The sequence below is a fragment of the Biomphalaria glabrata genome, chromosome 12, assembly GCF_947242115.1.
Source record: "Biomphalaria glabrata chromosome 12, xgBioGlab47.1, whole genome shotgun sequence".
NCBI lineage: Eukaryota > Metazoa > Mollusca > Gastropoda > Planorbidae > Biomphalaria > Biomphalaria glabrata.
In genome coordinates, this window is record NC_074722.1 from 2726077 (window position 1) to 2847972 (window position 121896).

Below are 121896 nucleotides of genomic sequence, written 5' to 3' on the forward strand. Positions count from 1 at the left end.
TATTAGCATTGTAGTTTTGGTACACAGAATGCTGCCTCCTTTTCCATCTCAGTTTCATGCCATCTGAGTCAGTTTTGTGCAACAGAGGTAGGAAGCGTGGTCGAGAAGCTAAGTGCGCTTGAACTTGGCTTGTCTTGGCTACCTAGAAGGGGGCTCGAGGTTTGACACCCGACTCGGGCAGAGTTGCAATTACTGAGCGCCTAAAGGCAGCACGGAAAACCAATTCCTAGATACACACCCACCCACCCCACCCCCCCACTGGTCCACAATGAGATTGGATCAAAGCGCTCTGAGCATGCTATAAGCATGAAAGTAGCGCTATATAAAAGCTATAATATATTGATCTATACAAGTCTAGAAAAAATCTGTATCCATTTCTTTGTATATGCAATGTGCACAATTAAATAGTATCAAACTACAGAATAATAATTTATATTATTAAAAAATAAAATGAGAGCTTTTTAACTCATTAAAGGGTAGGCTGACTGAAGTAAGAAATGGATAAATCAGCAGTGACTAAGTGGAACAATAACAGTGCCATTACGTTTTTGCAACAAGAGCATTCTGCAACCCTGAAAGCGTTACATTCAGAGATTGAAGCGTTGCAGAAGCAATGTGCCGGTAAGTCTTGGCAACTTTGTGCCCATAGTTAATGCAATGATATTTTGTCAAAATGTAATAACATTATAATGCAATTACATAGCAGCAGAGTTTAAGTGTTGTGACTGGCAACACAATTGCAGACTTTTTGGCCCACCAGGGAGGGCAAATTCCACCCACTGATGAGGCTGTAAGCTTTCATAAAGCCCTGGCTATAATACAAAAAACAGAAATGGAAAAGTGGTTTGAGTGCTGGGACAAGTCCCAAAAAGCCTGTGGAGTCTGGGAGCGCATGAGGCACCCTGACCGCACTTCCCCGTGGTGGAGGCTGTCCAGGCCTGAGCAAGCTATTATAGCACAGTGCAGGACATGCCACTGTCCTGTTGGCTCATATTTCTCGCGGCTATGACCAAATTTTGATATCACTGTGCCTCTGCTGCGGGGAAGAAGAGGAAACTGTGCCTCATATTCTGTTTGACTGCCCCAGACTTGCTGATCTCCATCTCGACAGGTCTGGGAAACCCAAAATTCTCGACCTGTATGGCGACATTTATGCACTACGCAAGACAGCAGGGTTTCTGTCCAGGGCTTTTGCAAGAGAGGATTTGAGCCTCTCAAGCCCTCATTCTAATGGAGTTTGATGATGATGAAATATTGTGAAATTATTAATTGCAAGGTTTGTGTATCACTTTAAGTCTGATAGTTTAGTTTACTGTAACCTATGCATTTTCATAACTGCTTTTGACAAGCATGTACTGATATCAGTGCATATTTAATTAAGAAATAAACTTGAATTTGTGAAAGAATTTTTTCAATAGCCTTGCCAATATCTATGATAATATTTGATCTGCTGTTAATTAATTATTTTTTTTTGAGTTTTTCTTACTTTTTATTGGCTTGTAGTTTACAAAAATTAGAGTGTCAGGAACAACAATGTGATGGCTTTAAAATATTGTTGTATATATGTGATGTTGGAAAAACAGTAACTACAGGGGTTCTTTGGGTTACGACATTGGTCCGTTTCTACATCCCTTGTAAACGGATTTTTTTTTATAAGTTGGAACATACAAATATATGATACATAAATTTTGTTAATTCTTATCCTATCCTAACACGGTACTCTGCATAATTATTACAAATCACATTAAGGAAATGTAAAACACCTTAATTAATGAAATGAAACAGTAATAAAAAAAAAAACAGCTTATTGGGAGGAAGAATCTGTAGAAGGTGCAGGAGATACTGGGGAAGGTGAATCTGAAGAGGCAGAACCTGCTGGAGATACTGGGGCAAGTGAATCTGGAGAGGGAGTTGAGTTAAACTATATAGTATATGGTAACTTGGTACTGATGTAACCTGAGGACCTGCTGTATCCTTATTTTTAAACATTATAATATTATGAATGTTTTCATTTCTCCATTTACAGATTTAACTTTTCAGCTGACAATGCAAGGATTGGCTATTGATGGATCAGGTTGGTTAATTTTACTAAATAAAAACAAACAAAAAAATTATAAACATATCTTTGTTTCTGTTTAGAATTATTTTGGAAAATATAATTAGTACTTATTGTTTTTATACTTAAAAATGGTGGCTTCCTTGTCATGCAGTATGGGTGCTGGACTGTCATTCGATTGTCTCAATGGTTCCTGGTTTATATCCTCCCTTTTGCCATCCCCTGATGGCCTGTGGGAGGTTTGGGCTAGCATGTAAATTATCTTCAACCCTGAAGAAACACCCGAAACTTGTAAAACATTTTACAAACATTTTTATCAAAGAAATTAAGCTCACACTGAAATTGAAATAACCAACATTATCTGATGATTTAATTTAAATTTGAAAAAGTTTATTCGATCATCAGATGTTTTGATAAGCAACAAAAAAAATGTGGGCCGCGTAACTATTGAAAAAGGATTTCTCTCAAGATTTCTATAGAATCATCTAATGTTCAGAGAGTATGCTGCCTAGGTTTGGATCATTTATAATATGGAATATTTGGCCTGTATTTTAAAATAATCTTATCTTATATAATTCGGACGTTACTTCAAAAAAGAAGATGATTACGTCTTCATTTTATAAATTCAGTTTGTCACTCACCAGCTCTCAAAATTTTTTTATCCACCTGCTAAGAAAATTATTATAGTGTGGTGGCTAAGTGGTAAAACAGTTGGCATCTGTTGAACTGAAGGGTCTTGATTTCAAATCCCTGCGAAAACCAGGTTTTGAATTTTGGTATTTTTAGGACACATCTGAGTCTACCCAACTCTAACGGGCACCTGACATAAGTTTGGGAACTAAAGGTGGTTGATCGTTGTGCTGGCCACATGACAACCTTGTTAACCATCAGCCAAAGAAACAAATGCCCCATAGATCACAAGGTCTGAAAGGGTTACAATGTGTTTGATATTTTTATAATGAAATCTCTAGTCTTCTAGACTTATATTCCATTAAATCTTTTATTTCACCAAAAGTTTTATCATGTCCGTTTATATTTTAGAAGCATTGAGTTTTTAGGTAAATGAAAAAAAAATTATGCTAATTATCTTTCACCAAAAAAGTATCTTTGATTTAAAATAGATCCAAATACGTATTGATTCATTAATGTTTTTGTCTTGTTCTATTGTCCCAGGTAAGTTTGATAATGATATGCAGAAAGTACAGGATGAGCTTGAACAGACCAGAGAGAAAATGGTTGCATTAGAAAAGGAACTGAGTGAAAGAGACAAAAAAGTCGAGAAACTTGAGCTGGAGGCCAAGACGCAACGAAAGCGCTGGCTGGATGAAAACAGGCTTCAGTTGCAAACAATGAACACGCTCAGAGCTGAGCTAGAAGCCAAAGCAAATAATATTGCTTACCTCACAGCAGAAATGAACAAAATGAAGCAGAAAATCAAAACGGATCATTCTGAACCAGCAACTAACCCCAGTATTTCTTTCCACGGAGGACATGCTCACATGGAGGCTTCGATTCCCATCATAAAAAAACCTGTAGCTCATCAGCACTACTTCCCAGTTCCTCCCGCCAAAGATAAGACAATGAGTTTATCCACGGGGAACACCCGCATTCGTAGATCCAATAAGCACAGTGGAGATGTTGGGAAGGCTAGCAAGCTGCCGAACCAACTTATGGTTAGCCCAGGTCGAAGCAGTGGGTCAGAGTCACCTGACATAACCTCATTCCTTCCCTTAGCCAATCAGGAAATTCCGGTGATTGAAGTGAAGCAGCCGCCTATCCTCCCCCCAATTCCAGTAAGTGCAGCCACCCTCTCAAGTTTTCACCCAGTCTCTATGCACCGCGTAGTCTCAGCGGCATCACACTACCCTCAAAAGAAAACGAGTCTGTCAACAAAAACGGAACTTGTTTCTTTAGCGATAGAGAATGCAGCCAATGCAGAAGCCTCGTGGAAACTGACAGAGTCAAGAAGTTCTGAGTATAATTAAAAGCTAATGTCAGTCACAATCATGATTGTTTTTTTAACACCAAATATTTCACATTAAAATGGGAAAAGCCATATTGTCAATGGAAATATTAATCAATAATTTTTTTTTCTTTAGTTGACATAGCATCATGAAAAGCTAAGCTATTATTCTTATGTTCATAAATATTAAATAGTTTAATGAGACATCGACAACTCTTGCACAGAATCATGGTAAACTAAACTAATGTTCATTACTTGTAGTAAATAATTTTTAATGTTTGTAAACATTATAACTAGATAATAAGAAAAACGAAATACACAAGGCCTTGTATGTCTGTGTATATATAGCTCAGTAAGTGTTCTAAAGAATTCAATACCCTTGAATTGGTTCTAAATATTGTAAATGTTAAATGTCACTTCATGAGCTGGCTGTTTATCCTAGGAGTGGATGGTACTAATTTACTCTTTTTTATCAATTATTTTGGTTGTAAAACTTTTTAACACCTGAAAAGTAAAAGCTCTAGTGAAAATAGAAGAGAATATGCTATCGCATGCTCAGCTGGCTAGGGTCGAATCTTTTTTTGTGAACCATGTGGGGAAAGGGAGGGGGGATCTTGGCAACTCAGCTACTGTCAGGATTTGAACTCGACTACCCTTGATAGTTAGCCATTTGGTTTAAGCCTCTCAACCACACTTCTAATTACATTTAATATTTACATCTAACAAAATCATTGCAAATGTTACTTTTGTCTCAGAATGTTTTAAGTTAATAAAAGTGTTTCAGTAGAACATCAATTCTTTCTCGTAAGAAAAATCCTTTGTATTAGTTTTACATGAAACTTAAATTTGGTGGTTTAAATTTGTTTCTTCCGCATAGAGTTACTCTAAATATTATTCTGTAATCATACCCCCTCTTACAGCTGGACCAGTCTCAATTCCTGTTGATTGTATCCAAAAAGTTATCTCTGTCGAGAGTCAAGCTTTATTTGATGGACTGAATATAAGGGGGGCACCTACACCATGAAATTACTATTCACAATTTCATTTTCAATTCTGTGACATAATGAAATGAGTTACTCATTCAGTGCACATTGTTTCATGCCATACATTGAATACTATGTTTTATACTCATCAACACTTTTATTTATAACTATGTCATTAAATTGTAGTCTAGAGAGAGAGGTCTTATGTCCACTTTGTTCAGTTTAGTTGACAATTAAAGGAAACTAATGTTGTGCAAGTTCCTTGTTCTTAGTTAGGCTTGTTGGTTTTTTTTATATTTCCAACAGTTCGCTCCATACAAAAAGCATTATTCACTTATTGCTCATTGAACTTTGTTTAGACTTCACCATCTATACTAAATATTTAAACTTTTAAAGAATAAATATGTGCTATCTAAAAATATATTAGTAAAATTTTATTAATTTAGGTTTTTCTTTTAAGCTAATAATTTGAAATATATACATTTTTAGCGGATTAGTCTTGAATTAAAAGTTTCTTAAAAGTTTTTATAATGGGATACAATAAATACATACATGCCAGACATATGAGGCTAGGTAAATTTTTGTTGCATAAATAATCAATATGTGTAGAATTTATGTTACAATTGAATGTTGGAGATGACAGGTTATTGAAGGATTGAATTGAGGTGCTAATGGAGTGTACCAGCGATGTGCAAATAAAGTGAACCTGTAAGATTGCTTTGAACTGCCTGTTGTTAAAAAGAAGTGTCTTTTGTCAGGTTTGTCAGTAAGCAACCTGCTGAACAAATAAACATTTATTCTGTATTAAATTTTATGCTACTAAAGTTCATACTCGTCTAATATGATATTCTGGGAGGTGCATGAATCAACCTTATTTACAAGATATTTAAAGCTCATCTTTAGATTCTATAAGATTGATTTCTTTATATTTCCTTACAGAGTTGAACAAAGGGATGCTATTACAACAAAAAGTTTACTGACACTCATGAATCGTATATCTTTCTTAGAAATTGAGATTATTGTGAAGCAGTGATACTTTTTATTTGTCATAGTCATTTGTTAGTCTATCCAGTTTTTTTTTAATTCTACAGCACTTCTGCTTCTATCTTAAAGTCTGGCCACTTTTATTTTTTTTTTCTTCTAAAACTCTTCTGCTTCTATGTTAAAGTCGGCCCCCCCCCCTTTTTTTTTTTTACAAACTTCTGCTTGTATCTTAGAGTCTGGCCACTTTTCTTTTTTACTACTCTTCTGCTTGTATTTTAAAGCTAAACCATTTACATACCTGCGTATATATGTCCAGACTCTTTCTAAGCCTGGGCTATCTAGATATTGAAGTAACGTCTGTATTTTATCATTTTTATGAGATAACACGTTGACATTGGCTTTTATACTAAACTATTCTCCACTTCAACATATATATGTTTCTACAATGTACTGAAGCATATCTACACATATGTTACTACTTTGTTATGCTTTTTTTTTTTTTACATTCTTTTATTTATTGTTTGAAACTAAGCCATTCACTACTTTTGACTGTGATAGGAAATAAAGTTTGTTTTCAAACATTCCTTCTAAGTGATTTTCTGATCCACCATGTAAATGTCTGCATACTGTTGTTGTTACTGACAAGATCTTTGCTTGACCCAGAATACACTTTGCATATGCAGTAGCTTCATGGCATAGTTCTCTTAAGAGGCATTGAATATAAAAAAAAAAAAGATATAGCTACAAATGAGTAAATTAATGTTCCTTCTTCCCAAGTGATATTAGAGCATAGAACATGTTGCCTGAATTAGCCAGTTTTCTTAGCATAGTTTAGGTCTCTAATTAACAAGCACAGAAAATGTAATTAACTTCTGCATTGAAGGAACTTACAATTTTGAAGATATGTATAAAAAAAAACTTGTATAAAAAAAAAAAAAAACTATTGGAATGAGGAACATAGTTATAGTTATCAGAATTAGATTTTAAAAAAGTATGTGACCATTTTCTGTACAGAATTCTGTTTTCAGTTTCTCCCTTTTAATCATTGTGCTTCATTTAAAAAGAGTGAACAAAGTTGTTGTTTTTTTATGTATATGTGAATGAATCTTTCTAATAAAATAAAGGTGACCATACTGCTGAATATAAATTTATATTTTTTTTTTCGTTAGTGATGTAGCGTAACTTGAATATAATTTTGGAAAAATAAAGCAGCAATATTTTTACTTGATACATTTGCCTGTTGCTCACGTTGAATGATTGTCTTCTAAATTTTAAAAAAAAATGTCGTTGTTTCTATTGTTTTCAATACAATAAATTAGTTGTTTTTTTTTGGTTTACATATCTTCGGTGACACTGTTGGTTTCACAGTCATATTTAGACATCAAAAACTAAAAGTGCTGTTGAAACTCAGGTGTATCACACTTTAAATATAGATGGAATGTCTACATATGATCTTCTCAAAGCAAACACTAGTTTTTTTAATTAAATGTGCAAATCTTTACTAGCACTATTTTAAAAACATTTAAAACAAGCTGATACCATTATAGCATAAACAGTGGAGTCCCGATATCCGAAAATAATTGGGACTTGACCCAATTTGGATTAACGAATATTTCAAATGAAGCAAAATAATTACTAAAATAAGCATAAGTATTAAATACAAAGTGTAATTACATAAATTGGTACAGGATATAGTGATTTGTTGGTACCAATGCCTTTTTTATTGCAAGATTCCAGTTTGTGTTAATCATCAAGTCTTTCATGGTTTGGCTTTGAGTTTATGTTTGTATGTCTGATTCACAGGGGCCATCCAAGAGCTTGTATAACACAAGCTCACTCCATTATAAAATTTATGATACATCAAAGACTTTTCTATTTCAGAAAACTAGGAGAATTTAAAATTCATAAAACCATAGTCTAATTTACTTCACTGGCACAAAGACATCGACTTAGAAGACTAACTAAAAAAGTATCCAGAATCATTTGAATACAGCTACAATCTCTTGAATTTTTTCATGAAAGAAGCTTTTCCAAAACACACAAAATCCTTAAAGACAATCTGCAGCTATTAAACTACAGATCTAGACGAAGTGGTCGGTTCCTCTCCACTGAGGATGGAACAGAAAGATTTTAAAACTCCATGATTGCACTTTCAGTCAGGATGTTTCATAAAACACTGGTTGTGTGTGTTTGAAGTTTGTGTTTGCATCTATATTGTTATTGTAGTTGTGCTGAGATGGACTATTGTGTCCAACCAAATGTCCATTTGTTTGGACCAATAAAAATAATGTTTAATAATTTAAATATGTAATTTGGGAGAAAAAAAATACTATATATTTATATAAATGAGCATCTGTCTATAACAAATCAATAATTCTTTCTTGAAAAAAATAGATTTTATTTTAATGAAGAAACAGTCCAAACTTTTAAATGAACTTTAAATATTCTCTATATCCCATAAAAATGAAAGCAAAAATGTCTTAGTTATAAGCAATACAAAATGTAACAAAAATCTGACATTGAATGAAAACCACAGCAGATGTTAGTGTGTTTTTATTCATATATGAGAAAATGAAGAAACATTGTATACACAATGTTATTGTTTAAATAAAAAACATTTCATTTCAACTTTTTTTTAGTAAAATAGTGTAAACTATTTCTTTAGGACTTACTATCTCGCATCAGCAGCTCATGCCAACACACCATCTCTACATATTGTTATACATTCCTAGCCCTTGCCGTCAACACGATTTTTGTCTAAGATGAAAGACTATTTGTACAACTTTTGTTACAAACAAGACACCCAATTTTATTTTCTTGTTCCTTTTCAAATGTTATATCAATTGAATGCTTTATGAAACAAATTAGCAAGGCATCTCATGGGCAGGTTAAGGCTGTGTATACACAATGACTATTTGTACAACTTGTGTTACAAACAAGGATTACTATTTTATTTTGTTGTTCTTTTTTCCAATGTGGACTAATCATAGATGAATAGCTACTTCATAACTGGCAAACCCTAGTCTTTGTACGTAGATGCAGCGCAGAGTACCGGTATATTTCAAAATCAATAATTATGAAAGCAATTATTTTGAAAACATAAATATTCATAACTAAAAAAAAAAAACTTAAGAAAGTAATAGTGGTCAATTTAGACAAGTGAAAGAGGTAGACAAGTTATTATGAAAATAAAAAAAACAGGATTATTCTAGAGATCTAATCATTATTATATTAATACAGCTATGCTATATGATCATGACATGTGCAATGAAATTAATTTCAGACCAAACAAAAATTTCAATAACATAAAATATTAAGATAAACAATTGAAACTTGCTATTGGAAGACTAAACCTTGTTTAACTAATTTAGTTTGATTCATTTAACCAAAGAAAACAAAAACAAAAAAAAGGTTTATAGAAAATACAGTTTTAAACCTTTGAAAATTTAGAAGACTTTTACAGAATTTGATGCAATATTAATCTTTATTAAAAACCAAAATATACATTCAAAAGCTTGAATGTAATATTGTAATATGTGAATCAAGGCCTTGGATCAAATAATATAAAACTATCTGTACATTCAGAGGTAAGAAAAACAACAAAATGTAAACATTTAAGTTGCAGTAGCTAAGCCACAGTCTAACATTAGTCATTTGCTTTAAATGATCAAAATAACAGTTGCCCAAACCTTGAATTTGTCAATCTGAAAAAAATTAAAATGTGAACATATGATAACAATTGGTTTGAAAGTGCTGTACCATTAAACAGTGTCACATTGGAAAATCAATAAAAATTCTCTTCCAATGATTCCCAAAACAATTTCTATTGAAGAAAAAGGTACAATAAACATTCTGTACAACATTCTAAGGTTACACATGTATAGCAAAGGCTCGCAAATAACAGGCAGAAAGTTCATTTTCTAATTTGACTAGCAGAGGCTACTTTTGTTTATCTCTGTATAAATTATTTGGCAGAGAAACTTGTACTTTTAAAAAACAATTTTAGTTGCTAATGTGTAAATATTTCCATTTATATAATTTTCAGAAATGTTTATACAATAATAAAAGTACCTGATATTTTCATATAATTTTTATTTTTAGTGTAAAGACTAGCTGACAAGCCCCTAGAACATTACCTTGGTTTTAACTTCTAAAAGAAAAGTTATTATTATTTTCTGCCAATCATAGTACACCACCTAAAGCTGGTCCAAGTAATTACCACAAATATAACTAATAATAGTACCCTGTCAACTACCAGTATCTAATGGCTGTATCTGTAACCTGTGTACGTACGTGACATATGGATGTCACACCTGGGCACAGAAGTACCAGCTCAAAAGGGACAAGTTGCTGGTACTCTACAACACACCAACAGAAAGAAATGTCAAGAAAATGACTTTGGCTGCTGCATTCATCAAATAAAAGTGTTGTTGACAGTACCGGTAGCATGAGACACATATAACTTCTGTATGTTTATTTTGTTTTGTAAATTTTTAAAATAGGTTTGTGTCATTGTAATGTAACCCAAATTTGGGATCATCTTTCATGTCAACTTAAATTTTGCAGGAGATATTTTATGCACTTATAACTGTCTACAGTATAAGATTATAAGCCTCGATATGTCATCAGTATACGAACAGTGAGATTCAAGTCAGAAAAATTGAATAAAATGTTAGTTATCTATACTAGCCAAGTAAAAAAATAAACTTTTAATCCTTTATATGAAAACTTTTTTATAACCAACACCATCATCATCAACCTTGACTAGCACTGTGAGGGTATTCTTTCAAAGTATGCAACCAAGGCTGTTGTTTTTTTCTATTCCTCTTGGTCAGAAGCCATCAGAATTAAACTATTAAACAAACTCCCTCTCCAGAAACAATCTTTCATTTCTATATGAATGGTATCAAGGATAGGAAATGCTAACATTTCCTACAGCAAAAATTTCATTATTGTACATAAAAATGTAAATTAAAACTATTACAGATCATTGACTAAGCTCAAGTTTTGGTCATGTTGAAGCAAAAGTGGACTTGGCGACAGTTGCAGGGGTCACTTTGCCCCGCAGCTGTTGAGGTAGGCGGTGAAAAAAACAGTCCTTAATATACTTGGAGGAATACTTGTTTGAGAAGTGCACCAGGACAATGTGTCCCACTTCACTGAAGAGCTCTGCATGCTGAATGATCTCAGACAGATGGGTGTGACCTCGTTCTTTAGCTTTCTGGATCATATTTTTACCTGTCAAATGAAACATAATGAAAGTTGAAAGCTTTATTTCTCTCAATGCAACAACAACAATAAATATCTGTATTCTCAGTCTTTTAGAAAGTAATTATCTGATTGCTGACTAGATTTGGCTTTAGAAAGTAGCAGAGTTGATTACCTATTGGTAAGTGTTTAAGATTTATGTGTAAAATTACAGACATATATATACATACTAGGTATATTCTTCTGCTAATTTCTATTAAATATCTTTGGTAGCTTTCATGTCTAGGTAAGTAATCAAAGTTAATATTTGACTCAAGTCCTAGAGGCCTACCTATTTCTTCATCCAGGAAAGTGGCCTCTGTTATCAACAATTTTACTTTCAGCAAATCTGGGTTAGGTGGGTTCAAAAATACATCAAATACAGTATCACCTGAAACAAAAAGTATTAAAAATTCAGGCATGGAAAAAATATGATTTTATAAGTATTTTTTTTTTACTATTCATATAGATGATATACTTTATGTAAATATATTTCTTCTAGCTCATTCTTTTATGCAGATGGATTTTTTTTGAAGCTTATAGTTTGTATAATTTCTACTGGAGACATCTGTCACTTATACTAACCACAGTAAGCCAGTTCGGGAGTGGTGACTATCTCGTGTATTTCCTGGCCTGCCCTGTGCATGGCAGCAATCTCAAAACCTTGCAAGCCCCTAAGTTCAGGCTTCAGTTTTTTAGTTTCTTTATACAAGATGTAGCCTTGACTAGGTATGCGGTGAATGGTAGGGAAGGCTTTCACAAAATAGGAACTGTTTAACTGAAACAAATATTTGTAAAAAAAAAAATCAGACTGAAATGAAAAATTGTAAAAAAAAAACAGGCTGAAACAAATACTGGTAATGAAAAGTAACAGTCTGACAACAAACAAATATTAATATTGTCTTTTACAGTTTTATTCCTTTCTATTTGCTGGTCAGCAAATTATTGCACTTTTTTTTTTAATTCTGAAGTTTTTTTAATATAAAAAAGGTAAAATAAATTGGTGTCTATACTTACCCTGACAACATCACTTTCAACAAAAGGTAAAACATTGACATCTCCCAGTTCTACCACTTACCCTGACAACTTCACATTCAACAAAACATTGACATCTCCCAGTTCTACCACTTACCCTGACAACATCACTTTCAACTAAAGGTAACACATTGACATCTCCCAGTTCTACCACTTACAATGACAACATCACTTTCAACTAAAGGTAACACATTGACATCTCCCAGTTCTACCACTTACCCTGACAACATCACTTTCAACTAAAGGTAGCACATTGACATCTCCCGGTTCTACCACTTACCCTGACAACATCCCTTTCAACTAAAGGTAACACATTGACATCTCCCAGTTCTACCACTTACCCTGACAACATCACTTTCAACAAAAGGTAACACATTGACATCTTTCAATGCCTCCACTGTCTCAGCCATCAAGTAATGAGCTTGCAGAGATGACTTCAAGGGTTCCACCAGATGAGGGGGCACAAAGTATCTGGCAGGCTTCAAGCCTCCTAGACCCCTCTTGGAGACATGACTTGCGACAGCCCCAATATGATCAACATGTCCATGGCTGTGAGAGCAAAATGTGTAGATTTAAAGTGACTTCACATATTATTCAGGTCATATTAAAAATAGAAATCTGAATATCAGTAAAAAATCACATTGCTTAACACTCTTTGGATGGGAGCACCAGGTAATTAGTTACCAAAACTTGGAAGCTATGCTAAATAAAAATGAAACCATGCAGCAATAATTAGAAGAATAAACATAAGATTATTTATCGAAATGAGAATACAAATTTTTTTAAAGCTTATTCATGAAATCAGATCGTATTTTATATACGACATGTGTAAATTTGTTAAGTATTTTACAAGAGAACAGCTGTGCACTACTCATATTATAGCGCATGCTATGCAAAACTTAGATTTAGATAAAAAGGGGATCAGCCATTGTAAAAAATTGGGAAGGTAAAAAAAAACAACTTTGTACATGCATTTTTTTTAAAAGTCTGTATTATTTTTAAAAGTCTAATATATAAAGCAAAAAAAAAAACAACACTATTTTTTTAAAGCAAAGCTTATATTAAGTGTAATTGTATCAGTTAGTTTGGATCAGTCATGTAATTAAATTTATAACAATAATTAGTCAGTGCTATTTTTACAGATTGTTTTTCTTTAGCACAATTTCATGCTCTTAGCTTTTTCAATGTGCACATGTGTCAAGTACAATTTCTTTTTCTTGTTTGATACAAAACAAAATAATTAATTACCAATAGTTAATTAGCTTATTGGCTATAATTATTTTTTTTAGTCTTATTTTGTCACGTACAAGAAATAATTGTGCAAAATTTCACATTGATCCGAGATTGTGTGTGGGAGAAATAACTTGTGCAGACTTTTTACCAGACAGACAGTGAGTTGATATAAGCTTTGTAAAAAAAAAACATTCAATTAAATTTAAAAAAAACAACAATAAATAATTGCTGATGTATCTATGATATGATAAAATAACTTAATTGCTGATATATCTAGGACAGGATAAAATAACCTAATTGCTGATGTATCTATGATAGGATAAAATAACCTAATAGCTGATGTAGATAACCTAATTGCTGTGTATCTGTGATAGAATAAAGAAACCTTACAGCTGATGTGTCAATAATGTGATAAGAAGCTTTAATGCCGATATTCCTATGATAAAATGCTTTACTGCTCATGTCTGTGACATATTTTAGTAAATTTTAGGAGACTATGTAGCTTCTTAGGAAAAGATTTTGTCAGTACATTTATATATTAATTATTTATATATATTTATATATGTATATTTAATATTGTATTATTGATGATTAATTAGCACTTACGTAATAAACACAGAGGAAGCCTTCAGGCTCTCTGGGAGAGCTATTCCCATATCAAAAGTGAGGACAACATCATCAGATTTGATAACAATGCAACTCTCTAAGCCTGAAACACTCCATGCAAATACACTGTACTGTCCTATTGTTATCCAGCCCTCGGCTTCAATAATTTTTGTAGGCTTCTGATCCAAGCAAACGTTCTCAGGTTTCATTAACTCCTCTTCTTTAATGTTGCTCATAGTTAAAGCAGGAAACTTGGGCCTTGCAAGTGTCGACTTATTTCGACACAGAGTAGAGATGAGTGCTGTTGATTGAGTTCTTTTTAGTAGAACACAGCTGTTTGACTCATAGAGAAGTAATTTCCAATTAACTTTCTTGCATTCGAGACGAAGGCTTTTTAGGAAGTGATTTAAACATGGTGAATTCATATTCCACTTCAGGTTTATAAATATCTTACTATGTTGGTTATTGTTAATAAAGTTGTGTGTTCAAAACCTGGAGAAATACACAACAATTGTTAGTCTAAGATAGTGTTAAAATTTGAAGGTTAATTAAGTAATTCAGCACAATTTCTCAACAAAAACAACAGCAAAATAATTTAAGATACTATAATATATATAATTTATATTTTTACTCTGTGTTCAAATAAAGCCTTAGACTTGGCACTTATTCTTTTAGCTTGGTTAGATCTTTAGTTCTTAGTCAACATTAGTTCATGCTAGTAAGTAAATATTAACACATTTTGAGTAAAACATTGGTTGGTTGACTTATTATTATGATTAGTAACCCCCAAAAAATGTTATAATTTTAAAATTTATAAAATAAATATATAATATATTTATAATTTGGTGAGGGGTGTTTATAAAATATATATTATTTGGCTGAATGGATTCTGATGTAACCAAGAGGAAATCTGTCCTAGTTGAGGTTATAGATGAGATAGAAGGGGATTGAAAGCAACAGTTGAAGTGAATGAGACATGGGAGACAAGTGACACAGGGATGTGTATTTTAATTTTAGAAATTTGTTCTAGTCTACATTTAGAATTTAATTTGCCTAGAAGTAACATTAGAACAATGATAAAAATCATACAATTATTACAATGACAATGCCTACGCCTACATAGATACATTGTTAAGACTAGCTAGTGTCAGAAGTTTTACCACTGTTTATAGATACATTAAATTAAAAAAATTCTTACTCACTAGATCTAGTCTATTATTCTAAATAGATCTAGATTATATAACTTACTTCTACTACTTACCCAGTCACCCAGTCCCACTTAATTTTAAATTAAATTAATGAGTTTAACTGAGTTACTCAAACTCACAAAGATTCCAAGCAAAGAAAGGCTCAAAACAAAAAAAGATAGTAGATCTAGATTCTAGACTAAAGCCCAGATTAGAGAATCTAGATCTAAAGTTACAAAAAAAAATAGAATCAATATCCAGGTAATATAATTATATGATAATAGATTTATGCCATACCGGTTATTGCCCTAGCATTCTGGCACAGTTTCACTGTTAGGTTCAAAGGACAAAAGGCCATGACTTGATATGCATTGTTGACTTCAACTTAGCGGAAACTAGCAAGCATCACTTTCGCTTTTCGAATATATTGGTATATTTCGGTTTTATAAGTGTATCTAATAATGAATTTATTTTATTTTTTTTACGCGAACTTTTTTTTTTTTTTTTGAAGAGATAAAAAAATTAATTCATTTCAATCAGAATTGGAAGGACTAGACTACTTTGAACCTTTTCACGTATTCAAGCTTGCAAAGATTCGGCTGCAATTCATAACACTTTCGTTTATCCACATTGATTAAGAATACAGTTGAAATTAATAAACAGATCTGTTTAAGCCAGTGTAAGGGAAATCCAAGACGTGCAGGTGAGTAGGCCAATAAAAATATATGCCTATATAGGTATTGAATTCGACTTCGAAGATATTTTGACACATCTAATGTAGACCATGCCGTTGCCCGAGGAGTTACGTTATCTTTTTCGTCGTCTGCGCCTGTCTTAGGCAAGAGTCCCTCTATGAGTCAAGTGTGTGTTCCTCGACATTATTGAGAACTCTCGGCTGTCTTTTTCAAAGACCATCCGGTGCCAGCCGTTTCCTCTAGAACACGCGTAGGACGTAATCATTTTTTTTTTTAACGTCTGTGTTTTATAAGATAAGATAAGAATGTGAAATTGTGCCTGATTTGATCTTTATAGCACTTTAGTGAGGCACCTCTGTTAGACATATTCGCCAAACTCTCATTTGGAGGAGACCAAAAACGCTTTTAGGCTTAGCCAATCGGTTGCCTATTTCTTCAGACAGTGACGCATCTTTGGACATTTTTGTGTGCACATAGGTAGGGCCTACATGAAGTGGTCGACAGCATTAACATGATTTGTGGAGCTGAGTTAGTTCCGTTTGGAGACTCCTACTGGAGCATGACATCAAGAGGCAGCAATTTCATCGCTATAAGGGCAAAATAATCTAGGCCTACATAAAGAAGCTTAATTACAATCGTTTCTTTATTTTTGGTATGGCAAACGCAGGAGAACAGAGGGAGAACCACCTCTTCACTTGAGTGGAACTGTCTGAATTCATTGCAATATTGTGACTTTATTCTCGATTATAGGCCTGCTGTGTCAATTAGGCCTATAGGCCTACACCCCCCCCGACCTATATCGCGACGTCCCTTTCATACTATACACCTGTTTAAAAAAAAAGTGACAAATCCGACTGCTCTAAATATCGTGGCATTACTTTATTGTCATTAGCAGGAAAAATCCTTGCCAGAACATTCCTCGACCGACTGACCAGCTCCATATAGTAGCCTAAGCGATGTGCTCTCTGAAAGTCAGTGTGGTTTACGCGCTAACAGAAGTAGGCCTACGTCGGGCATGACTTTCGAACATTCCTCGACCGACTGACCAGCTCCATAGTAGCCAATGTGGTTTACGCGCTAACAGAAGTAGGCCTACGTCGGGCATGACTTTCGAACATTCCTCGACCGACTGACCAGCTCCATAGTAGCCTAAGCGATGTGCTCTCTGAAAGTCTTCTTATCTTATCTTATCTTATCTTATCTTATATAATACAGACGTTACTTCAAAAAAGATGATTACGTCCTACGCGTCATGCATTTAGTCATGCATATAAACCAATGACTTAAACTCTGCCAAGTCACTGGTTTTCCTGGCTAGCTCAGGCAACCCATTCCATGCTCTAATAGCACTAGGGAAGAAGGAGTGTTTGTACAAATTTGTCCTAGCATATGGGACGAGGAATGTGCCTTTATCTTTGTGTCTTTCAGAGTATTTTATTAAATTCTGTTTTTGTATTTGAAGATTATGGTTCAGTGTTTTATGTATAATTGCTACTTTACTTTTGAGTCTTCTGTCCTGAAGGCTTTCTAAATTTAGTGATTTTACTAAAGGTGTTACTCTAGCCAAATGTGAATATTCGTTTGTTATGAATCTCACTGCTCTATTTTGTGTCTGTTCCAGTTTCTTAATGTTTTCTTGAGTTGAGGGGTCAATGTGGTTTACGCGCTAACAGAAGTAGGCCTACGTAGGACATGATTTTCGTCATGCGACAGGTGTATAAAAAAAAATACGGCGGTGAAGAAGGGTTTCTATATGTACTTTTTCAGTGACGACGAATGACCGTGAAACTTGAAACAACCCGAATGAAAGTGGGATAAATGAGTTTATATATCTTTCTCTTCTAGCCTTAATGGGTTTGGTGTAGGCCCAACTGTTGTTTGATGCGTGCAAATTGTTTTTAAGGATTTTATACGCTTTGGAAAGGCATTTTTCATTCAATAATTCTTCAAGAGATAGTTGTGTTAGATTAAGTCTGTTAAGTCGATGTCTTTGTGCCTCTGAAGTATTACCATACCTGCAGGAGATGGCAAAGGTAATTAGCTGTAAAAAAAATAATTAATTATTGCTGTGTCAAATTTAAGGAAGGCTTTTTAAGTCTTTGGTGTATCTTGGTTTAAGTTTTTGTCAGTGTTTATTCCAAGCCTGCTTGTTGTTTATGGTTGTGCCTAGCCCTAGGTATTTCTATTCTTGTACTTGATCTACGCTTTGAGTGTTTATCTGAATCTCTGGGAACTGGTTATTACGGCTTTCTAAACTTTCAAGGCGCTCGGCTCCTCGGACCGCAAGGGCGTGGGCGACCACGTCATCTGCGCATTGCGCCGCCTCTTTGTCATAAGAGATATTCACGCGTTTCATGGGCTTAGGCTATATGTTCTTATCGCTGTGCCGTCGTTTTAGTTTACCGACACACATACACAGACACACAAAGTGTATAATATAGGTCGATTGTTTCTCGAGTTTTAGTTATTGTAACATACACACACATCGAATTACAGATAAGAAAAACTGACATACTGGATGTCTGCCTAGTCATGCAGTATGCGCTGGACTGTCGTTCAGACGTCTCGGTGGTCCCGGGCTGCCATCCTCAAACGTCCTGCGGGAGGTTTGGATTAGAAAGTAAATTATTTTCAACTGTCAAAGAACATCCGAATTTGAATTTCGTTATTTTCTAGTCACCCCTGAGTCTACCCAACTCTAAAGGGTCTTTGACATTAGTTATGGTTGGTCATTATATATCTTATCTTCTTATCTTATATAATACAGACGTTACTTCAAAAAAGAAGATGATTACGTCCTACTCGTCATGCATTTAGTCATGCATATTAACCAATGACTTAAATTCTGCCAAGTCACTAGTTTTCCTGGCTAGCTCAGGCAACCCATTCCATGCTCTAATAGCACTAGGGAAGAAGGAGTATTTGTACAAATTTGTCCTAGCATATGGGACGAGGAATGTGCCTTTATCTTTGTGTCTTTCTGAGTATTTTATTAAATATATATATATATATATATATATATATATATATATATATATATATATATGTACTAGTGATAGTGTGTCTTGAGTGACTAGTAGTGTTATGGTGTGTGATTGTGTATGGACAAACTATTTGACCTTTACTATTAGTATTTGTATGAGTGTACTGCTAAAAAGAGTTATATAATTGTTACATTTATGTGTATGTATGTGTGTTTGTGTACTTGTTGTCTCCCTTGTCCTACTTTTCAGTATGTTCACCTGCTCGCATGTTTTTCTATAGTGTGTTATCAGTGTGTATCGAAGTCTCCTGTTAGTTTTTTCACTTTCTTGTCATGTCAATAAAAAAATGAGTTGTAATTTAAACAGCAGTGTTGTTTTTACATCCTAATTGATAATATAACAATAATAACATAAAGGCAATGTCTTCGATTCCGAAGATTAAGGATGAGCGCAATGTTTCACATGACTATACAATCCTAGTTGTGACCTGCATAATTTCCCGCAATTTCTGCATTTAAAGACGTTGTCTGCTGGCGGTCTAAGTTTTCTTTCCACCTTCTGCGCCTGTCTTCAATAATGGTTTTTCATTGAGTCTCAAATGTTTGTCCCGCAGCCCTTGTGAGACTCAAAGAAAAGCCATTACATACGACTTTGTTAGAAATGGTTCGGTGATCAGTGCAGTGCTAGGGAGACAGCACGTGCCGATAGAGATGTAAAGTAAAAAGGAATAAAGTTATTGGTTGATAGACATTAAGTCTAATACAGTGCTGACCACACGAAACCCTCGTTAACAGTCAGCCATAGAAACATCGTCTGCCCCCATAGATCGAAAGGTATGGAAGGAGAACTTTACTTTTTAAGGTCGTCACGCAGATCTACATAGGCCTACTTACTACAAATTATAATCATAGCCTACATTTTAAGACCTCCAACTTAAAGTGAAAAGTGGCCGAGTCAATTGGTAGTTTGGTAATTACTCTCAACTCAGCTGCTGAATACACATTTGACGGGGCATATTGGATGTTTGTGTTAGGCTGGTAAGCTCAAAATTTGATATGGCTTTTAGGGAAACCAATTTTCTTATCAAATTGAGGAACATAATCCAAAGACCTGCTGAGTGATAGATGTCAAGCAATCAAAAATCAGGATTTGTTTTTAGTTTAACAAGTTTCAGGAATTCCTTCAGAAATAAAGATTATTACATCCTAATTAACCCAAACCTTCCGCAGGATGAGAGGCAATTTTTAACTTGGAACCTTGTGACAACAGTTCAAAGAATAACCTTCCAATCCAGCAGCCATCCTTAGCCAAAAACTCTGCCGCCTTTTTGAAGTCCCATAACTCTATCAGGAAGATTCTTCTTTTAATGTGCTCATTTGTTTTTCAATTACAATCTTATCTTGTATAATACAGACGTTACTTCAAAAAAAGAAGATGATTACGTCATGCATTCAGTCATGCATATTAACCAATGACTTAAATTCTGCTAAGTCACTGGTTTTCCTGGCTAGCCCATGCAACCCATTCCATGCTCTAATAGCACTAGAGAAGAAAGAGCATTTGCACAAATTTGTCCTAGCATATGGGATGAGGAATGTGCTTTTAAACTTTGTCATCTTTCTCAAGTCCCATTACTCCGTCAGTAAGGAAGATTCTTTTTTTAATGTGTTCATTGGTTGTTCAATTATGATACAGTAGACAAGAAAATTCCTGCCTCAAAGAGTGTGCTACAAGATAGAAGCAATGGAAATCCCCATACAGGGCCTCTGTCACACTGATTTTGTGAAGTACAGTGCACAAGAAAATCCCTGCCTCAAAGAGTGTGCTACAAGATAGAAGCAATGGAAATCCCCATACAGGGCCTCTGTCACACTGATTTTGTGAAGTACAGTGCACAAGAAAATCCCTGCCTCAAAGAGTGTGCTACAAGATAGGAGCAATGGAAATCCCCATGCAGGGCCTCGATCTGCCACACTGATTTTGCGAAGTACAGTGCACAAGAAAATCCCTGCCTCAAAGAGTGTGCTACAAGATAGAAGCAATGGAAATCCCCATACAGGGCCTCTGTCACACTGATTTTGTGAAGTACAGTGCACAAGAAAATCCCTGCCTCAAAGAGTGTGCTACAAGATAGGAGCAATGGAAATCCCCATACAGGGCCTCTGTCACACTGATTTTGCGAAGTACAGTGCACAAGAAAATCCCTGCCTCAAAGAGTGTGCTACAAGATAGAAGCAATGGAAATCCCCATGCAGGGCCTCTGTCACACTGATTTTGTGAAGTACAGTACACAAGAAAATCCCTGCCTCAAAGAGTGTGCTACAAGATAGGAGCAATGGAAATCCCCATGCAGGGCCTCGATCTGCCACACTGATTTTGCGAAGTACAGTGCACAAGAAAATCCCTGCCTCAAAGAGTGTGCTACAAGATAGAAGCAATGGAAATCCCCATGCAGGGCCTCGATCTGCCACACTGATTTTGCGAAGTACAGTGCACAAGAAAATCCCTGCCTCAAAGAGTGTGCTACAAGATAGGAGCAATGGAAATCCCCATGCAGGGCCTCTGTCACACTGATTTTGCAAAGTACAGTGCACAAGAAAATCCCTGCCTCAAAGAGTGTGCTACAAGATAGAAGCATTGGAAATCCCCATGCAGGGCCTCTGTCACACTGATTTTGTGAAGTACAGTGCACAAGAAAATTCCTGCCTCAAAGAGTGTGCTACAAGATAGAAGCAATGGAAATCCCCATGCAGGGCCTCGATCTGTCACACTGATTTTGCATAGTACAGTACACAAGAAAATCCCTGCCTCAAAGAGTGTGCTACAAGATAGGAGCAATGGAAATCCCCATGCAGGGCCTCTGTCACACTGATTTTGCGAAGTACAGTGCACAAGAAAATCCCTGCCTCAAAGAGTGTGCTACAAGATAGGAGCAATGGAAATCCCCATGCAGGGCCTCTGTCACACTGATTTTGTGAAGTACAGTGCACAAGAAAATCCCTGCCTCAAAGAGTGTGCTACAAGATAGAAGCATTGGAAATCCCCATGCAGGGCCTCTGTCACACTGATTTTGCGAAGTACCGTGCACAGACATTAGGAACTAGAATTCATGACATTACAAAGTATATATTTCTGTAAAAATATGTTTTAAACAGCTTTGAAATATTTTGGGTGTAATTTTTTATGTCGTTTATTTATGACAAATAATCATCTCTATAACAAGATATAGTAGGTATATAAATATATAAATTATGTACTACTAAATCACACTTCATATACATATAATTTCAAATTTATCATTACATATATGATCACACTATTGCAAATAACAAATCCAAAATATAAGGTCTGCTAAATGACACAGAATCATGGTTTAGCTATTGTAACATTTTCTGTACAAATATCTCTATAAATATCAAAACCTACAAACATCCGTTTGAACTTCAATATTGTAACACAAATCTGAATGTAGAAACACAATAACATATGTATTTATCTATAACTGTACAAAAAACAACATGTATATCTATTTAAAACAGAAAAATCAAAGCTTTCACCAATTCATTCACCAGTATAATGCTTCCACATGGCTACTAGATCTAGAATTATGAAAAAAAAAAGGAAAATCTTTATTCTACCATTTACGTAAAAACACAGAACTGTCATTCTTCCAATTCCTGATCATTTCCTGTTTCTAATAATAAATTAAAAAAACAATCCATCATCTGACAAAGGAACAAATCTCAGACTTCTGAACAGCAACACAACCTACCAGAGCAAGAATCAAGTAAAATGCATATAATAGAGAAGATAGTCCAACTTGGGCTGTAAAGCTTTTTCAGCGGAGGATGCAAAAATAAAGGTATTTGAGCTTCGAGGATAAAACGAAAAACAAAATATATATATTTGATTTTGGATGTAAATTAATTAGCAAGAAAATGTCTTTCTCAGACTGTTCCGATGAAGGAAGCAAAGCAAATATTTTATTTTTAAATGGTACAAACCTTATGAGTTCAAAGAAAAGATAAGAGGGCCTATAGTGTGAATCATTTCATTAGTGTAAAAATAGCATTAAAAAAAATTATATAAATTATAAAAAAAATAAACAGCATATACATTTGAAGCAATCACTTGAATCATTCAGTCGGGACAATTTCTTTTAAAATTGCATGAAATACAATAATAGAGTCTGGATTTTCATAAATATGTATAAATATTTAAATATTCCACAATTTGTCACTAGCCTATATTTATTTAACTAAACTATTTTAGTCCTTACTTGAGTCAGATAAGCTTAATGTAAAGTGTTAAGTATGTCTTGGCTACCATCAAGTAATGACTTAATGGACTGGTCTTCTTATTCCACTCTTGAAATATCTCTGCCAAACAACAATGTTTTGGTCCAGTCCAGAGGGACCTGCATTCTTAATCTCCAGCTGCCGAGTCTTGTTAAGTAGGCTGACCTCCAAAGAAACCAGGATGCAACCCCTTTAGAAGTATTAAACACAATAAGCATAAGCAGACAATACAACATAACAAGTCAACACAATATCTAGTTCACATCTAGAGTAAACAATATTAGGTTTATAAGTATACACTCAAAGACATTGCAATTTTTTTTCATGTCATTAAATTATCAATAAGAATTTAAAAGCCGTTGTAAGCCTATCTTAAAACAAACTCAAAAATCACTTGTCTATGTATAGTTATAGAAATATTTTATTTGACTAATAATGAGTGCTTAATCTCTTTGCTTCTGAGCCTGGGGTCCTGGGTTTGGATCTCAGTGAAAATTGGGATTATGACTTTCGGGATTTTTTGGTGAATTTGAGTCCATCCAGCTCTAATGAGTACCTGACATTAGTTAGGGAAAATTAAAGGCGGTTGGTCATTGTGCTGGCCACATGACACCCTTGTAAAACGTAGGCCACAGAATCAGATGACCTTTACATCATCTGCCCTATAGACCACAAGGTCTGAAAGGGGAACTTGAATTTACTTTTACCTGAGTTCACCTAAACTCTAATGGGTACCTGACAATAGTTGGGGAAAAGCATAGGCGGTTGGTCATTGTGCTGGCCACATGACACCCTGCTCATTAACCATTTGCCAAAGAAACACATGACCTTAACATGATCTGCCATATAGATCTCAATGTCTGAAAGAGGAACTTTTTTTTTTACTTTAAGGAAATGAAACTTAAAAGCATGAAACAAAATAAATTGTTTAGAAAAAAAAAATGTTACAACCTTTAATTTTTAATTGTGGAGTATCACTGAGACCTTGATAGCGACCTATATAAGCCAACATGCCTAGACTCTGGAATTCAAAGGCTCCAGTTTTATCTTCATCACAGCTAGAGTTGAGAAACTTGGTCAAATAGCGACCTTCTCTTTCTGCAACCTGCTCAAACAAAGTTGTCATACAATGAAGACAAGGATTTAAAAAAAGGGAAAATAAAATCTTAGTGGATCTGCTCCAACTAAATAATTGACACATCATCCATGTTAACACATCATCCACATTGACACATCATCCATGTTAACACATCATCCACATTGACACATCATCCACATTGACACATCATCCATGTTAACACATCATCTACATTGACACATCATCCATGTTAACACATCATCCACATTGACACATCATCCACATTGACACATCATCCACATTAACACATCATCCACATTGACACATCATCCACATTGACACATCATCCATGTTAACACATCATCCACATTGACACATCATCCACATTAGACAGAATAGTTATAGCAAGAACAAAAACACATCGACATGTATCCACCGAATCAGATTGCAGTATGTTGCACTATGAGCAAACAAGATCCCTAGTACCGATACCATGCTTTGTAGTTCATTTGTTGCTAAGTTGACAAATATTCCAGAAAAACTCGCTATCTAAATGTGATATAAGCAACATACATGTGCACCATAGATGGTATAGTAAGTTTTAGTCTATAACTTTAATACTGTCACTTATTTAGGACACTAGCAGTAATAACACACAAGTTTGCTAGGCAAATGATGTGACGTTGCCTACAGTACTCTATGTCTCGAGAGACAGTGATTTGCCTTTGCATCTAATCATGTGACTAAAGAGGTCAATCCTAGATACACATCTGCAGTCACAGGTTTGGCATTTATAATCACCAGACACTGAAGCATTTTAAGCCTTCTTCCTACTTCTGGTGTGCACACCATTTGCAGTCTAGGACCCTTCTTTTATGCTTGCTCTCCGTGTTGATCTATCCAGGGTGCTTCTTTATCCTAACTGTTGGTGTTGATTCTGAAGAGCTTCAAGTCACACTTGCATGCAGCAGTATCTGGTGGTAAGTGGACAACCTACAGTTCTCCTGCTTTCTCTTAGATCACCATACAATATAGCTTGACCGATCCTACAGTACACAGTTTTATAAAGCTGGTAGACCCCTTCATTCCACAGAGCTATAAATAGTACTCAGTTTAACACTATTTAATCTTAAAACTTTTTAAAAAGATTGTATTTGAAATGAATTAGTGCTACAAAAATCCATCAAACCAAAAAAAATCACTATTTCACAGAAATTTACATGACTAGAATGATAGAAAGGTCACTATAAGGTCATTCCCCAGAGCTATAAATAGTACTCAGTTTAACACTATTTAATCTTAATACTTTTTTAAAAGATTGTAAATGTATTTGAAATCAATTAGTGCTACAAAAATCCATCAAACCAAAAAAAAACACTATTTCACAGAAATTTACATGACTAGAATGATAGAAAGGTCACTAAAAGGTCATTCCCCAGAGCTATAAATAGTACTCAGTTTAACACTATTTAATCTTAATACTTTTTAAAAAGATTGTAAATGTATTTGAAATGAATTAGTGCTACAAAAAACCATCAAACCAAAAAAACACTATTTCACAGAAATTTACATGACTAGAATGATAGAAAGGTCACTAAAAGGTCATTCCCCAGAGCTATAAATAGTACTCAGTTTAACACTATTTAATCTTAATACTTTTTAAAAAGATTGTAAATGTATTTGAAATGAATTAGTGCTACAAAAATCCATCAAACCAAAAAAACACTATTTCACAGAAATTTACATGACTAGAATGATAGAAAGGTCACTAAAAGGTCATTCCCCAGAGCTATAAATAGTACTCAGTTTAACACTATTTAATCTTAATACTTTTTAAAAAGATTGTAAATGTATTTGAAATGAATTAGTGCTACAAAAATCCATCAAACCAAAAAAACACTATTTCACAGAAGATATTTACATGACTAGAATGATAGAAAGGTCGCTAAAAGGTCATTCCCCAGAGCTATAAATAGTACTCAGTTTAACACTATTTAATCTTAATACTTTTTAAAAAGATTGTAAATGTATTTGAAATGAATTAGTGCTACAAAAATCCATCAAACCAAAAAAACACTATTTCACAGAAGATATTTACATGACTAGAATGATAGAAAGGTCACTAAAAGGTCATTCCCCAGAGCTATAAATAGTACTCAGGTTAACACTATGTAATCTTAATACTTTTTAAAAAGATTGTAAATGTATTTGAAATGAATTAGTGCTACAAAAATCCATCAAACCAAAAAAACACTATTTCACAGAAGATATTTACATGACTAGAATGATAGAAAGGTCGCTAAAAGGTCATTCCCCAGAGCTATAAATAGTACTCAGTTTAACACTATTTAATCTTAATACTTTTTAAAAAGATTGTAAATGTATTTGAAATGAATTAGTGCTACAAAAATCCATCAAACCAAAAAAACACTATTTCACAGAAGATATTTACATGACTAGAATGATAGAAAGGTCACTAAAAGGTCATTCCCCAGAGCTATAAATAGTACTCAGGTTAACACTATGTAATCTTAATACTTTTTAAAAAGATTGTAAATGTATTTGAAATGAATTAGTGCTACAAAAATCCATCAAACCAAAAAAAAAAACACCATTTCATAGAAGATATTTTCATGACTAGAATGATAGAAAAGTCGCTAAAAGCAAGAAAAGAACACAAAAGAACTATTCCAAATACAAGAGATGGACGAGCAAATTATTTGTAAAAAAACGTCCACTATTTAATTATCTAACTGGTAAATCTTTGATTAATTCATGTTTTGTTAGGAGCAATGAATAATTGTGCAAAGTTTCAACTCGATTGCTCAAAATTTGTACCAAACAGACAGCTGATATAAGCTTTGTAAAAACACTATGCTACCAACTGGTAAAACAAACAAAGACTTCTTCATTAAAAAAATTTTGGGGGGCCAGTAAACTCACTAAGATGTTGGTAGAGCACTTAATAATTTGCTTTAGGTAATAAATTTGTATGAAATATATTTAAGTAAGTCTGCCCACAAGTAGGCCTGGGGCTCCACTTCAGCTACCAAAACCCCAACCCACTCTGCTAGATGTTTTTGCAAAGATTTTTATGTTCACTGCAGCTCAGCCAATGCATGGAAGTCGACAAAGAACCAGTATGATGCAAACTACTATGTTACAAGACACAAAAGATTTTAAAATTATTTTTTTCCAGTCTTATATAGTTTCTTTTGCTTTGAATAATGAAAGGGAAATGATTTAAAAACCTAGATTACTTTCCAAGTTCTCTAACAATAAAAATATAATGCAAGAATATACCTGAGCTGTACAGGGCAATGACATTTCTTCAATATCAGCACAATCACCAATTGCAAAGACATTTTGTTTCGGCTCATCCTTAACTCGAAGAAATCTATCAGTCAAAACCTTTCACAAAACAATATAAAGCATAAAAAAAATGTAATGTACATAATTTGTCATTCATCCTTCCATCTGATATAAAAACTATTACTATTTTCTTTCTATTTAGGAGTTTTTTTGTTTCTTTTTACAATTTATGCTATAATCAAAATAACCAACATTTTCAAATTAAGAAGGCAGGGTGTTATGAGAAACAAATAATATATAAATAACAAATATTAGAATAACAATCCAGCAATGTGCTTTGCTGGTTGCTATGCAAAACCAATACCTGTCCAGATCTATTTTTAGCATATTTTAATGACTTGGTGAATTCTCTAGGTGCCAAACCAGTGCTCCATACTACAAGACCACAAGGAATTACAGTCCCATCTTTTAAGGTCACACTGTCAGATGCCACTTCTGAAATTTGAAATTTTTATTCAGAAAGGGGATATTGAGTAATACAGAAAAAAAACTAGAATTCTATTTGGTTGATTGATAACTGAGATAAATATGAAGCATAAAAAAGAGCAATCCTTGAGGAATTCTATGTTGATAAAAATTAAAAACATGTCAGGCCTTTGTACCATACAAAGATATTTTATTATTGCCATTCTATTTTAAGGTTCCTCTTGTTAACTCTTAATGCCCATTGGCATACAAAGTACCAAGTGTTCCTTAGTACACCATAAGACTGGCTTGCCTCCCCTATACTATTTTTTTTTATTTAAGGCCTCAAATATAATGGCTAAGATGGATTTTAGGAGTCATTTATAGAGATCTGGTCTCAAACAAGGAAATCCAATGCCGAACTGGGAGTCGAACACTTGGTGAGGTTGTGACAAAGCGTCACATGAAGTTTGCGGGACTTATTCTCTGTCAAAAAGAGCTATTAATACCAAGAGTAGTGATCAATACGAGGAAAGTGCAAACAGGGACATCCTCGTATAGCTTGATAGAGACTTTCATGCAGGACCTCAGAATATACAATATTCTTCACTGAGCAGGTTGCATGAGTCAGCCAGGAAAACCAATAACTTGTTAGAGTTTGTCTCTAAATTGACTAAATTTACACAAGGATATGCATAGATTGTAATTATTTTCATTTTGGTGGGAACATATATACCATAATTTATAAGATAAGATTTTAAGAAGCAAGTTTTTCAACAAAAAAAAGGATAAGTAGCTTACGCATAAAATAGAATCAAAATGTATGCAATTTGGACTACTCTTTTTTTTTTTGGTTACAATTATCCGATAAATAGGCCTACAATATTTTAATATTAAAAAATTCATTAAATGTCTTGATACCTGTCACAGATGACTGCACAATGTTAAAACCTTTCCTTTGTTTGATTTTTTTCTCTGCAAACGCTTGCAGCCTTGAGTCAAAGGATGAAAGTATCTTGTTGGACTCCACCAATGTCACTCTGATATCATCGGACTTCTGCTTGTACAGCCTGACCACATCCTTCAAATATGATACATAAGCCTGTAGTTAAATACCAGAACTAAAGTGAAAGAAACTATTTTCAAAGATATTGATGACCTCATTGGCCTAAAATATTCTTTGCATGAGTCAATTATTTTCTGATTAAAAACAGCAGAATGCAAAATTCATTCTGAAATCTTATTTTATAAAGTGCAGAAATTTCTTCAAAAAATAAGACAATTATTTCCTTTGCCTATCTTGTGTGTTAATCTTGTCATGCATGCTCATTAGAGACTTAAACTCTGCTAAGTTTTTGTTCTCCTTAGCTGATTCAAGAAAATTCGTATTCTAAACCATTTGTAAGCCAAAGTAAATCATTACCAATAAATTTTAAATGGAAAACAGGACAAAGATGTGTTTCAAAAGTTTTACTATTGCTCAACACATTATGTTGAGCTGATTCTGTCATATCGTATGACATGACTCACTGTTAAAAGTCATCTTTCTAAGTGCAGTGAAGAGAGCATGAAGAGAAGGTTGTCCAAAGAAAAACTGGCTGGACAACATGAAATAATGATTATCTGCCGACAATTGTTGACCAGGAAGAGTGGAGGTATTTGGTTACCCAAAACATCACAGCAGCCCAACCACGTAAGTTAAGGGACTGGTTATGATGATTATTATAATTACTTTGTATTTAAAAGTAGTTAAATGTAATTCAAATAATAAAGTAACTGATTTATTACTGACATTTTAGCATGCAAATAAGTGCTTACCAGTTTTAAAACACATTTACCTGTTCAACAAAGTCATAGAGCTCTGCACCAAACTCAACTCCAGTTGGCCCACCACCAACAATGACAGTGTGCAGCAATCGTTTACTTTCATCAGGATTAATGTTCGGCTGAACTGACAACTCAAAGTTGCTTAAAATACGATTGCGAATTTTTCTCGCATCAGCCACCTCCTAAAATATAAAAAAAAAAAGATTTAAAAAAAAAACCTAACAATAGTTAACTATAAAACCTTCTTTTATGTTCATATATGCTGCACTGGCACAGTGACCAGTGTATTGGCTTGAGCCTTCCAGTTCAAATTCAAGTCCAACAACTTTTTAAAAAATATTAAATGCTTTCAAAAAGAAACTACAGTAGCATTCACCCAGAAATCAAAGGGCCATTTACAAAGCGTGATAAGAGAAAACCTAGTAAACCAGTAATACAAGGAATTAACTAATATTGGTGACAATCACCTTTAGAAAAAATGCATAGTCTTGAACTCCAGGAACTCCAAATGTATTAGTCAGAGCACCAACACCAAGAACAAGAAGATCATAATGCAAACTGTACTGGTGGCTGGGTTTTAAAACACTAGTGCAGTGAATACGTTGGGCCTCTGCGTCAAGACTAGTAGCGTATGAGAGATGGTAGTGTGTGGAATCTCTGAACCCTGTGTTGCGAACAGGCTCAATGATGGACCTACAGCAAGATAAAAAAAAACCATAAATATCAGATTTTTAACAGTCAATAAAAAATGTACAACTTTTCTGATATTGTCCAATGTAGTCATTAATATAAATCAATTTTGCAATTTATGTTAAATGTAAAATAATGCATCCATGCATACTCCTAATAAGCTTGAGAAACATTCACTCTACTGCATACAAAATCTAAATTTTTTTATGGATTAAATGTATAAAAATTCCAAACATGCATGAAAGCACAGAGAGCAATTTATTAGTAAAAATGATGAAAAAGATTAATGAACAAAAAAATCATTTCATTGTTATCTTTTCTTTTATATTACAGACGTTACTTCAAAAAAAGAAGATAATTATGTCCATCTCAATGCTATTTTATCTTATATACTACAGACGTTCAAGAAGATAATTACGTCCTACACATTTCATGTGTCAATCTAGTCATGCATGTTAATCAATGAATTAAACCCTGCTAACCTTTTTTGACTATATCTTCAATAATAATATGTAATACTTATGTATTAAGTGTAATAATTTTTTTCGGATGCTTCAAGCATAAACAAGAAAAATTGTTACAAACTATTTTGATGACTTCTCACCAGCCTCTATTAAGTTTGAGTTTGAGTTTAGGCACATCTGCACAATTTAGGCCATGTCGTGCCCGTAATCCTTTAAGGATCACTCTCCCTTTATATAACAAGGGCTAAATTCTATACAGTTAAATCATTAAAAAATGAAGGTCTATTCACAGTTAAAATAGTAAAGGTCGTAAAAATTTAATAATTTGGTAAAAGTCTTATGTAAATATTATATGTTCACAATTAAAAAATCAGATCTTCGTAGACAACCCCACCTCCCAGACAAAGCCCACTACCTTCCCAGGGTCGACATTGTCGAACAGTGTTTTTAAGTTGTGTGCTCTAAAAAATTTCTCCCTGACATTCTAGTATCTGGGGCAATCAATGAGGATATGTTCCACGGTGAGGCGAGAATCACAGTACTCACAAAGTGGGGGCTTCTCTCTCTTTAGCACAAAAGAGTGCATGATCTAGGTGTGGCCAATCCTAAATCTGGACATGGTCGTGCTACCACGCCTTGTCAGACCCTTAGATGTGGGCCGCCACCTGACATCCGTCACAATCTGCCTGAGTTTGTTGTGAGTCTCAGCCTCCCATCTGTCCTGCCACTGGCAGAGGCAATACTTTAAATTACAACAATTTTTTTAAAGGACGAAAGGTAAAAATACTTAAAGTTCATAGGAAATACTAATCTTCAATTTAACTGCACTGAGCCCTATGTAGAATTTCCAGTATAACAACATTCCCTGTTTATTTATATTTACTTTTACCTGAATTCTAAAGTTCCAACAGTTGTGCTGGCCAGTAGCGGTGTGAAAAGAAAATGGTTTCTTGGGCTAACAACGATGACATCATACAACTTCTTGTCAATGGTCTTCAACACACTATAGCCACTCCAACCAGTTCCTAAAATAACCAAAGTCTTTCGTCTGGCTTGCCCATTATTCTTGGCATCTTTTGATAGTGATCTTAAAAATAACATAACAGCAACATGTTAAAACTCTGATTATAAAGAAACATTTCAATCATAATTAAGCAAAATAGTGCAAAGTACATTCACCAAATTCTATGGGCCAAGCCAAATAAAACTGCAACAATGAAAGATGGGTAGTTAATATATCTTCTTAGAATTCAAAAGTAAACTATAGATAATTCAGAATTTCTCTACCAAATAAAATTCTTTAATTCTCAAAGTAAAGTTCCCCTTTTAGACCTTGTGATCTTTGGGGCAGATAATGTAGATAATGTAAAGGTCATCTGTTTCTGCGGTCCATGGTTAATGAGAGTTTCATGTGGCCAGCACAATGACCAACTGCCTTTAAATTACCCCAACTAATGTCAGGTACCCAATAGAGTGTAATAAAGATTCTGAAAGTAAAAATTCCAGTTTTTACAAGGATTCAAACCCGGGACCCCCTGTTTCGGAAGCCAATCACTTTACCACTCAGCCACCTTGGCTTCTAATTCTCCAAGTAGAAATCATGAAAAAGATTGATCACACTTACAAAACAATTTCATAACAGATTCACAACAGTAGACTTAACATGAAGCGTGTATCTTATACAGATTGATTTATTGACCCCGAAACAAACTTGCCTTCTCCATATATAGATTTTCAAACTGAAAATATTGTAGCAGAAACAACATAAGATTTTTAATTAACTCCCTTTACATGTGTTACTATTCTGTGTAAAAAATCCTGGAGAAGCCAATGTGTAAGTAAACTTTCTTTTTCACTTCTCTTGCAACCTTGATGCATCACCAAGTGACAAAAACATTTCACATGATCTATTTTCCTGCTGAAAACTGGGCTCCATTTTACTAAAGTGCAGAGAATAGGCCTAGCATATATAAACTGTTTTTTTCTTTTAGTCAGAAGAATAGCAGGACATTGTGCTGCAGGCACCTCAGAAAAGTAAAGCCTATATAGGCCTACTTTTGAAATTCTAAATACAGGAAAAAAACAACTTGGAAAATATTTTAACCCCTACACCCAAAATAATCCTCTGTAATATATTAGAAATCTGATTCACTCTTTAATAATTTACTGTTTTCAATATTACTTTCTCCTTCTCTCTGTATTCCCCACCCCCACTTCATTTGCTTTGGAGATAGAATTGTATAGGCTAAATTTTTTTTTTCTAAAATATGTATACATATGTTTATTGAAATAGATTCTAGGCATAAAAATCAATGTGCTTCTCAACAATTGTGTTTGTATACATTTGCAATCACATTTTTTTAAACTTTACATATGAGCAATACCCCCTTTTTTTTCTTATGCCACAGTAGTCATTGAATGCTAAATTTAACCTTATTACTAAAGAAATATCTATTTCAATATTTATAACTTCAACATTAAGTGTGTCAAAAAGAGAAAGCCAAATATTTTGTATGTTGTAATGTTATTTGAAATGGCAACAAACCATGCCAGTGCATTTCAAAACTGACAGTATTGCTAACAGCCTTGTGCTACTCTGGCACATTCTAGAAATGACTTGTAAAAAGTCTGTAGATTCAATTGTTTTAAATATTTCGAATGTTCTTTCAGATTTGAAGATAATTTATAATACATTCTAGTCCAAACCTCCCTCAGGAGTAAAATCACTAAATTTAGAAAGCCTTCAGGACAGAAGGCTCAAAAGTAAAGTAGCAATCATACATAAAACACTGAACCATAATCTTCAAATACAAAAACAAAATTTAATAAAATACTCTGAAAGACACAAAGATAAAGGCACATTCCTCATCCCATATGCTAGGACAAATTTGTACAAACACTCCTTCTTCCCTAGTGCTATTAGAGCATGGAATGGGTTGCCTGAGCTAGCCAGGAAAACCAGTGACTTGGCTGAATTTAAGTCATTGGTTAATATGCATGACTAAATGCATGACGCATAGGACGTAATCATCTTCTTTTTTGAAGTAACGTCTGTATTATATAAGATAAGATAAGATGACAGGTAATCGCAGCATGTTTGAGCAGGCAGGGTTCAAACCAGTCCAAAGCACATACCACAGGAACAGGCAGCCTAAATTTCATATATGGTTACTAATCTTTGCCAGCATTCTTATATATTTATATAGATGCCCATGTCCACCTTTTGTTACAAATCTTTATCAAATTAAAACAAGTCTGTTGACTACAATTACAATCATATATAGACAATATAGTTAACTAGATAACAAGATAATCATTTATTTTTAATGATGATTTATCATTATGTTATATTATGATCTTGATCTTTATCTACCTCATAAACCATAATAGTGCTAAAGCATTCCTTTTTTGAAATTCAAATTGATTACTGAAACTATAACATATTGGCTTTGAAAGAAAAGTGCAAGCCATAACCCATAGAACTTGAATTCCTGACGGGCTACAGTCTAGGCCTACTATAATAGGATTATGTTGAGTTAGTTTTGTCTATTATACTAATCTAGATCTAATAAATTATGAATACTATCACAGTATCCTGAGTATCAGAACAGGCATAGGCAGTATTAAATAATTATTTAAAAAGTTAAAGCTTCTCTTTCTGATAGATAAAAAAAATCACGAAGAATATCAAAATGAACTTTTGTCTGGATCTATTTAGTCTAGTTAGCAGCCTAATGTCATTGAATTATACGCTTAGATCTAATTTAGTTTAATTTGAGTCTAGATCTAGATGTAGATCAGTAGTAGATGCAGACATTGCGTGAGATTTAACGTAACTAGTCGAATTTTATTTTGAACTCTTTCTATGACCTATGACCCCTGGAGGCAGTAAAGGTCATGTTTAATAGACAAAAAAAAAAATTTGTTTATTCACTGGGAGAAAGAGAGAGAGAGAGATAGGCTGTTTCGTTTTTGTTGTTGTTTTTTTTAGATGGAGTTTAATAGTTGTCACTTTGTTCTGTTAATAAATATCTTCAAGTTTTCATCACATACATGTAGAATATCATGCATTGTTTAAGCTGATTATATATAGTCTGTCGCTAAATTCCTTTTCATTTTAGACTATTTTCTCTATTTAACTCTACTTTGTTATAAAAGTAAAGTTTCCTTTTTAGGCCTTGTGATCTATATAGCAGATGATGTAAAGGTCATCTGTTTTTGTGGCCCACGGTCAACGAGGATGTCATCTGGCAAGAACAACGACCATCCGCATTTACTTTTCTCCAAATAATGCCATCTAGGTACCCATTAGAGCTGTGTGGACTCGAGTCGGAGGCGCCCTAAAGATCCCGAAATTAAAAATCCCAGCCAGGTCTTCAAACCCGCTAAAACCAAGCCTTTTACCAGTCAGCCAGGCGCGCGCGCTTCATATTTTTCATCTAAGGTTATTTATTTTTTTAAATTCACTTTCCAAAAGATTACATTGCATTTAAAAACTTTAAGAAATTGTTCATAGTTCTTGCGTTCATTTGCTTGTCCTATTTTCCCGCTCTAGACACGTGAAAGTCCGCATACATCTCACATGGCCTTACATCTCACACGAAATGCATGATCTTCGGAGTTTTGAAGGGCAATGTCTTTATTTACTAGTAAAATCCAAACTTTCTGGGATGGTGTATTGTCAATACTCAGTCATTCTCAAACTGTGGGGGAGGCTTGTGTTTACAGGCTCTGTTATCTTGTAAATAGGAGCATATAGCAAGTGGTCAAAACAAGATCAGCTTTTCATGTTCATTACAAGATCGAAGATCCAAAATTATTCATAGTTATTGCTTCCCCCCCCCCCCCCCCAAAAGATAAATTGAAAAAAAAAAAAAAGAATTTTATGGTATCACAACAAATGTAAAAACTTTGTTCCGAAATTGTTCATAGTTCTTGCTTTTATTTGCTAGTCCTTTTTGAAAGTCCGCATACAACCCACATGGGCTTACATCTCACACAAAATGCATGATCTTCGAAGTTTTGAAGGTCAATGTCTCTATTTTCTAATAATGTCCAACAGTTCTGGGACACCTACACACACTGAAGTTTTTATAGATGGTGTGTTGTCAGTACTCAGTCATTCTGAAACTGTGGGGGAAGCTTGTGTATACAGGCTCTGTTATCTTGTAGTCGCAGATATAGGAGCATTAGCGAGTGATCAAAAAAATCAGTTTTTCAAGTTCATTACAAGGTCGAAGATCCAAAATTATTCCTAGTTAATGATTTTGTTGGATCGTTTACCAGCTGACAGATCAGCCTGAAGTGCTATTGATCTGATCATTCTGATGTATTTATGTCCAACACCCAAAGCTGGACCGGTACGATTTCCTGATGTTAACTTATCGTCAACCCAGGACTGAGGCGAGCTCATAAGGAGTTTAGAGAACTATATATAAATTTAAGATTGATTTTTTTTTACAAATTGTCTGGTCTGGCGATAATTTTTTCCCCAATGAAGTCCCGGGACAATCTTTACCAGTTGACGCCGAGAGGTCCTGGAGTTCTGTTAGAATATTCCGTGTTTTTAGTTATTATATGTTCTATTCGTATTAGCCCCCTCTTTTACAGGAGGAAGCCATTAGAATTTATGTGTAGTATTTCTGTTCTGGTTCGTGTTCTTGCAGTTCAAGCATTATCTCAGTTATCATTTTCTTCATCTCTTCTTGTGAAGAGTGAATGTGTATTTTCAACTGATAAATTTAATTATAGAAGATAGTACCAAAATGATTCTTCTCCTTCTTATCTTATATATTACAGACGTTACTTCAAAAAAAGGAGTTCATGCATTGGCAGGGGCCTAGCATCCCTAACCCTAATCCGGGCTCACGACCATTAGGGGCCATATAGCAACCATGTCCCGAAGGAGTTCATTGCACTTGGGCTCATGACCAGTTGGGGCCTCACACTCAATAACATAATTTTAAGAGAAGAACTAGCGAAACTTGTGCACATTGTGAGTGTTGGAGTACACTAGGTTTTAATTGAATTGCCGGTATCCGGTACTGGGTATTTTTTTCTTTCAATTTTTTATTTTTATTTGGGGCCGCCAATTATCTTATGCTTGCCCTGAGGCTGCAGTGCAGATCATCTCAAGTTACAGGACCCTAGGCAGATCCACTGCAATGGTAGAGGAGCGAAACCAAGCACGCTAATGGACACTTCATAGACATACTCTGGGAAAAAAAGAGGGGAAGGGGGGTTAAACATTAAACCCATTTATCTGTTTAAGTTTAAATTATCTTTTCTTTTGAAGTCATTAGTGTCATTTATAATATATATATATATATATAAATAAGACTTGCATTCGAGTCCGAAGATTAATGAGGAGTGCAGTATTTCAAGTGCCACGCAGCCCCAGCTGCGACCTTCAGATACACAAAGTACAGTAATAATTTTCTTTTGTGAAGGAATGTATGTAATTTATAGGCCTATAGTAAATATTAATACCGGTATAATTTTTTTTTTGGGCACAAACAAATTATAGTAGTGGAAGAGAGAGGAACATTATTATACAAAAATGATTCCCACTTTTCCCAGAATACAATTTGAATTAAAAAGACTATGAACAACTTCATGAACTATGTCAGGGGCATGCAACTCTAATATTATTTTTTTTTTTCAGAAATAAAACTAAAAGAATACAATCAAGATAATTAAGTGCAATCCTAAATGCCACTGATGTAAAAATAGATAAAAAAAAAGAAATATCCATTGCTTGAGTGACAGCTACCATGGAAAGAGTAGCCATGCATTTTAATATATTTCAGTTAAGCTCACAACATATAATGACTTTGTCATTTTATTTTAGAACAGCATACACATATACTTTTTTTTAGAATAACATACACATATACTTTTTATAGAAACAAACACACATATAATATACTTTTTTTAGAACAACATAGACATATACTTTTTTTTTAGAATTACATACACATATACTTTTTTTTAGAAACAAATACACATATAATATACTTTTTTTTAGAACAACATACACATATACTTTTTTTAGAAACAAATACACATATAATATACTTTTTTTAGAACAACATACACATATATACTTTTTTTTAGAACAACATACACATATAATAAACAAAAGCTTTTTTGTTGCTACTTTTTTACTTCCCAAAGTGGCCACTTGTAGGCTGTGTTAGTGACATGACATAACAGGCAACACCATCACAATGTACTGGTACTGTTTCTGATTTAAGTTCTGTCACAGCTAAGTGATGTTTCTGATCCCTTCCTTCAGCCATTTTGTTCCCCAATCCAAGGTATCGTGGGGATCTATTCATGTCTCTGTCAGGCTGTACATCAACCAACTAAATCTTCACCATTTTATCATTGGCCTGATAAAATATCGTGGAATGGATTATGTATATTGCATTAGGCAATGACGATAAGCCTTTATTTAACCGGTTTAACGAGTTAAGATTTCTTTTTCCTTTTGTTATCTGGCGCGTTTACATTTTCCCCTTTATAAAATGTTTTCAGTAAATCAACGGCTTTGTCAGCAAGAACATTTCCAATAGCATCGAAACAAGAACCAGAATCCTGAGAGAGGCTTTTATCACTAGCGATATTTAAAATTGATCCGCAGCCACCAAATCGTTCGTTAGCACAGCCATACACAACAAGAGGTACACCCATTATTTTCAGAGCAGCAGCACACATAATACAGGGTTCAACTGTAACATAAAGAGTTGCATTAGCAAAGACATCTTTCTCAGCTATATTTTGTTTCTGACACATGTCTCTGACTTTCTCAATGGCGATTATCTCTGCATGCCTTGTCGCATTTTTTGTTTCGTTCACTTCATTTCCACCGTCAGCTATAATTTGATCATTGTAGACAATTATACACCCAACAGGAACTTCTTGAGCATTCAGAGACTTTTCCGCCAATTCCAACGCTTTGTACATCCAATCAACATGGATTTTATTTACATCCACTTCTGACATCTTAACTGAAACAAAATTTTAAAAAATAAACAAGGCACTGTATATTTATTAATTTTTTAAACAAAAGTATAGCTATATGTTCACAATACATTGGGGTGTTCCTTAAGAGACTAGATTCTACATATATTAGATATAGTGTATGTCTATTCTATACTATAGGTGTATGTGTATGTTTCATGGAGACCATTGATGGGGTTAAAAAAAAACACAATTCTGCTTTTGCAGCCTACAATAATCTATGTCTAGTCAGTCTAGACTAGATCAACATATGAGTCTGGACTAGCCATACTTAGGCCGCAATCTAGTGTGCTCACAACTTGTAAACGGTACTCTTATTTATTCTTATTGAATTATTCCTTCAGCCCTTGAAAGTATTGAAAGTTAAATTTTTCCTAGCTTTATTTTATAGACTATTATATAGTATCAATAGAGCTACTAGTAGTACTAGCCTACTGGAATCTAGGTTTAGAATTTATAGTAGTGACAGAGATCTAGACTCTATAGTCAGTGTATGTTGTATATCATAATCAAATCATTAATCATTCATAGTCATACTATGACTGAGGGGATGATAACTACTATACTTTATACTACTAGATCTAGTAATAACTAGTAACTTAGTAACTAGATCTAGAGTAAACTAGAGTAGTGACCAGACCTAGCCCTAGGTCATGGTGAATAGATCTAAATGATTCTGGAACTAAATAAATCTAGTTACCTATTACTATAGTAGTAGTAGAGTACTATATAGAGTTTATAGAGTGTTGCGAGTGGGACTGACTTAGTGACTGTGTGTGTTGAAGTGTTGACTTTTTAAAATTATCATACGAGCATGAAATGCGCCGGTATTGACACTACGTGACTACAGTTAGTACAGTCTAGTCTCACTAGACACTAGACTAGTTACCGTCTAGATTAATCTAGATTCTAGATCTATTAATATTAGATCATTTATTAGATCTATTTTTTTTTTAATTTTGAATTTTGATCTTATCTATATTTTAGATTTACTTTATTTTTCAATGAGAAATAAAGGAAAAAATAAGACATATTTTTGTTAACAGTACCGGCACGACTAATTCAGTGCGGACTAAATCTGCAACCTACTTGCGTTCCCATTTCGTGACGTCACTGATTCTGACACCGTCCATTTCAATGACGTGAACACAACTGTCTGTTTATTTTGGTTTTCTACGATAAACTGTAGAGCTTTTCACATGGTGGATAATATACAATAAACAACGTTGGCAAAGAAGCTTTGCCATGAGTTCTTTAGCTTTTGTTGTAAGTGTTTGCTTAAATATGAGTATTAATTCATCTTAGTCTTAAACTTAAGGTTATGCCTGTATAATGTCGATGAATATTAATAATTATACTTAGTTATCTAATAAAATAAGTAATAATAGACAGTATTTCAGTATAACTAGAGGAGGCAGTAGAGGATAATCTATTATTTTCTATTCTACTCTTAACTCTTAATAAGACTAGTAAAACTCTAGTTAAAAGTAGTTAGATCTAGAATGTCTAGATCTACTAGTTAGAATCTATCATAACTATAGACTATAAATAAGACTCTAGAGTCTTAGTCTTAGTCTTAGAGTGACTAGTCTAGTCACTCTAGTGTCACTCCTAGTAAGCCTAGTTGACTAGTTCATACTGATACTCATACTGATACTCACACTTACTCTACTAGTAGAGTCATACTTCATACTATTTAACTATAAATACTATAATGTAACTATAATAACTATTCATTATTCACGCAGTTTTTACTTTACGTAACATAATAAGTTATTATGAGTATATTATTATAGTATATAATATATATATATAAAATATAAGTATTCATAGTCAAGCTCTTATTAGTCTTATTCTTCTTCTTCTTCATCGTTCTCATTGTTATGTTGGAGTGTTCATATGACTAGACCAATACATGAGATGAACTGCGCAGTGGTTTCCAAATCAGGGAGCTCTCCATATAGTTTTCTTTCTATTGGGGTGATTTGGGGCCAATGTCTTATACAGGCCTCTTGGTAGAGAGAGCAGTTTTGGAGGACGTGGTCGGCATTTTCTGGTGATACTCCACATGGGCAGATTTCACTGGTTCCAATTTTGAGCTTCCGGAACATGTGTTGTCGCATTCTGTTGTGTCCGGTCCTGAGTCGAAAGATTAGACGTTGGTCTTGTCGGGATAGCTTATAGTAAGCATCATCTTTCTTGTGATTTGGATGGGAGCTCATCCATTTCTCATTTATTTTATCTACAATTAATTTCTTCATTTCTTCTGGATAGAGTGCAGAGTTTACTTGTGAGTTTGTTCTCCCACTCTTGGCGAGTGTGTCAGCCTTCTCATTTCCTGCTAGTTGTATGTGAGCTGAATTAGTCTTATAAATTATTAATATTATAGTTTATTATAGAGAAAAGAGAGATATCATAAATAGACTTTACTAGATCTATAGTTCTATACTCTATACAGAGTAATACAGACATCTAGTAGAATTCTGGATTAGATCATAGATGAGTAGATCTATATAAAATATATAGTACTAGAGTTTACTAGACTCTAGATCTAGATTTCTATACATTAAATATTATTATTAGTTCTAGATTAGTAGATCTAGACAATCATCATAGTCATAGGCTGGGACATACATAGAATAGAAGATGATACTCATAGTACTCATACTGATAGATGATCTAGATTTCTAGAATCTAGTTGAGTTACTTAGAATTTGATTTAGATTCTAATTAGATTCTAATTTTCAGACTCAATGACCCAATGTATTAAAAATAACAATAGAGTCTAGTTAGATAGAGCCTTTTCAACCCAATATTTTGATACTATCCTCATTTATGTTTTTTTTAGTTAATTGACAGAAGCTATATAGCTATAAATATATATAAAGCTATATCTAGATTCAAATTAAAATAAATTTTTATTATTTTTAGAAACCTCCAGTTGAGAGTCTATCTAAGGAACATTTATGCCAAGTTTTATCAAGATTAGTCAAACAGTTTTGGTTTTAATTCTGGACATACACCCATATATTATATGCATACACCTTACAATTAATTACATTAAATATACTAGATGGCAAGACTCATTAACATGATTCTGATTAGTGATCTTCCTAATTTTTTTTATTTCTGTTAACATACTTGGGTTATGGCTATTACATACTAATCACTTATTGCTAACATTTTGGTCACAGCAATATACTCCAACAAGCCCTATTAATAAAAACATCATAAACTACAGGTTATGAACATGATACATACTGGGAGGGCTTTAAAGTAAAGGTTGTTTAGCATGTTGGTTTTCTTGTCAGGTTTTTAATAACGTTTAAACTTAACAAGTATTTTTTACAATTTTTCAGACTCACCCAAGTGTTCGTATAAAAGGAACAGAAAATAGTTACACTCCTTCCCAGTGCCTTGATGATAGGTGTCCAGTTAAAGCACCTCACTTGCATTGTCCTTTCTGTGTCAAGACTGATGCCTACCAAGATCCTGTTATCCTTAAGGCTCACTACAGAGTGAAACATGTTGACAAAGGCATTGAATTTGCTGGTTAGTTTTACTTCATACTGTTTTAAATAGGTGGAGGATTTATAAGTAATATAGAGATCCCCACTAGGCCTAGCAGTTCAAAGGACTGATGTTCAGTTCATTTGTTTCTAGCACCCCATCCTTTCACTATTGAATAGCCTGCCCAGTGTGCAGCCAAACATTCCGGGCTCACATAGGTCTCACCAGACACATGATGGCCCACAAAATCCCAGTGCAAAGCCCTCAGCCTTCCTGGATGGCATAAGTGGTCATCATCGAACCACGGTGGACGAACTATGAATAAGAAGAGGAGAATATCTTTGAAGTTGTCTTTAGAACCGGTACCTGTAGTATTGTTTGTTTGTAAACATTAAAAATTTTAATTTATTTGACAATTGATGTTAAAAAAAAATGACAATGACATAGAATTTGCTTCCTCTTGCAGGTTTGAAGATTCTGAGGTGTTGTGATCAGTGTGATATCATAGGTATCATTAAAGGAGAAAAACGTTTCAAAGGAGCTCACTGGCATTGTTATCGTTGTCGCAACGGTTTCAATAGAAGGGATGAGGCCATAAAGCATTATAAAACTCACTTCCGCAATCCACAAACTACCTTTCAGATACAGATCACTCAGGTATAGAGCTTCGTTTTTAGTGTCTGGATATTAATTATCATCTAAAACTATAAACATTCATCGAAATAAATAATGTTGTTTATCTGTGGCTAGGATCTCAACTCTCCACCTGAAGTCAGACCCCATGAAGACCATAACACTTCAAGCCAAGATGCATTCGCTTCCATAGAAAATCCTGTCCAGGAAATAATCCACCCTACATTAGCTCAGTCTGCCATTAATTTGGCTGAACAAAGTATGTGATTTTTTTTTCTTCAACCAGTTAATTTACATTGTTTAGAGTAGATTCAGGGGTGCGGTGGTTGAGTGGTTAAGCACTTGGCTTCTGAACCTAGGGTAATTTGAGCTCTATGAGGAGTGAATTCCATACATTTTGGCAGTCTAAGGAAAAGACAATCAAAAGAACTAAAATCTTTACCAAACTTATTCCAGTAACAAACTTATGATGTGATTTATTCAGTAACAAACTGGTGAATTTGAAAATTGAATATACAATGAAGACAAATGGTTGCCATCTTGGTGGTAATTTAATTAGGTGCTAGCTGCTAGTATTTGCTCCATTTCTTCCTTTTGTTTAGTTTTTTTTATTTTTTTATTTCAAAACTTGAAAAAATAATCAATATAATCATTACAATGTGATTTTTTTTTCATGCTTACTGAGCAATATATAACTTGAATCATGATTATTATTACCATACTGATTTTTTTCAATTCATTATTATATTATATAGTAGTTTTTACATGTTTCAAATATATGGTTGGGATTAAGATGCCTACATTTCTATGCCAAATAACATAGCAGCATCACTTTTGATAGTTTTCCATTTTATTTCACAGATATTTTATTAACAGGATCAAGTGCTAACCGTCATAGTGCAGTGCAAAAAATAAAGGTCAAGCATGATGCGGCGAAAAAGGGAGATAATTGTGGAGGGCGAGAGGATGAAGAAACCATAATGATTATACAGGGGGATCAGTTAGAGTCGGCTTTTGCTAGTCATATTATTCATCCCAGTGTAAGTCTGTTTTTTTTTTTTGTTTGTTTTTTTAATTTAGTAACTTATTCTAATCTATGTACAGTGCTAATATCATTGAGGTTTATTTATTTTGTAGCGATGGTAGGATGGGGTAAACAAAATATATTGCAAATGATTTTTTTTTTAATTTTCGTAAATAGCAAGCAGATTTCTAAATAGATTTTAAAAAAATATTTTTAAATAGCCCATTTTGTTATCTAAAAAGGAAGCATCTTATACATCACTATACACACTGGTAATAATCATCAGATTGTAATTTTACTCTTTGCCAGGACCTCTCAGCACTAAGTAAAACTGCTGTTGATTCAAATTTGTCTTGGGAAATCCGTTTTCGTTTGGAAGAGGAAGAAAAAAATATGTACAAAGCTAAAATGGAGGAATACAAAGCACAGGTAAACCTTAAATGTCTGTCTTAATGGGTATTCTAAGTTTTTGTGTTTAAGTAAAGTTTTAAATCTCATTTAATTTAATTGACTTACTCTGACCTACCTAAGTCCTCCCGTTTTGTTCAGTGCATGGGGGGAGGGGGAGGCCCTCCACTGAGATCAGTCGTGGGTGACTTCCTCAGCCTCTTCCAAGCTGGTACCCACAGATTTAGGTCTTTCTAAGAATGTGCAAGGCTATTGCTATGTGTGGACAGCCTTGTTTTTGCTTTCCTCTTTCTTTCATGCAATGGGCTGACTTTGATCAACGTTTCATCTTGTCTAAGGACATGACCATCTTGAAAGCTCTCATTCACCTTCTGATTAGGGAACATGGTGGCTGAGTGATGAAGGGGTTAGCTGGTTCAAATCTTAGTGTAGACTACGATTTTGAACTTCAGAATTTTTAGGACACCTCAAGTCCACCCAACTCTAATGGTTACTGACATTAATTTTCTGTACAGTAAAAACAATTGTTTTTTTGTGCTGGCCTCATGACACCATCATTAAATGTCAGACACAGAAATAGATGAGCATTATATGATCTGCCCTATAAAACTCTGGTCTTAAAGGGGCACTTTACTTTTTAGTATTAGTTATTATGCTCTTGTTTATCGTACTGTGTTGTGTTTGATAATAGGTAGAGCTTCTTCAGCAGCAAGTATCAGACCTAGAAGCGCAACTAACTCAACAGAGCCAGCTCAAGCTACAGGATCTCATTGAGTCTCTTAGTGCAGGAGAAGCTGGCAAACAAGGACTGAGTCAACAGTTGGCTAAATTTTTAGAGCAGTGTCAAGCCCAACCCTCCCAAGACAATTCGTCTGAACTTCATCATCAGATAGTCAAAACCGAGCCTGACCCCTCGTTAAGTGATACCTCTGACCATTCCCTCAATGATCAGCTAGTAGACCCGGCATCTGATGCCCACGAAAGTGGGGCTGTTAGTCATCTGAATGAAATACCGGAAGGTTTCCAAGTGTTGTGCACCACAGTAGATGGCCATGTAGTTGTCACTCGCAACCCTAATACTGTCTCTGGGGTGTCTAGGCGGACATTGTTGAGCGACACTAGAAATGCAGCTGTTGTGTCAACCTCTGGTCTTCCAGACAGTGGCCAAACCCTTTTCTCACATATTCTGGGTGCTCCAGGTAAAGACCAGACGTCTGCTACCTTATCCATCTCTGATGCCACTGTAACTGCGACAAGCCTGATAGCCGATTTGTCACACGAAGACCATGGTGAATTAGGCATCTTAGGTAGCGGGCACAGCTGTCAGATGGAAGTGGTCACTGCTGCTGATGGTCTGGCTGCCCTGGGGACCGGTGTAAGTAGTTTGTCAAACAACGCTGAAGATAATGGCGGCCAAGGTGGTTTTGTCATGGACATAGAAAACGGGGCCAGGATCTATGTTCAGGCATCTGAGAGTTTACAAGTGGAGCAATCCTTGGAAGAACATTTTGAAAGTAAAGAGCCTGAAAGCAAACGAGCCCGGGTCACATGATTAGGTTTGCTGTCTTAGTTCTTTGGCAGTCCTCTAGAATACACTCAGTTTAATATTCTATACAATTTATGGCAGATTCTTTTCCTGCAGTTCTATTATTGTCAGCTTTCAAATGTATTCATTGTTTTCTGTCATTTGTAGTTTTCTTCTTGAACATGGATAGTGTGCAAGCATTTTGGAATACATTTTATGACTCGTAGTATGTGGCAATATTTATAATATGAATAAGACATCTATGTTCTATTTGTATATTGGAAAATGATAAGTTGTTAGAACTTAAAGATGATTAAAATGACGGCATTTATTTATTTTATTTTTTTAAATATGATTATGGTTTTTTTTTTCTAATAAAATGTTTTAGGCAGATGAACTACTTCTAAAGGTCAGTGATGATTCGAATGTTAAATACACAAAATATTTAGGATGCAGCTGTTTGACTGTTGTACACACTTGTTGGTCTCTTTTACTGAAGCATATCATGTTTTAGCTTGATAGGTTTATTCTGGTATCAGTTTCTTTTTTAATCAATGTAATAAATAAAACTAATATTTTTGTAGGTATTATATGATAGATATCTCATAGTGAATGGCAATGAAATATTTAAAGTGCTCGTTGAGATTGTGCTTTTATGTCTCTAGAAAGCCTTTCTTATTTCTGAATTGGTTTTTTGAGATGTATTAAGATGTGACAAAGTGACTATTTGTATGGTCTGGGACAAAAAAAAATTACTGTTTGCGTGCTGAATGAAAATATTGTTGGTGAGATGTGTTACAATATTACTGCTTGTGCAGTATATGACGGAAGTACTTTTTGTGCAGTTTATGAGTGAATTCTTCAAGTGCATATCTATTTATGTTTTACTATATCCTTCAATTTTCACCGAGGGAGAAAGTGTCAGATGAGGTGAGGCCAGTGGCGTAGCTAATGATTTGGGGGCTGCGGGGCTTGACCTTTTGAGGAGACCCTGCATTTTGACATTCGAAATCATGACATGAGATAATGTACTTAATAAATATGTAAGTCTAAATTCCAATTGTACAGTATATCTGTAAAATTTAAAAAAAAATAATCATTAAGACTTTTAATGTGTAATATCGTTGTTTATTGGCCAGATAATGCACAAGTTACCAATCTCAATTCATATTGTCCCATGTCATGCTTTCTAGATTAATGCTGTTAGGTTTTTGACTCTACTTGAATAGCAAAATTAAAAGGCAGTGGCGTAGTATTTAATGTAAAAAAAGCAAATTAGGACCTTCGTTTGGCGACCCTCCTCAAGTGGGGGCCAGGGGAAACTCAAATTTGGACCCCCCCCCCTTTCTGCCACCGTAGCTACGCCACTGTGTGAGGCCTGATAAAGCTTAAGTTATACTCAATCTGTATTAACTAAAATAGATGATGCTGTGTCCTTGTCTTTTTTTTTTATTGGTTGCCAGCATGATAACATTGTATTCAAATGTTTATTTCCTGTTGTCAAGCCATGTCAGAACTAAAGCAAAGACTTTTTTTTTTAAATGCTATTGCTCAACTAGTGTACCAATCATTTTGTTTCTGTGATTTAAATCAATCCCAACATTTTTTTTTTCTCTCCCTAGCCTTTACTCAAATTCTATAATCCTAACCCAAATTCTTTTTTGTTTTTAAACAAACCATCTTTTACTGTACACCAGCTGGTGGGAGGTATTGGCCCTTGTTGAACAAGCACTGCTAGAATCATAGGATTACTATCTACTTCCTGTTTAATGGAATGTGAGGTTGATATGATTTATTTTCGACTTACTTGTTTGGCATTGTTGTATTATTGTTTTTTTTTTTTTATGTACAGCTACTTATTCTTATTTTCTTTTTCACTGATAATTTATTATTTGAAATAGTTGTTACATTATTTCTTATTCATTAAATTGACATGAAAGAAGTTGTTTGTTTCTTATAGATCTGTTCTGTTTTTATGTGTGCTTTCTTTTGTTTTTTAAACAAAGTAAATTTATATTTTGAATTCCATGTTTTTCTTTTTCTTATAGCCAGGTTTTTGCTGCTGAGTTTTAGGCTCATTTGCAGTCTGTGCCAAGGAAAAAGTGATGTTTTTTTTTAGTTGTATAGCACTGCAAATCAAAATGCTTTTCTCTTTTTTCTCCTAAAGTAAAAGTTCCCCTTTCAGACATTGTGATCTATAGGGCAGATGATGTAAAGGTCATCTGTTTCTGTGGCCCATAGTTAATGAGATGTCATGTGGACAGCACAACGAGCATCCACCTTTCCTTTCTCCAACTAATGTTTGGTATCCATTAGAGCTGGTTAGACTTGGATGCGCCCAAAGATACCAAAAAAAAAATCCCAGGATTCGAACTCGGGATCCAAGCACTTTATCGCTCAGCCACCCTGCTTCCTAACCTTCCACCTTACATAAGAAAAATTCATCAGGCGAACTGGTTTGACCACATATCAGACATAGAAATCCTACAGTTGTAACATGAATGAGCAGTATCCACGCCACGGCAAAAAGGTCCCAAATCTGAAAGGTGGGACATGTAATCCATATGCCAGAAAAACGACTTCTTTATGGAGAGCTGTGTTCAGGAAAGCACTCTCAGGGGCATGGGCGTAGCCGGGTCACCCCCACCCCCCCCCCCCGAAAAAAATCCTGGCTACGCCCATGCTCAGGGGGTCAACACAAGCGTTACAAAGACTTGTGTGACCGGCTTTTGAAAGCGAGAATTGGGCTTAACAGTCAACTCCGAGCTCATAGGAAATGAGAAATATGTTTATCTCTGAAGACGAAGGAGCTTTACATAGTGCAAGTTTTGTTGGGCTGTAGTGTAGTGGGGTCTGGCTAAGGTGGATTAAAATGGTGGACATTCTTGAAATCCATGTAAAATGTGCAGAAATATCACGAAAAGAAACTATAATACTCAGCTTTCTCCATCCTACATAAACAACAAAATGACATCACTCTTTCAAATAGATGTTTGTATGTGTGTGTGTTTGCAAAGAAAAACAGACCATTTTTTTACCCTCCCCCCACCCTCAAAATAAAATCCTGACTATGCCCATGCATTTATGTATCTCAAATGTGGGTTATATTTTCTGGTTCTACAGCTGTTATGGCTATATGGAACACATTGAAACCTATACATGTAGTTTTGTAAAGTTATAAATAATACAGTACCGTAATGTTACAGAAAAGGAAAAATGAATTTAATTAGTTTTGTTACTTTGTACAAAGTATATTTGTGTGTGTGTTTGCTTAGCATTTACTACAATATAGTGTACAGCTCAAAAGACCTCATTAAATAGATTGCCAGGTATGAGTATGAGATTTGCACACTATTTTTTTCTAGGTAGAGTCTGCAAAAGAGCTCACAGCTCAGCAGCAAAAAGCTGGCTAGAAGAAGTATGAGATTTGAACTGTTAACAGCTGTTCTGTTCCATAAGGGCTGTAGGGGCACCACACATAATCTGTCAACCTTCTCTTTCCATTCTGCTCTGTTTTTTTTTTTTTGTGTCGGGATTTAATTAGTGTCTTTTTGATTGACAGGTCTGTCGATTCATTTAATTAATTGAAAATATATCTATAGAAATCATTCAATGTTTTAGACACGTTCTTTATTACTATTTGAAGATGACCTAGATCTTTCCAATCGAAGCCAATATGCCGACTCTCCCCTGTATCAGTTGAACGTGCATCTTCCGTAACCTGGTCGGGATGGCTGCCTGGTCGTGCGGTTTGCGCGCTGGACTGTCGTTCAGATTTATCGATGGTCCAGGGTTCAAACCCTGCCCGCTCCCATCCCCCGTCGTCCTGCGGGAGGTTTGGACTAGGAAGTAATTATCTTCAACTCTGAAGGAACATCCGAAACATGTAAAACATTTTACCGTGTTCATGACTATTCCCTGCAAATTGGCCGATTCGTTGACCCGTAGACCGACCCCCCCCCCCTTTTTTTTTTAAAAGCCGTCTGCTTTTCGTTTTCCCTAAGATGCACCAGACTCGACATTTTCACCAGAAAGTCTTCTAACATTGGTAGTCTAACAAGAAGCCAAACTCTAAACTTTTGTTAATAAACCTTGGTCATGGTAAAAACAGATTAGCAATGGAGCATTATGCCATATTATGTTTGAGATTTTATTATAGTGTTATAACTCCGCCATGCGCACCGACATCTAAGCTAGAAGGTGCGCACTGTGATAAACTAGACTTAAAAGGATGTCAACATTAGGAAGAGAAGGGAGAACGATTAATTTCCGCCCAAGTTGAGAGCCGAAGTGAAAAGACTGTGCCTAAGATAGATGTTGTTTGTGTACCTGTAATGTCTTGTAAATAAACATCGATGTGCCTCGTTGAGTTGCCTCACTTAAGTTATTACAGTAGTAAAAATCTTTATTATCCGTGAGGAAATTTGTTTTACAATTGTGCATTACAAAAAAATGATTAGAGCAAACATTTGTACAATAGCTAATAATACACCAGTTTCTCTTTAACATTGCATGCAAAATTTACAACAGGTTGAGTAAGTTACATTTTGTTAAACGATTTAATTGCCCCTAAAAAGGTCAATCCTCCAGGGCCCACAAATCCCTAGTTACGCCACTAAGGCTACGATGGTCTTGACATGTAGTCCGTAGGTCTATGCCTGAAAATCGATTCCCCCCATGCGACTTTTTTTTCGTGGGGAGCTGTTTGCTGGAAAAGCGCTCACTATGGGATGGGTTCAAAACAAGCGACGTAAAGACACTCCCAAAAGCTCCCTCAAAGAATGTGAAGTTGACACTTCGGACCGGGAAACGCCAGTTCTTGATCGCTCCTCGTGGCATGAAGCCGTGATTGTCGGCATTTTGAGTAGCCTAAGTCCTAAGAGGCAATGGAGAGATCAGCCATCAGTTAAAAAAAAAAAAACGCAGATCACAAATAAAGCTGAGAATTAAAGCAGGCAACTACAACAGATTGGTGCCTTGCTTTCGGCCAGCTTTTCAAAATCTTCGAGATAATGCTCATGATCTTTGACCACGAAGGATCAAAGATGTATAGAGAGAGTCTAGTCTATATTATATATAACGTAAGAAACATATGTATTTTTGCAATAACATTTCTGCAATAATTTGACTTATCTTTGATTAGAATACATTAGCTTTTAGATTAGATCTTGATGTGAACATTAAGTCATGAGAACATAATATCTAAATATTTACATTTTTGCTGTTGTTAATCTTAACTCTATGGGTATATAAACCTATACTTTGGTCAATTTTCTTAAATTAATATTATTTTAAATTTAAAAGTCGATACGGAATATTTTTTTATTCAAAGTCTATTAATTACCATATCCGGGTCACAGTTTGTTGACATCTTGCAATCAGTTGTGAAACTGTAAGAAGATTTGCGTGTTGACTTAGACTTATATTAGTTTTAACCGAAACTACCATATATCTATTTCTAAATGTAAATAATAGACTAATGCTAATAACCACATACCAATGATAGTGAGTGTTAACGTCTAGATTTATTATAATTTAGATTGGCTTTTGTTTAACTTTTTGGACAATCCAGTCTTACTCAACTTACTGAACTTACTCACTCACTCAGTCACTGGCAGCGACTCCGACTGGCACTGGCAGTGAGTCTGAGTGAGTGAGTGAGTCAGACTACTAGACCTAGATCTAACTATTAACTACTATCGACTAGATATATCTAGAGTCTACTAGGTCACTAGAGTAGTAAAGTCTATTCTATATTCACTCTAGACTTTGTCTTTTCATTTTAGTATAAAAAATAATTATTATATATATTATATATGATCCACGGCCTGCATGTTTACCCATTTAGCTGACATATCCATATCAAATATAAAATAATGTGAAAATGGTTTTACTTCATTTTATTAAAGTTTAAGGCCTTCCGGTTGTGTTAGGGACATTAAATATACACTACAGTTTCCACCATGATCTAAGGAGCACCTATGCCAAGTTTTTTCAAGATTAGTCAACGGTTTTGAGTTCTAAGATGGACAATCATACATACACCTTACATTCAATTAGATATATTAGATGTAGCACTTACAACTACTACCTCATCTGAGAGTAGCAATGTCATAGAACCAGTGGGATGGAATTAAACAGGATTTTAAAATGATGGACGTAAATTTTGACCTTTGGCAAGATTTAACCCTAGACCATAAACTGCTTGTTATAAATGTTCATTTTTTTACAATGTTATATATTGCTGTCTGGTTGTGTGGTAACTGCTTTTGGCTGTCAACATGATAATCCTAACATAAAATCCTGAATGCTGTCATCCCCTGTTGTCCTGCAGAATGTTTTAATATTCAAAATTTATAAAACAATCCAAATGGATCATACAAAAATCTGCAGAAGTTTTGTTAGTCTTGCTAAGAAAGATAGAAACAGTTCAGTATCACAAAGCTGTATCACAATTTTAGTTAAAAGTGTGAGATGAAATGTTTAGGGCCTCACATCAAAATCTTCTCTCTCTTATCCACTGTTCAACACAACACATCTAACTCAAGCACTTGACAACAAGAGTTCCAAAATAATGTGGTAATTTTAATGAGTCAATAAAATAAGTGAATAACAGCCAACACAACACAATTGGAAACACAAAAACTGACTATAAATGTTACACTGTACACTGTACATCACCGTTCTGCCATGCTAAACTCTACTGCCTCTATCTCATCCTGGACTATTACTATTTCAATCCAGGACTGACTTCACTGCCAACTAACAGTCCCAGCCTTATACACCCTGTCTCTGGTCCATGAAGGCTTTCGATCACAAGACCATAACACAGGTCATATTTGTGTATACTAGTAGTACTTGATAGCCTTTGACCTGTGTCATTTTCCTGAGTCATGTGTGTCAGTAGGTCGCACACACATTAATCATACCGCTCCACCAATACAGTAACAACAATATCATTAGATTTTCTCAAATAAGAATGATTACCGGATCCTTATTCAGTTCAAATTACTACTTCTGTTGGAATTTTTAGTAAATGCACTTGAAGATATATTAATGATAAGAATTCATTTCAGAGAGTAGAGTGTATTTTTTTTAATCTCTCCCCAATTTATCTTATCATATTTTATCTTAATGTAGTGAAATTAAATGGTTAATAGATGAGTTTTTGTGAATTTTTCTTCATATTATTGATTTAAATACATTTTTGTTTGTTCATTAGATTTAATGAATAAATCAAAATGTCTGCTAAGATAACCCAACCAACTGGACAGAAACGCTTAACAAATGTAGCTATTGTCCGACTGAAAAAAGGTGGAAAACGCTTTGAAATAGCTTGTTATCCAAATAAAGTGTCGCAGTGGAGAAGCAAAATGTAAGTTTTTGTTGTGTTTTTTTTTTTTCCATTTATTTGTTATTAACGATTGAAAAATATAAGTTTTTGCATCGTAGATACTTCTAAAAAAGTAAATGCTAAGCTCATCTGTTTCTAAGGCTAATGAGAGTGGCCAGCAGAAAGATCATCCACTTTTACTTCCTCAATGTATGTCGGGTACCTATTAGAGTTGGGTGGACCCAGGGGTCAACCTGAAAATCACCGGGACTCATACTCTTTACTTATACTCTCTAAACCAGGGGTTCTCAACCTGTGGGTCGTGACACCCGTGGGGGTCAATTGATAATTTGCCAGGGGTCGCCTAAGACCATCGAAAATATAGATTGTTTTTGTCTATTCTTCTATTGCTGTGTGTGTGTGTTAGGGGTCGCGTCAGAGTGGAGGATTCTAAAAGGGGTCCCCGACCTTAAAAGATTGAGAACTGCTGCTCTAAACTGATCCATTCAGAAGCCAAGCACTTTACCACTCGGCCACCACGCTGCTAACATTGACAAATACACAAATAGACATTTTTTTATGGATTGTTTTATTTAATATAAATTTATTTGCTTTTATTATGAATTTTTGATATTTTTAACTTATTGTATATTTAATATAAATTGTGCACAACCATATTCTTTTTTTTTTTGTTTTTTTTTCTTATATTCTCTTATTTTTTGCTCAGTGAAACAGATATAGATGAAGTTCTTCAAACACAGAAAGTATTTACTAATGTTTCCAAAGGGGAGTTTGCTAAAGTGGCAGATCTGACAAAAATATTTGGCACAGGTGATGAAGCTGAGATATGCAAGTTGGTAAGTGATTGGCAGTGTAATGATTCTTCTTGCAATGCTTATAATTTATTTTTTTTTTTTTTTTGCTGAACATGTTTTTTCAATTCCTTTAATTTGTTCATTTGCAACATCAGCCTTTGAAATGAAAATTATTATTCTGATACCCAGCAAAGGAGAGCTCCATATTTCCGATAATATTTAAAAAAAAAATGTCTGCCTTGTCATGTGGTATGCACTCTGGACTGTTGTTAAAATGGTCCAGAGTTCAAACCCTTTCAGTTGCCATTCCCTGCCATCCCATAGGTGGTCTGGGCAAAGACGTAATCATCTTTATTTCTGAAGGAACCTCCAAAATGTATAGAACGTATATAGAGCAAAAAACAAACAAACTAGATTTACATTTCATGTAATCCTAAAACATATTTTATTCATTCAGATACTTAGTAAAGGTGAAATTCAAGTTTCTGAGAAGGAGAGAGCAGCTCAATTGGATGAAATGTTTCGTGACATTGCCACCATTGTCGCAGACAAATGTGTTCACCCGGAGACCAAGAGACCCTACCCAGTCACCATGATAGAGAAGTCAATGAAGGCTATGCACTTCTCTGTAAAGCCCTCTAAGAACACAAAGCAGCAGGTAAAGCATTTTGTTATTGTTTGTTAATATTTGTTTTCACATTTAATTGCTTTATATTGTCTCAGCATAGGACATTTATGAAATTTTCATTCTGTGCTATGAAAATCTTAAAGATTGTTTGGCAAGCTTGTCATGGCATAGACCAAACAGTATAGCACCTTTGTGATTACTGGGTCACATAGGTGTGATGTGTAACACTATTCCTAATTTTGTGACCCACCATTGAGGACTGACACCAACTTTTAAGCCATCTTGAACCTGCCTGGATTACTATTCAAAAATTAAAAGAAAAATGATTTGATTATTTGGATAAAGCTCAACAACCTATTGCTCTGTCTAATCTTACTTTGAATAGTTCTGACAAATCTATGAATCACCTATCCCCCAATGAAGGAAGAAGAAAAAATTGTTACCCTAATCTTTATTTCTGACTCTTGATTTGCAGAAATTTGCAACCAGAAACAAAAGTCTTTTACTTTTGATACACACACTATCTATAACATTGGGGTGTCTATTCAGAGCTTTAAAAAGGCAAGATTAGATTAATGGCTTTTAGATTCAGGTCTTCAAAAAGGCAAGATTAGATTCAGAGCTTTAAAAAGGCAAGATTAGATTCATGGCTTAAAAAAAAGGCAAGATTAGATTCATGGCTTTAAAAAGGCAAGTTTAGATAAAATATGCAGCTTTGAGAAACTTGTTGGAATTCTGTGGGATTTACTAGTCCCAATTATAAGCTTACGTTGTCTCATTCTGTTGTGTCCAGTTCATAGGTGAAAAATGAAACATTGATCATATACGCAGCAAGTGATGTAATTACATGAACTCAACTTCAAGAGAATGAGCAGTGGTAAAGCTTATTTGGCAAGATTAGATGCAGGTCTTTTAATAGGCAAGATTATTTTCATGGCTTTAAAAAGACATGAATAGATTCATGGCTTTAATTTAAAAGGCATGGTTAGATTCAGGTCTTTAAAAAAGGATGATTACATTTATGGCTTCAAAAAGGCATAATTAATTTCATGGCTTTACAAGCAAAATGCACAAAAAAGCCATCTTTGGTTTTTCTATATTTTGAGTGTGTTCTTCTGTTTACACAGGCTTTAGAAGTAATCAAACAACTTAAAGAGACTGGGACACTTGAAATACAGAGAGCTCACATGAAATTAAGAGTGGTCGTGCCTGGTATGTATTGTCAGTCTTCATATAAAGTGACCCTTTTCTCCAAGCTTTTATACAAGCATTAATTTTTTATTTTTTTTTCACTTGGACATTAATAATACCATTACATAATTTTTCAATAGTTGTAGGCTTAATTTCTTTTTATTTTCTTGAATACTTTACAAATCGTGCATGATAGCAAAGAAAATTAGAAACATTAAATTTTAGTTATAAAAAATGAACCAGTAGAATTGCTGTGTAATAATAATAATAATAATTTTATTTATAAAGCGCTGTTAACAAACAAAATGTAAGCTCAAGGCGCTGTAATAACATTACAAACACAAACACGACAATACAAATAAAAAACTAATCTAAAAAAGTTTTAAACAAGTAGGTCTTAATGTTCTTCTTAAAAGTGGTATAGCATGTTGTCTGTCTGAGATCAATGGGGAGTGAGTTCCAAACCTTTGGTCCGTGCACTGAAAAAGCCCGCAGACCGTAGCTTTTGAAGGAGAAACTTGGCACCACTAAAAGCGTTGAGTCCATTGAGCGCAGGGCTGTCTGGGGGACATATGGAGTAATCAGTTCGCTAAGGTACAAGGGCATCTCATTGTTATATATACACTGATGACAAAGTGTAAGAAAGTATCGTGAGGTGAGAAAAGTTACTTTTGTTTGTTAGAGCATTGTCCTTTTTTACCTGAAAAGGCAGATCAACAAAAGATCAAATCGCCTTCATCACACAAGAAATAGAAGACGGCTTTCAAGAAAAGAAACCAACAACAATTGTGTGGGTTGACTTAGAAAAAGCATTTGACAAAGTCTGGGAACAAGGTCTCTTGCTCAAGCTAATCCAGCATCTCATATCCCACAGAATGTACAGCTGGATAAAGGAATATCTAAATAATAGAAAAGCCTTAGTTTGCATGCAAGGACAAAGAAGCCACACAGTGGGTATAAAAATGGCGTCCCCCAAGGAGGAGTCCTATCCCCAACACTTTTCCCAATATTCATAAACGATCTAAATCAAAACCTACCAAGAAAAGTTAAAAGCAGCATGTATGCAGATGACCTTGCCTTAATTAGCACAGAAGAATATGTAGGAACATCGAAATTTCGATTACAAGATGCTCTCGTTATACTCAATAATTGGTCCAAAGACTGGGGCATGTCCATCAACACAAAAAAGACTACATATACCATATTCTCACTGTGAACAAAACAACAAACAATAAAATTAACATTAGATAAGGAAGCTTTAGAAAAAAATGACAGCCCTACATATCTTGGAGTCACCTATGACCCGAGACTAACCTGGAAAAACCAAATAGATAAAACACAGAGTAAAGGCATCCAGAGACTATCCCTCTTGAAAAAATTAGCTGGCACAGATTGGGGAGCTGATCACAACATCCTGAAAAAGACCTATACCAGTTATGTAAGACCTGTACTAGAATATGGTGCCACAGCATGGGGCTCAGCAGCCCAAACCAACCTAAGAAAAATAGACAAGGTTCAAAATATTGGTCTAAGGATAATGACAAGAGCAATCAAAACAACACCCATAAGAGCTATGGAGGAAACCGCTGCCCTGATCTCTCTGGATGAAAGAAGAGAAATAAAAATCCTTTCCCAATTCACTAAATTGGAAACCTTGGAGAGGCACCCACTCAGAACAAAAATCCACAAAACTGGCACAAAAAACAATATCAAAAGGACCAATTTCATACAGGAATCTCTAAACCTAAAAAAGAAACACCAACTTGAAAAAATTACTCTGGAATCCTCGATACACTATAATGAATCTCCACCCTCGGACGAAAGCCCTCTTCCTACTATAAGGGACCATATTGAAAACATAAAAAGAAAATCTGATTACAGACCAACAGAGCTCAAGGAAATAGTGAACTGTTTTCTACATACCAATTACCCTAGCAATCAGTGGATCAGAGTTTACACGGATGGCTCATCCCATAAAGCCACCACAAATGGAGGAGTTGGAATACTCATTCGAAAAATCTATTGCAACTGGAGAGCTCCCTGACAGTCACAGAGCAGAAAGGGAAGCACTAGCACTAGATGCTACCATGCTAGCAAATCATCCAAGTTCCCCTCACAGTCAGATTGTCTTTCTAACCGATGCGAAAACAACCCTCCAAAGCTTGCAAAACTCTGATTCCTCTTATATTAAAAATCTCAGAACAGCACTTACAAAGCTCAACAACAACAGCAAAAAAACTGTTATTCAATGGATACCAGCTCATATACAACTAGAAGGAAATGAGAAGGCTGACACACTCGCCAAGAGTGGGAGAACTAACTCACAAATAAACTCTGCACTCTATCCAGAAGAAATTAATTGTAAATAAAATAAATGAGAAATGGACGAGCTCTCATCCAAATCACAAGAAAGATGACGCTTACTATAAACTATCCCGACAAGACCAACGTCTAATCTTTCGACTCAGGACCGGACACAACAGAATGCGACAACACATGTACCGGAAGCTCAAAATTGGAACCAGTGAAATCTGCCCATGTGGAGTATCACCAGAGAATGCCGACCACATTCTCCAAAACTGCTCTCTTTACCAAGAGGCTCGTATAAGACATTGGCCCCAAATCACCCCAATAGAAAGAAAACTATATGGAGAGCTCCCTGATTTGGAAACCACTGCGCAGTTCATTTCATGTATTGGTCTAATCATCTGAACACTCCAACATAACAATGAGAACGATGAAGAAGAAGAAGACCTGAAAAATTTAACAGAATCTAATGATATATGTTGTACTATTATTACAGACTGTTAAGTCATATTTTTTCTTGATTAAGTATATTTTTTTTGTTGTGTCATATATTTCTTGTGGGTCTTTGATTCTCCCAGTGAAGCTCAGCATGGATAAGAGTAGTTCAAGAGTAGATGAATCCCCTTTGTTTTGACCATGACCATGACAATAATAATCCTTTAATTAGTAAAATTTCAAAATTTGAGTTACTTTTTTTAACAAGTTAAAAAATAACAGCAAAGATCTTCTGATATAGATCTATATATTAAATTAATATTACTTTTACTTTTATTTAAATGATTATCAGATGTAAATGTTCATTGACTGAATATATCTCTTTAAGAGCTTAAGGATAAACATTGGCTAAAAAAAAATGTCTTGTATCGTATGTTTTGAACAGGAAAATTTGGTAAGAAAATCAGAGATCATCTTCATAAAATTGCATTGGAGACAGAAGAAGACAGTTTTGAAAATGATTTAGAAATGGTGAGACTTTTTCTTGGTCAAGATATTTTCATTATGTATATAGTTAAACAGGTCACAGTCACATGTGTCTGTTATTCATTTAATTTGTAGTGATACACTTGATGCCTATTATAACAATAAATCATATACTTCTTATCACTCTGAATAAAAATACTTTGGCACAGTTTAAGATTGCAATTGATGCAGTTAATCAGACTGGGAAATAATTGTTTTCTTCCTTATAACCATCTGGTCTGATTAACCTAAGATGAACTCCAATTGATAGCAAGGCTGGAAGGGCTAGTCCTCCCGTAGAGCCTTGATGAGAAACTCTGCTGTTCGGTGTAGTGCCTCATAGCTCCCATACAAGTCAAGTGACTCTGCAGACACTATTGCAAGATGTGCACCACTGTTTAACCAGATTTGTCTGTATATTAGGATATGTTTCTGTGTTTAAGGATTCTTTTTAAATACATTTTTATTCTGATCAGTTCATCCTACTTCTTTTAAGTTACTTTTTTGCTGCCAACTTGCAGTCAGTCTGTGCCATGGAAAAGTTGCCTGTTGTCCTATTTTGCTGCTCCCCACTGCCATACAGAATGTTGATTTTACTGGGCTTTTGAGGTGATAGGGTATATGGAATAAGTTGGAAGGCTGAGCTTGTCAATTGTAGTCAAACTGAATTTCCATTAGATTGGATCACTAAAAAATTATCTTATCTTATTCTAAAAAAGAGATGTTTGACTTTTTCATGAGTGTTTGATCAAGTGTCAGCAGTTGGGTTTGTGTGTGTGTTTATCACAGATATTAATTTTTGAAGTTGTGTGTCCTGTTCTAAGTTGGCAGCTCTTTCTAACTTTATCTCCACACTCATGATCCCACTTTGCCCATTCCCTGCTTTCCAACAGAAAATTGTAGTGATGTCACTTTACCCTAATTTTCAGCTCATGTTAAATCTTTTGCATGTAAATTAACAACTTTCAATCTTTTCTAGGTCATTCTGGTAGATCCTGGTTGCTACAGAGAGATTTTTGATTTGGTAACATCAGAAACAAAGGGCAAAGGTCAAGTTGAAATGCTCAGTCTGAAAGAAGTGGAGGAAGGGGAAGAGAAATTGTAGTGAAAATCAAAATGGCTGCTTACACATTTTTGGTTCTGTTTTGTATACATTACCTAGAGAGTTATTCCCCCCCCCCCCCCTAATTTGAGTTGATATGTACTGCTCCTAATCATACAAAATTGTTTGTGGAAATTTAACTAGAAGTAGATCACTGTAATAGAAGTCAGGTGATTTTTTTATGATCAGAGAGCATATTTTTTTAGAAGACAAAAAAAAAAAAAAGTCATTTACATTTATGTACATGAATAGATAGGCTACCAGTGATCACTGAAGTCCGCTGCATTCATGCTATATATTAAGCAAAGCTGAAGATGAACTTCAAGGAATTCAGTTTGAATCTAAAATGTGGTCATTGATACATTAAGTTTAGATTCTAACATATGAGCTTAAATAAAGTATGTAAAATCAAACTTTAGCCATAATTATATACATTTAGTAAAATCATCAGATGACATCGTTGTAGTTGTTGAATGGTATAGAGTGACTAAAACATGTACATGTGGACTCAACAAAACATTTGTGTAGTTTGGTTACCATTGATGCATAACATTTTTGTTGTACTTTGAAGTGAAAGAAACTTTACTTTTTTTTTTTTTTTTGCCTGTACAATCATTGTAAGATGTATGAATGACAGTGCATGTGGAATGGTTTGTTATGTTTTCTAAGCTTGTGATAGAATAAGTTGTTGTTTTTGTTTATTTTCTTCTTGCCGTCATTTGAAAGACCCATTTAATGAATAATTGCAGTCTTTGTCTCAGTGATTAAAGTGCAGAAAGATACAATCAAAATAATTGAAGTCTTATAAAGAAAACATTTGGATTCTGTCCTATCCTAACTAAATGGTTGACATTTTTGTTTGTTCTTTTGTTCTGAAGTCTAAAAAAAGTATTGCCCATGGTGTACTTGCTTGAAACAATTTAGTCATTAATAAAATTTTGTATTCAATTCCCACTGATACCATGTCACTTTACTAACAAGGAGTATTTATTCTTGCAATATTTATTGAAATTTTCAATAAAGGAAATTATTTAAACACATTTGTTTCATAATTGATTACTTATTTTATAGATAACTTTTTTTTTTCTTAAACTGTTAGGTCAGAAGATTATAGTTACAGAAGTAATCAGATGAAAGTCCTATGATTAAGAAAAGATGCCTTGGCCATAACTGATTTAAAGAGAGAAAAAAAGATTTCCCAGCTCATTGATAAAAATGCCATGAATTGGAATGAGACAGGTGATTGATGGAATGAGACAGGTGATGGCTGGAATGAGACAGGAGATGGCTGGAAAACTCCTTATCATGTTTTCCTAATCACTTTTTGTAACAATTTTACTTCCAATTTTATTTTTATTTTTGCTGTTATTTAAGCCAAAATAGCATTCTGCGAAAGGATTAAAGTCTGTCTTCGCAAGGGAAACAACAAAGTGAGAATACTGTTTCCACTTGAAATATTGCTAGGGCAAGATGATCTACATCTACATAATATTGCTAAGGAAGTATATTTTGACCACATGAGATACTGCAAGTTCAAGGGAAGAAGATTGTATCCACATGAGATGCAGCAAAGGAAGATATTAAATGTTTGAAATGTTTCTTCAGTTCAAAATATTCTTGGGTCATACATTTGAGCTATTTATTGATGATAAATTAATTTTTTAATGTATTATGTTAAAGTAACAATTTAAAATATTAATCATAATTATGTTTATTAATCTCAGCTATATTACACAAATATACAGTAATCATATATACATTTATTTTTAAGATTCCACATTATAAATCTCTTAGGACTCCAAGTCCACCAACTGTAGTCTTGGACCAAACATCAAAACCCAAGGCATTCAGTTCTTCTTTCAAGGAACTTAACAGCTCTTCAGATGTGTCTGCAACAGAGATATTCTAGTGTAAAACATATAATAATACACTGATGGTAGTTTATTTAATGTTATTAAAAAAAAAACACTTCAATAATTAACACAAACATTCATTGAAATATTGATGTTTTAAACATATGTTAAAGAGTTTGTTATGACAAGATGAATTCCTGAAATGTTTATTTCAAATAAGGCTTAAAAATAAACTTTCACTACTTCAGAAACACACTTGTTTATCAACTTTATAAAAAATAAATACAAGAATTTCAATTTAAATCCAAAGAAATTTTTAAGCGTTGAAAGTAACATACCAAGATTCATTTCAATTATAACAAATTATCTATAAAAATTTAAAAAAAAATGACATTTATAAAAAACATTATAAAGAGACTAAATGATACAAATATAACATCAGAAGCAATTTTTTTCAGTTACAATTTTCTGTAAATAACACAATAATAGGATTTTGTTTGATTAAATCCAACGTGGCCCCTGTAGCTAAATGTATGCACAAATGACATTAAATAAAAGATAACACCTAAATATAATTTCCAATAGTAACCATGATACCGTATTAGAATAGATAATTATCATGCTGATTTTTTTAGCAAAAGGAAGGTCACCTTTCTTAATCAACTTAGTAGTCAAAACATATATTTAATAGTGTATTTACATTTCCAGACAAGACTACTTTGCATTCTCATGATTTTTATTGACCCTATTTGTTACAAAGTGTCTGTGCATGTTTATGATGAAACATGACCGAAAGTAAGGAGGATGTTTCGGTTGTGATGAAACCAAGAGGTGGTCTGTCGTTATTCAAGTTAATAAATACTGGTGTGAAAAGGAAACTAGCAAGAGACGCCAGAAAAGATCTGTGTATTTTTAGTGAGTTGTATATTATATAAATTACCATTTCATTTGTGTTTCTACATACATCCAATTTCTAGTTGAATCTGTTGTGTACATTAATAAATAAAATTTACATTCCGTTTTGTTTTAAAAGAAGCTTGTTTATGTTTACTTCAAGTTCTACTTTGGGAATTCAATACATTTTACATTGGTTTTGTTGCACTAGCTGTTTGGCGCTACAAGCCAACAACCAAGCATCAACACCAATCAGCCACTTAATTAAGATAAGAAATTTGTTTTTGGTCCAATCAAATGAAAATTCAGTATGACTACAATTGAGCATCTCAGCGTAACTACTGTACAATAACATAGATGCTAATTCAAACAACATTCACAAACAAAATACATACACACTAACAACCAACACTTGATGAATTAGACTTTTATGTACTTATCTATTAGTACTTTTTTTTTATGAAATTTCCATTGAGAAGAAAAAAATAAAAATATAACATGGACTGGATTAGTTAATCTAAAGATCAATTTAAATATCAGATTTGTCTTATTGATGTTTCACTATAATGAGAACCAATACGATATAATATATTAAGTCCAGGATTTAAAATAAGAATTACCTGAAGGAATGAGAACATATGCACATCCGCCACCTCCAGCCCCTGTTAACTTGGAATGGAGGCCATATTTTTTGGTCACTGCGACAACCTGATCTAAAGATGCGTGACCTACACCCATGGCGTTCAGGAGGTTATGGTTCAAATCTACAAGGTCCTAAAGTTAGATGAAATACAAGAATTCAAAATAATATACAGGAAAATAATGTATGTAATTCCTAAATCAGGTACATATTTAGGTCTACTGTTGAGACATAGAAAGACAGAACATTTACCCCTAAAGCTTTGAAGCCATCATCTGTAATGTTTGTTGAACACTCTTGGTAAATATTTTCTGCTCGCTTTGTGATGGCCTCAACCGAATTCAGTATTGGCTCCATGACATCTTGATACTGTTGTATGAATATATACATATATAAGTATTCATTTAGCTTAAAGTAGCAATAGTAACTAAAGACAGCATAAAAATAATAATAAATCTATAGATGACAGTCAGTACATGTAACATCTACTTCAAAATCATTTATCCATTACAAAACAATATTATAAGCTATGATTGAAACGAAAAATATGTAAATTACCAAATTATACTTCTGCCGCACACCAGCGACCAATACCATGGTACTTCTAGGCACTTTAGTGTTCACCAGCATCACAGATAACTGTGGCATCCTGTATTGGAAAATATGAAACTGGATTGTTGACGGTTTTATAATTTAAAATTAACTCCCCTGTATTTTTTTGTTAAGTAACAACATTAACATTGTAAAGCTTACTTTTCCAGATGAGTGATTTGCCCATTCTGCATCTTTAGCGCTCCTCCTGACAAAAACATAATACAGAAAATGTTTGTCAATTCTAAGAGATATGCAGACACATCCAAAGTATAAAATAAATGTTAAGACAGGACCCTAGAAACGTACCATAGGTACTAATAGAATTATCTATGCCTGAAGGTCTTCCATGGATGATTTTCTCACAAATGAATCCCCATTTGTTAATGACAATTTTATCCTCATTGCTCCACGAAGTAATTCCATCCGCTAACTTAAGACTGTCAATATGGCCTGCCAACTGAAATAATTAGAAACTTTAATTGACATTTGCAAAATGGTGTGCAAACTGAAATGTTCACTAATTTAAAAAATTTTTTTTTACACTTCCTCTCACAAAAAAAAATATATACATATTTAAGATTGAATCATGGGTCATTTAAAATACCGGTACAATGAACTTTCATTCATGTCATCTTGACATATATTACATTTAAAACATTGATTTTAGAAATATAAAAAAAAAACAACTCTGGGTTAGGATTTTGTGATTTTACCATCGCAAAGGAGATACAAGACACTGATTACAAAGACAATATCTCAACGGACAAAGGATGCACCCACCATCAACCCTAACCATTAATTAACGGTGTTGATAGCTTACTTTAATTTCAATGTTTCTTGTCAGACAGGTTTACTTGACAGTTTTTATATCAGATTATCTCTTTTAATGTGTTTCATGAGGCTTAAAGGCAGTATTGAAACTTCCCAGATACCCCACTTCACTACATGTCCACAAAAGAGACTGAATCATAAAACACTGAGCATGCTATAAACATTATCTTCAACTCTGAAAGAACATCCGAAACATGTAAAACATTTTACAAACATTTTACAAGATGGCTGTATAAAAGAAAGTTTAAAAAAAAAAGAATAAATAAAATAAAAAATTATCATTTGGCTAATAAAGAAAAAAATGTCCTATTTAAATTTTCTGGGAAATATGTGTGCTGCTTGTGTTTAAAATAAATAAAAACTAATGCACTTCAATATTTGTACTTACTTGTAGTAAAGCAGCAGATAAAGATACAGAGAAAGCAGCAGAAGATCCCAACCCAGCACCAACTGGCAAGTCAGATTTGAAATGAACTCTCAGAGATGGCCACTGGCTTGGATAATAAATCATATTTTTATTTATAAAATAATTTCTCCACATAAATACACATGATGTACAAAGTTTAGAAGATAATATTTACAAACTTAAGCAACATAAAAATAAAACAGTATTTAAAAAAAAAAAGGCAAATGAAATGGAGTGTGTTACTTCTTTTTAAAGAAAAAAAACAACAACATAAAAATTGATGTATACTAGTAATTAAAAATAAAAAGAAAAATAGAAAAAATAATTGATGATGTGTTCTACTACAATTACCATTTAAAATGAAATGTATCCCATCCTTCTAAATATTCACAGTCATGCATATTAACCAATGACTTAAACTCTGCCAAGTCACTGGTTTTCCTGGCTAGCTCAGGCAATCCATTCCATGCTCTAATAGCACTAGGGAAGAAGGAGCATTTGTACAAATTTGTCCTAGCATATGGGACGAGGAATGTGCCTTTATCTTTGTGTCTTTCAGAGTATTTTATTAAATTTTGTTTTTGTATTTGAAGATTATGGTTCAGTGTTTTATGTATAATTGCTAATGTATAATTGTTTCATCTAGTACCCATCTGGTTTCATCTAATACCCAACTGGTTTCATCTAGTACCCATCTAATTTCATCTGATGCCCAGCTGGTCTTATCTAACACCCAGTTGGTTTCATCTAATACCCAACTACTTTCATCTAGTAATCATCTAATTTCATCTGATACCCAACTGGTTTCATCTAATACCCAACTACTTTCATCTAGTAATCATCTAATTTCATCTGATACCCAGCTGGTTTCATCTAATACCCAACTGGGTTCATCTAGAACCCAGCTGGTTTCCATATTTTAATCACTTGAATTAAATATTTTTTTATAAAAGTATTCAAGCAATATGAACTCTAGCTTACCTTTTGTTTTTAAAAATAGAACAGAAAACATAGAGAAAGGAAACAATGGCCAGATGTTTGGGTTCACAACTGTTCACATCTATACCAGCAAAGTTTTTAATCACTAGAATGTCTTCATCAGAATGACTCTGGTCCTCCAAAGATCCTAAAATGATGAATAGAAAATACATAATTCATTCTTAGAGAACACAGTTGTCAGTTATTTTGAACTAATGTATAATGTCATTAAATAATTTGAATACTTTTTGCAAAAACGAAAAAAAAAAAAAAAAAAAAAACAATGCTTAGTCCATTTTAAAACAAAATACTCCAAATCCTTGACCTTTTTATAATTCAATACTATGTGTCACACTCCAGTGTGTAAACTAGAAGAGAAAGATCAGGCTAGTCACAAGTGTGACACTCATACACACACACTTGTGACCAGCCTGATCTTTCTCTTCTAGTTTAAACACTGGAGTGTGACATTTTTGCCTCTTCCATTTAGTCCAACATAGAAGTAAACTCAGCTTTCAGGGTGAACAACAAAGTGTTTAAAATAGATAATACTTCATTCTCTCTTTCCTTTTACACACTTTTCAATAACATAAAAAAAAAAAAAAAAACAGGGGACATAACCAAATACTCTTTGTTGATTTCATTTGTGAATCAAATATCACTGCACTTTTTAGTTGGCAAATCACAAATCTTTTAAAAGCAAAATAAATTATTTCATAATGTTCATTAAAAATTATAAATAAAAAGGGTGAATTATTTGAATGAAGACAAATAGTGCACCTGAAAATGAGATGCTTTCCAGTGATGCAAGAGCAAACTGTACACTGATGCCAACATCGGGTAGCTCAAGCTGAAGGTTTCCATCTGTCGTCTGCTTCAGTTGAAGATGTGACCTTAAATTCAATGCTGCGGCTATCGCTGCCTGGAGGACAAAAAGGTGAATGATTAAACCTTTTAAATATACAGGCTGAAAATTTTGATCAAACATTTCAATGTTTCGAGTAATGTTGCACCTAAAAAATTTTTATTTTTGTTTCTAGCATGCTTGATTTTTTTTTTACAAAGTTAGTTATTGATATTTTGGGGTTTTGACACATCGGCACAATTTAGGCCATGTTTAGCCTCTATACTCTTTTATTTCCTACAACTGGAAATAATTTCTAAAAGAAAAACATGATAAAAACTAGCACTTAGCAGTATGGAAACCTCTCCTCAATACTATTTTATAATGTATACTGATTGTATATATATATATGTGTCTGACAAACTACAGTGATTTTAGATACAAGTAAACTGAATCTACCATAGGTTAAATATATTTATATCTAGATCTAGAATAGATTCTAGACGTAGGGTCGTAGATTGTCAGGGTTCAAATTATATGCTTTGGCTTGGGTTGTTGTGTTTCTTGACTTGGTTCCTGTGGCTCACTAGGGGTTTCACTTATACAATCAAATATTACTCAATTCTTAAACATTTATAATTCAATACACATCAACTCCAACTCCAGATCTCATAGAATATAACACTGATATTTTAATATCTAATATAGCTCAAATAATGCACAATAAATATTAATAAACAAACACCAGTCCAGGAAGTAAACATCCAACCTTCCTGGACCGGTAGCAAGACCTTACTAACTTAACACACTCTCTTGCACATTCAATGAAGACTAAATCATTCAGTTCATAACACGTGCAACACTTTGCATTCATAACAAGTTACAAGGGGATATAATCCGATATAACAATTGTCACGAGTCGAGTCTGTGACCTATTTCGACCAGTTTCTAGAAGCAAGTTCAAACCAGTGCAAGTGTCCAGCGTAAACAAGTTAATTTTAGATATCCAATCAAAGAAAGAGGTTAAGGGAAAAAATAGCACACGTCAGCTTCTAGAAGGTCAAAGTTACTAAAATAATTATCTGAGAAGGTTCCATGATTCTGGAACGTACGATCAAAGAAAGTATAAATAAGGGGAAAGTCAGTTAGACGGGGTCCTCGCATAGTAGTAGTTCTTGTAGAGCGATGGTCCTCGCATAGTAGTAGTTCTTGTAGAGCGATGGTCCTCGCCCAGTTCTTGATTAGTAATAAGTTTTGTGATATTAGCGGGTCCATTAAGTAAAGTTTTAGTAGTTGAAGTTGAAGTTATACTAAGTGAAGTTTTATGTATCTTTAAGTTTTATTTATGAAGTGTCAAGTTGTTATTGAATTAAGAAGTTAATTTGATGTGAAAGTTGAAGAAGTTATTAAAGAAGTTTGAAGAAAATACAGAGAGATGTTTCTTTCTTCATTTCATTGAATTGTCAAGTTTAATCATATAATCCCCGGCAAGTGTGATCGTCATTTCATCTGAATGTATCAACTTGTTAATATAATCCTTCGGCCAGTTCGTCACATATTATGGCACCTCCGATAAATAAGGCAAGGCATCAATGAATACATGCATCAAACAATAAAGGCGACATCGAAGAATAAATACGTCATATATATTGGAACCTCTAACAAAGAAAGTCATCGAAGAGTAAAGGCGTCACATATATTGGCACCTCCTGACGAAAAAAGGCATCTATAAATAAAGGCACCGACGAAGACAAGCATCACATACTGCATTTTCAAAGAATAAAGTCGGCACATTCTAGCAAGTTCCACGAATTTAAAAGGAAAAGCCTCTAACGAATAAATCATAGCCTCTCGTAACGACAAAGCCTCATATAAACCATTACTAAAAAGCCTCTTTCAGAAAACTTCAACTAGACGTACATTCATTGCAACGAAAAGTATTTTACTGCCATTTCATGTCAAAGTATTCTATGATTGAAACTTCCAGTCAACAGGTAACATAATAGTTGACAGAGAGAACGTCCTGCGGGAAAAATCTTCTGTTTTAAGGTCAGTACCTTACATTTTATATTTACATAGCTGTGAAAGCTATATTTACTAAGCTGTGAAAGCTACATTTACTAAGCTGTGAAAGCTACATTTACTAAGCTGTGAAAGCTACATTTACTAAGCTGTGAAAGCTATATTTACTAAGCTGTGAAAGCTACATTTACCAAGCTGTGAAAGCTACATTTATTAAGCTGTTAAAGCTATATCTACTAAGCTGTGAAAGCTACATTTACTAAGCTGTGAAAGCTATATTTACCAAGCTGTGAAAGCTATATCTACTAAGCTGTGAAGGCAACGTTACTAAAGCTAGTTGTACACTAGTTTGTTTACAAATACTGACCACTTGCATTCCTCAAGAGGAGACACCGATCGATATTTAACTAGGTCAGCCATAGTTAACCTCTCACCTGTGGACAGGTGTCGGTCATCGCTAGTGTAGGCAGTACTTATAAATACTACAGTTATTAAGCTATTACAATGGCATTAGTCTCGTACCTGTGGAAAGCATACATCAAAGTAGCCGCTTACGGTTACATGCCACAAGAAAGAATGGAGGAATGGTGCACTCAAAAAGTAAATTACGATATACGAAAACGTAAAGAAGAAAGAGAGGCAGAAGAAAGAAGACGTAAAGAAGACAAAGAGGTAGAAGAAAAAAGACGTAAAGAAGACAAAGAGGTAGAAGAAAGAAGACGTAAAGAAGACAAAGAAGCAGAAGAAAGAAAAAGAATTAGAGAAGAAAAAAGAAGACAAGAAGACAAAGAGGCAGAAGAAAGAAGACGTAAAGAAGATAAAGAGGCAGAAGAAAGAAAAAGGATTAGAGAAGAAAAAAGAAGACAAGAAGAAAAAGAGGCAGAAGAAAGAAAAATGCTTAGAGACGACAAAAGAAGACAAGTAGACATAGAGGCAGAAGAGAAGAAACGCAAAGAAGAAATAGAAGAAGAAGAAAGAAAACTTAAAACAAAAGAAGAAGAAGAAAGAAAACTTAAAGCAAAAGAAGAAGAAGAAAGGAAACTTAAAGAAATACAAGAAGAAGAAGAAAGAAAACTTAAAGAAAGAAAAGAAGAAGAAGAAAGGAAACTTAAAGAAATACATGAAGAAGAAGAGAGAAAACTTAAAGCACGAAAAGAAGAAGAAGAAAGGAAACTTAAAGAAATAAAAGAAACAGAAAATGAAACAGAAGAAAAAGAAACAAACATTACTGAAGGACCTTACATTGTTTATGAGTACAACAAGAATACTACTGAACTTCAACTATTTAATAATAAAGAATTTAAAGCTGACCAGAAGAGAGATACAACTTTGACTAGAATGTACAAGAAGGCACAAACAATTGTAAAGCAGCCAGGACTTAATGTACCTTATTTCAAAGAAGGAATACTTGTGAAGAAAAGTGTTAATTATGATACCTATGAGTTTGTTGAACAAATCATTTTACCACTGAAATATACTCAAGACATCATTGAAAAGAATCACAATTTTCTACATACCAAACTAGCGAGTGTGACGAGGACAAAGAAAAGAATTCTTGACAAATTTTATTGGCCGAGCATTACAAAAGATGTTAAGAAACATGTAAGTCAATGTCAAGTTTGTCAAATGAACAATTCTAAGAGAAACCAAGTTCATGAGCAGAATATGAAAGTTGATACAAATATTACAGTCTTAGAGCCATGTGAAAAAACTAAAGAAGCTAAAGTCAACATTGAAAATGAAAGAGCATTAAATGAATACAGAAAGTTTAGAAATTTTAAACAAGGAGACAAAGTGAAGTTATGGTTACCTGACACGAGAAATAAACTGATTTATACATGGCAAGGTCCATTTACTATCATCAAAAAGATTTCAAACGTAGCTTATGAAATCAACGTAAACAAATATGTCAAAGTGTTTCATGTTCATATGCTTGAAAAATACAATGAGGATACAGATAATGATATCAAAAGAACTAGAAGATAATGTTACATGCTTAGAGACAATTCAAGAGGAAAATGAAGACAATATAAATGAACTATTACCAACGACATCAAAACAAATTGAATCTATCAAAGACATTGACATAGATCATTTTAAGCTGAAAAGTAAGACAGACCTGTTGAATACAAGTGAAGAATATACTGAGATATTTCATGATGTTCCTGACATATCAACATTTATAGACAATGTGATTAACTTAAAAACTGACACACTTGCCAACTCAAATGTTCATTCTCTAACTTTGCACAATAGAGATTTACTGCAGAAAGACCTAACTGATTTATTAGTGCAATGCATACATGAACATTCGAACTCAATGTTTTCTACTTCAAACGTTTTACAACGTAAACTATCACTAAAAGAAAGATTTAGTGTCGATTTTGGACAGTTCTTGTTTGAACATATGAAAAGCAAAGAATATTGTAAGGACAATAGCTGTATGTTGCTTAAAACTAAAGTTAGAATAAAACGTATTCATGAACTGAGAGACATTGTGTATCAATTGAAACAAAGTACATTTGTAGCTAAACTAAGCAAGTTTGTATTGAAACCAAAAGTGACATTTTTCAACAGCAGAGTTGAACAAAACTCTCTGAAAACACATGACAATATTGTTAAACGTATTTTGAACTATAAAGAACCAAGAAAGAAGAAATGTACGGATAGACTAGAATTGTTTCAAGTGCCCGGACAGAAAAAATGTACAAACAGACTAGAATTGTTTCAAGTACCTGGAAAGAAGAAAGTTGCACATTTATTAAGACTGTACAGCTGGGTCAAGATTTATTTTAATACTTATGTCATGCAATTGTTTATTACTTAGTATATTTACATTAATACTGTTGTTATAAGAGTTTTAGAAATGAGTAATTTGACATTGTACATGTTTAGATTTCATATATTATTAGGTAAGTTAATATTCAGATATTCTGTATTAGCAAGTAATATGATGAGATGACATGTATTTTTCAGTATTGTGAAGTTGTATAATTTTGATATTTTCTTGAGTTACAAAAGTTAGAAAGTTCATGCTCAAATATCATGTAGTGACAAGTGATGTATGGAACTAAGTTGTATTTTATATAATATTAATTATATAGGCTGAATATGTACAAAATTTAGAATTTTGAATAATGTAAATGTAATGCAACAATTATTTGAATTATCAGTTCTGTACTTTATAGGAACAATTTTTGTTAGATTTTTGTGTGCATATATTATAATAGAAATAATGTTATTTTACGCATTTTATATTGCATACAAAATGCTAAAAAGGCAAGGGGGTAATGTCACGAGTCGAGTCTGTGACCTATTTCGACCAGTTTCTAGAAGCAAGTTCAAACCAGTGCAAGTGTCCAGCGTAAACAAGTTAATTTTAGATATCCAATCAAAGAAAGAGGTTAAGGGAAAAAATAGCACACGTCAGCTTCTAGAAGGTCAAAGTTACTAAAATAATTATCTGAGAAGGTTCCATGATTCTGGAACGTACGATCAAAGAAAGTATAAATAAGGGGAAAGTCAGTTAGACGGGGTCCTCGCATAGTAGTAGTTCTTGTAGAGCGATGGTCCTCGCATAGTAGTAGTTCTTGTAGAGCGATGGTCCTCGCCCAGTTCTTGATTAGTAATAAGTTTTGTGATATTAGCGGGTCCATTAAGTAAAGTTTTAGTAGTTGAAGTTGAAGTTATACTAAGTGAAGTTTTATGTATCTTTAAGTTTTATTTATGAAGTGTCAAGTTGTTATTGAATTAAGAAGTTAATTTGATGTGAAAGTTGAAGAAGTTATTAAAGAAGTTTGAAGAAAATACAGAGAGATGTTTCTTTCTTCATTTCATTGAATTGTCAAGTTTAATCATATAATCCCCGGCAAGTGTGATCGTCATTTCATCTGAATGTATCAACTTGTTAATATAAAATCCTTCGGCCAGTTCGTCACAACAATCATACAAATATCAAAGTAACATTCATTCTCGCCATACCTCCCCCGCCTGACACAAGTGACATCTCTAGTCACTCTAGAATATTATAGAATGTCTAGATCTTCGGAGTCTAAGAAGATCTTGAATTCTAGATTTATTTATCTGAGATAAGTCTCTACTTAAGATTTAGATGTCTAAACTTAGTAGACTCTAGAGACAAAAAGTAGTCTAGATCTAGATAGAAAGTTCCATTAATAAAACCCTTTCCATAAATTATTCTCATACAACATTCATTCTGGTTACCCAACCTTTCTAGTCTAGAGCTAGAATCTATAGTACTATAACTATACAGTATACTAAAGACTATAGATCCAGATTCTAGATATATTTCATATATTATTTATAGACCTCTAAATCTAGATTCTAGATTAACCCAGGCCATTTTGTTATTCATTTAATTCCATAAATTATTATCTCATGAATATAATATAACATAAACATTCATTCATGGCTTGACAACCTTTCCGTAAACAACAGCATGTTCTCCGTGCAAGATAAGTTTTCCCGGCGCTGAAACATGAATCTCTGTGACAACTGAAGAGGTCATGGTTGATTTTTTTTTTCTAGTCCGTCTTGCCTAGGGTGGGCCTGGGGCTAGATCTAGACGTCTATTATTCGTGGGTCATTAGAGGCCTGCGTGAGACCAAAACGACGAATCGAAGTAAAGAAACGAGATCACGCCATGCCGATGGACTTTTTTTTTCAGAGTTATGGTTCCTAAGCATTTGTTGACAAATTCGCCGGCTGTGGTGTAGTGTACCCAGTACTGTAAAGTGCGAGGTCAAGCTGTGATAGCAAAAAGTTGAGATTAAAGTACAATATTGTTTACAAACTGCGAAAATGAATGGTGTACGAGTTACAACACAGTTTATGTGCATACTTGCTAATCAGCGATCAAGCGCAATAAGGTAAATAATAGGCCTATACTATAGATCCAATTGAATTAATCTAGATCTAGACGTCTAGATCTAGTGACTAGTCTAGATTTTTAGTAATTTTACTGATTTACCATTTGAAGCATAATTTCAAACTGAAACTGACCAGACTCTGGACTGGTAGTAGATCCTCTCTCTCACTCTGTCTTGACACTAATTCTCTAGATCTACTATTATTACTATTGACAGTCTTGTGAAAATTCTGTCTCTGGTCTCTCAGGCCAGACTCTTGTGAGTCAGTGACTGAAACTCATCACAAGACTGTCAATAGTAGATCAGTAGATCTTGTGAATTCTAGTGAATGATCAAGACAAACTCTGAACATGACCAGAGACAGAATTTTCAATCTAGATTTATAATTTATTAATCTAGAATAATCTAGATTCTTAGTCTTTTTAATTTTAGTACTCAAATATCTAGAATAATAGTAGATCCGTCCTAGACTTACACTTTGACTGTTAGACTAGACTTGACTAGAGTTAGAGTATACAATTAATACAAACACTACACTAGACTATAGTGTGACGTGTCTACAGTCAATATTTTTATTAAATAATAAATATAATAATAATTATTAATTACGAATTCTAAAAAAATATTCTACTTCAGATAGACCCTACTAACTAAATACTAATTTAGTAATTATAATAGGTTTAAATAAGGCCTAGAAATTTAGATCTAATTCTATATCACTCAATTAAATTAGAACTAGAATCTATATATTCTATATATAACTCGGTACTTTGTCTCACTAGTAATATAGGCTATTAGACTCTATATTCTATATAATGGATAATTATAACTAGTTCTAGTAGATCTAAATCATACTATGTTTATGCATTGATAATATCAGACAATTCATTCATAAGTTCATTGACAGTGGCTTAGAGAATTTCAGCCTAGATTATGTCTGTGTGAGATTAAAGACAATACAGCCTAGATTATGTCTGTATGAGATTAGAGACAATCTCATTTAAACTTGGTCAGATGTAAAAATCTATATCTTGATATCTACTATTTCTAGATGTAGATCTAGTAGCATGCACGCTGGACTGTCATTTTGTCATCTCGAGGATCCCTGGTTTATACCTTGCCCGTTGTCATCCTCGTCGTCCTGCGGGGGATTTTAACTAGGAATTAGATTACATTCAACTCTGAAGCATGTAAAACATTTTACTAACATAATAGGAATATAGATTGTTCAGTATTGTTAATTGACAATTTGTTATTTAAAAAATCACCAATAAGCTATTAATCTGAGATTAGATATAGATACAATTAATTTTATTAGTTATACAATCAAGTTGCAACTCTATGAGTGGACTGTGAGTAATAATAATATTAATATTGTTTAACAGTCGAGAAATTCTAGATTCTATATAGATCTACATTTTAGCAACCCCCACTCCCATCCTAATGGGAAAAGTTTTGTGTGTTCTGTTTGCCTGTCTGTCTGTCATGTTAAATGGTTAGATTTTGACAACTATAAAAAAAAAAAAAGGTTTATTAATAATTGATCCATAGTGCAACTGTTACTTAGTTCTTCTGAAAGTAAAACCTTTTGTGTTTTTTTTTATTATTAAACACATACAAATTAAATTTAAGTTCTGAGTTTAAAATAGTCAAAGAGTCAAACAGTTAATATGATATTATTAGATTTAGGTTAAGTTTTTTAAAGGCTCTAGACACCAAGGTATAAAATTTGCAGTTTGTAAGGTATTTTCTAATGTTCAGGATTTAGCAGTTATAGTTTTGTTTAGCCAATTTGAACTGAGTTCTTGTTACTTGAATTAGGTATGCATTTAAGCATAGACAAGTGGTGGGCAGGAAGTCCAGATTCATTTGACAAAGTATCAGCCCTATCACTGTCAAGATTTGTATCAACATTCATAATCATTCTTCTAGTAGGCCTATCTGCAGTACTTTGCCCTAGTTATAGATTTATAGTATGGAATGAGCTGTGGGGTTATTTTTAGATTGAAAGGTCAATGTCAGGTCATTGAGGTCAAAAACTCAAGGCATTGAGGCTTGGCTTGCCATGCTGAACCACTGACAGTAGAGCTTAGAAGATGGGTACATTTTAGTCTGTTCTAAATAAATGGTCTACAAATTAAACTCTTTTGATATATATATATATATATAAATAGAGCACTCTTTTATATTCACTCACACACACACTCTTTCGCTCACTTGATCCTAAATTAATTTTAGTTGATCTAGTATAGAAAATAGGAAAAACTTTTTTTGGGGGGGTGGGGGGGGGGGGGTCATATTAATTAAGTAATATTGGGGCTGGGTCTTATTAAAATTAATAACAATATATTTTCTAATTTGATAATCAGATTATTGGTAGCTATGATCTCAAGTGTCCCACTTTATTTTAGAAAGTTCTGTAACTAGATCAGTTGCTTTTTACAGCATTTACTGGAATCTCATTTGTAGACCAGTTGGGGGTGTATCTGGGAGAAGGTTCTGCTCGAGTCTGGTGTCAAACTTCAAGCCTGGTTAATCAGTAGCCAAACCAAGCACAAGTGTACTCAGTCTCTCTGCCACACATCCCATAATTCATGAAATTTTATGAAGGTTTTTGTAATGTCTTATTGTTATGTTATTTTTATTTCTCGCAGAAGTCTTATGGCTTGCCCAGTACGACATTATAAGAAAATTTATACTAAAACAGGAGACAAAGGTACAGATGTTTGAATAAATTAATATAGTTTGTTTCTATCATAATTATTATTTATTTAGTGTTGACTTTTTCACCTTGTTGGATGAGGAAGCTTACAGATGAGGAAAGAATAAGTTTTATGTTTCAATTTTTTGATATAACCATTACATGTAGGTGGGCAGAGCTCTTTAGTATACCAATTATGAAACACTTGTTTTCAATGCACATAAACACTCGCGCCTGGCAAAAGAAAAACTGGTCGCCCCCACCTCCGTTACATAGATGTAATAAAACGTGACCTCAAATCAGTGAACATCAATACTGACAATTGGGAAGACATAGCTCTAGACCACAACAGATGGAGAGAGACAGTGACCAAAAAAGCTATGGACAGTGAAAGTACATGGGTCTCAGCTCAGAAAGAAAAACGTACAATCCGAAAAACGTCCAACTCCTCTACCACCGAAGCAAAAGCCACCTTAACCTGCGCTATCTGTGGACGGGAGTGTCTCTCCAAAATAGAGCTCCACAGCCACATGAGGAAGTGTGCTCTGAGATGAACCATAGTCGTTCTATGACTGAAGGAGGCCAATGATGAAACACAATGTTATAATTCTGGTCTTGTAGGCCTAGAACTTCAAAGAGGGTTTCACTAATCTGAAATAAGAAAGAGTTTGAAATAGCCAAGAGTTCATAATAACTCAGTGAGCAGAAGAAAACTTTTGAATGGCTAAATTTGTTACCGGTACAAGGTTTCTGTGTTACTATTAAGACGGGGGTTCTCAACCCGTTGATCGCGACCCCCTTGGGGTCGATTGACGATTTGCCAGGGGTCGCCTAAGACCATCGAAAATATGGACTGTTATTGTCTACTCTCCCTATTGCTGTATGAGTGTGTTTTGGGGGGTCACGGCAGAGTGGGGGATTGTAAAAATGGGACGCCGAGCTTAAAAAGTTGAGAACGACTGTATTAAGATATCCTGTTAGTAATATAAATGAACCACTTTAACGGTTTCAATACATCTGATTTGATTTTGATTTTAGGCACATCGGCACAATTTAGGCCATGTCGTGCCTAGTAACCAAAGCATAACATTTATATAAGTTACACAACACAGTGTCATACAAAGCTCATTCTAGAGTCTAGTAGAAAATATTAGCATCGAGAAGAAATTATTGTTTACATCTAGAAGAAATGATTAGAGTGTAGAGGAAGTAATTTAGAGTGTAGATGAAATTATTAGTCTAGTAGTAATTATTTCATTTCATTTTGAACAACAGGCACCAGCATGACGTTCACTGGTGTCAGAAAACCAAAAGATGATGCGTTGTTTCATGCCCTTGGATCAACAGATGAATTGTCCTCATCTATTGGGTAATTTCTAAATGCCTAAACCATCCCTCTTTTTTTTTCTTATAGGAACTTCTGTCTGGAAGAATGAGTTAGCAATAATTTTAAACATATTTTGTTATTTGTAAAATTGTAAAAAATATAATTCTGTTTAATTTTTTTTTAATTTTATTATTTAAATGTTTGTAAGTCTTTGTTATATTCTTTTGTTTTGCTTTAAGTTTTCTCTTTGTAATTTTACCATTCTATTTGACACGCCAGCTTGGCTGCTGAGTATTGTCGAGAGGCTGGTCATACCATCGATGAGAAGCTGGAAATGGTAAGACAAGTTCTACATTGCTTCTAATTTTGTGACATTTTCCCGTGATTGATTTGTTAATCACAAATACTAAGTAACTTATCATCAAGTCATTGATACTGTAAAGTTCCCCTTTCAGGCCTTGTGGTCTATAGGGCAGATGTATCTGTGGCCTACGTTTAACAAGGGTGTCATGTGGCCAGCACACAAACAACAGCCTTTACTTTTCCCTGACTCATGTCAGGTACCCATTAAAACTGGGTGGACTCAGGATATCGAAATTAAAAATCTCAGTCTTCACCAGGATTTAAACCTGGGACTCCCGGTTCGGAAACCAAGCGCGTTACTACTCCTCATTTATATTGTGCTAAATCACTCATTTAGTTATGAGCCACATGAGTAAGGGTTAGGGTTAGTAAAGCGTACACTTACAAACAAATTGAAACTTATTAACATTGCCACTAAAGCATTTATTTTATTTATCAATCTTTCATGGGGTTTTGGTCTGCTGTAGACTCTGGTAGAACGTCCAGAGTGACGGTCCTTGGAAAGAGAAGGCTTTTTGCCCATAACCTTTGGTTTATACATTGATGATTCAACAAATCTAATCTTTTCAAAAGTCAAGTTTGTTAATGAGAATTTTTTAAAATTTTACCATTTTCACATGACAGATTCAGTGTATTTTACAAGATGTGGGATCAAATATTGCCACTCCACTCAGTTCTGCTAAGGAAGCTCATCTCAGTAAGTTTTTCTTTCATATCAATGATCAAATGACAAAGAAATCATTGGATTTTATTTTTCCAAAAATTAAAACTTTATTAATTTAAAAACAAGATAGAATCAAACCCTTAATGTCTTAAGAAATGAAAAATAAAAGCATACATGAACTATTCAATTTCAAACAAATTAATTTTTTTTTTAATTCTGAAATTTTCTTTTCTATAATAAAGCACATTTGAGATTTGCATGATTTGCCTTTTCATTCACCTCAACTCTTCCCAATTAAAAATATATTCAGTGTTTAAATAAAAATATATTCAGTGTTTAAAAATTTCAAGAATTAATAATATTTTCTAAGACTTAGACTGATTCATTCATCACTCATTTGCCCACTTGCATTGGCTGATAAGAAAAGAAAATTTATTTTGCTATTACTTACCTTGTAAATAGAAGAACAAACCCATTTTCATGATTGACACCACACCAGTTAAATTGACCATATATATGATTTTTAATTCAGGATTTGAACCTATTATGTTTTTTTTTAAACCTGACAAAAGTACAGAATTATACTTTCTTCCATTTTTAAGCACTGTTTAAACTCTTATTGTCTGTAAATTTCAATAGCACTCCTAGGCATGTAACTTGCTTTTGTAGGCATTGTATAAAACATTCAGAGTGTGTTTGGGAAAGTGCTTTAAAGCTGGCTGTTCCAATTAAATGTAAAATATACTAGAATTCACAGGCCAAAAAGAGGATTGTTGAAATCCGTGCAGTTTTATTGATATGCAAAAAGGAGACACAGACGTTTTGGTCAAAATATTAGAGGAGCATTTCCATTTTCAGGATGTAAAAAGAATCTCATACAAAAAAAGTAAAGTTCCCCTTTCAGACCTAGTGGTCTATAGGGCAGATGATGTAATGGTTATCTGTTTCTGAGGCCAATGGTTAAGGAGGGTGTCATGTGGCCAGCACAAGGACCTACCACCTTTACTTTTCCCCAACAAATAGAGCAGTGTGGACTCAGAGGCGCCCAAAATTAAAAATCCCAGTCTTCGTCAGGTTTCGAACCCCGGACCCCCAGTTCAGAAGCCAAGCGCTTTACCGCTCAGCCACCGCACCACCACTCATAGAGCCTATCAAATATTTTGATTAAGAACTGAAAAGCAGAAGAATAGTTAAGAGTAGTGTTTCCCAAACTTTTTATATAACGGAACTCTTTGCACATTCTGAGTATCTAGCAGAACACTTTAGTTATTTTTTAGAGAGATTTATTCACGTGGTTGCTTACTAGTAAATTATTCCAGTAGTTTGTGGAACACCTATTCAGGCCTCTTGGAACACTTGGATTCCACCGAACACAATTTGGGAAGCACTGAGTTGTTGTAAAAATAAGACTTAATTAAGGGGGGGGGGGTGAGAGAAGTGATGCTCAAAGTTACAAGCTGGTCCATTTCAACCTAACCTAATACATACTAAAATGTAGAAGGAATATACAGAAGAATGTTTAAGTCTGTTCTTATTGTAAGTGAAAAAAAGAAAAAGGGAGCTCTCCATGGCAAAACAACAACATGATAAAGCCAGGGAACAAATGTAGCTTGAGATAACGCTAGTATATGCTATATTTCTTTGTCGCTTTGTCTATGTTAATTTTTTATTTGACCGAATAGAAGCAGTCCATGTTATAACAATATAAATTGAGACTAAAGTCCAAGGTCAGTTCTGTTATTTATGTGTTTCTTTCTGGCTTCCTCAAATTATGCCATGAAGGTGCCTTTACTCGTCTCTAATTAGAAATTCATGACCTAATTACTCCCCAATGCTAATGAATGTTGAACAAATGAATGTAATGTTTTTACAAGATGCTTGCCACAGAACTAGCTGTGCTGTCAACCCGTCTCTCAGAAAGAATTTGAGTAAGACTTGAAATGAATAATACGGTACTCTCTTCTATAGCACTTAGTGCCCCCCCCCCTCCCCCTTTCAACTCTGTAGTTGTTTTTAATGAGTACATTCATCGGAACAGATCCCATTCTTTTGTTTCTAAAAATAATTTTAGATTAAGTAAACAGTACGTTCACTAAGAGTGAGATGTAGCTATGAGCATTTTTACTTTATAAATACACAGGGGTTATATATTTGGACAACTAGAATAGTAATACATTTTGTGAGATGTAGCTGTGAACATTTTTACTTTATAAATACACAGGGGTTATATATTTGGACAACTATAATAGTAATACATTTTGTGAGATGTAGCTGTGAACATTTTTTACTTTATAAATACACAGGGGTTATATATTTGGACAACTATAATAGTGAAACATTTTGTGAGATGTAGCTGTGAACATTTTTACTTTATAAATACACAGGGGTTATATATTTGGACAACTATAATAGTAATACATTTTGTGAGATGTAGCTGTGAACATTTTTTACTTTATAAATACACAGGGGTTATATATTTGGACAACTATAATAGTGAAACATTTTGTGAGATGTAGCTGTGAACATTTTTACTTTATAAATACACAGGGGTTATATATTTGGACAACTAGAATAGTAAAACATTTTGTGAGATGTAGCTGTGAACATTTTTACTTTATAAATACACAGGGGTTATATATTTGGACAACTAGAATAGTAAAACATTTTGTGAGATGTAGCTGTGAACATTTTTTACTTTATAAATACACAGGGGTTATATATTTGGACAACTAGAATAGTAAAACATTTTGTGAGATGTAGCTGTGAACATTTTTACTTTATAAATACACAGGGGTTATATATTTGGACAACTAGAATAGTAAAACATTTTGTGAGATGTAGCTGTGAACATTTTTACTTTATAAATACACAGGGGTTATATATTTGGACAACTAGAATAGTAAAACATTTTGTGAGATGTAGCTGTGAACATTTTAACTTTATAAATACACAGGGGTTATATATTTGGACAACTAGAATAGTAAAACATTTTGTGAGATGTAGCTATGAACATTTTTTACTTTATAAATACACAGGGGTTATATATTTGGACAACTAGAATAGTAATACATTTTGTGAGATGTAGCTGTGAACATTTTAACTCTATAAATACTCAGTGATTATATATTTGGACAGCTATGATAATGATATTGTTGCGATCTTCTTCTACCAGGCCTTCTGTAAACACTGCTAAACACAACACATCACATCTAATACAAAATCTTAACTATAAGAGCTTCAAGTAACAATGTGACATTTTAATTACAATTACATCAACAGCCAATTCAACACAGTTGGCTACACTAACTTCAAATGCTTTCTTATACTTAACAGAACTGCCTGACTAAACATTACAAGTCTCTCTTGCTCGTACAGCTACATTCTCGAGGACTCAAAGGTATCACACAGTCCTTACTGCTTTGGTGTCCTGGACTCAACTGTCCTTTCTTTACACATTGTTTCTCGACCGTAAAGGCTTTTGGTCACATGACCACAGCACGGGTCATACTTGCGTGCACTAGCAGTACTGTCCCTTGTTCAACAGACCTTGACCTGTGTGATTGGCCTGAGTGGTGTGTGTCAGTAGGCCGCACACAACTTAACCCTTTCAGTCCGCCGTTGGAGTTACTACATTGTAGATTTATCCCTGTCAGCAAATTACCTTCGGTCAAAACAAACAAACCAAAAACAGATAAAGTTTAAAGTTGTTTCCTGTAAGGGAGATATACATGATTGCACCTTGCTACTTTCATATGCCTTGAACATGTTAATCAACAACCACAAAGCGGAGTGGCTCAACCAATGGGCAACAGGAAACACATGCAGAGCCATGTACAAAGAAATGAACATGCCTAACAAACTGGACAGTATTAACTTCCTCCCCCACAAAGAGCAATCTTCCAACTAAGGACAGGACACACACCTCTGTTAAATTACCATCTCAATAAAATAAATCCCACACAACTTCCCCTTTGTAGACACTGCGCCCACCCTTACAAAACCGTAAACCATATCCTTTTTGAATGCCCCTTCCTAATCCACCTTAGGCAGGCCCTACTACCACTCCAGCCCAACATAACCAACACCCTGTACGGCAGTGCTGAACAACTGAAGAAAACAGCACACTATTTTTCCTTGGCACAGTCTGCAAAAGAGCTGACAGCTCCAGCAAAAAGCTGGCAAGAAGAAGAAGATGCCTTGAACATTTCATGTTAAATAAAAGATGGCTGCCTGTTAATGTGATATGCACCGTGGACTGTCGTCTTGATGGTTGCAGGTTTAAAATCCTGCCCACAGCCATCCCCCGCCTCCTTGTGCAAGGTTTGTACTAGGATGTAATAATCTTCCACTTTGAAGTAACACCTGTAACATGTAAAATGAGCAGAAGTGATTTATAAATATATTTTCCTTTGAAGATCTAATTGAGAATTTAGAATCTGAATTATGTATATATATATATATATATATATATATATATCTTTCTATATACACCTGTATGTAATTTTAAGTTTGATTATATATATGTTATATCTTTCTATATACCTGTATATGAATCGTTTGTGTATATATCTTCTTTTAAAGATTTCTTTGTGAATTCTAAAAATAGGCATAACTTGAATCAACATTAAAGTTGGTCTACTACACATTGGTGGATCAAAGAGAAATATCAAGTTGGCAGTTCATGTACTTGTAGGAGGTTAAACTCTGCATGGCTAAAAGAAAATATAAGAGGCCAAGCCATTAACAATACCCCTGCCTTCTCCTCACCCTAATTTCTTTGGGGACTTACCATTAAAAAAAACTTTTGTATACAACCTCCTTTGTACTTTGAACTATGACAATAGCTAAAAAGTAGAATATGTCTGTTTGATGATTTAATTAAAAAACTTTTAGACTCATGTTTTACAATAGAACAATGACACTGAACAAAAAACAACAACAAAAAAAAAAACAAAGAAAATGTTGCTAGGTATTTAAATTACAAATTTTGTCTTACCTGAAAGAGGGGGAAGTTAAATGGACATATATTTCCATGAAGAGAACAGCACAAGCTGTATAAATGAGGTGGGGGGAATGTTGGGGTAAAACAAATTAAAGTTAAGGACAAAAATACAGAGCACTAGAGAGGGGAAATTGGGTAAAGGGGAGGGGAAGTGATCAGCTGATGTCAGGAGAAGGGAGAGGATTGAGTTCTGAGTGAATGGACTGGATTCAAGAATGTGCAGACAAAGTGCTAAGTAGCCTATGGGCTTTATTTTTTTTTATTTTTTTTTTTAGAGTGACATTGAAAAGTACTGACCTATACATCCTCTAGATTATTTGTAGTATATTTTTTATGTAAGCTAGATAAGAAGGTTTTTTAAAAAAGACTTGATCCTTATTAATATATGATGATGGCAGTGTGGGTTGTGTAAGCTAGATAAGAAGGTTTTTAAAAAAAAACTTGATCCTTATTAATATATGATGATGGCAGTGTGGGTTGTGTAAGCTAGATAAGAAGGTTTTTTAAAAAAAACTTGATCCTTATTAATATATGATGATGGCAGTGTGGGTTGTGTAGGGAATTCAGATTTTTTTTTCTAGATTTAACTCAAATAATGTTGAAATGGGGAAAAAAGAGATTCAATTTTTTTTTTTATACATTTAACATTGATAATATGGCAGAATAGAAGTCTTTGGCTACCAAAATCAGTATTTGTAAAGCAGTGGTTCTCACTACACTTTTGTTTGGATCTAAGACCTGGGTGCTCTATTGAAGGCATCTAAGGCTTCTTGAAGGCTTCCAACTAACCATCCACCTTCACTCCATTATGGACTTACACTGGCAAGACTACATTACAAATAACCATGTTCTGTTGGAGGCTGGTGTGCTCTGTATAGAAGTACCACTTACCATTCACCAGCTGCATTGGATTTGCCACTTATCCCACATAGAGAATGACTGCAATGGTTATCTTTTTGGCAAGCTCAGAAGACCACAAGGTCTGAAAGGGGAACTCTCCTCCCTCTTTCTCGCTCTCTCTCTCTCTTAGAAGAAGGTGATGTTAAAGAGGTGCCCCCTTGGAAGTGCTATAGAGACCAACTCAGGTGACATTTTGCCCTCACTTTCTTAAAGAGATGGTCGGGTTTGGGTTTTGATCTCACGAAGACCACTGGACACTTATTTGAGGCCCAAAGATATCGGGTACAGAAGATGAAAACTTAAATAGACCCCAGGTGATGTCTATTTGTTTGTGTTAGATGTGACAAAATCTGCAGATCTCAACTGTGTTTACATAGTCATGTGAAGCACTCATCCTTTATCTTCAGCATCAAAGACATTGACAATATTAATTCATTTTTTTTTCATAATATGTCCAAAAATAAGATCATGCTGCATCATTTTTTTTTTTACAAATGATTTGAACTTAATATCCTATTACTTAGCTCAGAAATATTTTTGGGAAAAGATTTCTGTGTTGTTATGTTAACAACAATTTAAATGTTATCCAAGAGTTAAGAATAAAAATATTGTAATTTCAGAATTACACATTAACAGTATGTTAAATAAACTCACTTTCTGTGTTTGTTGTCCCACATGTCACATGATATTTTCATGTCATGTGATATTTGCTTACCATAGGAATTATGCTGGCACTAACTTGTAGCCCTTATACATTATGATAAGGATCAGTTATGCAGGCTGTTCATAGAGTTTGGTAAAAGCACACGACATCTTTCAAACTTAATTAGACAAATATTGGGTAGAAAATTATAGGACTTTGACTTTAAATTGTTGACAGTACTCTTTTACTTTTTGTTAAGTTCATAGTAAAGGGAAGTAATGCTTAATTTTAGTACTTTAAAAGCTAAGCGTTTCTCTAGACACAAAAAATAAAAAAAATTGTGGAGATTTTGTGTGTGTGTGTGTGCTATGGTTTTTAAGTGCTATTGTGCTATAGAAGAACAGACTGTACTATGCAATGTAGATTTGTTTCACAGTTGTATGCTTATTGGTTACTGAATTGGAGTTTTTAACTTTAGTTTTCATTTTGTAGGTTTATTTTTTTTTTTTGTATCCTTCAATTTTAAATTGTTTCTATAGTTTCACAGTTTGACATTATTTTAAAGAAAACAATAATCTATCATAAAAAGGCTTGACTAATGCTTGGGGGTATATTCTTTGTAGGATTGTTTTGTTGAAAACTTCATTCAAGATGTAACTCGTTTTTTTTGTTTATTTATTGTGATGCTTATTGTGTTTTTTGTAACAATATACCATATCTACATATCTATGAAGGGGGCATGGTGGCTGAGTGGTAAAGCGCTTTCAAACTGAGAGGTTCTAAGTTCAAATCTCTGGGAAGACTGGGGTTTTGAATTTCTGGATTTTTAGGATGCACCTGAGTCCACCCAACTCTAATGGGTACCTGGCTTTTGTAGGAAGAGTAAAGGTGGTTGGTTGTTGTGCTGGCCACCTGACACCCTCATTAACTGTGGGCCATAGAAGCAGATGACATTACATTCTCTGCCCTATAGATCACAAGGTCTGAATGGGGACTTTTTACTTTGTACATATTTAAACAAATAATAGAGTAATAAATAAGGTGTTGTTGTTTTTTTGTTGTGTTTCAGAGCAAGTCCAGTTCAACCATAAAGTCACTCTAGAGCTAGAGAAATGGATTGATGAAATCTCTGCAGAGTTGCCTCCGCTGACAAATTTTATTTTACCAGTGAGTTCAGTTCTTGTTTTATGTTTGGCTATGTAGGTTAGGGCTTTAAATATTTCAGTTAGAAGCTGAATTATTGTCAATGGGGTTTTTTTTTTCAATAGTCTGGAGGTAAAGCAGCTTGCAGTCTTCATGTAGCTAGGTCTGTTTGCAGACGTACAGAAAGATGGTAGGTCTTCATGTATTTTATAACATCGGTTGAAATCTATTTGCTACATCATTAAAATTATAATCCTTTACAATATTTTGAAAGATATTATGTTGAAATTGTTTCTCCAGGATCACACCACTTATAAGAGAAAAAGAAATTGATGAAGAAACTCTCAAATTTGTCAATAGGTAAATTAATTTTCTAGTTCCATGTGTGTGTGTATATATATCTATATCTATCTATCTATATATATATATATATATATCATTGTTGAAGATGAGCACATTTCTCATTTCCCATGAAAACGAAGATGACTACTTTGAAAGGCCGGCTGCATACATGGCATGGATAGGTTTGGTCAGTTGCAGATAGCACTGAACCAACAAAAATCTGAGAGAAGTTCCCTGTATTTAACTTTTATCAAGCTGAATCACTGGTTGATTGTGTAGCATTCTTACTATGTAACTTAACCATTTTAGTCTATGACAGGCCGTAAACGATTAGCAATTTAAAAAAAATATATATTTTTAGATCTACAGTCAATAAGTTTAATGCAAATTGAATGTGATGAAATAATTACATTTTTATTTTATTCACATAGTGAAATACTCTAAGTTTAAAAATCTTTATGTACTTATAGATAGTAGTCATCAGGGAACTCTTGAAAAGAACTTTCTGAAAATGTAATTTTTGGATTCTCTCTTTCCTCTGATAACTAAATAGCCCTTGTTTGTGTTCTGTTCCTAGGGTTAATTAAGATAATGTAGATTGATATACTGAGGCGCGGTGACTGAGTGGTAAAGTGCTTGACTTCAGAATCTGAACCGAAGGGTCACGGGTTGAAATTCTGGTGGAGACTGGACTTTTTAATTTTCGGATCTCTAGTCGCCTTTGAGTTCACCCAGCTCTAACATTATTTGGGAAAAAGTAAAAGTAGTTGGTCTCTGTGCTGGCCACATGACACCCTCATTAACCATGGGCCACAGAAACAAATGTTCTTTACATCATATACCCTATAGATTACAAGCTCTGAAAGGGAAACTAGATTGATAAACACACAATAATAAATAAATAGAGATGACTTCTTATTTATTTTTAATAATAATATGGTAATGATCTTTATTATAAGTTAGGAAATTTGTTTTACAATTGTGTATTACAAGAAAAGTACATAATTAGAGCAAACAATTTGTACGATAGCACACAAAATATATGTTCATACCCCAGTTTCTCTTCAACATTACATGCAAAGTTTACAACAATAAGTTACAGTTTGTTCATCAATTTAATTGCCAAATATAACTATAATAATAATATTCTTTATTGTCCATATGGAAATTTGTCTTACAATTTGTGCATTACACCAAACAAAAAACATTATAACTATAAGAAATCAAAGTGTACATTCACACCAGACTCACTCATAATTTACATGTGACAAAGTTTATACCAGATTGGTCTTATTTAATGATTTGATATAATATCACAGTTTATTTGTTTGCTATATCAAACAGGTTGAGCGACTTCCTATTTGTCGCTGCCAGATTATGTGCAATGAAAGAAGGAAAAGAAGAGAAGTTTTATTACAAACTGACAGACAGAAACCCCGATCTGGCTGATAACATGGCTTCATATATCAACATAGTCACAAAGCGTTGAACCACGTCTGCAATGATTTGTTTTGGACAAGGGGGTAAAGTCATAAAACCCAAACATTGATTTGAAGACCATGCTGCTGAGACAATGTTGGGCGAAGAAATTCTTCACGAATGCATTTGGCGATGATCTAGATATTTTGTAGATATTTATTTGAAAAAAAAATGAGTCAAAACATTTTCTTCGTTTTTGATTATCCATTTACAATAAGTCATTTGTATATTCATTTATTATGTTAAATTTAGCTTTCACTGTTGATGCATCCTGTTGAGCTTGAAGCTGTACCCACTTAAAAACTGTATTAAAGCATAGTATTTTTAAACATTTTTTTTTTCATCTGTAGTTGTTTTTTTTTCTACAAGTGTAAACTATTTGTGATCCTGAAAAAAATAGTACAAATCCTGTTAGTTCTTGAAAGACATTTCAATTCAATTGAAGGGTTATATTGCATGAAAAGTGTTCAGATGTTAAAGACAAAATGTTTATTGGTAAACTGATTTCACAAACAGCTGATGCTCTACTCAATAACTTTTACTAACTCAGTGCGCGTGGCTCAAGTCTGTTATGTGTCTAGTAGAATAACAATAAGATAACATTTTGTTATTTCCCAGCTTTTTTTTTTTTTTATAACAACTGACATTTATTTAATAATCATTTTCTCTTTTTGTTTGGGTTTTTTTTTTCTCTTGTTTTTCCTACAGAAATGTATTAATTTTATTTATAATCATTTTCTTGGTTTTTTTTTTGTTTTTGTTTTCCTACTTAAAACATTCAATGTAGAAAATATTTTTTATAATCTTTTGTATTTGGCCTTGATCTATTACTCTGGAACTTTGGAGAACAAGCACATTTTGAGTGTCTTTATGCATTTTATGTCTTAGTATTTTAGTTATGTGTCTTTAAAGATTTGTAGTATGTCTGTGGTATATTTATGTGTCTGAAGTTTTAGAATATGTCTGTGGTATAGTTGTATGTGGACAAAGTGTTAAGAAGTTAAACTTTATTCTTGCATGATTTTAATTTTTTTGTTTTCATTTCTTATTTATCTTTAATATCTTATAACCTTCAATTGTAAAAGTCATTTCTAAACAATTGTATACTGGAATACAATTAGAAACAGTTTAAGTTAAGAAAAGTGTGGGCCGAACCTTCAAAGTGGATAATTACAGTATTGCTTCTTTAAAAAAAAATTGAAAAAGATAATGTTGTTGATAGAATTACTTTGGTTTCAATCGTATAGTTTATAATTTGGATTAGAATGTGAAGCAAATATTACTATGTTGTCGGAAGAAATAGGAAAAGATGGACTACACTATTAGGGTTATTATTTCCATGAAGTCCCATCACATGTTGTTAAATATTTTTCACATTTCAAAGAGTGTGTGCAGTATTGTTGAATATTTATGTCAGTGATATTTAGAAATCAAATCACATTGTGAATAGTTCACATCACAACTTTCTTCATTTACAGTTCATGACTGAATCATTACACTTTAGTTTATATCTTTGTATTACTCTTGCTCTCTCTATATATACATGTATATCTCAGATTGTATTATATTCTACTTATATTTACTCCACAATAAGTTTTAAGATTGATTTTTTTTTATATGAATAAATGCAACATCATTCCATTTGTCCTTTGTATGATAAAACTTGTTACATAGGATTTATTTTGAGACTAGATTCTAAGGTTGAGCATTTTATTTGTTATAGTCATTGACCATTTACGTCGACATTGAAATCAATGAAGCCACTAAGTCATTACAATTAAAAATTCAACTTGATCAAAATACATCAAAAAATTCATCTTCCTATCTTACTTTGATTCAAAATTGTGAAAATAACCTTAACCTTAACATATTTTACCTAAAAGTCAAAACTTAATGTGGACAATTTTTAATTTTCTTAATTTGATCATTTGTTGTAGAGCGCCCACTATACACTAGATTTTCTGGACACCACCAAATGTAACACGCTCAGCCGAGTGATGAACCCCCAAGAGACTTGATTTGTGATGAACTGAATTGACATCAATCTTTGAATAGTTAGTTCTTCTGATAATTGAATTCTACAAATATGTTTTCTCTTTTTTACTTGCCTTTCTTGGATGAGTTTTTACAGACTATTCACTAAGTGCATTGAATACCAATCATATGTCTGTCTGCAGCTTTGTATTTTTGAAATCATTTTAAATGAAATTAAATTTATACAACTTGAGAAAAAAAAAAAGCAGACTTGTATTTTTTTACATTTTTTTTTGTTGTAAAAAAAAGTACTTTACTTTTTATATGCCCCAGTAAAAAAGTACTTTTATTTTAAAATACTAAGAAAGAAAGTTGAAGAATAACTTAAAGAAATGCAAGCTATTACTCCAGTGCATGAACCCACTGAATGGGTTAGCTCCAAGGTTCAGGAATGACAAAGTTAGAATATGTATTGATCCAAAAGATCTCAATAAAGCGATCAAACGGGAACATCACCTGATGAAAACTATTGAAGACCGATCACTAACATTCTAGGTTTGAAAATCCATCCATCCATCCCAGTGGCGCTACAGCCCATGGAGGGCTCTGGCCTGCTTCAACACATACTTCCATTCAGATCTCTACTGGGCCTTTCGTCTCCACGCCCTAACCCCAAGCTGCTTCAGATCTGCTTCCACATCATCAATCCATCGCATTCGGGGTCTGCCTTTGGGTCGCCTACCTTTTGGTTTTTGCCTGTATACGATTTTCGCTCCTCTGTTCTCTGACATTCTTTCAAGGTGACCTGCCCAACGTAGTCTGTTCTTTTTTATTTCGGTCACTATTGGTGGGTCTTCATACAATTGATATATCTCATGGTTATACTCTCAGCATATTCAACAGTCACTCAAGTCTTATACAAATCACGTAAGACTTTAGAAGTTAAGGTGCTTCCTTTGAATACCCAAGAGTTGAAAGCAAGGTTTAAGGTTTTAGACATGAAAACATTTTGACACAGCAGAATGCTTAGGACTACTACAACGGACAAACAGCATGGAATCCAAGGCAGAAAACAAGTTACAAAGAGAATTTCCTGAACTGAGAATCCAGAAGATGATAATGAGACCACGGTGGTATGATCTGAATGTCTGTTACTGGAAGGGTAAGAAAAGGTTTGTCTCCATTACACTTTCTCATGTACGCAGACATGTGAATGTACAGCTGATTCTGTGCATAAGATCTCTGTAACTGATTCGAAATGCAGCGAAATTCAAGGCTACGCAAGCAAAGAGCTTTCAATGCTCATGGAAGTAATTATTACTGGTTGGCCTTACACAAGAAGCGAGACTCCAGTCGAAGTCAGACCATGTTATCAACTTCAAGTGGAATAATATTCAAAGTATTACAAAGGTCTGAGAATAGCCATGTCGCCAAGCATACGTTCATACAAGCTAGAGCTGATACACAAGTCTCACTTGGGAATAGTGAAGTGCAAGAAAAGATTGCATATACCATACACGACAGAAGCAGAAAGAAGGATGAAAATGTAACGGCGCCTGGTGATTACATTATGCCCAACCTGTGATCGCAGCTGTGTTATATCAAGGATTGGCCTCTTTAGTCACACAAGAAGTTGCAAAGGGAAAGGGTTTTAGGAAAAGCTGCAGGACAGAATATCACAACACCGCTTGTGTTTACGTAATAAATAGAGCTCCTTGTGTGTCTACTCTCATAAACACTTGTCGTGTATTGCATAATTATTGTACAGTTCTTTTGACCATTAGTTTTGGGATTTAAGTTTGTTGTGTAATTATTGTTATATCACTAACATTATGTGTGTGTGTGAGTTTTACTATTGTCCGAAAACAAAATGAAACAACGATAGAAAAAAGATGCAATTTTTAATGCAGACGAAAGTATAATTCCCCGAACTAAAAAAAGAGAAAGAGAGAGAGAAAATTGATGAATGCCATCCTGTAATTAATGGGGTGGGGGTGGCATGTCAATATCATGGTTTCTGGTAGTAAGCATATAAGATAAGAATTGACATTTTATAGGCCTGATAGTTTGTATGACATTGTTACTTGTGTATTTTGTCACACACTACCACAAATTCCTTTCATTGGTGAAGGGAGGGATCCACCAAGAAATTCTTGAGCCCGGGCCCATGTGTAGGCCCTACTTTGCTATACGCCACTGGTCAGAACCTCGTGCCAAACCAGCTGCGCCATTAAGTTATAATATTATGTTGCCATATATGTAGTCAATTTTTGATGAGGTTAGAATCAAGCTTACCAATATTGCACGTGATATCACAAAGGTATGGCTGCCTGGCCATGCGGTTTGCGCACTGGAGTGTCGTTTGGATTTATCGATGGTCCCGGGTTCAAACCCTGCCCACTCCTATCCCCCGTCGTCCTGCGGGAGGTTTGGACTAGGAAGTAAACTATCTTCAACTCTGGAGGAACATACGAAACATGTAAAACAAAACAAAACATTCAATGATTCAACGGCAATACCTTCAAAGATATTAAACCTTGTTACAAAGCTAAAGCTTATATTAACTCACTCTGTGTGTCTGTGTTATATCTGCCTGGTAAAAGGGTTGTATCCGTCATTTGTGCCACACCCAATCTCGGATCAAGTTGAAATTTTGCATAATTATTTCTTGTAGGCTACCTGAGAAACTAGAATCATTAAAAAAAAGTTAATTAACTATAGGTAATTAATTATTTTGTTAGGCATTGAACAAGGGAAAGAAATCGTGCTTGACTGAAATGATGGTGTAGGCTAAGTTGTCTCCTTGAAGTCGAGACTTGAGCCCTCCAGTTCGCATTGAAGTCTTACAACTTTTTTTTCTAATGCCATAAAAAGCGATCACAGTAACATTCACACAGATACCCTGTTACGTTTGTTATATGATGAGACTCTTTTAACAATATAACAACACAATACGGCAACGTTATAGTTTAAAATTAATTGAATCTTCATGAACACTGTCAACACTATTTAGTTTCTATTCCTCCATCTTTGGTTCCCCTCTTTCAACACCCGTTCGCACCATTTCACATTTACACTACCGTGCGCACGTAACAGTTAGTTCCCAACTGAACCAGACAAGTGATAGGATCACAGTGCATTGAGGAAGCTAAAACCATGAAATTGAGCTAAACAAAAACAATTTCTAAATATTTTTTCGCTTTTCCGCTTGCGAGCTGTTGAATGGCAAGATCGGTTTCCTTAAGCGTAAAAAAAAAAAGGGGGGGGGGTCATCCATTTTTTCATTTATTGGTACTTGCTGTAGCCTGTCAATGGCCGCTTCATTTATAATGGAAGGTGTATTGAGAACCTCGGCCCAGCGTTTCAGGATTTCTTCCTTATCTGTCAATAGGATTGTCCCATCAGCATTTAGTAGAGGGGATGAGCCTGACTTTGTGGGTCCATGGACTAAACTGGGGACAAGACCTCACTAACTAACACACTCTCTCGCACATTCAACAAAGGCTAAATCAGTCTGTGCACGTGCAAGACTATTCACATTCGTAACCTGGAAGTACTTAAACAAGGGGATATCATTATTACCATACCAAAATAGCAAAGTAGAATATTCACTTTCGCCATACCTCCCCCTGACACTAAACAATTAAGATTCGAATGTTCAGGCGGAGATGATTATATATGGTCGAACATGGTTGTGTTTTTTCGTTTAATCTAATGGAAATGTGCCTTCTAGGGGTTAACTTGAATTTCCCAAGTAAAAGCATCTAATTTTATAAATTCAGTCTCAATATAATAACCATCAATATTATGTAATGAAAGATTAGACATTACCCGACAGTACTCCAGATGGTATTGATTGCCACTAACCTATATTAAAATTAGAAAATAATTGATCTTTTGTTTTATGAAATTCTTTTCATCCTGTATGTCACCGTAGAAACGAAGTGGGCTTTAAAATGGCAGATCGGAATAATAACTTATCGAGCCACCGTCATTAGTCAATATGTCTTAGTATAAATCTAAATGAATAGGATTTTCTTTTGTATTAGAAAAAAATGAAATATATTTTATTAAGAAAATCGGTAATTTGGATTTTTTTCATCTCATTTTATTGTACAAAGCGTAACACATAGATATCTATTTATATTTTGGTTCAACCACTAATCCTAATCTAATAAGGACTAAAATAATTATTATGCATACATTTTGCATTTATTTTATTGTCATATAATAGGGTAACTGGTTTGTGTCCTGGTCAGTGCTGTCCCTTATATAAGATATAATAAATCATTTTTTCTTATTAAAAATATGGTTCATATAGAATTTAGTGCTGCCTTATCTTATCTTATATAATACAGACGTTACTTCAAAAAAGAAGATGATTACGTCCTACGCGTCATGCATTTAGTCATGCATATTAACCAATGACTTAAATTCTGCCAAGTCACTGGTTTTCCTGGCTAGCTCAGGCAACCCATTCCATGCTCTAATAGCACTAGGGAAGAAGGAGTATTTGTACAAATTTGTCCTAGCATATGGGACGAGGAATGTGCCTTTATCTTTGTGTCTTTCAGAGTATTTTATTAAATTTTGTTTTTGTATTTGAAGATTATGGTTCAGTGTTTTATGTATTATTGCTACTTTACTTTTGAGCCTTCTGTCCTGAAGGCTTTCTAAATTTAGTGATTTTACTAAAGGTGTTACTCTAGTCAAATGTGAATATTCGTTTGTTAAGAATCGCACTGCTCTATTTTGTGTCTGTTCTAGTTTCTTAATGTTTTCTTGAGTTGAGGGGTCCCAAACAGAGGATGCATATTCTATTATTGGCCTAACCAAGGTTAAATAACATTTTAGTTTTATGTTCTTATTTGATTTATAGAAATTTCTTTTAATAAATCCTAATGCTTTGTTTGATTTTTTTGTAGTTTCATCAATATGTGGATTCCATGACAGTTTTTCATTTATTATAACACCTAGGTATTTTGCGTTTTTAGTCTGTGTTACTGGTTTGCCATGAATAAGATAAGTGGAATTAATTTGTTTTAGTTTTTTTGTTACTCTTAACAACTGACATTTTTCTGGGTGGAAAGACATGCTCCAATTTGATTCCCATTTCTGTAATTCATCTAATTCTCTTTGTAAAATATCTGTGTCTTGTGTTGTTTTTATTGTTCTATATATTATGCAATCGTCTGCAAATAATCTGACTTTTGTTCCTGAACTAATGCAATTTGGTAAATCATTTATGTAAATTAAAAATAGTAGTGGACCCAAGACTGTTCCTTGAGGTACACCTGAGTTTACTGTTATCGGTGTTGATTTAGAGCCATTTATTATTACAGTTTGTTCTCTCCCTATCAGAAAGTCTTTAATCCACTTATTTGTTTATGTAAATGTTGTAATTTTATGCATTATCTACTAGATCTTCTCTTTAAAAGGAATGTCTGTAATTTATATGATAAGTGTTTGTTTTTTGACAATTATAGGTTGAGTCATCATCACTTTCAGTATAAAGTTATGCTTAATGCTTTACTTAACTATAATTATTTGGTTAAGCATAGGTAAAAAGGTCTAGTAATATGTAAAAAAAAAAAAGTCAATTTGAGACATTAAATGAATGTATATCTCACTATCTTTGTCAATTTTTAAACAAATTGGCATGAAGTAAATTTGTATCAAGATCTGGTAGATCTAGTTCATATATTTATAATGGTTTGTATAATTGTTACAATATTTTGTTAAACCGTTTTTGTTTATTTAAACTTAAGCTCTGTAAATATTTTTTTCTAGTTGTTTAATGATTGAACAGATCAAAATTAAGCCTGCAGAGTGTAGGTCTATCAATCTAATTTAAATATGTCTAGTCTTCATCCTGGAGTACTATTCAACAATGCAGGATTAAACAAAAGATACACTGCACTCAGTCCCCACAAGACAGAACAAGAACATAGCCAAAGAAGGTAAAAATACTTGTAAACTTGAGATGCTCTTTCATAAATAATTATTATCTACTCTTTAAACAAGAATAGCTGCCTGTTGTTTGGTTGTCTCGATGGTCCCAGGTTCATACCCTGCCCACTGCCTCTATCGTCCAGCGGGAGGTTTGTGCTAGGATGTAGATTTTTTCAACTCTGAAGAACATCCAAAATATTTAACGAAATTTAAATATTTAAATACACCTTAGCAGATGCTGCAACCTTTGCTGATCCCAAACTGTATCTGCACTTGCTGTTCCTTTTGGACACATCACCAGCACATAGAGAGGGAGAAATTCTTGTGTGGGGGATATTGTTCTGACCAAAGCTAATGCCATTTCCATGAGATGATTTATATTTGCTTTAAAACTGAAGGAGGCCATAGAAATACACATGTTATCATTTATATTCTTTGCATTATTTGTTTTAATATGATAAAAGTGCTAATAAGACATTATAATTTATCAGTAGTGTCACTTGTGGTGGTGGTCAGATACTGCCGAAGCCAAGTCCAGTCTCTAGAGTTTATGATGTTCCCAACAGCAGCAGCCGTTTGATCTTACTGAATAATAAGTTAACAAAGGCAAGTACTAAATTTTCTTTTGTTTAATGACATTATGAAAATTGAAATTCTCTGATTTCAACTAAAAAACAAGATTTCATCCCCATTATATTTAAATGGATCTCAGTATAATCTTGAACAATAAAGCAATGATGGAGTGTTCTCCTCAATGGAGATAACACCTGCTTGGGTTGACATGGAGGATTCACTGTACACAGGCAACAAAATTTGCTCCTCACAATGCAAATATACCCAGGAATATAAGTTGTGCTAATTCAGTTTAGCACCAGTGGTACCGCAGAAGATCCATGAGTGTGTATCCTCCTTTACTTTCTTACTTTTTGTCTAAAATTTAAAAAGTTATTAAACAACATTGGCTAAAAATATTTTTTTCTTTATAAATTGTGTAATGTTATAAAGTAATGTGTTTGATTCTCAAGGATGAGTGCAGTATTCCATGTGACCACACAAACTCAGTTGCGATATGTATATTTTGCCACCTTTGATGTTGGCTTTTTTGCTATCTGTGCATTTCTTTGGCAAGGCTTTTATTTAGGTCTCAAATGCGTGTCCTGTGACCTTCATGAGAGCTCTTTTTTCAAGAGGCCATCTGCTTTTCTTTATGTCGGTGATGACAATAGGACACTTGAGTTGATATTTATAGTGCTTCAAAGGGTGGAGGGTTAGTCATCCTGCTGTAAGCTTCCCCCCCAAAAAAGATCCCCATTTTTGGGATAGGTGTCTAACCTAATGCAGGTGTTGAATAGTAAGCTTCTATACTGTCCACACAGTACCACCCTTCAGTAGAACATGGTTATTTGTAAGTCTTGTTAGTATATGCTCAATTTGGAGCAAAAGCATCTTTGATCGGAGGGTTCAAGGAGTATTAGGTGTTTCCTATATATCACTTCCAGGTCTCAGAGCTATCTGAAAGTAATTAAAAATAAGAATTTGAATTTTAACTGTAGAAATTTTACATCCAATATTTTTTCTTCTCAGTTGTAGCTTTTTATTAATTTATTTTTATTCAATAAATTAATTATTGAAAGTCAGATATGGTTAATTGATAATTAAGTTCTTGAAATTTCCATCATTTGATCCATTTTCTTTTTTAATAAAAAAAACTCATTGCATTTTTACATAATACTTTTTATTGGTAAATATAATTTGTATTATCTCCTACAAAGTAATAAATTATAGTTCTATTCACTTGTAGAAATCTATGGGATCAAGGCTAAGAGGTCAGACTGAGTTCAAAGGTGATATAAAGTGAGTTATTTATCACCTAGTGAGAATATAATACAATTAGATTAATAGTTACAATTTTATAAAACAGATTACTTTTGTTTAATAGAACTATGATCACAATTACAAGTATGTAAACAAAATAATTTTGTTGTTTTTAAATATTGGTTGTTGTTATCAATAACTTTTATATTTTCAATATTTTATTATTTTATTATAACAGCCATCCACAGCCTGAAAGACATCTATCAGGTACTTTTAAGGCATTAAATACATGAACTAGATAGACAAATAAATCTAAACGCTTTTAAATCTTAATTTATGTTAAAAAATGGCATGTAATTAAGTAATTTTTGTTTACTTTGTTGCCCTCTAATTTTTATTCTAGAATTACTACAAATAAAGTAATGTTGTCCTTTCAGACCATGCAGCCCATAGGGCAGATGATGTAAAGATAATCTGTTTCTGTGGCCCATGGTTAATGAGGGTGTCGTGTAGCTAGCACAACGACCAACTGCCTTTACTTTTCCCAACTATGTTAGGTACCCATTAGAGATGGGTGGGCTCTAAATATCCTGATATAAAAAATCACAGTCTTCACCAGGATTTAAACCCTGAACCTTGCAATTCAGAAGCCAAGCACTTTACCACTCATCCAGTGTGCCTCCTAGAATTACTATAATAATGAACTAAAGCTTATTTTATATAATGAGATAATTCAATATTTAGTTCGGGCTCTGCCTCTAAAGGTAAAAGAGCAGCTGTTATCTAAAATGATATTTAGACAACAATATTTGTAAACTGTCACACCCCTTTTCTCCTCTTTTCTTAGCCAAGACGAAGAGATAAAGAAAAAAAAAAAACAACAACATAATTTGCATTAACAATACTTAGAGGATATTAGAAAATTCAATTTTGAAAGTTTAAACAAAATTAGTGCATGAAGGATGAATCTGGATAAATACATAAAAAAACATAACTATACATAACTATTTATTAATCTTAAATAAGTATTGATCTTAACTATGTATTCATCTTAACTATGTATTCATCTTAACTATGTTTTAATCTTAACTCTGTATTAATCTTAAACTATGTTTTAATCTTAACTATGTATTCATCCTAACTTTGTATACGTCTTAACTATGTTTTCATCTTAACTATGTATTCATCTTAACTATGTATTCATTTTAACTGTGTATTCATCTTAACTACCATTTTGTATTGATCTAATGTACAAAGAATGTTATTTAAAAATGTTTTACCTGCAGATACACCTGGTTTGAATAAAAGGCACCACCAAAAATGTGCTGTATCCGAAAGTGAGCGATTTCTTCCATCCATCACACCAAGTGTGTCTCCATCCTCTGATTCCAGGAGCTCAACCAAACAGTCAGCAGGCAAAGGTTACTGTTATTAAAATTATAGATAAGAGCTTATCATTTTTAATGCTGTTAATAGTTAGATGACAAAGAATTTCATTTTAAATACAGTACTGGTCTGGTAAATTTATAAAAGTATTTTTTGTTTAGCTTATTCAGAACACCATCTTCGAATCCATAAGTGCTTAACCAACCAGCCACCATGCCCCATTGTAATTTCTAAGGTTCACTGTAACTTTATTTCACTTTATTGTTTGTGTGTTCTATGTTCAAGATGAATGTTATTACTTATAAAGAAAAACGAATTGATTTCAGGTGTCGTGAAAAGTCATGATTGTTGCCTGGAAGACTACGAGATTATCAAGCTGTTTGACAAATTGCAGCGTCCCCCAAGACTGTCAGCAGGAAGGCCACACAGCCTGCCAACCTCATTTTCTTCTTTCATCGATGTTTGCAGCCTGAAGCATGGTGAAAGACATTATTTAGCCAGCATTGCACAGATCTATGGAGTGGAGCACATGAGACAACAAAAGATTCAACAGTATAACCAACTCATGTGGAATGAAATATCCAAAGGTATTTAAAGTCTGTGTACTGATAATAATTGGAGGCGCAGTGGCTGAGCATTAAAGCGCTTGGCTTCTGAACCGGGGGTCCCGGGTTCAAATCCTGGTGAAGACTGGGATATTTAATTTCAGAATCTTTGGGCGCCTCTGAGTCCACCCAGCTCTAATAGAGTACCTGACATTAGTTGGGGAAAAGTTAAGGCACTTGGTCATTGTGCTGGCCACATGACACCCTCGTTAGCCGTAGGCCACAGAAACAGATGACCTTTATATCATCTGCCCTATAGACCACAAGGTCTGAAAGGAAAAATTTACTTTACTTTTTACTGATAATAATTGTATTAATAACACTGTTAATAATCTTTTTTTAAAGTAATATTTGTTTTTTAAATACTAGTTGTTTGGCATAACTTAAGAATCAAAGTTTTTTTGTTTCTTTACTTTATTTAACCATGTTTTTAACTCAGATCTAAATATTGAAATGATTTTTCCATCTTGAACTTATTCTTAATTTTGATTATCGGCCACAAAATTGCAAGAAGTTCTATGTGGTGTAACTGAGTTGTTTATTTTCTCTGTGTGTCCAGCGTGTCAGAAGGTCATGTGTGTGTTTATAGTACTTCAACAATGTGAGATGTGCTTGTATTCGTTCACTGTTTAGTGTAACCTAATCTTGTTGAATAAAGCCAATATAGTGGTTTTCTAGTATTTGTTATTTCACAAATATTAAAGCTGATCACAAACTAAAAACAAAATAAAGTAAAATGGGATTATGCCTACTTTAAAAGAAAAAAGTTTGAGATCTATTAGAAATTTGGATTGTCTGCCTGGTCTTGTATGCACTCTGGACTGTCATGTTGATGATCCTGGGTTTGAACTTGGAGGACTATCTAGAACACAATAAAACAATAAATAAATAGGGCTTAACTTCAGCATCACTTTGTGGGTCAAACATTAATTAACATGTAATTAATGCCTGTCATTTGTCAAAAGAATAAATAAAGTTAATTTCATTTATTTCAGACTTCTATCTAAACAAAAAAAACTTAAGTTTAGCAGTTGGCATCCATTCTATGGTTGTACTCCTTGTATTGTTAAAATGTAATAAAAGTGAGCAGTTTAGTATCTAACCCTTATTAGTATCATATGTGATAATGTGAAATGTTTGCAGAAACTTTTTTTTTTCTCATGACTAATATGGTAACACTATATTCTTCTTTCATATCTACAGACTGAGATTTTGAATTCTATTCATCTTTGTCTCTTTTTTATCTATGTTATCTTAAGTTTTATCAGGTTGTCTTCTATGAAATACTAAACATTCATTCTATTGACTAATAAAAATATTTTTTTTCATAACAGGAAACTATAGTTCTAAAGAGGTGAACAAGTATTTTAAATATCTGAGTAGACCACATAGTGTAGGAGGGGTTGCTGGACATGTATCATCTAGTCCAAAGCAATCCCATACGTCACCAAGCAGACGACCAAAAAGTCATGGCAATCAAAAGAAAGAAAGAGCTCCAACTGAACATTCTGGAAGCTGGTAAGTTGATACAGTTACTGTTTGGCAATTTTAGCTAATTAAATTAACTTTTTAACAATCAACTAACTACATTAACTCTTTAGCAATGAACTAATTAAAATAACTTTTTAGAAATCAACTAATTAAATTAACTCTTTAGTAATCAGTTAATTATATTACAAAGTAATGTCTGTTTCTTTGAAATTGGGATGTGTGACTGATAGGCAAAAACTGCTATCAAAGGAGCTAGAGTTAAAATACTGAATCTAACTGAGTTGTGTAGCCTATGCCTAGTGCCTAAAAGCAGCATGAAAACCTTCTCCCAGATACTCCCTCCCCACCCTCCATAAAACTAGATCATAGTGCACTGACCATGCTGCAAGCATGAAAGATGTCATATAAAAACAATTTAAATAAAGAATGCTATTTTTCTTCTTCTTCTAGCCAGCTTTTTGCTGCTGAAATGTCAGCTCTTTTGCAGATTGTGCCAAGGAAAAATAGTGTTCTGTTCTCTTCAGTTGTTGAGCACTGCTGTACAGAGTGTTAGTTATGTTAGGCTGTAGTGGTAGTAGGGTCTACCTAAGGTGGATTAGGAAGGGGCATTCAAAGAGGATATGGTTTACGGTTTCATAAGGGAGGGGGAAGTGTCTACAAAGGGGAGAGTTGTGTGGAATTTATTTTGTTAAGATGGTAATTTAACAGAGTTGTGTGTCCTGTTCTTAGTTTGAAGATTGTAGATTGCTCTTTGTGGGGGAGGAAGTTAATACTGTCCAGTTTGTTAAGCTTGGTCATTTCTTTGTACATGGCTCTGCCTGTATTTCCTGATGCCCATTGGTTGAGCCACTCATCTTTGTGATTGTTGACTAACATTGACCTTAGGGTGAGGTAGTTAACAGGTCTTTCTGGTTGTTCTATAGATGATCCTGCCTTTGATAGTTTATCTGCCTTTTCATTTCCCATGATGCCAATGTGTTCGGAGATCCACTGTAGTGTGATATTTAATTTTGACATCTTCTGATGTTTTATCACAATTAGTGTAGTCTACTCTCTTGGGCTGTTTGGGGTACTACTTTTAAGTGCTTGCAGAGTGGATTGAGAGTCTGCACTAAATGCCAAAGAATGCTATGAAGAGAATGTAAATTAGATAAGGTGTCAGACAATTTAATTTGTCTGCTATTTCAAAAAAATATTATTGATCTTTAATCTCACAGTTTTTATTATACCAACTATTGTGCATTATTGTTCTGTGTTGTATTTTATTAATTAGTTTAATATTGTTTGTGTGTTTTAGGACTGCTGTAAAACATTCCCATAAAAAATGGGATTTCAAAGAAAATAGATCTAATGCTAAAAGGAAGGAGAGTAAACATGCTGATAGAAATAAGAACAAAAAAACACAGCTTGAAAAAAGAAATCCAACCAAAAAAGCACAGCAGGACCAAATTACAGATGAAAGTATAACTACGACAAGAGAAACTATAAAACAGGAAGACAGCTCAGAGAGTCACAAATGTAGCAGTGAAAGCAGAAGTGAAAAGAGTGAAAGAAAGGGATTAAAGGCCAACAAGAAAAAAACTAAAACACAAGATATGAAATTAGATAGGACAAGTTCTAGTGATGACGATGATAGTGACTCAAGTTTGTCAAACTCGGAAGATGATTCAACAGTTGATAATGACTCTGATACTGAAACAGAAACAAAATGTGAGACTTATACAGAAAGAGATGAAACAAATCTAAAAGAAAGCAGCTTTTCAGATAGAATCAAGAGTGATTCTTATTCAGAGCAAGAAACTGAAACCATATTGTCTAGAGATTCTGAGACAGATCTAAATATAGAATCTCATCAGAAGAGAAAGAACAAAGTTGGAATTAATAAAATTAGCCTTTCTTCAAGTGACAAGGAAGTAAGTTCAGAGTCAGAGTCAGAGCAGGAGAACATAAAAAAGAAGAATTCTTCAAATGAAGATGATTTAAGTTTTTCAGGGTCAGAAAATGATACTAAATATGAACAAAATTTTAGATCTGATTTAGGAAAAGAATCTAAGACTAATATAGAAGAAGATTCTAAAGATGATTTAGCAAATGAATCAAAGACTGATTTAGAAGAAGATTCTAAGCCTGATTTAGAAAAAGAATCTAAGACTGTTATAGAAGAAGAATCTAAAGTTGATTTAGTAAATGATTCCAAGACTGATTTGGTAAATGATTCTAATATTGATTTAGTAAAAGAATCAAAGACTAATTTAGAAGAAGAATCCAAGTCTGATTTAGAAAAAGAATCTAAGACTAATATAGAAGAAGATTCTAAAGATGATTTAGTAAAAGAATCAAAGACTAATTTTGAAGAAGAATCCATGTCTGATTTAGAAAAAGAATCTAAGACTGATATAGAAGAAAAATCAGTTAATTTAGTAAATGATTCCAAGACTGATTTAGTAAAAGAATCAAAGAACAATTTAGAAGAAGAATCCAAGTCTGAATTTGAAGAAACTCACAAAACTGATTTAGAAGAATTCAATTATGATTTATTGAAGGAATCAAAGACTGACTTAGATGAAGAAATGAAAGTTGAAATGGATAAAAAGCCTGAGCTCTATACAGAGAATACTAATGAAATGTATGAAATGCCCACTTCTGCAAATCAAGACAATATTAACTCCCTTCAATCAAATGAGGAAATTAAAATTGATGAGAATAGAAACTTTGATGCTAATAAAGAAAGTGATATAACAACTAAGGAAATGATTCTAAACATGGAAACTCAGTCACATGATCATGACTACCAGGTAAATATAACTGCAGAGAATAATGATTCAGCACAATTGAAAGGAAATGCTGATGTAAGAGATTCTCATACACAAGAATCAAGCAGAGGAGACATTGCAGACAACTCTGACTCAGAAACTAATTGCAATTCTGCTGATAGAGAAAACTATTCAGGTCAGAATTTAGACAATCAAGAATCAATAAATTTAGTTGAGAATGAAACACCAGAGGTTTTCAGAACTAGCGCTGATAGCTCTCTGACCTTAGATAATAACGTAACACAAGAGCAAGATGCTAAGCTGACACAACATGACGCAGAATTGAGCATTAATGAAGTCATTGACCCCAACGATGCTGTGATTGAAACAAACACTGGAACTGTCAACATAGAAAGTAAGTGTTATCATGTCACATTCACCTATCTCTTAGTCAGTTGTGCCATTGGGGCACCACACATGATCTGTTGACTGTCTTTCTTCATTCCTGTCTTTTGCCTTGACTAGAATCTCTGTCAATGACAGTCCCATCCATACTAAGTTGTTGTCTTCTCATCATTTTCTCTGACTGTGTCTTCTTCTTTTCCTTCTACTATTTGTTACGTGCGCATCATAGTGTCAATGTGGAATGCTGTGAATGCATGTTGAAAGGAGGAGAGAACCAAAATGGAGGAATAAAAACAATATAGTGCCTACAGTGTTAAATTAAATTATTTATAAACTATGATTTTGTCATTTTGGTGTTAGTGAATCGCTAAAGAGTCTCATTATAGAATAAGACCCCTGAAGACGTTCTGATATGGCCATACATTTTTTGACAGGGGTCAGCAGGTTAATCCTGGGGCCCAATCACCATAGTGATTCTGTTTGGAATTTCAGATTGAAATATAATAATTTAAAGTATTTCTTTAATTAATGCTTTTTCATAATTTGAAAATTAGACTTTAATTATTATGTTTGTCTGAACGAAATTCAATGAAATATCTGTAGTCTAAAAGGAAGAAAAGTTTGTGCTTTGATAAATTTTAAAAAATGTGAAACTAATTTAATAAAATTATGTATTAACTGATTAAGAAAAGGGAAGGTTTCTGTCCAGGGCTTTTGCAAGAGAGGATTTGAGCCTCTGAAGCCCTCACTCAAATGGAGTTTGATGATAATGAACAGAAAATGTTTAGCTCTAAATTAGTTTAAGTTATCAAATATTAAAGATAAATACATTGAGCCAAGAACAATTTAAACCTTTACTTTTGTTATTCTTTCTTGACTAAATCCCATCATGCAGTGCATCTAAGAACAGTGGAATGCTGTGGTTGCCAGGCGCACAGAACAGAAGGCCTACCAGCACCCAACCCCCATAGCGCGGATAGTATTGTAGTGTAGTGTTTTAATTCACAATTTGATGCACCTTATGTTCCAGTGCCCTGGGAGGCTACCCCACCCCCCCTCTCTTGACAACACACATTGATAAGAACATTAATTCTGAATCTTTTTAAATATTTTTTGTGTTTATAGGTCAAGGTCCTACCTCACATAACGAGAGCCATGAAAATATTGAAAGTAAAAGACATGGATCCAGTTCCAGCAGCTCAGACGATGGCTTAGACAGTAGTAGTTCAGACGACAGCATTTCTGACTCATCAGACGACAAAGACCTGGAAACAGAATCGCCCTCAACTACCACCCAAGACAAGGAGTGATTGCCAGCTTGGTCATAATACAGACTGCGCACAGTTTGGATTAGATAGAGTAGTAGTTTCAACAATTTGCAATGAGAAATATTTCTTCTTTTTGCGTGTTGCTAAGAGAAATGTTTTAAGCCCAGTGATGTTAATCTTACTTTGTAGCTCTTAACTCTTTCTCTCCGTAATTATTTACCACATTCTGGTGGAATCAACGTTGGTATCGTCATTTAGGAGAGAAAGAGTTAAGGCTGTTAACAAAGCGGTTTGTATGTAGTTTTAATTAAAGAGTGTTGTTTTTGTTCTTACAAATATTTTTTTTTCGTTGAATCGTTCATTCTGGTGAACTGGACCACATTAGGATGCAATAATTTTGATCCTAAAACTGGCTGATCCAATTACACAAAGATTATCTATGCGACATCCAGGCTTCAGGGGGGCATGGTGGCTGAGTGGTAAAGAGCTTGGCTTCTGAAATGAGGGAGTCTCTGGTTTAGATTCCAGTGAAGGCTTGGATTTTAAATTTTGGGATTTCCAAGGTATAACTAAGTATACCCAACCTGACATTAGTTGTGGAAAAGTTTAGGTAAATTGTTAGCAATGGGCCACAGAAATATATGATGTTCTTAATCTGCCACATTGATCACAAGATAGCAGATTGGGGTACTTTACTTTTTATGATGGTTTCAGCACTTCAGTCTGATAAAGTGGATTCCAATCATCCAAAGCCTATTTAAATATTATATGTACACTTTTCTAATCAATTTAGTGTGTGCACAAGCTTCAGCTTTGTATGTTTCCAGAGCTTATTTTTTGTTCTTCTATCAGAATTCTCTAGGCCAAAGTTATAATTACACTTTTGAGTTGAATGCCATATAAGCTGGATTGTGTCAACATACTATCTGAATAGTTTTTTTTTTATTCTTAGTTCCAGTGTTTGAGTGCCTACAAGTCACTTGGTTAAGTGGATTTTTATAAAAATTTTGTGTCACTTTTTTGCACACACCCAAGAGGTATTGTTATGATATTATTTATCATTTTTTTGTTTTATATACCAGGAAATTTTTAAAAAAATCCAAAACACCTGGCTAGTCTGCAGGGTACATCACCTGCTGAATGTTTTTTCAATATCAGCATTTCATGAGTTGTTGCCCTTGTTCACCTAACAGTATTATATGTTGATTGATGGGTTTAAATTCCAACAAAAACTTGTTTTGTTACTTTGTCATTAGTGTTATAGTTGTTTGCTGCTTTCTAGTTTAGTAGTAGTTACATTAGAGGCACAATGTAACAATATTCTAGTTTATTTGGTAGTTTTTCTTCTCAACCACATTGCTGTAGGCCTAATTAAGAACGAGTTGAATGTATTGGAACTTATCAATGCCATCTTTGTGTCTGACTTAATAATATTGTTATTAACCCTGAGGAAATTTATCATACAATTTGTGCATTACAGAAAACTAATCATTATAGTAAACAAATTATAAATTCATAGGCTTGAACAGGGCCTTGAAGAATTGGTTTCTCCAAACTTATTTCTCTAGCAGCAAGTTGTTAATTCTTACATTTTAAATTAGCCAATAGTTGACAGTGGAATTTTCTTGTCACTAATTCAACTAGAATTGACACTTGCTCCCATTTTATCACTAGATCTAAATAAAAAGTCCCCAGAAAAAATCTTGACCAGCCACATTTTGTTTCTGTATGTAGCCCATTTTGTAGCTCGGTGTCATAATTACTTTGAAGTAGTCATTCCTTTGCAAAAGCAAGTTTCACATACTGGTAATTCAAATGATTTGCGTCACACTTTTGCAAGTTCATGGGAAAAATTTTCACAGGTTGCAAGAGAGACATTTATTTCCCTTACACAAGAAGCAATCATACATTTTGACCAGCTGCCTGTATGGTGACACTGCCCTGACATGTCTAACCAATAGGATGTGCAATTTTAATAAGATTACAATGGTCCACTACCACATCCAACTACTTTGCGTTTCTTTCAAAGAAATGTAATTACATTGAACTCTGTGAATGCGTCCTTTGACAAAACAATTATTTCATAAATGCAAATGCCCAGGAATATTGTTATTTCCATGGCTAAAATAATAAATGCCAATACATGACATTTTTTAGTTTTTTGTTTGCAGGGTAATTTTGAACTTATTCAATTTGAAAATCTACACTTTACTTCAGTGCGCTTTTGTTATATCTATTTTATGTCAGATTTTAAGGAAGAAAAAACAACTAGATTTCAAAATTATATTTAAAAAAAAAGACTGGAAATTATTTCCTATAATGTTACATAATCACCTCACCATTGTGAAGTAGCTTTGTTTCGTATAGAAAATCTACTTCTGTTTCATATTTTAAAAAAATATTTTTCCCTCTTTATTTACCATTCCACAAATTTCCTTAAACTAATCTAGCAGATGTGTAAATAAGTTTGTGGTCAGTTTGTTTTTATACATAAATATTCACACCTGAGATAGTTTTAAAACTTTTATTTCAAATTTGTTTGCCATTTGTAACAATGTGTATTATTGATTGTATGAAACATTTCGTTTATTAATGAAGCACTCATTTCAATCTGAATGTGAATCACAACTTCTTTAAAAATAAAACACATTTTCAATTTGATAGCTATTCTTTGATAACTTCACAAAAAAAAAAGAACATTACTGGCTTTGATTTACTATAGACTGTGTAGACAAAAACTAAAAGGTAATGTCCTTTACAATTAAAAAAATAAATAAATCATTTGCTTATTTTCTTAAAAATTAAAATATATCTATTAACAAAATTAAAAATTTAATCTATTGGAACATTTATTTCTGTTTTATAATCTCCAATGATCAACATTTAAAGCCATTATATCAGTTCCAATTAGTGACCAATTCCAGTCAAGTGAAAACCAGCATCAAGTAACCTACTCTTTAATGTGCTCTGGCAAATATCAAAATGCTTACAAAGAATCAATGACTATGCATGTTTATACAAACCTGACGTACAAGACACAAAGAGTGGAGTAGGACAGTGACACGATGCTGAGCAACATTTCAGAAAGACTGGAGGTCAGGCAATGAAAGACATATCACTGAACCCACTTCCATCCTAAAACTCATGACATACAACTTAATTAGTAAAAAAAACTGTATTTAAAATGTACACACACAATAACAATGTATCATGATACATACAAAATAATATTGACACAAGTGCCTTTATACAAATTCATTCAATACATTCAGTCAATTATTTGTGCAAAGAATTAAGAAACCAACATATAGACAGCTGTCTAAACATATTTACAGTTAAAAAAGGATGCACTTGATAGAAATTAACAGGTCAGGCTTTACTCTACAACCTCTGGGGTAAAACAGTAGTGTCCTGATGGAGTACACAGCTTAGGTGGTATCAAGGAGTATACAGGTCAAGGGTTATAGAAACAGTAACAAGTTACGGAGAAGAGTACACAGAATTAAAGCTGCCATCACTTTTTGGGCTTGGGGTATTGACATTTTTAAACTTGTGCTTCATGGCAATGTGGAGAGCTTTCTGTAAAGGCTCTGAAGGTAAAAAGTCTGCTTTAACTCTTAAGGGAGTTAATCCTGGAGACCTGGTGGAGGAAAATCAACAACTTTTATTGACATTTATTAAATGTGAGGTAATGTAAACAACATTAAGGAGTCACCAAAAAAAAAATGTTGTCATAGATAGGTCTACTAGACACCTCCTAGAAGGGCTGATAAAAAAGTCAAACTTTAAAATTGAGGCTTATAATTAATTTAATGAAACCTGTCAGTAAATCAAAGACGGCAGAACCAATACATTAAAAGGGTATTGTCAGAAGAGTTGACTTGTCAAAGTAGTTTACCATCAATGCACACAAAGATTACTCGATTCAACCGATTCAGAATCTGACATTACTCCATGAACTACATTACCTCTCAAAGGTGATTTTATTTCTCTTTTGTACCGCATTGATCAGCGATAACGCACTTTCGTCTATAACATGGAGTTACGGAAACGCACACAAAAATAACATTACAGATCTCAGAAGCTTTCAGTATCAAGATTCTCTTGAACAAAGCTCAATATAAGAAAAGCTTCTCATCAAAGTTGTCCAAAATCAAATAATTTACATCTATGTATAAGTTTGTGTGTTTAAATAAGAAGACGTGAAAGTTTCCTGAACAACTTTCCATTACAGTAAACATCAGCGTAAAAGCCAGACATTTTCACAATTTAGGTTATGGAGGACACAACATCAAAAAGGAGGACATGTTTGGTAACCCTAGTCACAGATTTCAATTTTTGTGAAAGTCTTGATTCACAAAATTTAAGTTGTATTTAGCATGTGTAAAATAGTAACAATAATGGCAACGTCTTCGATTTCAAAGATTAAGGATGAGCACAGTATTTCACATGACTACGCAAACCCAGTTGCAAACATCTGATGCATGCAAATCCTCTGTAACAGCCTGATTCTACAATACAATCTCCAGAAGTATTTTCTCTGCAAGACTACCATGTCCCCTTAAAAAAGGCATGAAAATTTTGACAAGAATGGCTACACACATATTTAGGAGACAACATTTTTTTTTTTAAGTTTTTCATTAACAAAATTTCTTGACTTATTTAGAAGCTGACTCTGATTAAGAGACAAAAGCATAACAATTTGAAAGACTGTACCTATTAACTGGAGTCGCTTTCAATCTTTCCACTGGATTAAAAGATAACAGCTCAGAGTGAAAATTCTTGATAGAGGACTTGGGTGTTGATGATGAACTAGATCTGTAGAAAAATTCATTATATGGAATGTATTTTTTTTTTTAAATTTCACCTTGCCTTTAAGTGAAGAGAAATAAAGAATCAATTTTGTTTTCTACAAATAAAAAATATATAAAAAAAAAACTGTAAAATATTATAAGAGTATTGGCATAAGAAAAAAAAAGCTGAAACCTGTGTCTTCTGTTTCTTCTGGGTATTGATGTACTTTCAGTAGGTGTCACAAACTGTAAATAGGTCAGTGTGTACTTAACTAAATGAAATAGTGTACATTTCAATTAACTAAATGAAGTTTTATGTCAGTGTGTACTTAACTAAATGAAATAGTGTACATTTCAATTAACTAAATGAAGTTTTATGTCAGTGTGTACTTAACTAAATGAAATAGTGTACATTTCAATCAACTAAATGATGTCTTATGTCAGTGTGTACTTAACTAAATGAAATAGTGTACATTTCAATTAACTAAATGAAGTCTTATGTCAGTGTGTACTTAACTAAATGAAATAGTGTACATTTCAATTAACTAAATGAAGTCTTATGTCAGTGTGTACTTAACTAAATGAAATAGTGTACATTTCAATTAACTAAATGAAGTCTTATGTCAGTGTGTACTTAACTAAATGAAATAGTGTACATTTCAATTAACTAAATGAAGTCTTATGTCAGTGTGTACTTAACTAAATGAAATAGTGTACATTTCAATTAACTAAATGATGTCTTATGCCAGTGTTTACTTAACTACATGAAATAGTGTACATTTCAATTAACTAAATGAAGTCTTATGTCAGTGTTTACTTAACTAAATGAAATAGTGTACATTTCAATTAACTAAATGAAGTCTTATGTCAGTGTGTACTTAACTAAATGAAATAGTGTACATTTCAATTAACTAAATGAAGTCTTATGTCAGTGTGTACTTAACTAAATGAAATAGTGTACATTTCAATTAACTAAATGAAGTCTTATGTCAGTGTGTACTTAACTAAATGAAATAGTGTACATTTCAATTAACTAAATGAAGTCTTATGTCAGTGTTTACTTTACGTGAAATAGTGTCCATTTCATACCACTTTTTAGAGCATACTAACAAATTGAAAGGTTACATAATCACCTAATGTTACATATCACATAGTCACTTAAATCTCACTCCTTTACTGTCCAAAATTCTTTGCCCCATTTACAGCCCTCCCCACCCTCTTGAAGAAACAAAAATCAATAAAGTAAATCAACAAAAATCAATAAAGTAAATCAACTAAAATCAATAAAGTAAATCAACAAAAATTCAGTAATATATTTGTCTACAGGGTATACTAGACTTTAACTCTTTCTCTCCTAACTGATGATACCAGCGTTGATTCCACCAGAATGTGGTAAATATTTACATAGAGAAAGAGTTAATTCATCCTGCTACATTTTCTACCAAGGATTCCAAAGCTTAGTATGACTAACATTTAAGTTGGGAATACAAATAAAACAGAAAAAAGATTCATAAATGATTTCACCTAATTATTCAGTGAATCAATTAGTGTGAATTATGCCTACCTCTTCGTTTGGAGATTCAATCGATTCAGAATTTGACATTCTTCTTTTGGACCTTGACATTAAGGGAAACTCTTGGACGAGGTCATTAATAGAAGTTTTGGTGGTGTTATTGTTTGCCTTAATATTTTCACAGGACACAACACAGTCCATCATGTGTGCAGGAAGTGGAGGGGGTGGAGGTGGAGCTGCTACACAGTTAGGAGCATCTGAAGAATCGCTGTTGGCCACATTATTTTCTGAAATGTCAGGCTGAGCATTGCTGTGCTCCGACAAAACTTTACCCTCGGGAGACTTGTTTCTTGAGACTCGTGGAGTTGTATTTGTACTTCCCTCAGCAAATTTCTTCTTTTTCGGAGTGAGGCGCCTACGTTTCCGAGGGGAATCCAAACTTTCATTGACTGCAGACCACGCTTGCCTCTTTAACGCTAGCCTCTCTGAGTGCCTTGTAGAAGTGGGATTCCCCTTTAACTCTGGAGGGTAAAAATAAAGAAAAAAAAAAAAAAAAATATATAATGTCTCTATATTCTCTAATAAGTAAGAACATCATGAAGTATGTGTCCTACAACATATTGTAATAACTGCTCCTGTGCCGATACGTATGGTGCGCACCAGTGCACTCCTCAACACTGGTGATAAATGAAATGTTTAGACACGCAATAAGAGGCAGCAAGAGCTTGGTTTCGATCCGCGTAAAATTATAGAAAAAAATCATTCCCAGTGGGCGGTCCAGCAAGGTGTGAAGCAGCATAGGTTCTGTGTGTGGGTTGTCTGGTAAGTATGTTGTCTGGGAAACTGCGGAAGGGTTGTTTCTACTAGTCCTGTCGGTTTGAGAAGGCAACTGTTCTCGTGACAACCAGAAGATAGAGAGCGGCATGGACTGTGACCATGTACTAGTCAAGAGTGAACCCTGTATGAACAAGAAGAAGATGGTGAGGTGGCAATGAACCCTGTAGGCCAGAGCTAGAGGACCTGATAACCATTTGTTTTAACCGCTATGCAAACAGTAGGTCTCTCCATAGTGTTGATCTTTCATGGAAAAACATTCATTGCTACAACCAGGCATGTCACTTCTCACAAAGAATATTAATTTCATAATCAAGTTTTAAAATAGCTAGCATACCTTCCGAGTACTGGAATGCCTTGCACATTCCTGCCTTGAGAGCCTGAGCCTGTTTCAAACATTCTGAGTCACTGATGAGTTGTTCCTGATAGTGCTCTCCTTGCAGCATGCTCATCATTTTGCTCTGTAACAGTCACAGCACCAAGTTACTCATTAATCAACAATCTCTATTCAAACTACAAAGGTTGTAGTTCAAAAGAGAAGTAAAAAAAAAATAAAAAAATTTTCCACTTTTCTCACCAAACCCACAATTTGGTAAACACAGGGACAAATAGAATGATAAAGAATTGTCTTCATGTTACAAGATTTGGGAAGTCTGCATTAACTCTTTTTTTTTTTTGGACATCTCAAAATAATCATTAATAATCGTCCCATATGCTTCCTCGTCCCATATGCTAGGACAAATTTGTACAAATACTCCTTCTTCCCTAGTGCTATTAGAGCATGGAATGGGTTGCCTGAGCTAGCCAGGAAAACCAGTGACTTGGCAGAATTTAGGTCATTGGTTAATATGCATGACTAAATGCATGACGCGTAGGACGTAATCATCTTCTTTTTTTGAAGTAACGTCTGTATTATATAAGATAAGATAACAATGAAAAAGAAATGTACTTGAGATTTTCATACATGGAGAAAAAGACTGAGCTGCTTTATGGTCTCTACACAATCAAGCAAGTGTTGGTAAACTTTGTTTTTGAAAAGGTACACAAAAAAATTGTAATCACCTTTGAGCACTGCAGACAAAGGTTCTAAGCTCCTTCAATTATAGTACATAGTACATTCAGCAAGAAGGAAGCATTAGACTTGTCCCTCTATGACTGTGATTTGATATGAAACTCAACTACCAAGCACTGGGATATTAAAATTACATCCATACTTTTTGGCATTTTACAATTATACATTATGTCTTGGATTTAATGAATGGACGTTTTTTTTTTACTCCAACTATCTGACACACTAACAATATTACCTTTAGGAAAGAAAACATTCCAGAATCTTCTATTTCATCTTGCTTTCTCTTTCGAAGGATTCTGGCATAAACCTCTGGATTCTTGTCCAAATAGAAACATAGTTCCTAGATTCAAATAAACAGACACAATTTTTCAATTGATTTTAAAAAAGAAATGGAAATTTTGTTAAATCTTCAAGGTAAAATAAACATAAATGAAGGTCTAATGGATATGGAGGAAATTCAATGTGGTTCTTAGAAAGTTTGTATCAACTCACTCTGGTAATTAAATATTTAGGGTTTGTCAATTATTTATTGTACCTAACATCACATGAATCAATTTAAAAATTAACCAACTAGTCAATTAAGTATTGGAATTAATTTTTTAAAATATATAATAAGGGAAATTACTTCTACATTATAGATAGACATAGCAGTAAGTGTGGAGTTATTCCCCTTAGAAAGTCTAGGTGAGCTTTTTTTTTTGTTTTAAAAAAGGATTTTTTTTTTCATATTTTGCTTTTTTTTTTTTTAAATAAGTATTACAGCCTAACTCAACCTTGTTCAGGCATGAATAAAAACAAGGTTTGGATGGACTTATCCAACGCTAAAAAAATAGAATTATTTTGATGCACTTATAAAACCTTTGGAATCAAAACACAAGGTAAAAGTTTCTCTTTAAGTCAAGCTCTCAAGTTTCAAAGGAAAGATAAGCTTAGAAATTAATTGTGGTAAATACAATGTCTAATTACCCCTAATGCTTTGTCTGTTTCAGTTCGTATCTCTTCCTGATACTGGTGTTCTGAAATTTGTTGACAAAAAGTAAGCTCCATCTCCGCAGGATCATCAAAAATATCAATACTGATTGATGTCTCAAGGTTGGTCATTTTTCTTTTGACTTTTAGACTTCCTTAAAAAAAAAATATTGATGTGTTGTTTTAATTACAAATTTATAAATAACATGTCAATCGTTCATTTGCAGACATCACCACCTTTACATTTTCTTCCACATTTGACAATGATATGACCTAGGACAAAAAAAAATAACCACATACTCATCAACCATTGGATAATAAAATAGTCTTGTTCCCTTATTATATAAGTAGTTAAAATTATATTGCAGGTCAAAATATATCATTGCTTTCACCTACCAGGACACCTGGAACAGTGTACAAACAAATTGATAATCTTGATATTATTAATAATAAATGCATTTCTATTTTTTTTCTCTTTAAAACATTTCTACAGGAGCTAGAAATTGGTCTCACATATCTCCTTCCTCTCATTTGTCACAAGGAATGACTAATTTAGTGCCAGTTATCACAAGTTTGTCTTGTGAGGCACTTGTCAGCATCTTTATTTGCTGGACCTCTAGATCTATACCAGTCTTTTCATCTTTTCTGTTTCTCTTTTTTTCCCCTTTCTTTTGTCAACCTTTTTTTTTTCATTATATATAATATAATATATCTTTTTCCTTTTTGTTCTACTCTCTTGGTAACTGATCAAGCTGTTTCTTTCATGTTCTTTCTTTTCAGCCAATGTTTGTTCCGAAGCTGGAATGATTTTTTTTCTCTAGCCTCCAAGCTAGTTAACGATTGTGTGCATCTTGTTTGTCTTTTTTTCCTTTGCCCTTTCCTTGAAACGTTGGCATCTTGAGAATATCTTCTTACTTCTTTTTGTTTGTGTGGCTTTAGGAGAGGATTCTTCATGTACTTCAAAAGGTTTTAAAAGCGAGTAGGAAAATCTTTAAACTGATGGAACTTCTTTTCATTGAGAGGATCAGGGAATTCCTGGTTTTCAGGACTGAAGAGCCAGGAATAAAACATTATCAATTGACTACTGGAAATTTCATTGTATATGAAAAAAAGAATACTCCTAGAGACATTTTAACTGTTGTATTATATACATTCAAGTCAAGAGAGGGGGGGGGGGTTAGGATGTTGATGCAAATACAGCAATGTGACATGGAAATATAAATTAACTAGAATCTAGATCTAGTCTATTACTTGAGTCTAATACTCTAGACGCTAGTACTAGTAGATCTAGTTACATCTAGTAGCTAAGTAGAGTGACAGTAAATAGTACTGACACTGACAGTCTGTCTAGTCTAGAGTTTGGATTATTGGAATAGTTATCTAGAATCTAGTTGCTGGATGAAGGATCTAGTTTTAGTTTAAAATTGACCCACTTATTTATATTTTTATAGATCTACTTAGTTCCTAATAATCTAGAAATTAAGAAATCTAGATTCTAGATCTATATTTTATAACTTCAAATTCAATAGACTGAATAGACAGACTAGCACAAGCAGCACAAGTCAAGTGGTCTAGTGAGACTAGTCTCTTCTCTTGTCTAGACTCTGCTAGCTAGGGCAGTGGGCTAGGCCCAGACTACTAGATCTAGATCTAGAATCTAGAGTGACTAGTCTAGTTTATTAAAATTAAATATTTATTTTATTAGATTATGATTATAATGATTATCATTATTAGATTAGTTTAGACTTGTGACCGACTTGTCACTTACTAACTTACTTACTAGTAAGTAGTATTTAAAATATTATAAATAATAATATCATAAGTATAAGATTTAAAGATAAGATCCCAATTTTAATATATCTCAAAATAATTGTCTACCTTTTTTAAACCACTGTTTCTGCTTTTAGACTGTCAAGACGACGTGTCGATCTAAAGTTTGCAAATAAACTCAACTGATGATTGTCAGATTGATGCACTTTTAAAGCAACCGCTTAGATCTCTTTAGAGACTAGATTAACTCCCGTTGCAATTTTAAATTAATTTCACTGACCTGGATATTTTATAGCTCTAGACAAGCGGTTCGATCTATACTTTAATAATTTTGAAACTCCTTTGATACCACTGTAAAATTATATATTTTCGTTCATTAGCCTAATGGACTGTGCTTTTTCTAATGTTATAACATCATCATAGTCATAGATCTAATATTCATGTTTTATTTTCATTAGATAGTTAACATATAGAAAGTTTATGTAATAATATTTTATGTAAAATAAATTTCTGATTATCTTATCTATTACAGACGTTACTTCAAAAAAAAAAAAAAAAAGAAGATAATCAAATTACAAATACATCTAAATCAGATTTGTATTTGCTAACTCAAACCTGTGGTAGTTGGAATTGTGATTTCATCTTGCTCCATTTCTAGATCTAATTCTTAAGGTCAATTATCTGGGCCATTCATGAACTCTGTTGTATTTTTAGCGACCCCCGAAAGGGGGAAACACGCTATTAGTTTTATGTGGCCTGTCTGCCCGTCTTTCCATCCGTCCCGTTTAGATCTCAGAAACATTTCAAAATTATGAAAGCAACAATGAATCATTGACGACAGATCTACAGAAAAATATCAGGTGGAATTTTAAAATATTTTTCTTAGATAAAGCTTCTAGGCCTATATGTACTCTACACCACAAGTTGAGCATCGTATGTGAGTTTCCATCACAATATGGCAACAATCCAAACGATAGCTTTGGAAAATTGTTTTCAATTCTAAGACATTCGCGGAGTCAGGGAGCACATGTAGCGCCCTGACCGTGCCTCTGCCCTGCCATGAACAAGTTAGTATAGCACAGTGCAGGACAGGCCATATTTCGCATGGTTCAGGCCAAACTTGGACTCACTGTGCCTCCATTACTGGAAAGAATAGGAAACCGTGTCTCATTCTTTTTGACTGCACAGGCTTGCTGAGCTCCATCTCGACAGGTTTAGGAAGCCACAAGATGTATGGTGACATACGTGCATTGCACACGGCACCAGGGCTTCTTTCTGTCCAGGACTTTTGCCAGACAGGATGTGATACTCTCAAGCCTCACTCAAATGGAGTTTCAGATGAAGATGATTTGTTTTTAAAATGTTTTACGTTTCAGATGTTCATTAAGATTTTTGAAGATAATTAGGCCTACATCCTTGCCAAAACCTCTGGCCGGGTGATGGGACAAGGGGCTGACTTGGTATCAGAATCGGCCCTGGCATTACCAGACGATCCGTCCCACAAATTTAAGACTAAGACTAAGACCGCTTTATTGATCCTTACGGAAATTTGTTGTGATTACAAGGACTCGTTTCTCATTTAAAGACAACACAACAGAAAAATACACATAAATACAACAGACAACATAAAGAGTTCATTCAGCGACTACACACAGGTATCTTGGTGCATTTCATGTTCCCTGATCAATGAGTGGCGGTGATAGAGTCTGACCGAGTGAGGTACGAACGAGTTTTTGTACCGCTCCGTTCTTGTTTTGATTGACAGCAGTCGCCCACTTCGCGACGACCTGGCGTAGTTCTGATGGAGCGGGTGTATGTTTTAAAGAAGTGTAGTCGCTGAATGAACTCTTTATGTTGCGTCTGTCCTATTTATGTGTATGTTTCTGTTGTGTTGTCTTTATATGAGAAAAGAGTCCTTGTAATCACAACAAATTTCCATATTAGTCTTTATTACGCCCTAAGCGTATCCTTTTGTCTATCTAGTCGTGCAAGTTAATTAGAGATACCACTAATTCATTGGTCTTCCAAGCTGATTCAGGCATCCCGTTGCATTTTGTAATGACACTATGGAAGAAATTACGCACTTAGAATTAAAGTTTGATAATGCAACAAAACCTTTGGCGTTCTTTCGATTTTGTTTCGGTATCACGTGAACCTTTGCTTTTCGAACCCTTGGTTGAAATTCTTGTAGGCCTACATCGTTGGCACTTTCCAGGCGGGTAAATCCGTTAAAACTGCACATAGATCAGAAACGCACAATCTACTTACAATAAACCCTAAAGTGGACTCAAGAAGTGATAGCTAGGAAGTCAGGATTGACACGCCAAACTGGCAGGCGACTGTTATTACATCTTTTCTTGATTTTTCTTTCTTTAATTAGGCGTGGTACATAGGCCTAGACATATCTAGGTTATTTTATGCTTATAGTGTGGTAATAGAGAAAAATACGTTTTTATTAAACATACGTTTCTAGATTGTTCAGATATCCTTTTGATCCAACGAATTAACTTAGAGAAAAATATTAACAGAGGAATATCAGAAAGATCGAGCCATCGTTTTGTGAAAAAAAAAGGATCACATTATTAGGCCTACTACATTGTTAGGCTACCACTACACTTACCACAAGTTGACACGCTTTGGTCAAACAGCGTAACATCTTTCACACCAATACACTTTGCTTTAGGTATCGAGCGCATGGCAATAGTTTTAAAAGTGAGTCTGTGTTTTGACCAGAAGATATGAAGGACTCCATTTCGATTGCAGGATAATATGCCACTGAAGTAAACAACACAGTGATTCTAAAGCTGGACGTTTTCACACTTTGAATCAATACATGAAGGACGGAGGATGCGTCCTTCGTTTGCTGGACGTCTGGTCAACCCACTTTCACCGTACAAGTGCTGCTTGTTTAACCTGATCTAGTCCGCCAGTCGAGACGATTTGCCCGACAACTAATAGACCCAAACGTGAGAGCTGAGCTACGAGTGGATACCAACCAAAGTCAATGTGCTGCCCATATTGGACCCAACCTCTCACGGCATGCCGCTATAGCGATCCTGCATTGGATCTTTAGGGTGACTCTGTGAGTCCACCCAGCTCTAATGGGTACCTGACATTAGTTGGGGAGAAGTAAAGGCGTTGGTCATTGTGCTGGCCACATGACACCCTCGTTAACCGTGGGCCACAGATAACCTTTACCTCAACTGCTCTATAGAACGTAAGGTCTGAAAGGGAAACTTTACTTTTTTTTAAATTTAGTTTTTTACTTTACATTGACAATTAAAGGGGCATAACTCGCATAATTGGGGCTAAGTATTTCATACATGTTTCTTTCCCTATTTGTGGCCACATCTTCCTAATTCGAGGTTTCCTAGAAACATGAGCTGAGTGGTGTTTAAAAAAATGTGAGTTTAGTGTGAATGTATATTTTCGTTTTCTATAGTTATAATTTTTAGTTTAGCGTAATGCACAAATTGTAAGACAAATTTCCTCATGCATGATAAAGATTATAGTTATTATTAAATTGCAAAAGAATGAGAGTGGGGTGGATTTTATCTCATTTTGTTCTGTGATTTTCATAGATGATAGTTTTCCTTTGAAATCTCATGGGGGGTATGTGTCTTGGTCTTAGTAAGAATTCACCAGAATGTCCAGATGTTGCTGTAACATAATGCCAGTGTCCTACTGTAGGTAGGCCGACCAGTAAGAATAAGCTGATTCCTGAACAGGGGGTGGGGAGTCTCTAACAATCTTCAATGCTATATTATATTTTTTGTTCAGAGAATATGTGCAAGCCTAATACAAAAATTGATACGTATCAATGTTTATAAATGACATGCATGCAACAAAGTTAAATAAAAATAACAAACTACAACTACTTAATGGTTATTTGAATGTATTTTTAGTTTTTGAAATTGTAATTTTACCTACAACAGACACAAATGTGATTTATAAATTTATTATTATATATTTTATCTCTAGTATTATTGTTTGGTATATAACCCCCCCCCCCCCCCCCCCCGGCCCATTAATTTTGTTTTTAGATCATCATTTTGTACTGGGTATTAACAGATTTAGATCCAATCATTCTGTATAATAATAAAAACCATTGTAATGTACAAGCATCATTTGATTTGCACAGCATTTCAATCTCATAAATGAAAGAAAAGTATACATTCTTTTAGCCTCTAATGACATTGTCAACAATTATGTG

The 121896-nt window shown here is 34.0% G+C and overlaps 10 protein-coding genes and 1 long non-coding RNA gene across 24 annotated transcripts in view; 5 read left to right on the forward strand and 6 right to left on the reverse strand.

The window, feature by feature from the left end:
• LOC106080310 (coiled-coil domain-containing protein 92-like) overlaps positions 1–7216 on the forward strand; it is an 8282-nt gene extending 1066 nt beyond the window's left edge. For both annotated transcript variants that reach the window (XM_056006027.1, XM_056006026.1), the window contains exons 2-4: positions 476–621; positions 2027–2074; positions 3230–7216. In XM_056006027.1, coding sequence (XP_055862002.1) covers positions 498–621; positions 2027–2074; positions 3230–4041 — 984 coding nt within the window. In that variant the 5' untranslated portion in view covers positions 476–497 and the 3' untranslated portion in view covers positions 4042–7216. The remainder of the gene's footprint in view (positions 1–475; positions 622–2026; positions 2075–3229) is intronic.
• A 1308-nt stretch (positions 7217–8524) lies between these two features.
• Positions 8525–15723, reverse strand: LOC106063861 (uncharacterized). 4 transcript variants are annotated; one of them, XM_056006023.1, is made up of 6 exons: positions 15592–15723; positions 14108–14599; positions 12610–12817; positions 11819–12011; positions 11526–11624; positions 8525–11224 (listed from the first exon to the last, which is right to left on the reverse strand). In XM_056006023.1, the coding sequence occupies exons 2-6, from the start codon at positions 14530–14532 to the stop codon at positions 10998–11000; spliced, it is 1152 nt and encodes a 383-aa protein (XP_055861998.1). In that variant the 5' UTR covers positions 14533–14599; positions 15592–15723; the 3' UTR covers positions 8525–10997. The 4 variants fall into 4 exon arrangements, with proteins under 4 accessions (XP_055861998.1, XP_055861997.1, XP_055861999.1 ...); XM_056006022.1 differs by lacking the exon at positions 15592–15723 and adding an exon at positions 15377–15581; XM_056006024.1 differs by lacking the exon at positions 15592–15723 and adding an exon at positions 15369–15581.
• Positions 15724–22136: 6413 nt separating this feature from the next.
• Positions 22137–34951, reverse strand: LOC106055864 (uncharacterized). Its single transcript, XM_056006923.1, has 9 exons — positions 34481–34951; positions 31997–32194; positions 30421–30646; positions 29965–30135; positions 29048–29207; positions 28026–28156; positions 27653–27760; positions 24223–24376; positions 22137–23461 (listed from the first exon to the last, which is right to left on the reverse strand). The coding sequence occupies exons 1-9, from the start codon at positions 34576–34578 to the stop codon at positions 23331–23333; spliced, it is 1377 nt and encodes a 458-aa protein (XP_055862898.1). The 5' UTR covers positions 34579–34951; the 3' UTR covers positions 22137–23330.
• Positions 34952–37864: 2913 nt separating this feature from the next.
• Positions 37865–40271, reverse strand: LOC106055863 (tRNA-specific adenosine deaminase 2-like). Of its 6 annotated transcripts, none has more exons than XM_013212355.2 (2): positions 40222–40271; positions 37865–39119 (listed from the first exon to the last, which is right to left on the reverse strand). In XM_013212355.2, the coding sequence occupies exon 2, from the start codon at positions 39112–39114 to the stop codon at positions 38581–38583; it is 534 nt and encodes a 177-aa protein (XP_013067809.2). In that variant the 5' UTR covers positions 39115–39119; positions 40222–40271; the 3' UTR covers positions 37865–38580. The 6 variants fall into 6 exon arrangements, with proteins under 6 accessions (XP_013067809.2, XP_013067807.2, XP_013067808.2 ...); XM_013212353.2 differs by lacking the exon at positions 40222–40271 and adding an exon at positions 40182–40221; XM_013212354.2 differs by lacking the exon at positions 40222–40271 and adding an exon at positions 40126–40211.
• On the forward strand, positions 40215–47766 carry LOC106055862 (uncharacterized). Of its 2 annotated transcripts, none has more exons than XM_013212351.2 (7): positions 40215–40398; positions 42492–42684; positions 43109–43299; positions 43393–43534; positions 44152–44315; positions 44609–44728; positions 45399–47766. In XM_013212351.2, exons 1-7 carry the CDS (start codon positions 40378–40380, stop codon positions 46257–46259), a joined length of 1692 nt encoding a protein of 563 aa, XP_013067805.2. In that variant the 5' UTR covers positions 40215–40377; the 3' UTR covers positions 46260–47766. The 2 variants fall into 2 exon arrangements, with proteins under 2 accessions (XP_013067805.2, XP_013067804.2); XM_013212350.2 differs by having other exon boundaries at positions 40216–40398; positions 44137–44315.
• Positions 47767–51294: 3528 nt separating this feature from the next.
• On the forward strand, positions 51295–61608 carry LOC106055859 (ribosome maturation protein SBDS-like). 3 transcript variants are annotated; one of them, XM_056005584.1, is made up of 7 exons: positions 51295–51313; positions 53455–53607; positions 54293–54422; positions 54838–55038; positions 56136–56220; positions 59387–59472; positions 60446–61608. In XM_056005584.1, the coding sequence occupies exons 2-7, from the start codon at positions 53474–53476 to the stop codon at positions 60569–60571; spliced, it is 762 nt and encodes a 253-aa protein (XP_055861559.1). In that variant the 5' UTR covers positions 51295–51313; positions 53455–53473; the 3' UTR covers positions 60572–61608. The 3 variants fall into 3 exon arrangements, with proteins under 3 accessions (XP_055861559.1, XP_055861561.1, XP_055861560.1); XM_056005586.1 differs by lacking the exon at positions 51295–51313 and adding an exon at positions 51567–51624; XM_056005585.1 differs by lacking the exon at positions 51295–51313 and adding an exon at positions 51604–51737.
• Positions 61609–62261: 653 nt separating this feature from the next.
• LOC106062387 (mevalonate kinase-like) lies at positions 62262–74210 on the reverse strand. The gene is made up of 10 exons (XM_056005583.1): positions 74072–74210; positions 67545–67686; positions 66768–66912; positions 65769–65874; positions 64856–65006; positions 64709–64754; positions 64514–64604; positions 64208–64324; positions 63936–64089; positions 62262–62457 (listed from the first exon to the last, which is right to left on the reverse strand). The coding sequence occupies exons 1-10, from the start codon at positions 74156–74158 to the stop codon at positions 62348–62350; spliced, it is 1149 nt and encodes a 382-aa protein (XP_055861558.1). The 5' UTR covers positions 74159–74210; the 3' UTR covers positions 62262–62347.
• A 168-nt stretch (positions 74211–74378) lies between these two features.
• Positions 74379–90726, forward strand: LOC106055861 (corrinoid adenosyltransferase MMAB-like). Its single transcript, XM_013212349.2, has 9 exons — positions 74379–74519; positions 77174–77235; positions 78496–78589; positions 78827–78884; positions 79535–79607; positions 87189–87286; positions 87388–87452; positions 87563–87622; positions 88949–90726. Exons 1-9 carry the CDS (start codon positions 74452–74454, stop codon positions 89091–89093), a joined length of 723 nt encoding a protein of 240 aa, XP_013067803.1. The 5' UTR covers positions 74379–74451; the 3' UTR covers positions 89094–90726.
• Positions 82817–85297, reverse strand: LOC129921984 (uncharacterized). Its single transcript, XR_008773913.1, has 2 exons — positions 84571–85297; positions 82817–83235 (listed from the first exon to the last, which is right to left on the reverse strand). It is a non-coding gene; the product is annotated as an uncharacterized LOC129921984 (long non-coding RNA).
• A 4246-nt stretch (positions 90727–94972) lies between the features above and the next one.
• LOC106075332 (dentin sialophosphoprotein-like) lies at positions 94973–107820 on the forward strand. Its single transcript, XM_056006331.1, has 10 exons — positions 94973–95139; positions 96848–97017; positions 97501–97615; positions 98811–98863; positions 99063–99091; positions 100111–100245; positions 100537–100797; positions 102150–102333; positions 103604–105474; positions 106590–107820. Exons 2-10 carry the CDS (start codon positions 96914–96916, stop codon positions 106772–106774), a joined length of 2937 nt encoding a protein of 978 aa, XP_055862306.1. The 5' UTR covers positions 94973–95139; positions 96848–96913; the 3' UTR covers positions 106775–107820.
• A 1422-nt stretch (positions 107821–109242) lies between these two features.
• On the reverse strand, positions 109243–117944 carry LOC106055860 (uncharacterized). 2 transcript variants are annotated; one of them, XM_056006332.1, is made up of 8 exons: positions 117792–117944; positions 115911–116068; positions 115180–115284; positions 114210–114333; positions 113090–113559; positions 111719–111771; positions 111449–111550; positions 109243–110372 (listed from the first exon to the last, which is right to left on the reverse strand). In XM_056006332.1, exons 2-8 carry the CDS (start codon positions 116043–116045, stop codon positions 110213–110215), a joined length of 1149 nt encoding a protein of 382 aa, XP_055862307.1. In that variant the 5' UTR covers positions 116046–116068; positions 117792–117944; the 3' UTR covers positions 109243–110212. The 2 variants fall into 2 exon arrangements, with proteins under 2 accessions (XP_055862307.1, XP_055862308.1); XM_056006333.1 differs by having other exon boundaries at positions 110284–110393.
• Positions 117945–121896: the final 3952 nt, after the last annotated feature.

Coding starts and splice junctions, on each gene's coding strand:
- LOC106055864 (XM_056006923.1), bottom strand. CDS start 34,578: ATGGCTTGCACTTTTCTTTCAAAGCCAATATGTTATAGTTTCAGTAAT. Junction 32,195..34,480: donor GCACTATTATGGTTTATGAG/GTAGATAAAGAT, acceptor GTTATTTTTAAG/ATCACTATCAAAAGATGCCA. Junction 24,377..27,652: donor CATTGCCCTGTACAGCTCAG/GTATATTCTTGC, acceptor TTGTTTGAGCAG/GTTGCAGAAAGAGAAGGTCG.
- LOC106055862 (XM_013212350.2), top strand. CDS start 40,378: ATGAGTTCTTTAGCTTTTGTT. Junction 40,399..42,491: donor TGAGTTCTTTAGCTTTTGTT/GTAAGTGTTTGC, acceptor ACAATTTTTCAG/ACTCACCCAAGTGTTCGTAT. Junction 43,300..43,392: donor TTCAGATACAGATCACTCAG/GTATAGAGCTTC, acceptor ATCTGTGGCTAG/GATCTCAACTCTCCACCTGA.
- LOC106055861 (XM_013212349.2), top strand. CDS start 74,452: ATGAATGGTGTACGAGTTACAACACAGTTTATGTGCATACTTGCTAAT. Junction 78,885..79,534: donor TCGATGAGAAGCTGGAAATG/GTAAGACAAGTT, acceptor TTCACATGACAG/ATTCAGTGTATTTTACAAGA. Junction 87,623..88,948: donor ACTCTCAAATTTGTCAATAG/GTAAATTAATTT, acceptor TATATCAAACAG/GTTGAGCGACTTCCTATTTG.
- LOC106055860 (XM_056006332.1), bottom strand. CDS start 116,045: ATGACCAACCTTGAGACATCAATCAGTATTGATATTTTTGATGATCCT. Junction 115,285..115,910: donor AAACAGACAAAGCATTAGGG/GTAATTAGACAT, acceptor ATTTGAATCTAG/GAACTATGTTTCTATTTGGA. Junction 111,551..111,718: donor AGAAGAAACAGAAGACACAG/GTTTCAGCTTTT, acceptor ATTTTTCTACAG/ATCTAGTTCATCATCAACAC.
- LOC106075332 (XM_056006331.1), top strand. CDS start 96,914: ATGTCTAGTCTTCATCCTGGAGTACTATTCAACAATGCAGGATTAAAC. Junction 97,616..98,810: donor TGAATAATAAGTTAACAAAG/GCAAGTACTAAA, acceptor ATTCACTTGTAG/AAATCTATGGGATCAAGGCT. Junction 102,334..103,603: donor ACTGAACATTCTGGAAGCTG/GTAAGTTGATAC, acceptor TGTGTGTTTTAG/GACTGCTGTAAAACATTCCC.
- LOC106062387 (XM_056005583.1), bottom strand. CDS start 74,158: ATGACCTCTTCAGTTGTCACAGAGATTCATGTTTCAGCGCCGGGAAAA. Junction 66,913..67,544: donor GGAAAGCATCTCATTTTCAG/GTGCACTATTTG, acceptor TCATCATTTTAG/GATCTTTGGAGGACCAGAGT. Junction 64,325..64,513: donor TGCGGCAGAAGTATAATTTG/GTAATTTACATA, acceptor TTCATACAACAG/TATCAAGATGTCATGGAGCC.
- LOC106063861 (XM_056006023.1), bottom strand. CDS start 14,532: ATGAATTCACCATGTTTAAATCACTTCCTAAAAAGCCTTCGTCTCGAA. Junction 12,818..14,107: donor GCTTCCTCTGTGTTTATTAC/GTAAGTGCTAAT, acceptor TTGCTCTCACAG/CCATGGACATGTTGATCATA. Junction 11,625..11,818: donor TCCCGAACTGGCTTACTGTG/GTTAGTATAAGT, acceptor TTTTTGTTTCAG/GTGATACTGTATTTGATGTA.
- LOC106055859 (XM_056005584.1), top strand. CDS start 53,474: ATGTCTGCTAAGATAACCCAACCAACTGGACAGAAACGCTTAACAAAT. Junction 54,423..54,837: donor AAGCTGAGATATGCAAGTTG/GTAAGTGATTGG, acceptor TTATTCATTCAG/ATACTTAGTAAAGGTGAAAT. Junction 56,221..59,386: donor ATTAAGAGTGGTCGTGCCTG/GTATGTATTGTC, acceptor TGTTTTGAACAG/GAAAATTTGGTAAGAAAATC.
- LOC106055863 (XM_013212355.2), bottom strand. CDS start 39,114: ATGTCAGAAGTGGATGTAAATAAAATCCATGTTGATTGGATGTACAAA.